The sequence below is a fragment of the Ambystoma mexicanum genome, chromosome 1p, assembly GCF_040938575.1.
Source record: "Ambystoma mexicanum isolate Mex_15411 chromosome 1p, UKY_AmexF1_1, whole genome shotgun sequence".
Lineage (NCBI taxonomy): Eukaryota > Metazoa > Chordata > Amphibia > Caudata > Ambystomatidae > Ambystoma > Ambystoma mexicanum.
Window position 1 is genome coordinate 471103983 of NC_090921.1, and position 144179 is coordinate 471248161.

General features: G+C 46.7%; 1 protein-coding gene and 1 long non-coding RNA gene across 2 annotated transcripts; one reads left to right on the forward strand and one right to left on the reverse strand.

Moving 5' to 3' along the window:
• Positions 1-20273: 20273 nt before the first annotated feature.
• Positions 20274-92769, reverse strand: FAM32A (family with sequence similarity 32 member A). Its single transcript, XM_069649324.1, has 5 exons — positions 92622-92769; positions 77954-78104; positions 53737-53878; positions 21918-21971; positions 20274-20608 (listed from the first exon to the last, which is right to left on the reverse strand). Exons 2-5 carry the CDS (start codon positions 78025-78027, stop codon positions 20540-20542), a joined length of 339 nt encoding a protein of 112 aa, XP_069505425.1. The 5' UTR covers positions 78028-78104; positions 92622-92769; the 3' UTR covers positions 20274-20539.
• Positions 92770-110195: 17426 nt separating this feature from the next.
• LOC138573286 (uncharacterized) lies at positions 110196-119259 on the forward strand. The gene is made up of 3 exons (XR_011303919.1): positions 110196-110282; positions 115526-115713; positions 116774-119259. It is a non-coding gene; the product is annotated as an uncharacterized lncRNA (long non-coding RNA).
• The last annotated feature ends 24920 nt before the right edge of the window (positions 119260-144179 follow it).

A 144179-nucleotide genomic window follows, 5' to 3' on the forward strand; every position in this document is an offset into this window, starting at 1 on the left:
TTGCAGAGTCGACAGAATATCCAAGGAAATGTCGCTTGGCTGAGATGGCAGAACAGAAAAACTAGGTCCTGCACCGGGCCGCCGCCGCCGTCGTCATCATCCTCCTGCTCCCCCTCCTCTTCCACATCCTCGTGGATTGTGTGCAAGGATTTCTGGTCTTTGTCGCCTGTGGACGATACCTCAATAGCTCGGGCGAAGGCCTGGGCTGGGAGGGCTGTTTTCGAGGCCTCCTCAACCCCCTTTTTTTCCCCACTGAGGGTCTTGAACCGGGGCCTGAACTTGTTTCCCCCCCTCCTGGCATACCAGTAGACTTTGCCAAAGTCCCTGCAGTGGTGCCACGCCTTGGGGGTAGGGACACATGAGCTGCAGGGGATACCGCCCTTAGCTACAGCAGTCTCCAACTCCATCATCAATGAGGTCTTAGCCTGAGCCGATGGGGTTTGCTTGGGCTGCTCGGCTGCCTTCTCCTCCATCCGCAGCTTCTGGGATTTCTCACAAAGTTTAGCCGGGATAAATGAATTCCTCTTCGAGGAGAAGCTCGATTGCCAACTGGCAATGGAGGCAGATGGTGAAGTCAATCATGTCCTATCCACCTTGGGACCTGCTTCTGCAGCACACCCGGTGGACTCGGACTTGTGGTTCTTGGCCTTATGTTGGGCCCCCACGGATGAGGCACCCTCACAAGACTAAGAAGACCGCTCCTGGGACAGGACAGTCCTAGGTCGCTTGTCACACAGGGCAGAGGCCTTAGTGCAGAGTCACTCCGCCAGTCTACTGTGCCTGTCCCTTATCGTCGTCTTGGAGAAACAGAGGCAAATTTCGTACTCCACCTCCTTGTGGTCTGGGTGCAGGCAGTAGAGGCATGGTCGGTGCTTGTCCTCCACAAACACGTTTCATAGCCGCATTTGGTGCAGGGCTTGAAGAGGGATTTTCCCTCCTTCTCAGTCATGGTCGGAAGCCGCGAAGTAGGCCCGATGGCCCTCTGGAATCTTTGACGATCTTCACCCTTGTGGGTCGCTGAAATTCACTGACAACGGATCCCCGCTGTTGGCAGATGGAGAAGAGAGCACACAGGCTCCTTCGAAACAAAAATAGAACTATTTTCTGCCGAAAACTATGAAAAAACGTACAAATACTGAGAGTAAACTTGAGGACTCCCAACACTGAAGTGTGCAGTAAAATTCTGAAGATGGCTCCCAGAGGTGGTGCTTAGGGAAAGGACTGTCATAGGATGGGGGTAGTATGACCCACAGGACAGTGATTGGTTTAAAGGAGAAATACAGTTTGTAAGTGAACGTTTGTTCTTTTACCGAAGATTCCCAGCCTGACGACAGGGAATATTCATGATCCATGCCAGACCCTATGCTGGTGAAAAAGACTTTGAGGATAAGTCTAGGGCAGAGCTGATAGCTGCCCTTGTGGACTACCGGAGGGGGGGGGGGCAGTCTCTGATGGGGTCCTTGCCTCTGGTGAAAATAAAAAGAAACTGAAGCCGAGTTGAAGAAAGAGGATTTGGCACAGCAAGTTATCCTCTAAAACAGGGATCTTGAACTCAAAGACAGACACTGAATATCAAAGTCTCCAGTTAAAGAAGGCTAAAGTGGAAACTTCAGCCGAACCAGTTGAGTGTGTCAGGTCTCCTGCAACCAAGTTTATGAACGACTTGGTTGGTGTGTATGTGGAGGGTTCCGATATCCTCCAATGGATAGAAGCAGTTGAGATGGCTTGTGGTATCCATGATGTTGACCATAGCAATTGGGCTAAGTGTTTGTTAAGTAGAGTACCTCCGACTGGTTATGACTGTATTCTGAAACAGAGTGTGGAAGAAGGAAGCCAGTATGAGTTTATGAAAGCTGCTTTGGTGGCCAAAACACCTGCATACCTTAAGAGGTTCAGGGATTATAAGAAGAGAGAGAATAGGTCTTGGGTTGATTAGGTGAGTGCTGCACATAGGAATATGATGGGATGGGTAGATGGTTTAAAAGTGAACTTTTTTTGTTGAATTGTCTCACCTCCTGTTCTTTGAACATTTTTCTGAGGCTTGTTCACCAGCGCTGCGCCAGTACATTTGCTGACCTATTGCTGTCATATTAGACCCCTTTAAGTAAGTTGGCTGACAAGTGGGTGTCTCCCAAGGATCCCAGTGGGAAGCCCAGGACAAAGAAAAAGGGACCCCTCAGAAGGCACAGGAGTCCAGGAAGCAGCCACATTCGAATACACCTAAACATTCTCCCTCTAAGGTCCAAATGTCTAGTGGCGATAGGTCCTGTAGGGGTGGGAGTAAGTAGTGGTGCTAAGGCTGCAAAGCAGGCTCCCAGGGGATCAAATTCAGTTCCCTGCATTCCTGGCAATTGTTGGGTGTGTAGGGCTTTAGACCACAGAAAGTGTGACCCCCATGTGTAATGGTAAGGCACTTGATATCCAGGCTATCAGCATGAAGTATCCTTTCCACATGTCTGATGTGGAGGCCACCATCCTCGCCTCCTCTCCAGGAATCACCTTTGGTGCTCCTGTTGAGATTTCCTTAGTGTCCCTAGGGCCTGGCACCAGTACGCAGACGTACTGGTGACTATCACACAGAATACACACAGATTGTCTTCTAACAAGTGTCCTCATTAAAGTCCCGTCTTCCACTGGTTTGAGACACTGGGGCTAGCATGACAGTGGTGGACAGGACCCTGCTCAGGCAAGATGATTATGTGGGTGCTCCTGTGAGAGCAGGTTAGCTGGTGGGCCACCCAAACATTCTCCTGTAGCCCTAGTCAGATTGATGACAAGACAGCAACGCTTCCTGTCCTGGTTCAGGACAATGTACCTTACAAGAGCAAAACCCAATGCACACCATATTATTCAAGCTGTATTCAGCAATAGGGTTTTAAAGTAGTATATTTGAACTGTATATAACGTAAGGTGCAGAGGAGAAAAATCAGTCCTGACCCATGGACTGAATCTTATTGAACAAAAAGTGTTCCTATAGGAATGGACCGGACCTCCCATACCCTGCACACTTTCCCAAGTCAATAAATCGGCCAAATATTCTAAGATAAGTCTTCAGATTATACATAATAAAGTAAAGAAATTCAATATCGACATGCTTTCATGGTACAAAATATCTCAATCCTAATTCACAATGCAGTTTAGTTTAGCAAATAAATGTAATGCAGTTAACGCTTTTCAAGAGCAAATCTCTTCAGGGGTCTTGACAAGACGTGGATTGTATAAATTATCAAATAAACAATAATCTTATTCGTTCCTTTGTGATGATCAATACTTAAATCATAACAATAATTGTCAATATTATTCTTCTGTAATTAATTTAGATGAACAATTACCTTCATTGTCTCATCATCTTGTCCACTTCACTGCTCAAATGTTGCTCCTATCTGGAACAAAGTGATTTACATAGGTAGCGACCAGACCCTGGTCACCAGAAAAATTACGACCACATTATCAGGTCCCTGTTCGCCTATAAATTGTAGGACTACTAAATCCAGTGTACGATAAGACTCCATAAGGTCTCACCCTAATCTTGAACAGAATTCTATTCATTCCATAGTATCGTCCAAACTTGAAATAAGGTGCAATGCTCCTGATAAAATGTCAACCGTGTGTGGGAGATCTTCCTCCTGAAAATATAGCGAATAAAGAAAGGACGTCTAAGATTCTGATTGGCTGTAAGCTATCCCATTTGAAACAATGAAATTCTGTACTCACCCTGTGGTTGAGTTTATCCAATTCGAGCGAAAGATAATATGTGATAGATAGAAATAGGTGATCACAACTGGTCTTCTCTTGTTTGGAATAGATCAATAGGATATTCAAATGTGATCCCCTAGGGAGTAAAAGATGCAGGTGATGGTCAGAAGGCGTGTGTTCCTTACGGGATACACTCTCTCTGATCGCTTTATGTTCAAAGACCAATAAAAAAGGATTTAACAAATAACATGTCGTGTGCCATTCCCATCTAATGTACCAAAAGGCAATAGTCCTGGTGATCCAGGGTCTCTTCCAACTATTCGTGAAAACAGCTGGGCAAGACGAATGCTACAAATAGTGGCGCCTGTTAATCGCGTAATGAGGCAAAGTTTGTAAATAAACCTGATACAAGCCCGTCCCTTAAAGTGTTCAGTAAGTGCCTCAATTCGTCTGTCCTATTAGTGAGGCATGGTACCTTCAAAGTTCGTGGTGCCCATTCGGATAGGCGTGTATAAACCTAGCTATTCAATGTTGTGTCCAAATTTGGGGAACCTATAGGAAATACCTCAAATCATTTAAATAGCTCCCCATCTTGACCAGCATGGTCTTTTAAGAGGCGTCGTACAGAGATACATTAAGGAATATATCTGTCATTTTACTACCTACTTCAACCAATTTAAGTGTGCCAGTACAAAGCATACCATTATCTAGATGTCCTATTCTTGTCCCTTGCAGGGAACACGTTCTGTAGACAATGTACCATCCAACATCTTGTTGGGGAATTACTTAGTAGAGATGGGGTTAATTTCTGAGGAGTTAACCCTGACCGTTGCTGTAGTCACTAAGTCAAAGATCAAACAGGGTCTGACTGACAGTCAGTTACCCAGAGGAAACCCAAGGCTAAGAGGAAGGGTAAGAAGACCACCTCTGAAGGGTGCTCCTTTTCTTGCAGCGGTTTCAGCAGTACCCACTGAGTTCCGGCTCCTGAGGGCCTAGCTCAGTGGTGACCATAGACTCAACTCCTGAGGGAGAAGAGCCGGAGGACCCTCTTTGGGAAGAGGTACTCACCCCCAGACTATCACCCATACGCCCAGTGCTTGTTGGCTGAAGGTGGGCCCTCTAGGGCAGATTTCTGTAAGTGTCAGCGAGTGTCACTTTCTTGAGGGTCTAAGGAAACAGGCACAAGGTGGCATTTGCCAGTGCTTGGCACACCATTTGAGAGGGTGGGCATCGACATCCCCTAGACCCTCCAACATCATGATGGCTCAGTGGAGGGAGTGCAACTCTCTCCAGATCGAACATCAGAGCAGCAGAGTATCTGCAGGGCTTTTCTACAGCAGAATGCCCCTCTGTTCTCAATGCCACCAGGCTTCACCCCATGGTGTAGTCGTGATATTGACACTTGGGACAGTTTACCTGTCAAAAGCAGATGTACAGGACGTCGGACACTGTTAAGAACCACATCCAGGCAGAGGTCACCAAGATGCTGGACGTGGGTGTCATTGAACCCTCAACCAGCCCATGGACCAGCCCAGTGGTTATTGTCCCCAAGGTAAGTTCCCAGGCAGGTACCATTGATTGGCGATTCTGTGGGGACCTCAGAGGAGTCAATGCAGTCACCAAGACGGATGCACACCGATTGCCCAGGGCTGATGAGCTTGTGGACAAGATAAGTGCTGCCAAGTGTGTGAGCACGTTTGACCTCACATCAGGCTATTGGTTTGACTGACCTGGCCAAGGAGAAAACAGCTTTCTCATCACCAGAAGAACGTTACCATTTTAGGGTCATGCCTTTTGGTTTGAAGAATGCCCCTGCCACCTTCCAATGGTGAGTCAACCATGCTCTCAGTGGACTAAAGGCCTTCTGCGTGGCCTAACTAGATGACATTGCTGTCTACAGTTCTACCTGGGAAGAGCATTTGACACTTGTATAGGGTGTCGCAGGCCATGAAAAGACCCAGCCTCACTATGAAGACACCCAAGTGCCAGATAGCAAAGGGGAAAGTTACTTACCTTGGTCATAAGGTGGGCTGGGGGGGTTGAATCAAATCCATCCTCACCCTAGTAAAGTACAAGCTGTACAAGGGGAGATCTTTTTTGGGCCTCACTGGTTACTACAGAAACTTCATGGCAGACTATGGCACCATAGCTGCCCCTCTGACATCACCCAAACAGCCACAGAAGGTTCACTGGAGTGAAAACTGTCAAAGGGCCTTTGATGGCCTGAAGGAATGTCTTGTGTGCCCCAGACTACAGCAAACACTATTGTTCAAACCGAACACTGGAATTTGAGCGGTCTTGTCTCAGACGAAGGGAGGGAACACACCATCATTTTCATCAGTAGGCAACTCAAGGGTAGGGAACTTAGTACCACTTTTTAAAAGGAGTGTTTGAGCATAATTTGGGCACTTTGGTGTTATAGACCTTACCGTACAGGGTCTGCCTTCAAGGTACAAACGGACCAAGTGGCTTATGCAGATGAAGGGTGAAAACCCCAAACTGCTCAGGTGGTCAATTAGCCTGCAAGGGCTGGACTTCACCATTGAGCATAGGCCAGGGAAGGTTACATGCAATTTCATCGAATGAAAAAACTACCAATGAAATGTAAATAAATAAAAAAAGAACTAATACCAAAATAACATTTCTTTTTCGTTCAAAGCCCCCTCTTTATTTTAGTAATACTTTCCACCACCCCTAAAACAACTATGCCCACTCCCAAAACCATTTTTTGTTTTTTCAAAAATTAGTTATTTTTGTACAATTTTTTTTTCATTCATTGTAATTTCATTTGTTGTTCTCTATTCGATATAATCACTGCATAGCACCAGGGAAGAGTCATGACAATGCAGATGGCCTTTCCAGAAGGTATGTTGTCTGGCAAGACTGGAGGCAGTGGGAGATCAGTCGTCCTAACCTCAGTCATGGGGTGGTTTTGGGGGGGGAGGGGTGGTGAATGTGATGCTGTAAATGCTTTTTGGAGGGACAGGGTCTCCTAGTCCTTGTCCTACTACTTCTCTGTAGGCATTTTCTATGTTTTCTGTCACAGAGGTTCAGCCTGGTCGGCTGGCAGTGCAGCTCTTTCCGTTTTCCTTTTGGTGAATAACACCCATAGGATACATTTAGGGCACCCATGGGTGGGTGTACACCCTTATACCACGCATGTGTGTTTTTGGGCACCTGTCTGTGGCCCACAGATCAGGGTATGGGCTGGTGGCAGCTACATGCTGACTTGGCAGTGGCTCAGAGTGTCCTCCATGTTTGGACACCCAGGCCCTGCCATAGGAATCAATGGATTCCTGAAGGAAGGCAAGATGGCCACTTGGTTTCCATTGCCTTTTATCTTGTTTCCCACATTCCTGAGAAGCCCCGACTGTCCCTTCCCCCTTAATGGCTGTTGGGTGGAAATACCATATATGGCTCTGGGGACTGCCTCCTTAGGGTGGCAACTGTGTGAATGGAGTTGGGAGTCAATTCACATTCTGTGTTGAAAGTGTCTGGATTTTGTGTGTGATACAATGCCCGAGAAAACCCTGACTGAAACTGGTATGAATGCAGTGTAGTGTAGTGTGCTGAAAGGCTGAGTGGTTACCTCAAATCACATTCTTTGTTATGGGTGTCTGGGTGGAGTGAATGGCCCGAATGCCTGTGAGACCGATTGGCTGCCTGCCTGCATGAATGCCCTTCTGCGCGATTGGTTGACTGAGCCTGGCTCACCCAGAGTGAATGGGGAACACGTGTCTAACTAGGGTCCCTGCACTCGCCAATTTGTTCAGAAACTGAAGATGATCCCTCGAGTTCAGCTGGAGGAAGAGGATTGCGGCTGCTACTCTACACCAATATCCAAAGGTTTCTGTGCCGCTCCAAGGACTGATCCAAGAGAGGACCCGGATTGGAGACCTCTCCTCGAGCTACGTGCAACCTACTGCTCTACTTCAGAAGTACCCTGAAAGCCAGTCCTGTGTGCCTGCTCTCCGGAGAAGGGGTCTTCATGAATTCAGGAGGAGTGCCTGGACATCTTGTGTTTAAGTCCAGTGGCGTCACCCAGGGTCCGGTGGAGCGTTTGACAGCTGGAAGCCTGTTGCAGTGTTGCACCCAGAAAAGGTGGGACCCTTGCATAGTGTTGCTTGACACCCAGAGCTGCCAAAGCTCCAAACTGCTGAAGAATACTTAGTGACATCCCTACCATTATCACTGACCACTTTCTCCTGCCGGAGAAGGTCCAGGGTCGCTCAGTGCAGAGGAAGGACTGCCGGTGGGTTTCCCGAACCAGAATCCAACAAAGACATCCTGAGGGTCCAGACTTGGTGAGGGCTGTGGTTGAATCCAGGTCGCCAGAAGCCATACAGAGGTCCGTGCTGCGGCTGCAGTACCGAAGAACCAAAAGTTGGAAAACCGCAAAATCCCGAAACCAAAAGTGACCTCTGCACCAGTCGCCGCCAGAAGTCATTGTAGCTCCACATGGGTCTTACTCTCATCTGCCAAGCCTTTTAGGAGCCCACTGCAAGTTTCATCTTCCCAGGACTTCTACAGTTGGAGAAACCGTCGACCAACGGAGAGCACCGCAAAAAGTAAAACTGCCGCACATCAGAGAGACTTTGATTCAATTCATCCCAGAGGCTCCTTATTCCAAGAGGGTGGAGGGGTCCATCCTCGAAGGGAATCATCGAGTGAAACCGAGAAATTGTGGCACTTTGCCTGGCAAGGCACCAAAGGTACTGGTACGAGAAACAGCATCTTCGAGCCCCAGGAATCGTCCAGGGCTCCCAGATTAGTCTTGGATACTTTGCTCCGGGAGCCTCTCAGGTACTTTGGGGTGGTAGAAAGTTTAAAAAAAGAAAGAAGCGTGTTATTAAACATTTTTGGACTGGGCTATAAAAGACAATATAGGTTACTCACTAACTTCCATTACAGGTTGCCCAGGGTGGTGATACTCACACAGAATTGTGCATCTAGTCTAAGGAAACCATTCTGCCTCTGTTCATAACTAACCTGCCTTTCTTCCCTAATCTATGCCGTTACACCACACTTAAGAATGACATGCCTATTTGAAACGGTCTGGAGTTGGTGCATTTCTTACTGAATCCAATTCTTGTGTGGTACCACATAGTGTGTATATATTTGCCATTCACTGAACAGACCTGCCTGGATACAAAGTGTTATTTAAATGTATATATATATATATATATTACTGAGCCTTATCATATATAAAGAAGCTGTTTTATTACCAAACATTGTGTGGACATCCTTTGTGGGGGATTGGGGACTCACTGTACTTAAGAACCAGCCTGCATCATCTTAGTGCTTTATTCTTGGTTGCTCGTCCAACCTACCATATAGAGAACCTTGGCTGGGGTGCACTGTCCCTTTTCCCAACCATATAGAGGGCAGAAGTATAGATAACCCCCTTCAGTCTTTACACCGCCTCGGTCCACGCAGAATCATTTCTGTTTCCTTTCCATACATTAGGAGGCGGGCTATATTTTCCCAACCATGAGCTGCAGTTATAGTTCCATCACAAGGAAGGACCACCACTGGTTTACTACCTGCAGCTGTGCCACCCAGCCATATTTCAGAATATATACAGTAACAACATTCCTCTTTCAAACACTGTCCGGTACAGTGTATTGTGCTGTACCTGGCAATGCCAACACTTCTACCATGGGGAGGACCTCCCCTAATGTGGCCAGGGTGAGGCAAATGCTCTCTGATCTGAACCCTGGAGATGCTATTTGAGGGAGGATCGGGGGGGGGGGGGGGGGGGAAAGAGACGACCCTCACGGAAGTAAGGGTGACTTGTCAGATGAGACATGGTATCCCCCATTGCTTTGTCTGATGTGGGTTCGGGCAAACCAACGGTCCAGGAGTTGCAGCAGGCGTCTCTTTCAAGTTCTTCTTCGGATTCCTTCGTCCAGTGGTCGACTGCCTTGCAAGCCAAAAAGCCTCACCTTTTATGCAGGTTTCTCCCATTCATTCCAGCCTAGCTGTCAATCACACAGCAGGGTGGCTGTCCTTGCCGGAGAGCCAGCTGTTCAATCACCTTTGGGTGCATTCCTGTAACCAAGGGGATTAAGCACAGGGAGTTTCGGGCACCTCCCTCACTTCCTGCCCTTGCCAGACATACTGGTGCCAGAGGCGGGCTTCACTTGTGAATCCTGCCAAAGAAAACGAACAAAGAGACCAAACCTGGTTTGGCGTGCAGAGCAAATCTCAAGAAGGACCTTCCCGAAGAAATGGTGAAAAAAGAAGACCGGGCCATTTTGATGAAATGGGCACCCATGGGTGCCTTACCGTGACTGCGAACGCAGCCCGTGGTAAAAAGTAAGCCACTGCCACCAGCCATCAATTGTAGAAAGGGTAACAAACATGTTAGAGAAACTAGAAAAACGGGATACTAAGTAACCCCTCCAACACCCTATGGTAAGGTAGTGTGTGCTGGGTCTAGAAAGTTACAAATTATAAAGTAAAGTCAATTTCACTTCACTGCTCTTGGAAACGTAGTTTCACCAAGAGAAGGTATTTAAACCTTTGGGAAATCTAAGAGACTTCCCTGTGCCACTGCACTGAAGGTGCTGTGTGACAATGTAAAGATGATTCCTATGGAGTTTGTCAGACTCCAAAGTCAAAATGAACACAGAAATTAAATGACATTAAAATTACATGAGAGATAAAAAGTCCTAAAGTCCAGCAAAAGAGCTGGGGGTTTTTTAAGGTAGAAGGGAATTAGCACATTTCTGAGAATTCTCCCTAACACATGCCCCAATGGCTTATCGCAATACCTTACCTCTTCCATCCATTGAGTGGTAAAAATCTTTTGTTACACCCTAACAGCCAACTTTCAAAATCTAACCGGCCTGGTAAAATGACAGATACTTTTCCCAATTCCACATACTCCTCTTACAAACCTAGTTTACCTTCAAAACCCTTTGCAAACATTCCCACTATGTTTTCAGGAAAAGACTACTATTGCCACAATCCTCAACACTGGGACGAATAAGAGGAGCAGAGTAATGCAGAGCACGGGAATCCACCAGCACAGGCAGCACTCTAGTGTCAGCGAGCGAACATCTGTACCCGGGATACTTCAATCACCAAAGCTAGGAACTCTGTCCACGCGCCAACCATCTGGAACTCCCTACCCCTACACATTCGCAAACACTGAAAGCCACCTGAAATCTAGCAAGGCCCTACAATCCTGGCTCTTGCCATAATATCCCCCTGAAACCCCCCACCCCCCAAAAGCACACTGTCAAACCCAACACTCCTATACACCAATTACAACACAGAGACCAGCAGCATTTGCAGCGGCTCACCTGTCATACTGTCGCCCCACGCACAACATTTCTACCCAACAAATAAACCAGGGAAGCCAGCAGCTTTCGCTGTGGCACACCGCAATAAACTCCCCCTCCTCACCGCTCAGACCCTCGCACCGGGGAGACTGTGAATAATGAGACCACGCCGTCCAAATGGGCAAAGCTCGCTCCAGCCGAAGAACCTTGAAGCCTACGGTATGTATACCTCACACTACGTCTGTGGACACAGGCCACAGGCACGGCCTAACATCCATGCACCGTAGAATGCAGCTATGGCTATGCTCATCCAGTCTAGCAGCGCATGTAGCCATCCATATTGAAACACCCGACGTACCTCAACGCCTCTGCCACTAGCATACAGCGAATACCAACGAAAATAAATGTGGTACAGCTGGCCACATATCGACTCTCAATTGAAATCTATCGCAAACCACCAACAGCGTCCACCCACGTGTCTAACCTTTTTGGGCTGCTTAGTCTAGTCTAGCCAGCCACCCAAGTCCTAGACCGGAGAAAATGCTCACATGCATCTCCTAATATAAAACTCTTAGAACCTCCTGCACTTTGACTATGGTCACTGAGGGTGTTCCAACCACAAAGCGCATTGAGGCCATACAAATGGGGAAAGAGCGCAGCACTATACAAAAAATAAAATACAACACAGGCAAGCTGCTGACACGAGCGAGTTGCTCCCCTCCATGTGAAGGAACGTCTGAAAGAAAGCCGGTGGAGCCAACCGGCCTGGGAACCTGAAGGGAGAAAGCTGCTGGAAGCGGAGGACACGTGGTGCGAACGCCAGAAGCCAGGGGATGGCTCCTGGGAGTTCGCCGGCGGAGAACATCAATTCGTCCCTGGAATCCAAGGCGGGAGCCTCAGGAAGCAGGAAAACACTGAAGAAATGGTTGCACAGCAGAAAGCAACCGCAGAAGCAACGAGAAACGCCATCAAGAACCGGTCAGTCACTGGGGCGTATTAGCGACCACGCCACACTGAAATAATGATACATCGCGAAACCAAGAGTGAGAGAGAAGAGGTACAGTTTATGAAACCGGAGAAAGAAAGACGTTTTCTAAGAAGAGAGACTTTCAAGCTTGTAAATGCATGCTGAAGGCATATAAGGGAGACACCAAAGAAGCCCTGGAAAGAGAGTATATCAGTCAATTACAAGTGTGTGATTACAAGGCCTGGCAGAAGAGTGCACCAGGCAGTCACAAGAAATGTAAAATGTTAAGTATTGTATTAACCAGGAGAGAAGGAGCAAAACCATGGCAGGAGTATATACTGAGACAAAAGTAGAAAACCAAACCGTTTTTTTGTGTCAGCATTGCTGCTGGTCAAGAAAGGCACAAAGAACTGTTACTTGTGAAAATATCAAAACGTAAAGAGGAATCCAGGGGCAGGGAGCCATCCTCTGGAGCAAAGAGCTTTATCCATATAGGACTTCTGTTGGAGCTATTTATTCTTCCTTTTTGAACGCTTCCTGAACCACCAAAGGGGGCAACAAGAACTCTTATATAAAACCCAAGAAAGCGACAACGAATCCATCGGAAGGGAAAACCCTCTGCAGCAAGGATAGACCATCCTTGACAGATTGTAGGAGTTATACATCTTTCTTTTGAACATTTACAAACACTCAAGGCCAAAGACATTCTTTTCACCTTAGAATGCATTTGTTTAAAGTGGGAGGGTCAGAATAGTACTTTGGAAACAGGAGGGTTTTGTTTTGGACATTCTGACACTGACATATCCTTAGTTTATGTAGGGAATCTACACTAGTGCAGGGACAGCAAGGCCTTTCCCCAACCCCTTTTATGTTCTAATAAAAAAAAGTCTTTAGCCAAACTCATGTCCAACTTGTGTCAGAGTATCATTCCTTGCTCCTCACCGTATTGGCACATAGAAGAGCATATTTAACCATTCAAGTATTGTAAATATTTAGAGGGGCAATCATATGAAGTATTGTGTAGCTCATGTTGTTTTGGTAGTGGTTTTAACCAGGTCCATCAAATCCACCAACTTGATGGAAAGCACAGTCCAGTGCTTTTCTCCCCTTCTATGCTGAATAGGAGTTCCTGTTGTATGGCCATTGTAGTTTCTCAAATCGGGAACATGACTAATTAACGCCATTTCATCCTCAACCCGGAACATGTTCCGAATTCAGTTATGCCTAACAACCAGGATCATGAGAAGTTGTCTAAAAATGGTATACAACACTGCAGGGCCACACCAGTAGCAGATGCATGCTGAACTATTTAAATGCAAATGAACACACAAACGGGTCACCTGCATATAAGGATATGCGGTCCTCTTTAACCCATGGGCAGGCTATTCAAATAGTATAGGGTGCCTTCTTACTCTGTGGGCTAATTTTGTACAACTTTAATTTCCCCATCTTTTGTCCTTACCTAGAATGCCATACATTTAGGAACTTTTGATTAACAGTTGCTGAAGCGATCAAACTTCGGTTCCAACTGCTTTTCCTGTGCATTTTATTTTCATTGTAATGGTGAAGTGACCATGAAAGCCAAGAAAACCTGGATAGAAGACTTGAGAGGTGGTCACATCTTTGGATGATGGATAGAATGATGAATGTATATTGCCAGCAATAGTTGGCTTCCACTATACGAGGGAGAGAAGCCCAATTTATTTCCCCCGGGGAATTGGAAGAATTTCGTTTTTGTTTAATGGTTGAATAAGGTCAGATGCAGGACGCTGCAATACATGGTAACCTTGGAGAGTCGACCTGCCCGGGCTTTGCTGACATAGCCCTCAGCTACCTGTAAGTGGTAACGTTTAAGATTTTCATAACCCAATTCCTGCCCACCTTGGTGACATAGCTTCTCAATATGTAGATTATGGTGAAGTAGATTTGCCCCGTTACTAAAGACTTATGTCCCATTTATATAGAAGTTCAGAAGAGGGTGCAAGCATGATCGGTGCCCTTCATCTAAACCACTGGACAATTCAGGAGACTCCTGAGACACCCGCCACAGAAGGATCACATTTGCAAGTGTAGATTCTTACTGAAATCTCACCACAAAGAACCAGAGGCAAGCACAGAAAGAAGAGCGGCAGATAACACCTACAGATTGAGAGCAGAGACAGAAGTATGCATCATACACGGCAATTCTGCGGTATGCAATATGTGAGAATAGATCTGTGCAGACACTCACCAAAGCAAGCAAAGGATCCACAGTGCAAAAGACAGCAGTATGGCCTAAGCCAGTGATGTTGATCGAGAGTGTGAAACCCAAGCTCTGACGAAAGCAGGACTTCCACCTGCATCAAAGATGGTGGTTGAGGCTTCTAAAGCTTCTGGGCTATCAGTTCTGAGTCAGCTTGCGCAAAGATAAAAACTCAAAGGTATGCAGCTCGCCTAGAAACTACATACAACAGAAACGAGAACCTAATCAATTAATGGCTTTAGTAGATTGGCCTATAAGCATAAAGGGCTCCATAAGGCTGGGAAAGTTAGTGAAAGAGGACTAATAAGCTAGGAACCAAAATTGCATCAACCACAACTGTGCTACTGGAAAGCTGAAGTGCTTAAGCAAGCCAAGAGGCATGACAGAGCTTAGGGACCTGGGAATGATTTTGCCCTTAAACAACTGAGAAGTCAGAGAGGCTGGGAAGACCAATGCGCCTTAAAGGCCTGGCAATGATGAAGAGCAAGCTGGGTGTGGGAGTCATATCCCTGTGACTCACTGTGGCCATGAAGTGAGCTGTTCACTTGATCCCTGTGCATGGGATTAGGGCAAAGAAGAGAGACTATGGCTATATCCGTGACACTGTATGCCATGTAGAGAGTCTGAGGGGAACTTAGTATACCTACTGGAAAACTTTCACCACATAACTCACACATCATGACACATTGTGCTTAGATTGTTCCAAGACAGGTGCATGTTCATTTGGTAATAGACAACTGTTTGGTCCCATAAGCACTTCTTGACATTCCAACCTAAACAGAATAGAAGTGTCAAAAAACGTAGCTTTCCTCGAAGATGGGTTTAACATCTCAGATTTTGTGTGTGATCAGTAACCTTAGGCATCCAAGAACCCTGACACTTTATAGTTCACCAAATAAAGGATACCATTTGCTTGGTTGTAAAACAAGAACACGCTTTAAAAACACCTAGTCCCCACAGAGGTTTACCCAGACCTAATCCTGACAAGCAGTAAGTGCTCATGAATTATACTTTTGCATCATATGTTTTGTAGTTCCCCCACAGTGGGTAATACTCATTAAGCATATTTGAATGTTTACAAAATGTTAAAACAGCTCTTCCCGGTGGCATCAAAGCAACATGGGGTACTTTGACTAATGAAATGTATTTCAAGTTTTAAAAATTGACAATTGAAAATGTGTTTTTTTCTAAAAATACATTCCTAGGGAAGTATGCTTACTCTTTTCAATCAATTAGCCAGTAATAACATGTTCCAGTGGAAGCACAGCATAAACTACCTGTGTGTTTAGCTCTTTTTAAGCACACAGGGGAAAATAGATTTTGAGCCACACCAGAATTGCCCTTCAATACAAGTGACTTTAGTTACCCAGGTATTGAATGAGAGTGGTGTTCAGAGCACAAAGCACATTTTTGGTATTCCACTACTCCTGGAAATACTGCAAGTACATTTACCAAAGCATGATGTTTGGTAGCAGACATACTGCACTGTATTAACCAGGTTACTCACTTTAGTGACCACCTTACTCCTAGTCCATAGTCCCCTTTCTTCCATACTTGTGGGACATTCCTCCGTCCTGTGGGACGAGACCGGAGCACTTTGTAAAAGCATCAAACATTTTGCAAAAATGTTTAGGCCTTCCTCTCTACTGCACGCGGCCGTAACCCCGCCCATCTTTGCTCCACCCCGCGCATCGCCCATCAGTCTTTTTCTATCGCCAGGTCAGAGACCTTTAAGCAATAACAAAGGAACCTTATTAGAGGGGACGGCGGGCGGGCGTATGGAGGAAAGGGGACTATGGACTAGGAGTAAGGTGGTCACTACGGTGAGTAACCTGGTCATACTCCTACGTCCCGACCCCTTTCCTCCAGACTTATGGAAGATTCCCAAGCACTCCGCACAGGAACTACGGGTGGATGGAAAACCCCTTATTGAAAAAGATTCTTCAGCGCAGCCTGGCCAAACTGAGCATCAGATCTGGAGCTCAGGTCTAGACAAGGTTTACAAAAGGCTGATGGGGAGGCCCAAGTAGCCGCCTTTGCGATGGTCTCCCAGGGGACATTTTTTTGAAAGGCAACTGCGGCTGCCTTGCCCCACACCAGGTGTGCATGAATACCTTTAGGAGGCTGCAGTCCTTGGACAGTGTAAGACTCCGTAATACAGGCAGCGATCCACCTGGAGATAGTCGCCTTAGAGGCCCGTTTACCTTGTGGATTACCAAAGGTTACCAACAGTAGAGAAGAGCTCCTAAATTCGGATGTTCTGTCCAGATAGAACTTAAGAGCCCTTCTAACATCCAAACAAAGCAGAACCCTTTCCGCTTCTGAAGCAGGGTTCGGAAAAAAAACGGCAGGGAGATTGACTGGTTCAGATGGAAATCAGAGACCACCTTCGGCAGGAAAGAAGGATTTGTCCGTAGGGCCACCTTAACCTTGTGGAAAACCAAGAAGGGATGCTCCACCGACAAAGCCTGGAGCTCACTCACGTGCCTTGCTGAAGTAACAGCAAGCAAAAAAAGACACCTTCCACGAAAGGTGCTTGAGGTCCACCGTGGCCATTGGTTCGAACGGTTTATGGCACAACGCCGTCAAGCACCACATTCAAATCCCACGCCGGGTGCGGTTTGCGAACCGGGGGATAAAGGTGCGTCAAACCCGCGAAATGTCTCTTATCACTGGATTAGACAGAGTAAGAGCATTGGTCTGTAGCTAGGTAGGCAGGCAGATACCACCGAAAGATAAGTTCTGCATGACAGAACGTGAATGCCCGACTCTGCTAGGTGGGATACGAAGGACAGCACAGTGTCAATCATAGCTGCCCTTGGGTCCAGCTGTTTAAGTACCAATGACAGAACCCAAGCCACTTGCTTCTATACTGAGACCTTGTCGAGGGTTTCCTGGTTGCCTTAATAATGCGCATGTTATCAGCAGACAGGTTGAGATGTTCTAAGGATTTGAACTCGGGCACCATGCCGCCAAGCTGAACGATTGTGGGGAGGGGTGCCACAGCTGTTGATTCCCCCCCCCTGGTGAAGCAGATCAGGACTCACCGGTAGCCTGATCAGTGCACACACCGACAGGTGCTGAAGTTCTGAGAACCAGAACCTGGCCGGCCACCATGGGGCTATGAGCAGAAGAGAACAGTTCACTGTGTTCTTCAGCTTGCAAATCGCCCGATGAAACAGAGGCAGAGGCGGGAAATCATAGGCCCTCATGTTGTGCCAAGGAATCTCGAGCGCATCCCCCCCAGAGAGGAGGCTCCCAGACCATTTCTGGAGGCATACAGAGGAAGTTTGTTTGCCGATGTTGCAAAGAGGTCCACCTCCGGAGTGCCCCAACGCAGGAAAATCCATGAGAGGATCTCTGCCTTCAGTTCCCACTCGTAGCTGACCATTGTCCGTCGACTGAGGGTGTCTGCCGTGACGTTCAGCTGGCCCGGGATGTGCACTGCTACCAGCCAGACACCATGAAGAACCGCCCACTCCCAAATCTGGATGACAGGTCCACAAGAGGGGGAAGACTTGGTGCCCCCTTGCTTGTTGATGTAATACATTGCCACCACATTGTCCGTGCGGATACGGACCACCTTGTTGGCAATAACCGGTCTGAATGCCTTGAGCGCTAGGAAAATCACCAGAAGCTCCAGATGATTTATGTGAAGGAACTTGTCCTGAGGCGACCAAAGGTCCGAGACCTGAAGAAGATCCAACGTCGCACCCCACCCCAGGAGGGAGGAGTCCGTCGTGACCGTTAGCATCGGGGCTGGGTCCTGAAAACCTGTGGCCACCGACAGGTTGCTGAGAGATGACCACCACTCCAGGTCCACTCTCATGGAAGCCGGAATCAATATAAACTTGGAGTCCGGATCCACAGCCTGACGCCAAGAACTCCGGAGAGCCATCTGAGACCGCCTCATCTTGAGACGAGCGAGAGGTAGAGCCAAAACACAAGGCCATGAGGCCCAGAAGCCTCTGGAACCACCAGGCCGACATGCTCTCTGATTGCGCAAACATCTGACACGTGGCCAACAGATCCGCCATTCTGTCCCCGGTCAGGTAAACTCTGCAGTCGATCATGTTCCAGCGAAAACCCAGGAAAATCAAGTCCTGAGAGACCGTCATGGAAGATTTTCGCCAGTTCACCGACAGCCCAAGATATAACAGGAGCTGGAGGAGAGCCTGAAGATTGCATGCGGCTTTCAACGGGAAAGGGCTGCGTAAGAGCCAATCGTCCAAATACGGATACACATGGATACCCTGCAGATGAAGATAGGCCGCAATCACCGACATCATCTTTGTAAAGACATGCGGCGCCGAGCTGAGGCCAAAAGGAAGCAGTCGGAACTGGAAGTGCTCCTCTCCCACAGAGAAACGGAGATATCTCCTGTGTGGATTCCAGATCAGTATATCCATATACGCATCCTGAAGGTCCACCACGCTGAGCCAACCGCCCATCTGCAAAGAGGACCTTATTTGGCCAGGCGTGATAATCTTGAATTTCTCTTCGGGTAGGAAAAGATTGAACTGGGTAGGTCTAGGATGGTGCGCAGGCCAGCCTGGTTGGGTTTGGGCACCGTAAACAACCGGGAGTAGAAGCCCTCCCCTCACTCCCCTAGGGGAACGGGTTCCACAGCTCTGAGGTCCAGCAACTTCTGAACCTCGGCTTTGAGGGAGGACGACCCCGACTGCTGGAAAGGAGGGTTGAAGGGTGGGGTAGGGGGAAGGGTAAGCAGAAGCCCGCCCGAGCGACTGGCAAGACCCACCGGTCCTCAGTGAGGTCTGCCACGCCTCCCAATGAGACGCAATGCGTCCTCCCACCAGGGTTTTGTGCGAGTGGAGAAAAGGACTGATGGGCGATGCGGAGCTAAGATGGTCAGGGTGACGGCCGTGTGCAGTACCCCACGTAGAAAGAGGAAAGACTCAAACATTTTGCAAACTTTTTGATGCTTTTACAAAGTGCTCCGGTCCCATCCCACAGGACGGAAGAATGTCCCATAATTATGGAGGAAAGGGGACGGGACGTAGGAGTATGGTGATTATTCATAAAATAAGCACTGTCAATGTGTTAACATGAAGGGGAGTGTGTTTTTGCAAGTATTACCTGTAGTACACATTTTAATCCAGAATAGTCTTTCATCAGGATGAAAGCTATTTTGTTGAACAGGACCGCCATAGTACAAACTGCTTGTTAGCTTTGTGTAGGGTAGGCAAAGCTACAGGCGTTGCAATACAATCATATCAGGCAGCAAGGCAATATGAAATATACCATTGCAGGGCTCTTAAAATAAATAAATAATAAAAAGTTGTCACAGATCTCAAACCTCAATGAAGTAAGTCAAAGAGGTGCTAAGCACTTTCCTAAACTGCATGTGCACAAGAGGGGACAGGAGGCTAAATTCAAACTTCTATGTCCTAATTTTCAGACTCCAAAAATGACCCACAGATGCTAAAGAATTGAAAGAGTAATGTATTCAACACTGCATCACTAAGTATTTCATTTGACTCAGAAGAGGCATTAAGTTTTTAAACTTCACATGGAAAGACTCAAAACCAATCTTTGATCTGCGTTTCCAATTAGAAGCAACATCGGCTGGCAAGAATGAAAGACTGGAGATGGTTTTTGACCATTGGCCCCAAGGAAATTGTGGTAGGCGTGACATCAAACAAGAGGCAGCTTACTTACAAACTACACTTTATCCCTTGTCTTAACCCCCTACTAAACTACAGCCATTTTTGTATCATTTTAAAGTGTAGAACCAATAAAGCTCCAGTCAATACCCCCCCCCCCCTTCACTTCATGCCTTCATAGTCACGCTAAACCATGAAACGCACCAAAGTAACATCACATAATGAAGGAAAAAACAAAAGAACCCTTTTTGATGCATTTCCGAGCATTTCCTTTACATATGTGCTTTGAACCTTGACAGTTCCGGGGCATAAGGGATAGTTGTGAAGAGAAGCCAGTAATAGAATCAAAAGGTGTGAAGAGAAGCCAGCAATAGAATCAAAAGGTGTTAGATAAACAATGTTTTCTTTTGAGGCTGATGGTTGAAAAAATAAATTAACCTGGTTTCGACTAAAGATGAAATGAGCACTATCTTTATTTCATTTCAAAACTGTAAATTAAAAAGCAAAATAACTTTAATGAGAATAGAGAAATTGAGGTTGCCGATCGATTACATTTTTCATCTATGGATTATATTTTTCACATAATAAAAAGACATTTGACCTTGTGTTGGTAATGAGCGACAGCATTTTAGACTTGTTAAATGTAAGACAATGCTTTTCAAATAATCATTTCTAGATATAAAAGCAAAAAAAAAAAAAAAAAAAAAAAAAAGTGCATTCCTTATTTTGTCCAGCTGACTTTGGGAATATCATAATGTTCAGTAAGGGTATCCAGATGTCTGTTAAAATCCTGCAGAGAAAAATAAATAAAAACATACATTAAAAGGCTGGCCAATTGCACAGAACATGAAACAGCCTTTCAAGATATAAAAAAACACAACAAAAAAAACAAAAGAAAATGCACAAATGCTTATTCATAGCGTCTTCGGTGTCAACCTCCGACATGAAAGCAAGGGGCAATCCCTCGACAGAAAAAACTGGGACTAAGTGAAACGCACACACTTGCTCCTTCTGAGAAAAACAATTTAAATTAAAAATAATGTATTATTTTTTTTAATGAGTTTTAGTTCATATATTAATCAACTATACCTTCCCAGTTGTGGCTGTCGCACTCTCCAACTCTGATTTGAGTAAACTAACTGACAAGATATGCATGATTCCTAACGTTATCCGACATTAAGATTAGAGACGCTTACAAAATGTTAACTAACAGGTTTATTTCATACCCCAACTTTTTCTATCACTACTTGCCATGGGTGACTGAATTGACTCCTGGCGAGCTCAAAAGTTTGTGTGCATGTGGAGAATTGAAGGGGCGAGTAACATAGTGTGCCTGGCTGGTAGCTTGCAACTGGCCATATTGACCCCTGTTTATTTTACACCAAAATATATAGATAAATATTGGCAATGTATTCCAAGACAAGAGTACACATATTCCTATGATGAAAATACAGGACATTTTCAGATTCTCACTCAAATAACAGGTGATCAACTATGTTTTGGCGCATAAGCCATGTCTATGCCTTCTTCATTGACATCAAAGATTGTTCGATTAATGACCACACCTAATTTGAAAGAGAAGGAAACATTCCATTGACTAAAATCAGATATACAATATCAATTGTTCACTTGTATGCTCCCTTAGATGCCTCAAAACGGTATTCACTTATGGAGTAAAGATTTGTCAGATACATGTATTCACGCATGCCCCAAGGAAACATGGTTCACTTCCAATTGTGATACTATATGTTGGCAACTTGGTTCAAGCCATTTTATGTTTAAATTAAACAAGTTGGATAACCAATTTCTGACCAGCTGAAGCCCTAAATGTAAAACGAATAAAACATTATACATACATACCCTAGGAATTAATGTACTTGAACCAATGGTGGATGAGAGCGAGACATCCACCAGAGCAAAGCGATAAATTAAAATGAACTAAAGATGTTTTTCTTTTTTTTTTTTTAATTCTTTTTCCAGAAGGAGCAATTGTGGCGTTTTAAATCGTTGTCAATAAGGCAGTCTTGTCCACAGTATGCGGAGCAATTGGCCACACATTTATGTGGAGCTGTAGACATACAAAAGTAAAGTAATCTCACCTCAACTCTTTGCTTGTGAGTTTTTGATGCTTTGTTTAATATCCTCTCCATTTGCTATAACAAAAACAAAGAAGGAATGTTAGTCAACTATACAAGGAGTCAACATTAGGATTTTTCAGTTGGGCCCTGCAGGATGCATCAGTCCTGAATCTGTGTAGCTGTCAGAGCGGGACTACAATTCTTAAAGAGTACTGTGCCAGCATTATGCACGCTTTCCCATATTTCCTAATTTTGGTGGTATCCAACTACTACCATTATCCTGCTTAACCGCCCTGCCCCCAATCTCCAAACGGTGTCACTTTTCCCTGACCTGTTTGATTCTTTATCTTTACACATATTGAAATGCTTTTGTAACATGAACCGAACAAGCAATTCACCTTTTAAAAAGACAAGATAAACATCTAATTAGGTAAGGATGGGGTGGAGTGTAACCAAAGGGTTTAGCCAAGGTGATTCTGGGTTAAGAGACCACAGTTACAATACCTACAGTTCTCAAGAACATATACAAAATCAGGCAACTTGAACAAGAAGGGGGAGAAGATATTCAGATTGTCAAGGAAATGAATTGTGGTTTCAATATTTTTAGAATATGCACGTCTATCCACCTAAAATGTCTAAAATACCTGCAAGTAACCCCACTTTCCAATACAACACACCTTTTGATGCCAATTACGAGTGCAGTCTCTTTTCTTCATGAGTAAGTGCCAGGGTTTATGGTCAATCGATGAGCAACTATAATAACACTGCATGAAACAAAAGTCAATTTCTTCTTTATTCAATGATTTTTGCCTTCAATTCCTCAAATGAGAATGGTATGCAAACACTTCTATTCCCATGCAGGGACACTTCTGGCCTTAGAAGTGGGTAAATAACAATAGAGGTTTCTGCCTACAGTTGCTTCATTGTGGATTTAAAAAACAAAAAATGTTAAGCACGCTTTCAGTGTGTCGATTGGGTTTACAGAATGCGTTTTGTACTGCACGAATGGTTGTATTTAGAAGCACCTGTTCCTGTGTGCCTGGGAAGTTTTCAAAAAGGAATTCAAAGTATTTGTAAGCTCACATTTTGATGTAAACATTTTTTTCTTTTTTAAACACCCCCACACAACATACAGCACGGTTGACAGATGTCAAAGTTGCCATTTTTTCCATAAAGCATTCTGGGGGAAATCAAACTGCTCCCTGGAGTTGGAACATAACTAGAATGTACCAATCATGAAGCTATGGTAAAGCCAAGCAAAGCTTTTTTCACACACGTTTCAAAGAAACTGTCTCGATGTGTGTTGTTCCCCCAACCTTTTCAGACCCATTCATCCCTATGAGTTTTTTTCTTGTTACGATTCAGAAAGATCCCTACAGGCTGTGATCATCATCTTAACATTCCCAACCCCTTCCTTCATCACAATAGGACATGCAGCCTTCAGGCTTAGCAGGAAATGATCCTTGATCCAACTCACGACCTCCCAATCAGTCATCTCTCGTTTGGTTCCCCCCCCATCCTTACCAGTGGTCAGGATTTGGAATATGGCCTTTGAGCATAGCTGTGGATTTGATGACTCCACCCAACCTTAGTTCTCTCTGTGACCTAGTCCCCTTTCCTTGCCAGGATCTCAAATGCAGCTTTTAGGCTTAATGGAGAATTCCCCAGGATCCTCTCCCCTCCTCAGTCAACTGTCACCACCCATCCGTATGCCTGGACAGGATCTGCAATCCACCCTTTGAGCTAGGAGTTTCCCTCGATCCCTCACTCATTGTGCTCCTTCACTCTCCTGCCCGGTACAGCTGTATCCCTGTCCTCTGTGCCCCCCTGCATCCTAACCCTTGCTGTATATCTGTATTGTTGTATACCTCTGTAAAGCGCCCTGTTGCTTCTCGAAGGTAGGTCTACGCTCAATAAATACTATAATAATAATAAAAGCTCAAGTGCACTTTACAGAACTAGTATAAAACAAATCAAATAATCACATGCACACACTGTGGCACAAATCTTCCCATTCACAAGGATTATGGACGTGTATGCTCAGATGTGGGTACGGGCCTGCGAGGCATAAAGATTACATCTGGGCCTAGAGACCCCAACTGATGAGGCCCAACAAGGGCGAAACATGTCTGGGGATGCTTGTGGTCTCGTGCAGAATGGATGAAACCAAGTAGTTCGGGCTAGACTGCCCCTTTTGGGGTGGGACCAACCTGATTTGCATATGGTCTTTACCTTTTGTAATGGCTTCGCAGGCAAAGAACGATGGTCTGCAGGGTTACCCAGAGTAATGCCAGAGGTTAAGATGAATTGTAAACCTTCCAGCCATAGCCTCTTTTGTTTTTCTACATTCAAAAGGTGTTAGCTGCCACTAATTCACTGTGAACCTTGTTTCAGTCCCTAACAATCAAATGATTTGTTTTACAAAACATGGAGGCTGTCCCGCATGAAGAAAGAGATAATTCAAAATTAAAGTTTGCGATTCCAAAATGGCACCCGCTGGCAAGAGGAGTTAAAGATGGAGATGATAATCGAGGATTGTAGCAGTGAGGGCCACACAAGGCGAACAACGCGCCAAGTGTGGTGCACTGGATAAGTTGGGTTAGGTGTTCCCATATAAGAAGGTGGAGCCTGCTGCTTTAAAGACGTGAGGACACGGTTATGCAGACTATATCCCCCTGGAGAGAGTTGGACCGCTGTAGGGAGAGTACCTTTCAGCCATTGATGCCAAAACCTCAGTGACTCCCAATCGCAGGGGGCCTACAATGCTGCTGGCGACGGGACACTCGCAGGGGGAAACCCCAAGCCAGAAAAGCCTGCTGAGGTAACCCGGACAGACATAACACAAATGGCGGAAAAGAAGGAAGAGCTCATTTAGTGCTTGCAAGAATTCCAGGAAAATAAAAAATAAAATCACTGCCTCATTCTAGGATCAATTTACTTTACTGAAGGAAAACAATGCAATCCATGAACGAAGAGATTAGGAAACTTGAAGAACACATTGACACGACGGAACAGGCCTTACAGGAAGTAACTGACGCAGCTAAGCAGAATGACGTGCTCCTGGAACAACTATCAAGACAGTCTCAAAACCTGGAACTCCAATGTGAAGACTTAGAAACAGGTTGAGAAGGTCCAATATTCTGCATTAAAGGACTGCCAGAAAATGTTGTGGATAAAGACCGGAAGGAAACGGTACAGCAATTCTTTGGGGATCTAATAGGGGTCCTGCCAACAGCTGAAATCGTTAGACAAGATCCTCATGGTTATTATCTCTATAAGAACTGAACCAGGTGCAAGACCAAGAGATGTGTTGGCGGCGTTAGCCTCATATGGGTAAAAAGAACAAGTTACTCTCTTACCTGGTAACGTTCTTGCGATGGGATCGTTCGACGACGTATTCCATATCTATGATAGTAATCACCACAGCTGTGCTGCTTCGGAAAATCTTTCGGCGTCTGCGTCGATGACATTGATACGCCGCCCTCGAGGACCTCCGACGGCCGACAATCACTGGATGTTATAAGTAGGACGCACGTAGCCTCAGTTGTAGTTTTTTCCCAGAACGTGTGGCACCAGTCTTCTGCCAGTCTGACCACACAAAGCCTTGCGGAAACATAAGCTACAATCGCATAAGAAATTCTGTAGCGGGGAAGGTAGGGAAGGAGGGAGCGATATGGAATATGTCGGACCATCCCATCGAAAGAACGTTACAGAAAACAGAAATTTAGAATGCCCAATCAAATTGCGGAGTAAAGGACCGCCTTGCCAAAGGCCAGATCCTGCCCCCGGATGGAATCGAGGGAGTAGTGACACACAAAAGTATGTACCGAAGCCCAGGTGGCTGCATCACAGATATTACGAATAGGAACACCCCTCTGTAGGGCAGTAGAGGCAGCCATACCCCTGGTAGAATGGGCCCGTAAGCCGACCGGTGGGTCCTTACCCGCCAAGCGGCAACACTACGAGATAGCCAAACAAATCCAGCGAGACAAAGTCTGTTTCGTCACAGCTTGTCCCAAACGCTTTCCAGCCTAACCAATGAAGAGTTGATCGTCCACTCTGAGCCCGGGACATGCGTGAAATATAAAAGCTTAACGCTCTCCTAGGATCAAGCCTATGGAGCCTCTCTTCTTCCTTACCAGGATGTGGAGGAGGATAAAACGCCGGAAGAACAACCTTCTGGCCTAAATGAAATTCCGACACCACCTTCGGAAGAAAGTAAGGACGAACTGCAAGGACAACCCTGTCCTTATGAAACACAGTGAAGGGTGGCTTAACTTAAAGTGCCTGTAACTCACTCACTCTGCGAGCGGAAGTGACCGCAACCAAAAACACAGTTTTAAGAGTTAACAGTCTCAAAGGGCACGAATGCAAAGACTCAAACGGAGCAACCATCAGAAACTTGAGAACAAGGTTCAAATCCCAACCGGGCACCTGCAAAGGTGACGGAGGGAACACATTAGTGAGCCCTTTCAGAAACGGAGAAATTAAAGGAATTTTAAAATAGGAACTCTTCAAACTAGCGCTTAAATATGGACAGCGCCACCAGTCTGTGTCTCTGCTGCGGGGTGCCCCGGGAGGTCCTCCTCCTCCTCTCATCATCGGGCGAGTAACCCTCGTCTATGTCCCCTGAATTGTTCACCCCTGTGGCAGGGGGTCCGATCTGACAGTATGTTGTCTTTCTTCACCAGGAAGGCCTTTTTAAGTATTGCGACTGGGTCGTCTGCCTTCTGGGGGTCTGAGTCGACCTTCCTTTCCTTGCTCGTTGGAGGCGAGGGAAGGGGTCAAAGAGTCTCTGCTCTTCCGAGCCCTACGCCCCTGCTCAACCCCTCCCTGGGGGTGTCCAGTCAACGGACCTTGGCCTGGGCTAAGAGCCCGCTTTTTCTTGGGGGATCTCTGATCTCTTTCCAGCATCCATGCTTCTAACACATCCAATCTCTGGGCGATCGGCTGTACGCCTCCTGAAACTGCAATGGACAGTGACACTCCCAACACCTTTTTAAAACTGAGCGAAAGATCTATTTCCTGATGGGATGGCTCCTCCTCCCCCCACTCTTCCTTATTATATTCTGGTGTCGAGTGATCCCCCTCCATACTGGGCCATGATATCTTGTGTTAGCCGAGCTTACTGTCTGGGTCGATCGAAATAGGCCCACAATATGAAGCAGCTTTACTAAGGGGCTATGGGCCTTCTGGAGGCACGAGCTGGCGTTACGGTCACTAGTGTGAAGCTAGCAGCTGATTAGGTAAGTCTTGTGCTCCGTTTGTTGATTTGATAACATTTATTTATTTTAAATGGGCACACTCTCGCAGATGCTCACTTGTCACTCGACTGAAGAAAAACTGAGCGTGAATGCCAGAAGGGTCTGGGGAATGACAGGAAGGCTTGTTGCCTCCTGTTCCCTCAGGGTCCTAACGCGTGCCTCTCACAGACGTGTGCGCCCGCGGCTCCGGCCCTGCCTCCGCACAACACGGAACACTGATCACAGAACAATGATCCTAGAATTCGCACTTGTGCGGCCGCAGTTTTACTGAAATATGAGAACGTGAGAGCGGCGAGCGCCGCGTCTCCTGCTTTACAATAAACAAAGTCGAGCTTATAAAGTAAAATATGTATATATATTTTTTTTAGTACATTACATTCACTGCGCCATTAGTTAACACACACGTCTGAATATGATCCAACCATGAAGCGTAATGCTGTACCATAACAAGCATAAAGGAAAGAATAACTTAGCTCGTATATGGCAGCAAAGGAATTAACTTTGTGTTGGGGGTTCTTATATAGGAGGCAGGCACAGGATTGGTGGAGAGGGTACAGGCTCAGGACTACCTAAAAGGGAGAGGCTCACGGGACTTGCAGTTTTAGGCAGTTTGGAGCCTCTCGGACAGATGATAAACCTTTAAACTAAAAGGGTTTCTTTTTTGCTACCTCAAACTTAAAATGTGTTAGTTTAAATGTTTAAATAGCTGTATTGGTGGCAATAAAGAGTAAAGCATAATGCTCGCCTCCGTCTTGTCATAGAATCAATATGACAGAAATGAAGGTTCTGAATGAGAAGCAAATTAGATATAGTGTATTACATCCTGCAAGGAAGGCATGAGAATCTTGCAGATGAAGAGGGTGGTAGTCCGCTCGGTGAACACGCCTAATGAATAAACGTCTATGGTAATTGAAATCGCTAACACCAAAAGGTAAAGGAGGAGGCGTCGCCTGCGGGGAGCCATAGATGAACTGCCCTAAAGGATGAAAACAATAGAGGACGAACCTCTCCAAAAGAAAATCTATGTATCCCACAATTGATACATTGCTGTTAGGCAGAATTGCATGCAGTACCCTCTGGGACCACCACATTAAATTAGGACTAAAGGTGTAAGCAAAAACCAACCTTTGGTATAAGTATGTACTACACAGTTTGTGGTAGCAAACTGAGCAGCCAGGCTTATCTCAAGAGGGAATGTGAGCAGTACAAGAGGTCTTTCAATCACAATGGTTCAAGTAGACACTTACTTTCAAGGTTTCTTGGTGTATTGAAAGGAGGAACCCGCACCCCCGCCCCCCCTCTCACCCCCGGGCCAGCCCGTAGTGCAATATAACTTCTAATAACCTTCCCTCACAAGTAAGAAAACTATGCAAGTCACACTATGCTAGTCACAATGAGCTCTGTCTGGAAGAAATCCACTCACTCAGAAGATTTTATGCTTGCATTTATTTACTACGTACACATTATAATCAAGCAGCAGTTTTCAGTAATATTGAATGAAAGTGCAAGCTGAATAATACAAATTATCATTTACAGATGAATATGCAATTAGATCTTACGCTCCTAGGAATCGTTGATGGAGATAAGATAGAACCACACCCAGGACCCACGCCACTCAGGGCCCGGCACTCCTCAGGGACTAGCCCCCAAAAGCCTGCACCAGAGCGGGGATGTGGTGCCAGGAGCATCTGCCCTCTAGTGCTGGCTGGTCATCCAGGCGCATTTTCTTTCCGTGCGTGCGCCTCGCAAACAGCCCAGGAAGAGTCCTTCCCTAACTGGCCCAGGTTAAGCTCTCTTATTAGGGGCTGCACGTCAATCACTATGAAGTACCAGCTCTTCGAGAATCTTCTAGGCTGAAACCTTCCATGCAGCAAAACATGCTTTCGACTGGAAAGTTACTGTCAGTCTAGGCTCTCAGGCTCAGTGTACGTTGTTGTGGGAAGCGCCTTCCTACATTCCTGTTTTATCAGTGCACCTGACTCGCAGAGCGCAGAAGAGAATGGCCGTGCCTGGCTCCTACAAGCTGCGCAGGGCTTCATGCAAAACTAAATGTTTATGTCTTGAAGGGCCTTCGCACTTAACCCCTCGCAAGCATGCTGGCTCACTCAGATCGAGAGGCCTGTCTGGTTCAGCATTTTCCTCCACAATTCGAATAAGCTCTAAATACACGCAAGATAGCTCAGTAGGTTAAAGCAAGTGCAGCTCACTGCAAGTGCCTAGATGCTTTTCACGACATTCCACCCCTTTCGAAGTGAGGCCTGAAAATGCCGACTCAGTTCCATGATCTAGAAGCATGTACAGTGTGCTGTAGGCCGATCAAATGTTTTTCTAGCGCAGTTATTATATTATAGAGAAAAGACATTCTGCGCAAGAGCCCAATGAAAACGATAAGAATTAATATTAGGGAAATCAGCAGCCACAGCAATGGATGCAACATTATATTAAGCAGCTTAGTGGAGGAAGGTGACCATCCAGTGAATACATCCCACCAATGGCGAGCAGTAACTGATTGCAGATGATCGGCAGTTTTGATTGATTCCTGTCGATCATCATCTTGCACTTTGCAGAGATAACCAAGGTAGCTAGCGTTTGGAAATCTTTTTAAGCGGTTTGAGCAAATTGTCTTATAGCTTGAAGCCTGGCAGCGATTACTCCATAGGGTAGAGTCCAGTTAAACAGTTGCGCGAGTTCGGCATGCAGAGTGGTCAATGAATATAAGGTGTGAGTAACAATGTCTAAAATAGTCACAACCTGATCTACGCAAAATACTTGAGGGTTTCCTAGCAACCTATAATTATTAATAAGCAAGGAATGATTAGTAACTATACAGGCCTTGTGTTGGTCTATCTGGGAAATGTCAGTCCTATTAATGTGGTACTGCATCCGGGTGCACTCCCCTGCTATGGGATGCATGAATGGGTCCGGAATCCTCCCAGTTTGGGGACACACTCACCCCTGATCCCAGGGCATGCAGGTTTGACTGTGGATGGTGTAGTTTTGGCTGTCTAACCATTCCACTCGTATCTGCGGAACCCAGCAGGAACCATCGATTTTCATAGGCAAGACTATAAAAGGGCACCATATTTCTAAAGCATAAGCGGTTCTACTAACTTGCATTAAAGCGTGGCATGTGTTATTAATGCAATCAAAAGCAAGCGGTTTAATCCATATGTTTGCTGGTAACTGTAGCTCTGTGTGCCAGTGGGTTGAGGATAGTCGCCCCCACTCGGAGCGAAAAGCCAACGCCTGCTGATTTAACAAGGTTTGCCATAAAATGCATCGGGTGTCTTTTGCAGTCTTATTGACCTGCCCTATGGCAGTAAAGATGTCTTCATAGCTAAAATTCAGCCATCTCCATTGGTTACCAATACTTGTAGCAGTGTTTCGCAGGGTAGGGCTTATCAGGGGGCCCCACTGGGCCAGAAGTTTTATGGCCGCACTGGCATCAGAACCCATGGTGGCTAACTTATTGTGCACAGTTTCTTTGTCAAAGGCATTTAAAGCTCCCGTTCCCACCCCCGCTGCTCCCGCAATCAATGAATCTAGCCCCCTAGCTACGCACAATTTGGTGATGGGCCATAAAATTGACTCCATTTGTAGCAGCTTGGTTGTAATAATGAAACATTGCCTCGTGACAAATCTATATCCAAGTGTACCTCTGTAACAATCGAGGCATGCATTACGGGCCGGCAATTTAAATGCTGTCTAACTACTGGAAAATGTAACACGTGCACATTTTCTACCTTTTGTGATTTAAAGAACACCATTCTCCAAGTGGCATGCCTGCCAAATACAATATTAGTTTTAGATACAAAAACCATACTACCATCCAGCAGTGGCTGTTTGATCGTACAATTGTAAAAAATGCATTTAGTCAAGTTATAGTCCACAAAATCTTGGCGAGAACACTCGCTGCAGTTCTTGGGGCAGAAAAAACATGAAACATCAAACAAATTGTTGGATCCATTCACTGAAACATTTGGGCCTATGATTTCTTTAGCACCAGTCATATGAGTCAGTGACAAAAGGTGTCCAACAACATGCCAAGCCAGTACATTAGCAGTTCCATGTGGATACTCATTTGTAGCGCTTTTCTCACAGGTTACAGTGCAATTGTTATCATCACGCAGGACTGGAGCATCAGGTGTAGTAGTGCATGCGATTCTCAGAGTCCATGTAGCATCGTGCATCAACCCATTCTTTACAGAGAAAGTGTTTGCTTGACAGATCAGGAGCACCCACAGCAAGGCAAGTCCCATCCCCTTCATGTCACACTATGTTCGTGGTGTGAGCCTAGTAGCTGGGATATAAACAGGCATGCCAGAATTCTGCAATAGTACAACATATGTACTTCCAACACCTTGACTTAACACCTCCCCATCTTCAGGCTTTTTATTTGGATGGTGAATCCACACCTTTTTCCCAGTGCTACCGAAGCCTCCTTCACCCCTCAGTGTGGTGTATGGGGCATGCTTACTTTCAACCACTAGGGGAACAACTGCTTGCTCACAAATCAATTGTGCAATTCGGTAATATTTGGTTAATGGTACCGCAGATGCACCAGCAATATGTAAAAGTACCGAAACAGACCCTCGATAATCAGGATCAATCACACCTCCCAAAATGTCAATGCCTTTTTTCTCCAGGCTGGATCGCGTCCATAAGTGCCAGCCGGCAATTTGATGCCAATACCCAGCGATATGGATTTAGTTTGCCCCGCTGGTATAACAACATCTTCATAGGTAGATAAAATCAAGCCAATGATGCCCGCAGTAGCTTGCACAGGCAGCTTTGCTTCTTTGTACGTTTTCCACACAATAAGAGTCTTTGTGGATTCCACCTTCTCACTTGTCAGTCTCACAAAGGATGTCTGCCGGATTCCCAATGGACGATTGTTCAGTTCAAACAGTGCTTGTGCCAGGTGCCTGGACCACCCCTTGAGAGTGAGAGTCTTAGTCAGTTTCTTTATTTGTTGCTTGAGCAGCCCATTGCTACGCTCCACCAGAGCAGAGGATTCGGGGTACCGACTGATGTGCAGTGTCCATTTGATACCTTGCTCTAGCGCCCAGTTCTGCACATTGGATTTCGTCCGGAAGGCCATAGTGCCTGATGAGGCATTCCATTCCTTGCAAGGTAGCCCGTTGATCTGCATGGGCAACTGGATAGGCTAACAGCAGTCCAGAATATGAGTCTACCATGGTCAACACATAATGCTTCCCATTCTCGGGCGGCAAAGGGCCAATGTAGTCAACTTGCCATACGCTAGCAGCTCTTTCCCCTCTTCTTAAAGGGCCTCGAGGCTTCCTCTCCAGTGGATAGTGCTTCACTTCGCAGCACACGGAACATTGCGAGGCAGCTTGCTTGGCATGATCCATGGTAATGGGCAATTGTCTCCTCTTAGCCCATTCATAGGTTCCTGCTTGCCATAAAGTTTGGTGTGCCCAGTCCGCCATTCCTTGCAATACCTCAGGTGTTGTCACTGGGCGAATCTTTGCCATTTGATCCACTTCGTTGTTGAACAGGACAGCAAGTGAGACGTCAGGGGGCATGTGTGCATTGACATGCCCAATGCAGATTTTGCACCTCTCGCCTTTGCTCCACATCTCTTCTCAGATGTCCGGCCCTCCCCAGATTGGAGTGTTTTTGATCTGCCAGCCGTCTCTTCTCCATGCCGGTGCCCAATGCGTCAGGCCTTGATATGTGGCCCAACTGTCCGTGTATGTATGCAGTCACTGTCTCTTTCACCTGTTCAATCACAGAGGCCGCCGCCTACAGTTCAGCATACTGACTGGATCCTCCCACACCTTCTCTCATCGGCAGTGTTTCTCGGTGGGGCTGGAATGCGACAGCTTGCCAGTGTCTTTGCCCTTTATCATACTTTGCTGTGCCGTCCGTGAGCCATGCAAAATTTTGTTATTCCTCTGTCAATGTATCATAGGCGGGTGTGACTTTGAAGGGAGATTCTGGCAACGCCACTGGGGTGCTCGGTTCAGGCATCGTGTCCAGATCCACTGCCTCCAGCATGTGTTCTTGCAGTCTGGAAACCCCTGTGCGGCCAGCTTTCGCACGCTGCTGTAAATACCAGTTCCATTTGACATGAGTGGGGTCTTGCGCCCTGCCACTTTTTCCGCTTGCAGCAGTGTCGTACACCAAGCCCATGATCGGAATTTCTGTGCAAATTGTCACTGGTTGTTCGCCTGTGATTCTTTCAGTCTCAACTAGAGCCCAGTACACTGCAGCAACCTGTTTCTCAAGCGGAGTGTATCTTGTCATAGGATCTGTGAGTTTTCTTGACCAGAAACCTTGCTGCACTCTTTTCTGTCCTTGCTTTTGCCACTAGCTCCACACAGCAACACCATTGTAGACAAGAATTTCCAGTTCAAAAGGATCAGTTTTCATCATGGGGCCCAGTGTGATGTAATTCTGCAAAGCGTCCTTAGCCTGCTGAAAGACAGACTGTTGATCTAGGCCCCATGTAAAATCATGTTTCTTTCTGGTGACTTTGTAGATGGGTTTCAGTATCCAGGCTAAAATGAGGTATGCGATTTCTCCAAAAACCCATTAACCCAATGAACCTTTTTGCCTCTTTTATTTGCTGGTGGACTCATCTGCTGAACCATGTCAATCACAGGGACAGGAATTTTCTTATCTGACCGAGACGAGATTGCACCTAAACATTTTACCTCTTGAGCGGGCCCCTGTACCTTTTTGGGATTTATGGCCCACCCCCGGTTTTGCATGTGTGTGATCAACTTTTCAGCAGCTTTTTCTACACGTTCTTTCTCAACACTGGTTAGCATGATGTCATCAATATAGTGGGCAACATACACATCATCCAACTGTACCATCTTCAAGTCTCTGGCAATGAATCCATGACACAGAGTGGGACTATGCAAATACCCCTGGGGCAATTTAGTAAATGTAAATTGTCGGTCTCCCCAAGTGATAGCAAATTGGTCTTGTGATTCAGCGTCAATATCAATGGAGAAAAATGCATTGGCCAAGTCAAGGACCACATGCCATTCACCCACTTCTCTGGTAAGGTTTTCAATCAGAGTAATGATGTCTGGCACCGCCACAGCTAAGGGTGGCACCTTCTTGTTCAAAGCGCGAAAATCAATTGTCAGACGCCATGCCTCATCTGGGCGGCGGATAGGCCAGATCGGAGAGTTCAATGGACTGCATGCCGGCCTCATTATGTCAGCTTTCACCAATGATTCAATAGTTTCACAGATCTTTGTGCCCTCCGGGCAGCCTGTACTGTTTCACGCACTGGCTCAGCAGGAGGAGGTAAATGCAAGGGGGACCATTTTGCATGCCCAACCACCACGGGGTGAACAACTCACATGGATTTTCCGATTGCCAAAAACAAAATTCACCTAAATCTGTAGTAACACTTTTGCCCAACAACACATCCATTCCCACTATATACTCAGGTATATCTGCAATCTGGACATTTGCTGTGAAGGGCAATCCCTCGCCAATTGACATCTTTACATTGTATGCTTTTGCAACAGTTTCTGCTCCCCCATAACCATTAACCAAAACTCTGGGACCAGATAACTTATTGGGATTGCCATTCAAAATGGTTACCTCAACTCCCGTGTCTAATAGAGCCAACACATGTTTCACTTTGTCATTCAAATACAAGGTAAGTGGTACAAAAGGGCGTCTATCTCTGGGACTGGTTCTCTTTATTAACCGTATCTCAAAGACAGAGCTAGCCCTTCAGTCAAAAATGGGCTCTGGGACCTCCCATTTGTCTTTTGCCAAATCTGGGTACACTTTTGCCCGCACTTTTCAACACCTCTTCCTCAGAGGGTGCAGAAGGCCTAGTTTTGCCTGACCCCTGCTTCTTCAGCTTTTTCCATTTCTCAAGCAGCACAGGTGTGGGTTTACTGTCTATCTCTTCCTTTGGAATGCCCGCTTTTAGCAGGTCCACCCACATTTGCCTGCGTGTAATTTCAATAGTGTCAGTTTTTGCTTTAGACTTTGCATTCTTGCCAAGCTTTTTCTCTGAATCATTACTCGCTGCCACTAGGCGCGCGGCTTTGCGCACATCCAGCCCTTCTAATTGCCCTAGAAACAGTGCCACCTCACCAATGGCTTTATCTTGCGCTGATAGCAATGCGCTCTTCATATGACCAGGGGAATTCCTCAGTAAGGGCGCGCGCGCGCATCCCTGCTGTGAACATCTCCATATCGGGTCCTGCAAAATTTTCACTGTACATCGTGCACTGTAGTGGGGGGCGTGGCTAACTAGCCATGGAGTAGGACGTGCCTTCCTGAGCAGCTCCTGTGGATCCAGCAATGATCCGAGAAACTACGCTTTAAAAACTACTTATATAACCCAGGATTGGAAGCACAGGCGTGGGAACGTATGCCCTGCACAAACTACAGATAGCACGTGAATCGGGTGCAGTACTAGGAAGGAAATGCATCACAAAGAATACGGGAGTGTGGATACAAAGTAACCAAAATGGCCGACGACAAAGGAATCACAGCCGGAGCAACGGGAGCGGCTGCATAGATCTGGGCGACAGAGCGAAAGGACGAATGTTGGCCTCTGGGGGCCGAGTGGAGCCCTGCTGGCTGCATGCCATGCTCCTGATATGAGGACCGGTGACTGGCAACGTGGACAACGGCCATTGTTTGGCAATTTGATGCGGCGGGAGACCTGGGGCCACGGGAACAACAGCAGTGCAAGCGATATGCAGAAGACCGGCATATAGTGCTCACGCTGCCCCCAACCGCACACAGCTGGCATCCGTGCGGCGCTCTGCTGCAAGCGTATGCAAGCGTTTGGTGCCGAACAATAACACGGATCACTGGGCCGCGTGTGTTGGATGATGGTGGCAACGCGCGGTACATGCTCATAGATGGTGGAACTCTGAGCATGTATGGGATGCTTCGCGTGAACGCAGGGGGCATGCTCTTGCCGACAGCTGAAGGACAGAATGATCCCTGCTCTACGTTATTGATAGGAAGCAGGCCGCGCTGCATGCGATCAGAGAAGCACACGGGACGCTTCTTCAGTTTACACCAGTGTGCGGATGACTGAACAAGAAGGCAATAATAATGCTGCACTGTTATCCAGAGAAGAGGTACATAACTAAGAGCTGCGCTGGTGCATGAAGGGTGCTGGGGCCGGCGGACAGTGTTTTTTGTTCTGGCTGGGAGACTCGTGCCCAAGGCCCTAAATTGGAGTGCCCATCCCTAAGAGCAAATGGCACTGGTGCAATCAAGGTGGATATGTTGCCAGGAATAAAGGAAAATATATGGGGACCTTTGCATTGCAATAACTGGAAGGGGTCAGAACCTAATTTGCCCTGGACGGTCACTGGATGGCGGCATAAGTAGAAATACATTGCGCACTGTAACCCCATCTCTCTAAGCTGATCTGTTGCTTTGGGTAGTGAACCCCAGGGGCCCCACATTTCTTACATATCCATCGGACTTGCATACAAATTTATTAAAGCAGTCTGAAGCCAATTAAACAAGGAATGCAACCCTTGCTGCCCCAGCGCGCAGCATCTGTCCCAGCATTACATTAGTAGTGATTGAACCCATTTTTAATAATTCTTCTGGGGTTAAGAAGATGCCATCGGCCCCAGTGTCCCACACTCTCAAAAGCCACTTCAAAATCGCTTCACCTGCTTTCTGTCTAAACAACTTGGCAATGTCTGTCTGTGTGTATAATCACGAACAATCCTAGTATTCTGAATGTTTTCACCGCCAGCTTGGCCTTTTGACTTGTTAGTGATTAACGGCCGCGCTGGATAAACACATTTCTTTGGAGCACATTCCAGCTCCTCTCCCGCCAAACAGTCTAGCTCTACAAGTCTGACTTCAATGGATTCATCCCAGTCAAATGTCTGTTCCGTTTCGCTATCACTAACCTCACCAGACCATGAATTTGGGTCCCAAGTATCTTTCCTAATTAATGCTCGAATCCTCATCTTTGATGGATTGCCTTGCCGCTGTCTGCGCTTGTGCGTGGCTACACGCACAGCTAAAGAGGCACACCGGTCCTTCATCTGATCATCCCGCTTAACGGACGATTCAAGGGTCTCTCTCATTATGATTTGTTGCTCCTGGAGCAGGGAAGTTCCTGAGCACCTACATGAACAACCAGCCCACGTTTCCTGCTGCTTTTTCCCAAGCGGTAAACTCTCCAAACATTCACTAATTACCGCCCGGGAAACATCATTTTCAAGCATGTCCCATGCCCTCGGCGCAGAGTACCGATGCAAAATATCTGCTCACCCGACCAGGCATTTGTTGCCAGCCACCCTGGATTGTGACAGAGTGCACTATCCCCTTCATTGCATTCATCCTTCCCCTGTTTCTTCCAGAAAGGCATTGTGCTCGCAAATCCTGTTATCGACTACGCCAAATGTAGTGAAGAGAGGAACCCGCACCACCCCGGGGCCAGCCCGTAGTGCAATATAACTTCTAATCACCTTCCCTCACAAGTAAGAAAACTATGCGAGTCACAATGAGCTCAGTATGGAAGAAATCCATACTCAGAAGATTTGATGCTTGCATTTATTTACTACGTACACCAATTATAATCAAGCAGCAGTTTTAAGTAATATGGGAATGCAAGTGCAAGCTGAATAATACAAATTATCAGTTACAGATGAATATGCAATTAGATCTTACGCTCCTAGGAATCGTTGATGGCGATACGATAGAACCACACCCAGGACCCATGCCACTCAGGGACTGGCCTAGTCCCCAAAAGCCTGCACCAGAGTGGGGATGTGGTGCCAGGAGCATCTGCCCTCTAGTGCTGGCTAGTCATCCAGGCGCTGTTTCTCTCCGTGCGTGCGCCTCGCAAACAGCCCAGGGAGAGTCCTTCCCTAACTGACCCAGGTAAAGCCATCTTATTAGGGACTGCACGTCAATCACTATGACGTACCAGCTCTTCGAGAATCTTCTAGGCTGAAACCTTCCATGCAGCAAAACATGTTTTCGACTGGCAAGTTACTGTCAGTCTTGGCTCTCAGGCTCAGTGTACGTTGTTGTGGGAAGCGCCTTCCTACATTCCTGTGTTCTCAGTGCACCTGGCTCGCAGAGCGCAGAAGAGAATGGATGTGCCTGGCTCCTACAAGCTGCACAGGGCTTCATGCAAAACTAAATGTTTATGTCTTGAAGGGCCTTCGCAGTTAACCCCTCGCAAGCATGCTGTCTCACTCAGATCGAGAGGCCTGGCCGGTTCAGCATTTTCCTCAACACTTCGAATAAGCTCTAAATACACGCAAGATAGCTCAGTAGGGTCAAGGCAAGTGCAGGTTACTGCAAGTGCCTAGATGCTTTTCACGACACTTGGTAAACCACGTATTAATTTATTACAATCATTTAGAAAACATTCACTAGAAGGAGGCAACTTAATATTATACACAAACACTTCAGTACTGACCCAATAAGTTTCTGAGTAAATTAGGCTCCCCGAATAGGAGCAAAATGGCAGTTACTTTCAATGGGAGTAAAAGGCACAAGTTAGCAGAATAGATCACAAATACTTTCTTAGGCAGTGCAAATAGCTTCAGTTCACTAGAGGACTCGATTCAGTTCAATAGGCCTAGGCCAAAGTCAATTGGCTGGTGTCTTGGATAGGAAAGAGCAGTTCTTGAAGTAAACGGTGAAGTCTTTGCAAAAGTTCTCAGAAGTAGTTTGTACGAAAAATAATCACATTTTGGGGCACAAGCTGATTAGGCCTGCAAGTTGGGAAAGTTCCACAAACTTTCACCACAAGAGGCAAGTTCTCTCTTTTGGGTGGGCACAGTACCTTAGTATGAAGAAACAAATGCAGCTGAAGTTGTTGGTCCCTGGCAGTTCCTGCAGATCTCACTGTACCAATCTATATATCCTGGCTTCAGTCGTGGGGACAAGAGAAAGGAAGTCGGGGGGGACTCCTGCACTGCACGGGATCGTCGGAAAACGCAGACAAAACAGTCACTTCTATTCGAGTAGCTGTAAATAAAGAACACAAGCTGGTGTCCCTTTCCCTAGTTAATCCTAACCAGCTTTGAGAATGGTATCCAGGTGGCTTACGAGTTGATTGGTCCCACCAACTCAAAAGGAAGAAGTCGTCCTTGAAGGGGCTTCTCTGTCGAGATGAACTTGGCAATTCGAACCTGCAGCAGGGCTTCACCGGGCAAACCAACGGTCCAGGAGTTGCAGCAGCCATCCTCTTCCAGCTTGTCTTCAGTTCTTTCGTTCCAGTGGTCGACTCTGCTTTCCAGCCCAAGAGACTCGCCTTTTAAAAAATGTTCTCCCTTTCATTACAGCCTAGCTGCCACTCACCCAGCAGGGTGGCTGTCCGTACCGGACAGTCAGCCAATCACGCCAGAGTGCATTTGGGTCTCCTAGGAGACTAAGCACAGGGAGTTTCGGGCACCTGTCTCACTTCCTTCCCACCCCAGAGGCGTTCTTCATTCCTGAAGCCTACCAAAGGAATACAAACAAAGGGACCAAACCTAGTTTAGCGTGCATAGAGAAAGGCCCTCTCCAAAAAGAAATGGCGAAAAAAGAAGCCTGGCATCCGTTTAAACAAAGGGGCTTAAGGTGCCATCTTGAAAAACATGGCTCCTGCGATTTATAGCTACCCGTGTTCGTGGTCGGGAGAAATCATGGTAGTTCGTTATAAAACTACTGCCACCAGCCATTTCGATAAGAAAGGGTAGAATTTGACTGCTACATGAGTGTTTAGACACAGGGGATACGATGTAAGCCCTCCAGCACTCTATAGGAAGATAGTGTGTGCTGGGTCTAAAATTGTAAAGCGACTAGTAAAGTCAATTCAACCTTACATTCTCTGGGGAACAGTAGTTCACCTCAGAGAAGGTATTTGAACCTTTGGGAAGCCTAAAAGACAACCCTGTGTCACTGCACTGAGGGTACTGTGTGATGCATGTGAAAAGATGATGCCTATGGGAGTTACCTAAAAACTCCATAACCAAAGAACACATGAGTAAAACACACATAAAAATACTTGAAAGAGTGGGAAGAAAGGCCCACACTCTTTCCAGGTAAAAAAACAAGTCCTCAAAATCCAGCAAAGTTGCTGGGGGTCTTTAATGTAAAGGGAATTAGCACATTTATGAGAAATCTCCCTAACAATTGCCTCTGGGAACTGTAAGTAGTTTCAATGAAGGGTTGCCCGAGTGGAAGCCGGACACTACTTGGTCTTCAATGAGTATATGCAAGATCAGGAGGTATAAGACTGTCATGTCTGTGAATGGGAGGCTCGGACGGAGACACCACAGAAGAATATTCAGTGACACTTGTGCACGTAAGAATAACAAAGGTTTTTTTTAGCATACCGTTAAACTTTTATTTCTGAGGGTGTGGTTTCAGGTTATGGTTGAGGGCTCGTCACCTCTGGAGTCATTAGCAACTATGATTCGACCCAGGGAGTTATCTTGTTGGTTGGGGATTTGTTGGGAGGGGTTGGGGCTTAGAGGGAGATCCAGAGGTATTTGCAGGGGAGAAACTGAGCCAGATCGTTCATCGTTCAAAGGGAGCCGATGGTGTAGAAGATCTTTTTACATCAGCGTACAAAATTAGGAGATTAAATTCCTGTGTAAAGAGGAAAACGGTTGTGACTTCTCTAAAGAGGGAGCAACCCGATGTAGTAACGATGCAGGTAACTCCTATCAGAAAGGCTGATAGAATGAGAGTGAAAATTAGCTAATATCCTCACATTATCCAAGCCAAGGCACCAGATAAAGCTGGGGTGGGGTTTCATATTGAGGTCAAGAGCTCACTAAACGTGAAAGTCGTAGCTCGGGAGACCAGGAGCGTCGCTACCTCTTTGTCTGGGCTCGAATAGAAAAATGCTTATTTTCTATAGCAACAGTGTATGCTCCCAACACAGGCCAGGGCGGATTTCTACATCAGGCTCACTCTCAGCTGGAAGGCTTCACGCAGGAGGAGATTTCTAATGGGTGACTTTAACATGGCATGGGTACCAGCGGAGGATAGGAGTATGGGGATGATTTATGGTCAAATAGCCATGTTGAAAGCCATAAAACAAAGGTTTGAATTATTATCACCTCAAGATGTGTGGAGAGGGGCAAGGGGAGGTCCAAAGAGGCATACTTCTCCACACGTCCATAGATTTCTCTCTAGAAAGTACTATATTTGGATCTCAAGGAGATGAATGGGGAGAGCGGTGGCTATACATGTAAGCTCCATAGTGTTGTCGATCAGCTCCCATCATAGCTATGATAGATATTCCTAAACACGATAACAGTCAGTGGAAAAGGGTATTCCCAAGTGAAATACGGCTGTAGTGGACAAGATAGGGGATAAAATAACATTGCAGGGGTCACTATTGAAACATTATGGGATGCCTTCAAGGTGGTGATTAGGGGAGACCCAATTGTTTTACAAGCCTTCAGAGAAAAGCAAATAGGCCAATTTGAGCGGGACCTAGAGGAACAATTGAAGGGCATTTTGCAAGCCATGGCCTAACAAGACAACGCAGAAGTTGTATAGACATGTCAGAGGACAATTAGAATGATTACGCACCAGGAGAGCTGAAAAAGCACCCTTATCCCTGAGACAGTGATACTATGTTAAAGTGAATAAATCGGACCATCTACTTGCTAAACAACTTAGGGAAAGTGCAGCCACCAAAACGATATTAAAGATTGAAAAGCATGAGGGAGATTAGGTCATGGAAAGCACAGCGATGATGGTAATATTGCAGATTATTATACGACTCTGGCCACCTATAAGATGCATCATAAACATCTTATCTGAATTCGCTCTTGCTTAAAAACAAACAACTTATGGAACGGGAACAACTAGAAATTGATATACTAGAAGAAGGTATTGGCTGACATTAAAAATCTCCCACTCAAAGCCCCGGGACTGGATGGCTTTCTGGCCTTATTTTATAAAATGTAAATGACTAGTCTAGCCCTGTGGCTACGAAATTATATTATACCTTTCGAACAGAGGGGCATATTACAACTTTGATGCAAGAGGCAAAAGTGGTCTTATTTCCAAAAACTAAAAAAAGACAATGAAATGTGGCTCAATGCGCCCTATAGCGTTGATCAACCTAGACGCAAAGATCTGTACCAAGATTTTGGTGGATAGAATTAATAAAATACTCCCAAAATTAATTGATCCAGACCAGTCAGGTTTCATATAAAATGGACCAACATTTGACATCAGATCGGTATGCATCTAATAGAAAAAACAAACGTAGATCATTCCGTGCTCCTTGCCTCGTTAGATGACGAGAAGGCTTTTTAACCCGGGGGGGGGGGGGGGGTGTAAGTGTCTTTGCCTTTTCATACAATGGAACATATGGGGTTTGGATCCAACTTTATTCAAATGGTCTGGGCTAATTATCATTCCCAGCCAATTTGATTAATAATCAACTTCCCTGATGAATAGCTATCGAAAGGGGAACCAAACAAGGTGCCCACTTTCCCTGTTGCTTTTTGTCATATACTTGAAACCATTATAAGACGGGATACGATCCAGGGATAGGATTATGGGGAGAGGAACACAAAGCCATGGCCTTTGCGGAGTGCATGTTGCTAGCACTGGCAGAGCCTGTTGGATCCCCGATACCTTATCCCATGAGATAGGGGAAACTGGAGTAGTAGCGCGACTCAAAATCAATATGCAAAAATCAGAAATCCTGAATTTATCAGTGCAAGGGCACCTCTTGAAACAGACAAAACAGGGCTCCCAATTCAATTAGGCCCAGGAGGGAATTGTATACCTGGTTATCACCCCAACTAGGGCACTAGATCTACTCTATGGAGCAAACTATAGAATACTTTTGATTACAATTAAGACATATCTGACCAGATCAGGCTCTTATCTATATATCCCGGCTAGGCAAGATTGCAACTATAAAGATGGTGGCCTTAACGCGGGTAGTATACTTTTTTTAAGCACTCCCTGTATCACTTCCAAAAATCATACTTTAAGTCGTTAAACAAAATGATGTCTGCCTTCATATGGTAAAATAAACCCACACGGATAGCAATGAATACACTAATGGCAGCAAGGAATAAAGTGGGGTGCGGGGCTAGGGCTGCCAAATTCTCTCAAATACTATGAAACAGCACAGTGGTTTGCGGCAGACACTACAAAAATATGGGCTAGAATGGACAAGGCAGTGGCAGGAATATCACCATCGGATGTACTGTGGCTGAGCAGGGCCTTGCCATGAATCCATTGGAGTGATCACCGATTCCCCGGCAGTGGCTTCCTCACATGTGGCCTGGGGACTGCAGCCGCAACCTGATCCTGACCCAGGGGGTGGCTATAAGAGGCAGGATCCCAAGGGAGGAGACAGCTACCGGGGGGAGAAGCGGTATTCCCCTCTTTCCCCAGAGGAAGACCCTATAATACCAGAGTTCTTAATGGCTTGTTGTCACCTAACGGCTCCCCTTCTAGTAAAAGTCAGAAAACCTTTCCTCTTTGTCACTCTAGACAAGCCCCCATCTATGACCCAAACATTCACAACATGCACGTAACATCTCCCGTTTCTGATGGGTCTTTGAGACATTTGAACCCCACCATCCAAGAAAATCCAACTCTCATGAATCCTCAGGTACTGAGGCAAAGAGGAGGAAGGAGTTTATGCAAACTAAGATGTCTGAGGCCTAACGTGCAGGCTATTTCTTTTGTTGGACCTAAAGTGCGCAGGACATGGGACATCCACACTAATGGAACAAGCAGTAGGGGAGAGAACTGCAGGAGAAAGCAATGCGAGAGAAGACATGCAAAGCCAGGCGGCAGCTCAGAAATGTGAGACACACATCCAGTGTGGCGAGAAGGGAGGAGAGGTGCAGCAGGCACACCTGAAGGACCATGGAAGCACTGGGGGCTGCATAGGAGCTCCTGGAGGTACAGTTGTGCAGAGAGGCAGCGTTCTCCGGCCCAGGCCACAGAGGAAAGCCGGCTACTTGACACTGACTGATCTTTAGTTTTCTTAGTAGGGAATGTGCTCTTTAGAATAGGATTAGAGAGGCGTTTTCCCAACCCATTTCTGTTTAACAAAATGGCTGACTTTGAGAATACCACAACTTTGTGTCTGGCTCATTTCTGACCCCTCACCGTCCACCTACGAACCTGCATATTAGTCAAAGTACATCACTGGTAGAAGATACATAGGACCTCATCACAAGTTGGGTGGAGCAGTAATAAATGCGGCAATAACACTATTACTGTTGCATTACTGCTCGTAAATCTGCTGAGTTTCTGCCCATTCTGTCCAATGGGGCAAATATAAATGGGGATTTACCGGCCAACCACAACTTGGGATCTAGCGTTAATAGCACCGGACCAAATTGCGGTAACGCCACTAGCGTTGTTCGGTAATTCACTGTTCTCTCCAGGTTTGGAAATGCAAGCTTTCAAGCGGTGGCGAGAAGTAGGGTGTCTGAAATTAAGAAATGTAATGCAGGTACAAGAAGATTTGTGGTATGTAAACAGCTATTTGGGTTAGTGGAGGAGGACAGGCTTAGGTACTGTCAACTGAGGCATTAGTTGCAAGATCCACAGATTAAAGCAGCAGCTATCCACCCTCTTACCCCCTTTGATCCGGAGTGTGGTTCAATAAAGTTTTCAAAGAAACTGATCTCTTCAATGTATACATGGAAACTGGTCCACAAACCCAATGGCCCTATGCGAGGAAATCGGGGAAGAGTGGTAGACCACGCAATACCACAAGAACGGTGGGAATATATCTGGAGAAACATACCGAAATTAACAAGAGCCATACAACTGAGGGAAATGTGGTGCAAGGTTCTGTTGAAATGGAATTTCGGACGCACTACATAAAATATTCCCCAATTCATCACCAAACTACTGGAGGGGTTGCACAGTGAGACGGGATTGGAGTCATATCTGGTGGGAATGTCAGGTGATTCGGCTCTACTCTGAGGGAATCATCGCTCGGTTGGAGAAATACAAACAAAAGATTGATATAAAAGAATATCTATGTGGGTTATGGGATACAGACAATAGATTATCTTCCAGAGCACAATTTTGAAAGCATGTATGGTTTGCACTATCTCAGCCTGGACAAGGTTGGCGCAGAAATGGAAACGGCAACCAGCAACCAAACATGAGGGGATACAAAAAATGTGGAACCTACTCTATTCAAGGCAAGCAATTAGCGTTTAAGCAGGATTGGGGGGCCAGTTCTCTCTTTTCTCCAAAACGAGATGTGGAATGGGAATGGGGAGGATGCTAACAAAGGGGCCGTTAATGACGGGCCCGTTGTTAGCATCCCGGTCTGCTCGCCGGACCCGCTACCTTAGCGGGTCCCGCAAGCAGACCCCGTAATGAGGCGGTAGGGGGTTAACCGTGCCGACAGCTCTACCGGCGCCGTTAACCCCCTAGCGCCAGGGTCGTAATGAGGCCCATTGTGTTATGTTGTAATTTCCAAAATGGCAATACAAATACGGTTTAAAAAAAATAAACAAAAAGCTATCAAGCCATGTGACATCTAGGGACAGAGTTTAATCCTTCTAGATGGGTCAATTTAGATTTTAAATTATTTTAAGTTAGTTTGTGATATCAATCCTGCATTATTGTGGGCAATAACATTCCCTTACAAACTTCGAATTTTTGCAGACTGTGCAATTTTTAAAGTATGCATGTAAATATATGCACTAGGCTTGGGAGTCCTTGTTTAAGCTAACTTGGAATGTCTATGCCGTACTTCGAATAAGATGGCCAGGTAAGAAGCTGTTACTTGTCAATAAATATATCTCACAGGTTTTCACAGCTTGTACTGATTACAATTTTCTGAACAGGTGCTTAATTGTAAGTAAAGCAACTTAACTGTTGCTCTGGAAGTTTTGGCCTAGGTCCAAGAAGTCATTTTGGTGACAGATGTAGCACTTCAAATTATAATGCAACTAATCTACAGAAAACAGAGGACTCATAATTCCACAAACAAACTATGATCAGGGCCCAAAGAACCTGTAGAAATGTAAATGATCCATAGTGTAATAACTGTGCAGGTTAGACTTTGTGGTAACCACTGCATGCTAGTCTTATCTGCCTAGTGGCAGGCTTTACTCGTATGGGAACGTCAGCCCAAGCCTCGGTGAAGGCTCAAGTACATTACCACCCAAGCCTGCCCTAAATCTCACTAGTTAAGGCTATTTGCACCCGGGCTGTTGCCCATTGTGTTAATAGTGTATCATACTATATAATAAAAGGCAAGATGTAGGTTTGTCCAAAGCCGTGCTGCCCGCCTTCGCCGGTTATAACCACTTGAGGGACTTGTTGCCTTATGCATACAACAATTATACTTCCAAATTCATCCACAAGGTGAACAAAATGTGTCCCAGTTGTTTACACTATGAAAATATAAACATTAAAAAAAATATATAACAATTCATTTGATTAGGCACTATTTCTCCAACAAAATAAATTACTTTTTTTTCAATCTACTTATATTATGTAATTATTCATTGTAATATTTCTTGGTATCATTAATATTCTTCATGTACGTTTTAAACTTTGACTTCAATTTACTTTATGATCTCATGTTTACTTTTGAATCATGCTGCATTTAAATTGTATCACTCTGACATCACTCAACATTATATATTTGAGTCAAAAACCTGTAAGTGGAATCCAATACAACTGGCTGCATTTACTATGTAGAACTTTCAACGGATTCTGTGAGATTTTGTTTGAGGTTACTACTCCTCCACGTAAAAGGAGCAAGTTCCGTTACATGTTTATTTTCTATAAACATAAATAAGGTTAAAATGCACCACATGATATATTTACACTCCAAAAAGTTGTTCCTTTACACACAGCATGTGTGCACAGTCTTTTGTACCGCTTACTTAAAATAGGAAAACACACTTAACATGTCGTGTGTGCAGATTTCCCATTCTGCTTTAAGGTACACAGGTACGAGTGTGCGTGTGCGTGTACACACACACACACACACACACACACACACACACACACACACACACACACACACACAACCTGCATAGTATGTTCCTTAATGTACATGATCAACCTAAGAAAAATGCACCCCTTGGCAACTGGTGGCAAAATATGTACCAGTGAATTCTGTAAAATGGTGTAGGTCACCAAAAGCACATTTCATATTTGGTGCAATGATGTCATCCAAAGGCCAGCAATCCACAGTGCAACTTATTTGCCATTTAGAGCAAACAGTTGGTTTGCACTAAATGTCAAATAAAAGTTTCAAACATCTCCCAGCCAGCAAGGTTGATGGTACACACCTTTCATATAAATCGCCTTGCCTTTGCAAGTGGGCTAGTAGATTTTGCGAACCGGGTTTTTCTCACAAACCTTGATCTCACCCCTCGTGTGGACTTCCACATCCATCCAACCCCGGGCCGCCCTTTGTGGTTTCTTTTTTTTAAATTTCTCCCTTATCAATCAGGATTCCTTTTTAAAAAAAAAAAAATAGTTTGTGGTTTTTATATAATCATCTCTTTTCTTATTATTTTGGAACATGCTGGTTTTTGTTACACTAGCTGGTTAGCCAATGTCATGTCCGGTTATACTAGGTCATCTTTTGTGATGTTGTTTTGCATTAATGTCCAATGTTTCAAGTGCGTTGAAGCAGCCATAAGGTAGCATGTAGCACTACATAAATAAATAAATACAAACACAGGATCATCACTCAGTTAATAGAAAGGGCCAGAATACCAGACATGGACTTGCAAATGTAAACTGGTGTGCAGGTCGATATGCCCGTATGGACCCAAGATCTGCAGGCATATTAGCAGGACAAGGTAACTATAGGCTAAGCCAAGGTTGTTAGGGAAGACTGGACGATATATGATATGGCATATATAAAGTGCCTATACACAAGTGTTTCAAGGAGCAACGAGGCACGGGAGGGGGAACAGAGGGAAGACAGACAACAATCTTACTCTTACTAGGTCAGGTGACATTGAGATCGCGCAAGTGCAGGGATTAGCTGGCAGAGCTGTCTAGCCTCAGCCGGACAGAAGTCCAGCCTGCCTCACACTCCACTAGAACCATTCCATAAAGTTCCTAGTAGGCCTCGAGAACTCCTTGGAAACCCGGTCCAGGGCTTTACTTGCAGAGAAGCCCGGATTTAAAACCCACGTCCATTTAAACGTGGCCATGGTTTTGTCAAGCTTTCCTGGCAATAGAACCTTGCTATATGGGGCCCAAGGGAGTAGGAGTAGAAGGTCATTGCCATCATGCTTTGTCCAAGGCATGGTCTGAATGTGCTCAGCGTGGCGACAAGGAATGAAGAGACTGACCAAGTGGTGACATAAGGATTGCTATAGACTTTTGTAAAATGAAAAACCAAACCTATCTATCCCCAATGCGATGGGGATTTCCCTACCTAAACTGAAGAAACTCGGCTGCTCTTCAGGAAGTCTGTGAGAGTCAAAGCGAAAAGGCGCCATCCCAGTCACAAAGGCTCTTACTCTATCCAGTCACAACAAAACACCATAAAGTCCAGCTATTGTTTGTAATCCAAGAGAATGACTCCCTTCTCCTGGATGCAAAGCGTCAAAATGCCTCATGTTGTTCAAAGCAAAGTTCCATAAAGTTCAGGTTCTCCGTAACCCAACAAAAAGTCAAATAGTTACATGAAGTTTTTGTGGGGCTAGAAGAAGCACTGCCTGCTCCCAACTGGTTCCCCAATGTCCTTCACAGCTCTCAACAAGGTTTGTAGTTCCATTATGGTGGTTTTCACAATCTGTGTTTTGTACATCTCTTGCTCTGCCCCCACTGGGACGATGAAGACATTCCTGGAGTCCCTCTTGACTTTCCAGGATCACCTTTTTGTGAAATTGACCTGGCCCGGACTTGTAACTTATTCCAGGGAACTCTTCACTGGTTTTGCCAAGAGTCACGGGTTTGCTCTTCCTAATTCAACTTCTTTTAGTAGTCCTGTGTCTCCCCTTTCTTCACCTCGAGTTGTTGTGGACCGCCTCTGAGTAGCGGTCACATCCCTCGCTCCCGACGGGCTTTGCCTCCTCCACAATCCTTCTCCTGATCTATCACCTACACAGTTCTACCATAGGCTACGTTAGGCGGTCTCGGCTCAGTTGTGGGACCGCCCGCCTCTCAGTCTATACAGCTTCCCAACCGACTCGCAAAACACTTCTCACGTATCCTGCTATTATTCTTCTCATCCTTGGAGATGAGCCTCGTTGCAGTCTACCAAAGGCCTGCGTCAGCTTTCCAGGTTTCACTGGCGGCACCTTGGTCGCCTGGTTCTCTTTCTGGTCATATCACAGATTCTAGATTGCTAGAACCACACGGGCCATTTCCGGACAGACCAAAGAATGACAAAGAACTCAGTCCTCCTTCGCTGTTCAGTTTAAATAGCGGGGATGGCCCCAGCATAACGTCAGTCCAATTGACAGCTGTTCTAGCCTTCGCCCCGCTCGAACGTACCGTTTATTGAGCACTTTTTCATCTTAGTACCTATGTCAACAGGAGGGTTCGATGTTATACAGGAACCCATGGTTTCAGAGGTAATCTTATGTTGATAACGCCGTCAGCCTGCCCGATGGGGTTTTACAGGGAATGTGCCTCCTAATTAAGTCCTTATCCTCAGGAGGAGTCCATCTCCAAGGAGATCCTCACGCATGTTACCACCCCTTGGGGGGACTATTTGTTAGCGGCCTCACCTCCCTAGCCTCATCGTAAGGGGATCTCCAGGATTTTTTGGTAACTGGACAGTGGGCCTCATTATGACCCAGGCGCTAAGTGTTTAACAGCGCCGTAAAAGGCTGCGGCGCCATTAACACCTAGCGCCTAATTACGAGGTCCCTTTGCGGGACCCGACCTTAACGGCTGGTTTTACCAGCCATTAAAGTAGGGACCCGCAAAGGGACCTTGGCGCCAATTACGGTACCGCAATTTGCGGTACCGTAATTAGCGCCTTCCCCATTCCCATTGAGCCCTATGGGGCAAAAATGGGAATGGGGAAGGGCCATGGCGGCATGGGGAATTACCGCCCCACCAACCTCGGAATGGGATGGTAATTCCCCATTCCGCCATGGTGGACTCCGGCATGGACCATGGTGCTAATAGCACCATGATTTAGCGCCAGAGTCCTAATGAGGCCCAATGTGCCTAGGAGTAGACTGGTGGCAGCAGAACTTTTACTGAGCAATACCGCGCCTTGCTCATGACTGTGGCTAGTCTTCTTCATGGCCTTGCTACAAGGTCTTTTGTCTCCTCCTTGTGCCATTTTGACAGTTGGCCATTGCTTTGCTCTCTGTAACCTGGGCAGTCTTTACCTGGGCATTCACTCGCCCACGAAAGCCAGCGCTTTTAATGGGCTAATGCAGGTCACGTGTGTGGGTACCCAGGGAGTGGGCTGGTACTGCTGGGTACCAATCCACACTACTGGTGCCAGTATGTCTGGTGTGCACGAGAGCATGAGAGCCGCAGTGGTTCCTGATTGGACCACTGCTGGAGTACATGAGTGGGGCACAGCTCATTGATCAGCTGGGTGCGAGCACTCGCTGGACTTTAGGATATGAGGGGCTCTGAGTGCCGACCCGCAGATCATCCTTGGGTCCGAATCAACCTATTCACAGAGCCAAGTATTCTGAAAAGTGAAGCAGATCCAAGGACTGTCTGGAACCACGCAGAGAAGGTTTGGCAACCTGAGCCTGCTGTTGTCTCGGTAGAGCGCTGCTTTGCGCTTAAGCTCTGAAGACCCGCAAAGGTGCTTCAACCCTTTTGAGTGGTGAGACCAATCACTCTCAACGCCTCCTTGGTGTCCTGCAAACGAGCCTTCTCGGAAGTGTCCCTGGGGCCTCCAGTGGACTGACCAGCTTGTACCTTGGCACCTGTGCTGGAGCGTTGCTACATCATGTTTCAGCTCCCACCTTGGGAAAAGTCTGGTTCGCACTTCAAAGCATATTCTTGCCAAATCTCCCTACTGCTTTGGGCAACGAGAGAAAAGAGTGTCAGTCTGAGACTCATGTGCTCCTGCGTCACAGGGCGACAGTGGCTGTCGCTGCTAGCGACTTTTCCGCCTTTCTTCAACTGTCCCGAGACCAGCTGCATTGGTGCTTTGTTTGTCCTGCATTCGTGACGAGGGATCCAGCTCCAGATGTAAATTGGATCCACATCCGCACCCTGTGCACTTTGAAGCATAACCAGGGAGGGGACTTCGTAGTCCAGACGACCTTCTACAAGCCTGGCAAGTTTGAACCCAGAGTGATCTAAGGACGGTGAGCAATCATACCACATCCGGTGGCCCCTAGTTCATCCATACCGTTTTGCACGAAAGTTGGGGACAGCTTTGTTCTCCGTAGCAGACCCGCCTCTGACTTTTGGAACCAAATTCCACACACTCTAGTGTCCTCTTCTAACTCTTCCTTCCCATTGAAGTGGGTCCTTTGTGAGCTTTACATATTGACAAGCACTTTTACGCACAAACATAACAGAGCACAAGGCTCCAATCTTCATAGGGCTGGAACTTCTTAAGTCAGGAATATCCATTTCTGGAGTTGGCCATTGTGATGAAGTCTGTTTGCTTTCCCTTCTTACATGCTTTGATGGGAATCTGCACTTTACTGCATTGACCGAAAAGTAACTGTATATATTATTTATTACACAGTCTGTTTCAGAACTGTCTCTCCCGCCTGGCATTTAGAAAGGCGCTAAAAACCAAATTATTCAACTAAACCACACATGAATGTCTTCTAATGTTGTTCCGCTGTAACCATGGAACACTTTCGCAACAATTATTTTAACCTCTGCTATCTTTTCAAGAATCTATTTAAACGTATCCAAGTGAATGTACTGTAACAGCGCCTCGATGCCTCAGGGCTGTGTGTGCGCTTTATAAATCAAAATAAATAAATAAAATTACTGTGTTCATCATTCACGTGTTTGTTCTGGGCCTAATAAATTGTATAGGTTTTATGTACTACTGTCTGAGAGTAATCCTTTTCGTCCTACAGTGTGTGCTCATCCAAGACCTGAGATCACCCCCCACCCCACTACTCCTGAGACTTAGCCCTGACAGCTCTCCAAGCTAAATTGAATTGCCCTAGCTAACTTTGCAGAAGTGTTCCGTATTTCACTAAACAAGGGTGGGCTCCTGAACAGCTGTGCACAAGAGCAGAGTTCAGAAATCCATTCTAACAGTGAGTTATTGGTGGGTAAGAGAAAGTAGTACTTGTGTGTGAGAGTTTGTGCAAGACTAAAGGAGAGTGTAGGGTTGTAAGCGAGAGGGATTGGAAAAGGTGACTTGGAGAGTGAAAGGAGGGCGATTGTAGGAGAAGGTGTGGAGTATATTAGGGAGTGGAGAGTATTGAATAGCAGGGCATGGAGCATAGAGTAGTGGAGAGAGGAAGGTATAAGTAATGCATAGATGAGAGAGAGGGGAGAGAGACCCTCAGAGGGACAGAAGAGAAAGAAATGGGAGCAAGAACAGGAGAGTAGGAAGAAGGGAAAGAGACAGGGAGAAGATCAGGCCAAGCATAGGAGGCCTTGAGAGTGAAGGATAAGCAGAGCCTGGGCATTTATTAAACATGTGAAGACCTTTGTTAAATGTGTGGGACCGCTGGAAAAGATTCACCTAGGAATTCCCAGAGGAGACCAGTAGATCAGGTGTTTGCCTTTAGGCTTTAACAGCCAGCTAGTCAGGTGTTCGATAGTAGGGGCTCTGATAGCTAGGGACCATCTTTGGGTTTAGGGATGCTTGGCATGGGAAGAAGCCCACAAGAGACGAGAGATAGAGGGCCAGCTCTTAGTTAAGCCCTTCCCCAAAATGAAAACCCTTGAACAGACTTCGCTTGTTGGTGTATTCCTGAGGTCATCTGTGACATATCAAACATTCTTCCACTGCTGCTTCCCTCCCCACCTCCCAAAATGCCCCCCTGTGTTTGTAGTATCCATTTCCCACCTTCCCATCCTCTTTCCCCTCACTCATTTTCTTTTCTCCAGCAGACCAAGGCCTGGATACCACTGAAGGGCATACAGTGCACTACTCCATGGACAAGAATAGGTGCTCTGATACTACTATAGCACAGTATGAACGCATATTAACTGAAGTCAGAAGAAGAAAAACTAGAGACAAAAATGGCTTCTGGTGAAACGAAAAGGGCCACTGTCCATAACGGTGTGGTTAAGTGGGACATAGAAGGTGAGTGAGACAGCAATGGCCAGTTGAAGTATTACAGGGTTGTATGGGAGCAGCAACGGTGGGGCGATGGGTGGGGGTGAAGGTACCCAGGGAAACACGGTAGCTATGGGAGTTGCGCTGGAGGCTGGAAAGGAAGGAGGGCTTCCACCTACGGATAAAGCAATGTACATTGTCTCCTTTTAATTATAGCGGTCTCAGGAAACAGCACAGGAACATAATTGACCACCCATATGCATATCAACTCCAATACGTTTCATGATTTATTAACACCTCAACCCCCACCTTGCTGTGCTTTTTCCCTCTCTTCAAGAACACCCAAGAAAGTACCAGAGCTTTTATGTAGTGGCATGTTTTGAGACCAGGGACTACAGATCTAAAGAGATAAAAACAGACAGATTTTTGCTCATGAATCTGAACTTACCCGCTTTTCTTGCATTTTTTCAAACGCAATTTGTGCTGGTGTTCTCTTATCCAAAGCCACCTTTTTTTTCTCCTCTTCATTTCTCATACTTGCCATGTACTGTTCCATCATCTTATTCTTTTCCTTATCTTTTTTCTTCTTCCTGCAGCAAACAAAGCAGGGATCAGAAAAGCCCAATTCACTTTATTTACTTATAATTATTAAACTCAGACGAACAGATTAGAGACACTTCCATCAAAGGTAGAAACAAGAAGAGGGTCTTGAGGAAGAGGGGGGGGGGGATGAGAGACAAACACTGGAATGTACAGCACAAACCGGTCACTAAAATACAGACAAGTATGTTTGAAGTTTTTCAAAGTTTTGAGAATTAAAGGTGCAACCCCCCTCTCTCTGCACTTGCACGTTCTGAATGCTCACAAGGCCTAGTAGGTCTGCCTCTATCTTTCATGGTTACATTTGATTTTATTCCACTGTTGCCTCCCTGTTGGCACTTTGAAACACACTTTACTTGATGTATAAGCACCTTACAAATGCACAATAAATATAACAGAAAAAGCTGAAAGGATAGGGTAATTACTAAATCTGAGGAAAGGAGTCCCATTAGGGATGGAGGACCACAAATGTCAGGCGTGATGACAATTTTAAAAAGTCTTGATTCAGACAACAAACGCTAGATGGTAACAATTCCAATGGGGACACCAAGCACACTGGGAGCAACATTTCCAGAGAGAAAGAACATTTTCAGTTAGGGTAACTATTCCAGTAAGGAAAGGCTGGTTCAAGACTAAGGTTCCATTTGAGATTATGACTCAAATCATTGCACAAATCCCGATTGGGGTAAAAGTTGCAAAGGTGGGAAATACTAGGGAGCCACGTTTCCAGTGAAAAACCAGAAAATGATTGGAAGCCTTGGGTTGACGGGCTGGGCTGGTTCGGTCAGCCTCTGACAGAGTGGAGGACGAAGATGGGCCCATCTCCTTACAGCCTGCCCAGGGCCCCCCTGCTTCAAATTCCCCAGTCTTTCACCATGGAAAATACTAGCCCATAAGGGAGAGATTTCTAGTGTCACAGCAGAGGACAAAATCATGAAAACACACAGACACACACACACAAACACACACAAACACACTTCAGCCGGTCAGTCTCACCTCCACTCACAAACAACTCAATTGTTACAACCCTCTCAGAGCGAACATTCACCTTTATTCTCACAGCTCTCAATCATTTTCCAACTGCTATTCCCTTCTCGCTAGTCTCTTGGTCAACTTCTTCTATTCACAAGCCCAGCCGAACACCTTTCACCTTTTAGCCAGAGCCTCCCCTTTGTGGTGTCCCTCGTGCCTACCACTGGCCCGCTATGTCAGCTGCCCCCCTTGGCCAATCTCTAGCTAAGCTATTCCCCCTGGGGGCCGGGACTTCCCCTTAAAGTCTGTAAGAGGATTTCTGGTCCCGCACTCTTTACAGTCTCCATTGTTGTGTAGGAAGCAAAGATTTTCCAAGAAGTCTAAGTTTTGGTGAGTTTTGCTTCCAACCAGAGTCGTGAGGTTTTTTGGGTCTCCTCTGTTTCCCTACAGTCTCTTTCCCTTTGCATTCCTTTTGCGCTTATCCCCCCCCTTCACCTGTGGTCCATCTGGGTTTGGTGGGTATCTCCATCCTTTTGGGAAGTAACAATCCAATTTTGGTCACGACTCCATCGCTTTGCTCTGGGCTGGGTTTTACCAGTTAAACCAAGGTGAATTCCGGTAGTGGTGGTTACGATATTTTATTTATATCATGCCCATACACAAATGTTTCAGGGCGCAACGAGGCAATAGAGGGGTACAAAAGAGGAACAAAACAACGAGCTTACTAGGCCCAGTGGCATTGAGAATGTGCAAGTGCAGGGTAGAGGGAGGGTGGAAAGTGCAAGGGGTAGGGAAGGAGTGGAAAAGTGTTGGACATGTGATCAACAACAACAGGTAGTGCGGCCAGCAGGTGGTAAGTGCAAGAATAAGGTGCAGACAAGGGACTGTAGGGTTGCAGATACAGATCCAAGTGCATTGGTTGCCAGTAAGCAGTGCGGCTGGGTGGGCAGGGATTTGGGCCCGAAATCAGAGGGTGCCCGATACCGAAACAGAGATCAGCAGGGGAGAGGAAGAGTGAATGCAGAAGCAAAGAGGAAGGTCTTGAGGTGCTTCCGAAACCGAAGATGGCTCTTCTCAAGTTTCAGAGCGGCAGGGAGGCTGTTTCAGAGGGAGGCCCCAGCCAAAGAAAGATTACCCCCCCCCCAAATCGTTGCTTAGAGAAGTGAATGACCCCGAGGGAGGTGGAGGAGCAAAGAGCTCAAGAAGGAAGGTATTTCCGAAGGGAGAGTTCAAGGTATTGTGGACCCAGGCCCCAGAAGGACTTGTGGACAATGCAAAGGGTCTTGAACTTAATCCTTGCAGCCACAGGGAGCCAGTGAAGAGATTTCAGGGCTGGAGCGATACGATCCCTGGACTTGAGGCCAAGGACAAGTCTCACAGTCCTGTTCTGGATAGTTGCAGAGGGCAGAGAGTAGTAGCAGGGAGATTTAGGAAGAGGCTGTTGAAGTAGTCCAGCCTAGAGAAAAACAGAGCTCTAGAGACAGTGAGCTTCTTGGGGAAAGAGAGGAAAGAAAGAAAACCTCGGAGGAGGTGCAGTTGGTAGTTTGACTTCTTAAAGACATCAGAGATGTGTGGAGAAAATGAAAGCGCAGAGTCAAAGATGACCCAGAGGTTCTTAGCCTCACAGGTGGGTGCAGGGAGAGGGCCAGGGGAGGCCGGCCAGAGAGTGTTAGGAAAGGAAGGTGCAGGAGTGCTGATGAGGAGGATCTCTGTCTTACTGGCATTAAAGCAGAGGACGTTGGCGGCACACCACTCCTGGATTGCAGACAGAGATGAGAGAGGGAGAAGAGGTGACAGAGGGGAGCCTGAAAACGAGCCGAGTGTCATCGGCATAGCACTGAAAATTGGAGCAGAGAGCAGCAATGCGGTGGCCGAAGGGTGCCAGGTATTAGTTGAAAAGCCAGGGAGAGAGGTTAGACCCCTGGGGAACACCACAGGTGGAGGGTGAGATGGAGGAAAGGAAGGACCTAGGTTGGACCTGGGAGGGGCAGTTGGAGAGGGAGGAAGTCAGCCAGGCCAGGGCCTGATCAGGGATACCCAGATTATCACGGAAGCGTTTGAGCAGGATGGCATGCTTGATCGTATCAAAGACAGAAGAGAGATCGAATAGGATGAGGACAGAGCGCAGATTAGAATCAAGGTTGGAGAGCAGGTCTTCAGATTGTTCAGGAGAGCAGTTTCCGTGCTTCTAACTGCTCTGAAGTCATGGAGACAACCAACAGAATCAGTGTGAAGATTAAGCTGGGCGATGGCCAGCTTTTCCAGTAGTTTGCCCAGGAAAGGAGTAAAAGAGATTGGACGATAATTAGCCGGGCAGGAGGGGTCGGCAGTGGGTTTCTTTAGAAATGGGCGCACAAGAGTGCTTCAGAAGGGAGGTGAGGAGTGGGGAAGGCTCCAGTGGTGGAGTGGTTGCAGAAGTCGGCCAGGGCAGACGCGATGGTGTCAATATGGTCCTTGATGGTTTTGGACCAACAGGGAAGAGCCTGTTTTGACGAGACTTTCATAGATCGGACTTGTCTGGAAATCTTGTCCGGGGAGAACAGAGGAAAGGAAGATAAAGAGGGAGGAGAGCAGCTGCAGTGGGGTCAGAGGTAGCGGATACAGAAGAGGGAAGAGGAGGAGAGGGTGGACAGGATGTCGTGGGTTTTAGAGATGAGGTGAGGGCCGTGCAGATGTCCTGGGAGGGGACAGGAGAAGTAGAAACTGTAGTAGGATTGGCCAACTCCTTGCAGATTTTGTGTTCGACCGAGTTGTTAGATGCCGCAGAGACGCGGGCTTGGATGTGGGCTCTTTTCTTAGTGCGGACAGAAAGCCGGTATTGCCTTTGGAGCAGGCGACAGGCCAGTTTACCAGAGGATGCACAAGATGCCCGCCATTTCCTCTCAGCCACCCTACACTTGCATTTAAGGGTGACTAGGTCAGAGTTGTACCAAGAGTTGCACTTGGCTCTGGGCTTCATGCAGATCCTCATAACAGGGGCAAGAACATAGAGTGTATCAGAGATAGCCAAGTGGAGCTTGGAAAGGGCAGTGTCAGGATGAGAGATAGCAGGAGGTGGAGGAGGGGGCTAGAAAGGGGCAGTGAAAGCCTCAACTGACACACGCTTCATGGGCCAGATTACCTAGAAGGTAGGTTGCAGTGATGGAGCAGTCTTGGCCTGTGGGGTAGAGCGGGAGAGATGGAGGAAAGGAGAAAGTGTTCACTCCAGGAGAGAGGAGTGGTGAGAAGGTTGGGGAGGTCAGAGGAGATGGGAACATCCATCGGGCCAGAGGAAAGAATAGAAAGAGTTGCAAAGGTCACGAAAGAGTATGGAAGAGAGACAGGAAACAGTCAGGTGGATATTAAGGTCTCCAAGGAGGAGATGAGTGGTAGAGGCCAGGAGGGAGGAGAGGTCAGCCCACTCGGAGAGGAAAGAAGAAATCTGACCAGGTGGCCGATAAATAGTAACAAAGGTAAGTGTGTGGCAGGGGGAAGGAGAGAAGGAGAGGAGAGAAGGAGAGAAGGAGAGAAGGAGAGACTGCAGACAAGGAGTCCATTCTGGGAAGATCAAGGCTACACCCCCACTGGAACGGTTGGATCTGGGCGCGGAGAGGATCTTGTAGCCACCAGGGAGGAGAGTGCCAAAGTTTGTGACAGAGCTGGCCTTGAAGCAGGTCTCACTGAGACCGAGGACATCGAGGTCGAGTTCTTCCCGGAGACGGCAGATGTCAGGAGTTCACGTCTCCCACTACTTCTTCTCACCTCTATGACTCCAGGGGACAGAGGCTGGGAGGTATTGAGGCTTGGACAGTGGTACCAATAGCCCTGCACATATTCAGGGACTCTGGGGAGCTACAAACAGGGTCACATCTCTGACTCTGCCATTTGCTGCAGACCAACAGTTCTCACACCCACATGTTGGGGGAGAGGAAGGCATTAACATGAGGGTGCCCTTACCACAACAGGGAAATCGGGCAAACAAGTGTTCCAGTTGGGTAGTTTGCTAATTAAATTTAAATGTATTTCTATATCTGTATGTGTGTCCTTTCTTTTGACAAAGACAACAATAAATGTTGAATATGAAAGCAGCAAATTAAATGAACACATTACATCAAAAAGCAAAGGGATTAAACCAAAGCAGTAAAGAAAAACTAAAACTAGAGGATAATTTAAGAAATCATGTTATGGAAAATTACATAAATAAAATTTATTTTAATATTTCTAACAAGCCAGAGACCCATGGGCAAAGATACGCACACAAAGGACAAAGCTAACTACAGACAACAAGAACAGTATACACAAAACAAACACATCCCTTCAGCCATTTAGAAATACCAAGTCAGATTTACATCAAATGTCCCACCAGTCAAGAGACCAATTTAAGTGAAAAAATAAGTTTTATCGGTTCTCGAAGATTGGTAATCAACACATTTCTCCGACGTCTGGTGGAAGACTGTTCCAAAGACAATGAGCTGTGGAATCAAAAGCCAAACTCCCAGCTCTTGCAGGTTTAACAGGTTGTTTAATCAGCAGACTGGAATTATTGGATCACAAAAAAAAGAAAAGTGGGTTTAGAAATAAGTCTACTTCAAGTATACAGGAACACTTCCGCACAGACAGTTCTTGGTGATAGTAATGACCGCAAAGGAAAGGAGCTCCCTTACTGGAAGCCAATGAAGAGACGAACAAGCCTTACTGCGCTTAAGTTGGTTGACAATCCTTACAGCACTATTCTGCAATATCTGAAGTTTGGCTATGCTAACCATGAGAAGAGCCATGCAAACAACTACCACAATAATCAATTTTCATCCAGACAATAACTCATGCCAAATGAGCATAGTTCTCTTTAGATAGAGTGGGGAACGTTGAAACACTGATTGGTTTGGGCTTTCATGTTCAGGGTAGCATCAAGATGGACTCCTAGAGTCTTGACTTGGCTGCGAGTGGAATGGTACAGACAGCAATAGTAAACTCTTTGTACCGTGAGGGAAGCCCGACTAGTCTAGAAGGTGTGCCAACAATCAAAAATTCAGTTTTAGAATCATTAAGAGCCAATCTATTACAAGCCATACAGCTCCCTTAGTATTTGTAGCATCCTGCTTGTAAACCCCCCCCCCCCCCCGATAGCTGAAGGGAGGGTTCAGCATAGTTGGTATCAAAAACACAGATCATCCAAGATGTCAAAGAGGGGTTTAGTGAACACATTATAAAGAGTAGGGGACAAGCACGATCCCTGCAGCACGACGCATTCAAGATTGATCGGTATGGCTGCAGAGGTCTCACCAAAGATAAGAAAGAATAAACCCAACTCGCGGTTCCAGATGAGAAATTGGCTAAAGAGCGCAACCTATCCAGTCAGAAAATCATAGTCGACCAATCAAAAGCTGCAAGAGATCTAGAAGCATGAGCAAGGCACCCTTGTACAGGATCTGTAACATACTAGACTTAAGATCGAATTGGGCAGTCTCTGTGCCACGTCCAACCGTGAATCCATACTCCCTGTGTCAAAATAGATTGTGCTTTTCTTTCCAAGGCACGGCAGAACCTGAAGGTATGGAGCCCCATCAATGATTTTTAGCAAGAAAGGCACATTTGTTATTGGCCAGTAGTTAGTGCCCACCGTGTGGTCCAGCAACAGTTATTTTTCAAAAGTAGGGTAATCCAGGCCTATTTAAAAGATGACAGCATTGTGGCCCTGCTTAGAAGGCATTAATACATTTGGTGATGGGACCAACCAAAATAGAAGCACATTCTTTAACAATAACTGCTGGACAGGGATCCCTGTACAAACCGTAGCTTTAAGACACTTGATATCGGATGTAACATCTGGTTCTGAAACCTTACAAAAATTGAAAGATAAAAAGTGTAGGGGGTGAAGAATCCCTGAATCCAGACAAGAAAGGAATATATGTTTGTTTGAGGAATTGCCTGCTGCAGCCTACAAATCTTATTCATAAGAGCACCCTGTATGGATGTACACCAATTTTCGTCCATCAAGATGGAATATAGTGGTTTCACGTCTGAAGATTTAATTTCCCTGAAGAATTTAAGTAATTATTTAGAATCTGAATTTGCAGAGGTGATGCAAAAGTTGCAATACTCTTCTTGTACTTAATAAGTGAGCTCTTATATTGTTTGGATATTAACAAATAACGTTCCTGGTCATTAGCTGATAAAGTCCTAAGCCAGTTTTTGTAGCGTTTGTTTTTCTCTGATTGCAATTTGTACAACTCTAGTGAAAACCAGTTTGTTGGTGATAATGCGATCTCTTAATGGGGTAACGTTATCAATTGCTGAAAGTATTGTGTGGGAGTAATGCTCTGCAATATCGTGAGCTGAGGAGAGCTCAACAAAGGAGAAAGTGCAGCTTTGGTAGCTCTGTGCAGGTTACGTTTAGAAATCGAAATAGGAGTAGGATGTACTCTTGTATTTAGACCTGGAGTTGGCACAACAAATTTAATAAGGTAATGGTCTGACCAAAGACACAGCGATATATCGAGGCTTTTAATAGTCATGCCATATGTGCAGACCCAATCCAACGTGCAACCTTCTCTGTGCATAGTAAAAAATGCATAGTGAAACCTAAATCAGGAAGTGCTTGATTAAGGGAATCAGGAGCACGGTCTGTGCCGTCATCAAATCAATGGTTAAGGGCCCTGAACAAACATTCGAGGACGGTTTAAGTATTGGAGTGAGAGTGGAGATCAACCGAGTCTCGAAATATGCCATATTACTTGGAATATAGAAAATATAGAAACTATCCGCGACACAGAGGTTAACTAACAATTTAACCAGAAGTAGTTCTAACCTTCTGGAGCTTCAATAGATTAGTCACGTATGTTGGGTTTTAAAAAAAAGATAGCCACCCCACCTCCCTTGCCCACAAGCCTGTTCTTAGTAAGAATAGAATATCCATTTGTAACACCAAGTGTCAGATGAGGGCCCATGGTATCCTAGAGCCAGGTCTCTGTAATTGCAATGAGGCCGACATTGTTTTCTATAACCAACTTATATTTCAATAGCATGTTTGACCAAAAACTCTATTTATGAGAGCACAAGTTAATTTGTTGCCACTTGCTATTTTATTTATTTTACATTTATAGAAGTGCACTTAACCTAAGGGCGTCTAGCCGCTAGTTACAGGCAGACAACGTTACAAGGTATGGAAACATGGGGAAAAAACTTGTTCCGGGAATTTAGGTAAATAGGTGAGTCTTTAGCTGTTTCCGGAATTGTGAGAAGGATGGTTCAGCTCCCAGTCCATGAGGGAGGGAGTTGCAAAGTGAAGGGGCAGAAACAGGGAAGCTGGCACCCCCAGCTTTGGCTCTTTTGTATCTTGGGATGAAGAGTATGTTGCAGTATGCAAGGTAAGTAGGTCTGCTGGAGCAAGATCTAGATAATCTGTGGACCAGGTAGCTCCGGGCGGTATTGGTAAGACATCTATGAGTGATGGATAGGATTTTGAATGTTATTCCCCCAACTGACCCACCACACAATATGTTGGCTGTCTCCATGAGCGCCAGCCTGGCTTCAGAGCATCCAGAGCTATGGAAACTGCTCTCCTGAACAGCCGTGAAGAACTGCTCTCAAACCTGACTAATTTTCCTTATGCTCTCATCCTCCTTTGTCACTGGCCTTGGACATGGTCAATCATGCCACCCTCATAAAGCGGCTCTGCGATACCCTTTGTATCACGGATCTGGCACTGTATTGGTTGACCTACCCATCTAAAATCGACCTTCCCAGGTGCAACTTGGCCATTTCTTTTCCTCCATCTCACACTCTACCTTTTGAGTCCCTCAGGGCTCTATCCTATCGCCTTGCCTCTTCAACATCTACCTTGCCCCTCTGGCCCACTAAACATTTCCAGTGTTATGCTGATGACACAGCTCTCCTTCAAGCCCCCCTCCCCCAACCTCCTTCTTCCTCTCTCATTCCCAACTGACTGCTATTCAGGTATTGTGCACGGCTAATGTTCTGTCTAAATGCCAGTATTTGTATTTGTTTATTATTTGTATCGCACACCTAACCCTAAGGTAACTGGGCGCAGGAAAATTTAGCATGTTACAAAAAAGAAAAATAAGGGACATACATATTTACATGAAGGATAGGTACAGTAATGGTGAAAGGGTCGACATGGGTTACAATTTACATATTGGACAGGCATTCAAGATAAGTACAGATATATGCAGTCATAATGACAGGTCGACTGGGTTACATATTAGTTAGAGACCCAAAGTTACTTGGTACGCAAAACAGAGGAGGGGGTTGGGGGGGGGGGCGGTCTGGGAAACTCTACCGGAACAAACACAGCCCATTGACTTGTTCTTGGGTGGATGGCCCCTGGGAGAGTCTCAACCAAGTCTTTAGCTCACTGTTCTTTTCACAGAGAAGACATTTCCCCGCATATCAGTCTTTGTCCTGCCCAGGGGCCGTCCAGCACCGAAATGCTAGGCAATTCTCCTCTGAACAAGAGTACCACAGCAACCCCAATCACGTGTTCTAAGCCTAGTTGGGCATCATCAGTGAGGTGAAGCTGTGCCTCTCTAAGAGCAGTGAGCAAGGGGTCCACGTATGGATTCCCCTGGTAACTTAAGGTGACACCCTAAGTTACTTGATATGCAAAACAGAGGGGGGTATGGGTTACATATTAGTCTGACCCTATAAGACAGGAACGTGTACATACATAATAGTCAGAATTAGTCTTACCAAGTAAGGCTGGTGCGGGTGAGATGGGTGCAGCAGGATACTTAGGCCAAGCAGGGGTTGTGATGCAAGATCACTGTGAGGCTGGTTCATTTGGGCTCAGGTGGTGATAGGCTTATCAATAAGCCACAGTTTGACGTTAGTTTTGAAGGCATTGAAGGATGGTTCTAGTCTGATGGACGGGGGTAGCGAGTTCCAGAGGTTGAATTTGGGGACTGAGAGGAGGTGGGTGTGGGATCTGGTGAGGCAGGAGGCGTGATGTAGGGAGAACTTGTCTGAGAGGTATTTAGGAGCGGTGTGTGAAATACATTTTTGGGTGATTGCCAAGGTGCGGAGTGCAATTCTGTCGCGCGCTGGGAGCCAGTTAGCATTTTGTCTGTGGCTGGAGATGTGGTTGGATCTTGAGATATTTAGGGCAGATCTTAAGGAGTTATTTTGTAAAATCTGGAGTCTGTTTAGATTTGTTTGAGGTGCCTGAGAAGAGTGTGTTGCAGTAATCTATTTTGGAAAGAGCTAGGGCTCTGGCTAATGTCAAACAGCTGGTGAGGGATAGGTAGGGCTTACAGGCATTGATTAGCTTGTTAGTGTAGGCAGTTGAGGAAATGGCGCTCACTTGTTTTTTGAGAGAGTAGGTGGAGTCTAGGTAGACGCAGAGAGTCTTTATTTCTTTTGCACCTTTGATTATATTACCATCAATGATGAAGGACGAGTACTGAGGGTCATGTTTCTTCAGACGAGCTTGGGTGCCTACGTTCAGGAGCTCAGTTTTTCATCATTAAGGCAAAGGCTATGGGCCTCATGCTGAGGTGGGCGGAGACCGGTGCCGGTAATCCCTTTGCGCCCTATTCCGAGGTCCCTTTGCAGGTCCCGTCCTTAACGCCTGGTCTGATCAGGCGTTAAGGACGGGACTTGCAAAGGGATTTCAGAGCCAATAACGATACCGTAATTTACGGTACCGTTATTAGCCGTCTTCCCCCATTCCCATTGAGCCCTATGGGGGCTCGAATGGGGAATGGCTTTTTCAATGGGGTCTTACCGGTCCCGCAAAGGTCGGGCTACACCGGTAAGTCCCCATTGAACCACGTCGGAGTCATTACCGGAATTGGAGGCAGCCATGGTGCTAATAGCGCCATGGCTACCACCAATCTCGGAATGACCCCATATGTGTTGCCATCCACGCCTGGATTTCCAAATAGATGTTATTAATTAGTTTGGTGTCGTTGGCGTAATGACCTGACAGAGTGATGAGGACCTGGGTGTCATCTGCGTAGTTTGTGTAGATGACACCCATGTCGTCAAGGCGGTCGAAAAGGAGCTTCGTAAAGATGTTACATAGAGTTGGGGATGTACATGATCCCTAGGGAAACCCACAGAGGATGGGGATGGGGTCTGCGGGGGCAGAAGGAGAGAAAACCCTAGTGGTATGGTTGGAAAGGAAAGATTTGATCCAAGAGGAAGTGTTAGTGGAGAAGGCTGCAGCAGTGGTTAAGTGGCCAGTGAGGATCTGGTGGTCGACCAAATCAAATGCGGCCGAGAGGTCTAGCAAGAGGAGCATGGCCAGCTTGCCTTTGTCTCTCAGCTCGTCCATCTGTATTTTCAGATCCAGGAGGGCGGTCTCGGTGCCGTGCCTGGTCCGAAAGCCTGATTGACGTAGACCAAGTAGGTTGTTGTCTTCCAGATGTTTCTGGATATGTAAGTAGGCAACTCGGTCCAAAATGTTTAGGAGGAAGGGGACAGTGGTGATGGTCTATAGTTTGTCGGTGTGTTCGGGTCTAGATTTGGCTTTTTTAGGAGAGGAATGACCCAAGCTTCCTTGAGGTTTTTTGGGACCAGATTAGTCTTAAATGAGGCGTTTATCATAGTGGCGATGAAAGGAGATAATTCTTTGGCGCAGTCCTTGATAACGGAGGCTGGACAGGTGTCGCCTTGGCATCTTGAAGGCTTAAGGCCTTTGATGAGGTTTTCAACTTCGCTGGGTGTGACCATTGTGAATGAGAATGATGGGCACTGAGGGTGTTGAGGTTTAGGAGGGGCATTGTCTAATGAGTTGTTTGCAAGGCTGTTCTTTTTCTTTTCTATTTTAGCTTGGAGGGAGGCTATTTTGTCTGCTAGGGCTTGTTGAATTTTGGAGCAACAGGCCGCATCTTTAGTGCAGTCTGAAGAGGGTGGTGCTGGGGATTCTAGTTCCCTTAGAATATGAAAAGCTCCTTAGTCTTGGATTTGGTGTCAAGTATTCTGGTGTTATAGATTTCCTTTTTGGTAGAGATCATGCCTGATTTGTAGATGGTGGCTGCATTGGAAAATAGAGCCTTGTTATGAGTAGAGGGATCTTTGCGCCAGTTAGTTTCTGCAGTTCTTTTTAGGTTTCTCAATGATTTAAGTTCTGAGGTAAACCAATTGTTGAGGTGAGCGGCAGCTTTGGCTTTTTTTTAGTTTAACAGGAGCGATAGTGTCCAAAGCGGAATTCACTGTAGTATTATAAAGAACAACCAATTCAGTGGGATCTAGATTTTTGTAGTTGGTATCATCCAGAATGTTGTTGATTAGTGGGGTTAAATTGGGTGGTGTAATAAGACGAGTGTTCCTGGAAAGTGAGGGGAAGGGGGCGATAGCAGGTGTAGGAGGTGCGGCTCCCTTAATAGTAAAGGATATGAAGTGGTGGTCTGTCCAGGCAACGGGTTCGTTCTGAAGAAGGTTTATGGAGAAATTCAAGTCGGATAGCCAGTCTAGGGTACGACCCATGGCATGGGTGGGCTCAAAAATTTGATGCTTGAAGTAGAGTTGGGATAAGGACTTTTCAAGGGCGAGTGCATTGGCATCGCTTGGATCTTGGAACCCCAGGTTCAGGTCTGGAGCCTGGTTTTGTGTTTGAGGAAAGGAGGCTTGTGATATCTTCCTCAAAGGAAGAGATGGGGCCTTGTGGTCGGTAGGCTAAATGAAGTAGGATAGTTTGAGTGGCTGTCAGTGGGATTTTAGCAGAGAGAAGTTCAGCTGAAGGTAGGCCAACGCTGGTGGTATCTCTAAGGCCCAACAATGTTTTAGCTATGATGGCGAGACCTCCTCCTCTGCCAGATGATCTGTCTGATCTGATAATCGTGTATCCTTCCGGGAGGGCTAATGCGAAGGTGGGGCCTGCTGCCTGGTGGAGCCAGGTTTCTGTGATGGACAAGAAATCAAGGTTGTTTTCGATGATGAGGTCTGCAATGTTAGTGGCGTGGGCAACTAATGGAGCGTGCATTGATCAGAGCTCCTTTGATGGTAGGAGTCTGTGCTACAGTGTTTGGCTTGTGTGGTTTTGGAGTAATGACGACTGACGGTGTCCTTGTGTGGGTGGTGGCTGGAGTGAGCACTTCGGATTTAGGGGTGACTTTAGCAGACTGGGGAAGTATCCTTGGAGGATGTGTATGGGTGGTGAAACGTGAACGTAGTCTCAAGTACCTAATGTTAACAGAGCACGGGATCAGAGGTGTGGGAGGAGTTGCATACCGCTGTATCCATTCCTGTGGGCTAAGTGAGGCTGTTAAAGGCTTGGAGAGGGGGGAGAAGTTGGTGGGTGAAATGGAGTGGATAAGTGGGAGAATTGAGGCCATGGTGAGGGTAGCTCTGTGAAAGGCGGCCATAAAGGGGGTCGGAGTAGGATTTGGAGCGGGCCTCCAGAAGTTTGGCTGAGGTGGTATTAGCGTGGGTCCTCCAAAGGTGGGTATGATAGGTTGGGTGATAATACGCTAGTTGGGGCACACAAAAAGTAGACTCGGGGGATTTGGTCAGCCTAGTCCGATAAAGGCCAGGTAGGTACACAATACAATGGTCACACGAGTGCGCAATGTTTATGCAATTATGGGAGGATAAGAATGGTCTACTGGCGTGTAGTGCATGCTGCTGATGAGGCGATAGCATTGATGTGACATGTTCAGGGTAGAGGCTAGGTGGACACCCAACATTCTGACAGCAAAGGATATTTGGATGGTGTGGTTATCACTGGTAGATGCTTGGCAGTCTGGACTCAGTTTGGAGAGAAGGGAGGGGTTACGGATGAGGAGAAGCAGGGGGTGTATCAGACACTTTTACTCCCTAGAAATTGGCAAATACTCCCAAAAAAAATACTACCCAATAAAAAAAACAAGAATAAGACGTGTAGAATCATGCGCCCACGCTTTCACACTCACAGCTCCATGGATAGGTTTGGACCAGTAGTGCACATACCACCACAGGAAAAAAACTATTTTAACTACCCGACTGAAAGAAGCAAACATGCATCTTTTAAATATTACAAAAACATTTTCGTTTTTTAGTTAAAAATGTTTTACTTGCTTAGAAAATACTCTAATTGGGAATTGGACTTACATTTTTACTCCCCAAAAAATCATTGTACTCCCAACTTTTAAAAAAAAAATAGGGAGTAAAATACTCCACTTCCAAATCTTATCTGGAGCAGTGACAGGAAACTTGGTTTTCTTGTCATTGAGCCATAAGAGATGGGCTGCCATCCAAGTTTGGATGGTTTTGTAGATGGCATTGGGGGGTTGATCAAGCAGCGGCCGTAGGCAATCTGAGCTGAGATTGCGTGTGGATTTGGAAAGGAGGGGAGCGTTACGGTAAAGACATGGTGTAGGTTCGGCTTGAGGAGGAATGGTGAAAGATTAGATTATCTGACCAGGCGCAGGGGTGTATATCGCATGACTGGTGAAGCAATTATGGTCCAGTAGACAATCCAATGTACACCTTAGGGTGTGAGAAGGCTCAAGGGATTTTTGTGAAAGCCAAGGGCGGAGGTTGCGTTTGCGAGGGAAATGGCCGCCTTGTCGAAGCCGAAGTTGAAATCTCCCATGACAAAGATTTTAAGGTTGTCCAATAAGAGTTGAGAGAGGCTGTTCTCAAATGCACTGCTAGGTCCAGGTGGCCTCTATATAATGTGTAGGGTGATTGTATAAGTGGGAGTCAAGGATAGTTTTCCACCAAAAGGGAGTGGCTGTTGGGGAAGAGTGGCTCAAGGCAAGGTACGAATGGAGAGAGTATCTTCAGCCCTAGAGATAAGGGGTGTATCACCCACTTTTACGCCCTAAAAATAGGCAAATGATCCCAAGAAATGTAAAGGAGAGTAAAAATACTCCCAACAAAAAATAGGAAATAGACACAGTGGACCTTGAGCCCCTGCTTTCACCCACCAAGCTCCATGGACATGTTTGGACCAGTAGTGCATGCAGTACCACAGGAAGAAACTACTAATTTTACTACTGCCTGATCAGAAGAAATACACATGTATCTTTTAATGTGTATGAGTAACTAGGTGCAAAGGAATACGTATTAAAAAACATTTGTTTTTCAGTAAATACTCCCATTGGGAATTGGGACTTACGTTTTTACTCCCTAAAAAATTGTTTTACTCCCAACTTTGAAAAATAGGGAGTAAGATACTCTCACTTCAAAATCTATCTGGAGCATGGAGTATCTTTATAGAAGACTGCAACTCCATCAACTTTTTGCTTAGGCCCGCCATTCCTTAGAATGGCGTAGTTAGGAGGCACGGCAAAAGAGGGCAAGGCCTGCTGCCTCATGAAGCCAGGTCTCAGTGATGGCTAGGATGTCAAATTTGTTCATAGTGAGGTGGTCAAAAATGTCTGTGGCATGGGCAACAAGTAAGGGAGCATTAATGAAAGCACAGAGAATATTGGATTGCGTTTTAGGGGAAGAAGGGGCCAAGTGAGGAGCCTATGGCCGACGCACCCGGTGCTGTGGCCTTGGAGCATATGCGTTGGTTGCAGGTACAGGTGGAAGGAGGGGGCGGGGGTGGGAGGGAAGGTAGGGCAACAAAGTGCAATCGGATAGATAGATGAGGCGGACAGATTCCGTGCGAGGATGAGTACGTACAGTGGTATTCTTATTAGGTGGGAGGGAGGGGTATGTCAGTATCAGGGATGTGGCAGGTAGAGGAGGATTCACGCTGAGAACACAAGGGTATACCACCACTTCAGTGGTTGAAATGTGTCTGAAAGGGATGGTTATCAGAGGGTCAGATGCTTCTCTAGGCAGAAAGTGGGGGTAGATCTCTGTCATCGGCTGGGGCCTCCCTCTGAAACAGCCCCCCTGCCTCTTTCAAACTTGAGCAGGACCACCCAAGGTTCAGGAAGCAACTCGAGCCCTTCCTTTTCGCTTCCGCTTTCTCTCCCTCGCTGATGTCGGTCTGCTGCGCATAATGGTTACCTGGCCACCTACGGGACCAGGCTCCTGCACAACCAGTTGCCCTTGCACTGCGCCCGGGCCTCCCAACCACTTAGGGACTGGTTCTGCAATGCTACAGTCCCCCCACTCAGCACTTATGAGCCACCTCCTTGGCAGCACTTATGAGTTCTCTTTTGCACTCTCCTCTCTCCCTCGGCACTTCTTCCCCTCACTCCTCCCCACACTTGCGCGATCTAAATGACTAGGCCTAGTAAGATTGTTGTTTTGTCCTCCTTCCGTCTTCCCTTCCTTGTCTTGTCGCGCCTAGAAACATTTGTGTACAGACGTGTTATAAATGATTTATCATATTCTTGTAGCAATGTTTTGGTGATATTTGGTGGCTTATGGTACCAAAAAGCACCAAATCCAAAAAAAAGGTTCTGCATGGAGACAAGCCAAGATGTATCAAGCAATGAAGAGCTATGACAATGTCTGGCTCATCCTGGACGCCTTGCATCATAATAGGAACAGTGCACCATCTCAATAAGAAATTATTCTCTGCCCCTCTCCTGAAGTTGTCTCAATGATTAGGCTTTCCTTTTCCCAGTCCATGAATGTACACACAATGCATATTTTGTAAAGAATCCAGTGCCTCATAGAAGTACAGAAAGCTTACTGCCGTATATTCCTTCATTTGAGTTCCATAATTGCAAAAAGAAACATCCCAAGCGAAAACATCAAAAAAGGTATGTAACCAGAAAGGGTATCCTTGCTTTCATTTGGTCTTTTGCCATCTAGCTGCCATCAAAAGTGGTCAGGATTCGGGCATTTTGTTCTATATCTGCATTTCCAGAAATGGGAGAAGAAAATACTGAGGGAACCCCCCCCCTAACCCCAGATTCTGCTTCTTCACAAATCTCCTTTAGCTAGACTTCACATCATTCCACTCAACTACAGACCACACCATTATCAAGCATTCTCTTACTCTTTCAGAGGTTTAACAGATCATACATTTAATCAACTCAGAGTCATCTCTGAATCCTGAATTAGGATTTAATATTGGCAAGCAGATGCCAACAGTATCCAATCTCTTATACAAACAGGATGTCTTGCATATCGCCACCCCCTCCTCAAATCCCCCCGAAAGGCTTTCTCCATAGGCATCTCTGGGCCACTAGGTGGCTCTCAAATGCTCACCACCCTTGACTAGGCCTCAACCCTTCATTTTTTGTTTTGAATATTATATCATGTGGTCTGTAAGTACATCAAAAGATGCATATTCACAAAAGTATATCTCGTTTTCATGAGCCCCATCTGTCTGTCATGATGCATCAACAGAACATAGGCGAGTCAAAATAGATCAGTTAACAACCTATATGTTTCATAACAATCAAGGATGGCTATAGTAAAGACGTAAGGAAAATGTCAACTGCCTAACTATGGAAGAACCGAAGATTGCCCCACTAAGGATCCTAAATCTCAATTTCAGGGCTACAGTGCCCATCGTGCATCTTAATCTCAATTCCACAGATGTAGTGCTGATTTGTTCCTTGACAAGGTCAGCTTTACGGATCTCACGCATTGCTCAATTCTTGACAGCAAAACTTCAGTACAGTCCTACTGCAAGTACCTCATCTCCAACCCAATTTATCCTTCACCTGCCATATTTAGGGCAATTGTCAGGCCTAGATTATTTCTCCCTCCAGTCAGCGGTTGCCCTCCTGGAACAAAAGCCAGTTCTAGGCATATAGTGCCCTTTGCAAATACCTTGCAAGCGACTATTTCCTTCTTCTTCCTAAGGTTTTTTTTGTGCAGTTTGCGATATTCTCCTCCGCCAGGCAGAGGTTGCTTTCCTGGACTAGACCAACAGTTTCTTCCTAGTATAATGCCAAAAGTAGCATAAGGGATTCTTCCTGGGCATTCCTCACAGAAACTCTCTGGGCCACTATCTCTTCCTCTCGCCCTCTCTCCAGCGTGCACTCCTTCCCTCCTAGGTCAGTGAACCAGGCTGCAACCTTTCTCCATAGCCATATGCTCTTTTATAGTCCTCTCGATTGGTGGTCCAATGTAAAAAAGATTTTGATGCATTATTTATCGATTTCTCTGTAACATGACTGTTCCTATCCAGGCGTTTCATCCCATCTAATAGGTTGTCAGCTTTTGTCAATTAGTAGGTTCATGTTGGTAACGGTGCACAATGAACATTGATGTGGTGGCAGAGCTGAAACGTGAATAAGCCCATCCATCAGTTTGAAATCAGACAAAAGTGGATTGCCTGTCCCTCAGCTCTGCAGTGCAAGCCCAAGTTTGCCCAGGGCCTGTACCATTTTGGAGAAATGGTGAGTGCATTACTCTTCCAACACAAGTCACCTGAGAAAGTGCTATGCTTGTGCATGGTAACAATATTCAATAGCTGCAGCAGCAGTTCTCAAACCACTCCCTTGAGATGGGGCATTGTTGACTCAGCAGGCTATTGAAGATTTTATGGCAGTTGGGACCAGGGCTCCCTCCCCCAAATGAGAAATGATTATTCAGGAGACCTTTAGGAACAATAACAGCCAACACGGTACCAAAGACAGTATGGGTCGGTTGCGCTTTGGCTGGCGGGTACCAACCGAAAGCAGTGGTATGAGAGCTGGTAGCAGAGCAGGGACATTTGGAAATCACCCAATTACCTTCTGCATGTAGCACTTCACAAAATAGGCCAGCAACCCTGGTCCACAAAGCCTCTCAGTAGTGGTGCCTAATGTGATTGTCGCACCATTAATTCCTGAATCAAAACAATTTTGTACCACAACATTTTATGCAGTTGATTGAATACATTATACCAACCTCACCAGTGTTATTGGTCATATGACCGATCGACATTGCCTTGGCATTCAGTAAAAGGAAACTACAATCTCGCTAACTGATGTAGCTTGTTTGAAAGAGTGTGTCATTTTTTTCATAGGGTGCCAACAAAACCAGATCATGAGTAGCTACTGGGTATTTAAATGAGCAAGAAGCTGATCTGACCTTGAACAGTACAACATTTTATTAAAGTCACTACAGTATAGTTTTGGGGTGAACAGCATCTTCACCTTAAACAGGTGATTTATTAATTGTGGTGGCATGAAATGAGGCGTCTGATGAAAAGGTAGCGTAGTGGTCATTATAGACTTATTCATAGAATAAATAATTCTTCTTCTTCCAGTCTCTGAGCAAGTTCTGGACCCGTTACAGGTCACGCCACCACCCTAGTTTGTGCTCCCCATACATTTGCCTATGCGGCTGCGAGTTGGCCCAGAGTAGACGGTCTTGGCGCAGTTCTCAGACGCACAGTCGTCCTACGACAGGCCATGCCACCACCTCTCAGTTTCTCTACTTCATGTGCACTGGCTCCCAACCGTCTTGCAGGATGCAGTCCAAGCGTCCCGCTGCTCGTCTCTGCTACACTGGTGAGCTGCCTCGCTACAATCTCCCAAAGCCCAGTCTAAGCCTTGCATGTTTCTCGACAGCATCCTCGCTCGCCGGGTTCTCCTTCCGTATTCAAAACAGAACAAAGTCCTTCTTCGCGGTTTGGTTTAAATAGAGAGGACAGTCCCAGCGTAACGTCAGTTCGATTGACAACAGCTGGTCGAGCACTCTTCCTACTTAATTGTAACATTTCAGATGCTTATTCATCGCTGTACTCATTAGAGAGGTTGTCCGACAGTTTAAAATAACACATGATTTCAGACTGTATCCTAAGTAGAGAAGATAAGGGTGGTATGTGGGTGGGGGGCAGGGGGTCAGGAGTTAAGGGGCTGTGTCCCAGACTCACATTCTTATCACCAGGATGGGAGTTCCTCCAGCATGTTACCACCCCTAGGGTGATTATTGGTTAGCAGCCACACCGCCCTAGCCTCATGGGAAGGGGCTCCCCTCTGGGGAGAAGTGATGCCATCTGGAGGATCGTCACATGCCCTTATCAGTAAGCATTCGGCTTCCCCATCCACTCCCTTTGAAACAGACATGAAATCCACATTTGCCTCTTCTTTCCCCTTCCTATGCTCGACATGAAAGAAAAACAGTTCTAGTTCTAAAAACCAGCGCATAATGCAAGAGTTAGTGTCTTTACGTAGACTGAGACAGGTTAAGGGGGAGTGATCTGTCACTAGTTTGAATTTGCGACCAGTGAGCTAATACTGCAGATGCCCTACAGTCCACTTAATGGCAAGGCCTCTAATTCTATTGTGGCATCATTCTTTTCACAGGGAAATAGTTTCTACTCGTGTAAATGATTGGATGCTACACCGCATCATACTCCTGCGAAAGGCTGCCCAAAGACCCACCTTAGAGGCATCCGTCTGCAAAACAAATTCTTTGTTGAAATTGGCTACTTTAAGTACCGGTTTCCTGCAGAGGATGCCTTAGAGGGTGTCGAAACTGGCATCGTCTTGTTTTTTTCAAGCGTAGCTTCAGGGTTTAAGCATCCCTTAGCTTATTGGTCAGGCAGGACGTTATTCTGGACTACTTCAGAATAAACCGCTGGTAACGTCAATAAGTCTCAAAAGACTCTTACGTCCTCTCGGTCTTAGGGGGTGGATTTTCGTTTCTTCACAGCCTTAATTTTCTCAACTTAAGGTTTCACCAAGAAGTTCCTTACAAAAAAAATATATATAAATAATTCATATTTTTAAAAAATGTTCTCACTGCAGACTGGGCCAAGTGGCACAGCTCTCAAACCCGCCCGCCTTAGGGCTCTTACGGTTTTATAAAGGTAATGTAGATGTTCCTTGCAGGTTTGACTATGGATCACGATAACAAGATATGCGCCATAGAAGTTGGAAAAGGGTTGCAATATCCTAACCACGAGTCGCTCGAAAGTTGGGGGTGCACCATGGAGTCCAAAAGGTCAGACTTTGAATTGAAATAATCCTCTAGGAGTGGAGAAGGCTGTGTTTTCTTTGTCATAGGGAGTTTAATGGCACCTGCCAATAGCCCTTAGTCAGATCAATCCTGGGAAGGAGATAAGAAGTCCAACAGTGCCCAAATCCTAGCAGCAGCTGCATCAGCAGCATTACACATGATGCTGCCCAAGAGGTAAACCCAGCTGGGTCCCTGCACTCGGACACGGTGCATTTATCCCCTTTAAAATTGGCTGCCGCCATGTATGCACCAGAGCCTCATAAAACTTGCCATCAACTTTGCCCGCCTCCACGAGATGCGGATTGGCTGGTTTGCAACTTCATCATGGAAGGAGGGAGATGGCAGGCGAAGCCGGCCCCCTATGAAGGCCATCTACAAAGGCTGATGACCTCCCCTGTCTGGCCCCGTTAGGCCATGGAAGGCTGTAGGTAACCCCCATCCTTACATGCAAGGAACATGTCATTTTGCCCATCCAGAAGAATATCCTCCCCCTCTGTCCCCTCCCGAATCTCCCACACCATACAACAATCCTACCTTCCACCTCCCTACCTGCTTGAATCGCGTCGACAGAGCTCTACATGCCCACACATTCACCGCCATACCAGTACTGCTCCATCTAGAGACCTGGTTCAACTTTATCGCGCTGTACAGTGGCGCCATGCCTGGGAACACCAGGTTGGCACGCCTCACATTGCGCACCTCTCACCTTAAGGCACCCCTTGGCGGCTTTGGACTCTACTGCATAGGATTAAAAGTCTGAATTCGACTACAATCACTACTGGCCTTTATCTTCTGCCCGGTGCCTACACTGAATCCGGTACACGGAATATCACGGCAACCAAAATTACATGCCGTTCGCAGCACTGATACTGCTTAGCGATAAACACTAGAATGCAACAACTATTACAACCAGCTCAGTCAGGGTGCCCGCTCCATATATGCAATCTGGCACACAAACTAACACTGTTGAATATTGCACGCTGTCACATGTATCGCCCGCTCCAACAAAGGTTACCATAACCACCATGTCATCGTCTACCTTCTAATCCTCTAAAGCGCCATCACAACACCCCCCACCATTAACCATGCTACACCTCGCATATCATGCCCCATTGACACAAACTGTCCTATTTCCAGTACTAGTGACCGAATCCTTGGCACCTCCTCCCTTAAATGTTGACTCATGTAAGGCTACCAGCATACCTAGCATTCATCCCATCAATGCCATACCTTGTATCACCTCCAAGGCAACTCTCTCACAAAAGGCAGATGCCCTGCACTCTGCTCCTCACTGGCACTCACCAGTCGAAATACTGCCGTTCCCAGTCAAACTCACGAGGAGCAAAGTAAGATCTTGTTGGACCCATCTGTGACATCCCTAAAGGGAGCTCTGGTGAATGCCAGATCATTAGCAGCCCACCCCCTCGACATCTCCGACCTCATCACCTCCAATAACCTTGACTTACTAGCCATTACTGAAACATGGCTTCACAATGCATCAGGTCCCGCCCTTGCCTTAGCCATTACACCCGAAAATAACTTTTACCGGAAAGACAGAACTGAGTCAAGAGGTGGAGAGGTAGCTCTTATTGCCAAAGAGTAATTTTCAATTAGAGAAGTTTCCAATGCTACTATTGCTTCTGGGGAGCTATTAACCATCAAATTAAGTCTCACACCTCCACGATAACCATGCACTTGGTCCATTGTGCCCCAGCCCCAGTCCTCCTTTGAAGAGGAGCTGCTTCACCTACTCTCCATCTCCAAGCCTTCATCCAAGATGATACTACTTGGCAACTTCAACTTGGGCCTCAAGGACGAGGCCAACACTAATGCCTTATCCTTAGCGGGCTCCCTAAAGGTTCTCAACCCCACCCCATGTCAAAGGCTGCACTTTGACAGGCTAGCTGACCTTAACTGCAGTGTCCTAGTCACCTCCAACATGCTTGTCCCTAAACTGATCATAATATTATCTCATACTCCATTCCCAGGGCAAACCCTCTGCCAACCATGGCTATGCCTGTGCCCCCTATGCCAACTTAAAGCTCTCAGAACATAACTAAAACTAGCATCTTGCCTCTGTTGAATGAGCTTTACATCCCTCAGCCACTTACTAGCGACCCTGCCGCTATGGTAGATATCTACAATCAAACTCTTACTCAGGCCATCAATACTGTGGCCCCTCCCACTCACCCAACGCAAAGCCAAACCCACCTTGCATATCAATGCATGGTTCTCAGAGGACCTCAAAGCTCTCTGCCAGAAAAAACATGAGGAGCAAAAGAAATGGAGGATCAATCCTTCCGATTCTAATAAAACTTGCTTCTCCTTCTTAGCAATGAAATACAAACAGGAGATCCTCCAAGCAAAAAGCACCACCTAGAATACCAGAATTACCAATGCAAAACCGATCTCAAGTGTTCATGAAACTGCACAAGCTGGAATCTCCGGCACCCCTTCCAATTAACCGCAGTAAAGACAGTACCTGGTGGGCCAACATTCAAAATGCCCCATTAGATAAAATGTAGACGCTATAATACAAGATCCTAAACCCCCACCCAAAAAAGAAAGAAAAACAACCACCCCCCGTCCCCAAACAAAAATCACACTGAACACCTCTTCTAACCCCATTGCTACCGGACCTCTGGCGCCAGTACAAAACTTATTTCCAGTCTACTTCAAATGTGCCAAAGAAAGAGGTTATCCAGATCAAAAGTAAAGTGCGCTTAGGTTTTGTGTCCCACTTCAGAGAGACCTCAACACTGTCCCCAATCTGAAGCAGTCGTACAGTTTATGACCGCCAAGCGACTGAAGTTCTAAGCCATGGGTTACAGGGGCTGTGCTGCTGAAAACTACTTCACATTTTCTTTGTTTGCTCTGGCAGCAATTGTTTGATTGCACCATTAGCAGAGAAATCAGAGTCCTCACTGGCATGAAGGGGGGCATTTGCGCGTCACACTGAAATCCCCCCACCTGCTTGAACATGCCGTTAGCCCACTTTACACCACAGAAAGGCTTGATTTTGCATGCTGCAGGTTGCAAGAATTATTCTGTTTTAAGAAATGTACTTCATGTTGTAATTTAACAGACATTTGAGTTATCAAAAACAGCACAGCCTGTTATTTCCCTTAAAGAAAAAATTATAAAACAGCATCTTCATAGTTAAGGGACAACCACCCAACGCCCTCTTAAGACACACTTTTTGCCGATTCCATCTATGCAAAATAAGAAAACGCCATTGCACAACACTTTTCTTGTTTTGCATGGAGCACAGAATCAGGCCCTCGATTTCCCTCCCCATTGTGATATTGACACCTCAGCACCCTTTGAACAGCGAACTAACGATCGTAACGGGCTCTTACTTCTTGCCAATAGCCATCCCTGCAGCACCCTTAAGGTTCAGCGACCCCCGTTGCACCGTTTCGTATTCTGACATTATTCTGGTGCCTGGAGCTGTGCAACCACCGTCTGTATCCTTTCTTGTTGACGAACGCTTCCGCTGTTACTTCCGCCCTGCAGGATATAGAAACAGAAAAAGACTCAACCCTTCTAGAAAGTTCCGTCACCATCTTTAAACGGCTTGGGGTTTCATCAGCTACTGGCACATCAGCGCTCAATACTGCATAGATGCTACCTATTATTTATTTAAAAAACAAACTCTAAAATATAAACCGTAGGAACAAAGATAGTAATTTAAAGCATTTATATGTTCAATAGCCAAATGCACAATAAAGAGAAAAAAAAACAAATGTGTATGAAAGTATGATATTATTTAAAGTATTGCTTCTAAAAAGTAACTCAATGTTTTTGGAAAAACTATTTTTTGATGATTGGAGAAGAAAATTAGCTGTTCTTAGAATTGTCCTTTTGGTTAACGTTTTAATCAACTGCACAAGAAGTGGTTGCGTTCAATCAATACACTGTCAATTCAGCTGCTGTGTGATTTCCGAGGTAGGCTGACACCATGTGGCCAGTTTAAAGGTTACCTAAAAAATGTTGGGAGGCAGTTCTCTGCAGATTGAGTGGAGTCATCAGTCTGAGGCTATGCTTTTCACAATGAGGTAGACTCCATTGACTTTTATAAATAATGAGTAGAATTTACGCAGTTTAATTAACAAATCAAACACTTAAAAACATGCTATAGTATTTATACAATTAAAAATGCAAATAGTGACAATGACTTAAGTGTTCTAGACTCAGATCACTGTACAAATACACATTCCTACATGCCTTATGGCATTCGGACGATGGGACTCCAGTGCTGACATTTTCTTTGAATTCAGGTACTTGTAGTAATTAATTTAGAATAAGGTACTCCAAGACTATACATCCCAGAATACAAAGGAAAAACACCATTGAGGCCCAAATCTGAGCTTATGATAAAACTAGCAGGTGTACCCGTGCTTCGCGTGGTAATTCCTAGGGCTGAGGGGTGTAAACTTGGACACAGTGTAAGGACACGGCTTGCATTAATAAAATGTACTCCCTCATCCAAAATTGGATGGCTAACAATAGCCTTTGCCTCAATGGAGAAAAAAAAAAACAGGTCCTCATAGTCGACTCCTCAGCCAGACTCAGCAAACCCCACCCGACTACACTTCCATAGTGATAGATAGCACCCCCATCACCATCTCCCACAAAGTCAAAACTCTAGGAGTGCATCTTGACTCCAGTCTCACTATGAATAACCACATCAGCACTCTCGCCTCGTCCACGGCATATACAGCCAAACTCATTACACTAAGCAGGCTGTTCATTTCCTCTGAAAACTGCCTGACACTCGCCAGAGCCCTGATCCTAACAAAGATGGACTACTTAATGATCCACTATTAGGTACCTCAAAAAGAAATATAGACAAGCTGCAACTCCTCCAAAATAAAGCCCTTAGAGCAGCTTGGGGCATTAACAGAAGAGAGCATATTTCTCAACACAGAAGAGGCGCACTGGCTTCCAGTACAAACGAGAATTCTCCACAAAACTATCACCATCACCCAATGCATCTCTGACAACTCCCCCATCTCAGTCAAAGCATTTCTCGCAAAAATATAGCCAGAACACTTAGATCCAGTGCCAATACACACCTCCACATCCCATGCTTCACAACATCCAGATCAGGTAACGCCAGCTTCCCCATAGCAGCCCCCTGCATTTGGAACTCACTTCCTACCCACCTTAGTAACGAAACTTCCTTCCCTAAATTCAAAACATGGCTGTTCAACAAATAGTAACAGCGCTAGAGAAAAACAGCGTGTCCCCTCTATCTTGAATACCGCCACATCCGTAATTTTCCTGTGCTTCATTTGTAGAACCCAATGTTTTCCCTATACCCATGTAACGGATCAGGTTTCCCAAGATGAATGCTTATCGCTCAAGATGCCTATGATGTATGTAACTGTTTAAGATTTCCATGCAGCCATTGCCAGTGGTTGGCACACTGTTTGAGATGGCGGGGAACAACATTGTCAGTCCCATTGACCCTCCCACTTCAGGTGGGCATCGGTTCATCCTGGTCTTGGTCGATCATTCCACCAGGTACCCTGAGGCTATACCCCTTCGGACTGTTACTGCGAAGGTGGTTGCCAGGGCTCTCCTGGTCATTTTCACCCGTGTTGGATTCCCTAAGGAGGTTGTCACTGACAGAGGATCCAACTTCATGTCTAGTTACATGAAAACTATGTGGAAAGAGTGCAAGTGACCTACAAGTTCTCCACCTCTTACCATCTCCCCATCTCCAAACCAATGGTATGGTTGAGAGATTTAATAACATTCTTGGGCATGCTAGGCACTTTGGAAGAGCCCCTAAGGAGGAAATGGGATCTCCACCTGCAATGCCTGCTGTTCGCTTACAGAGAGGTACCTCAACAGGGTGTTGGTTTCAACCCCTTTCAGTTACTCTTTGGACATCCTGTGAGGGGGGGCCTTGCCTCAATCAGAGAAGGTTTGGAAGCCATCCCTCCAGGTTCCACCAAGCAAGTGGGGGACTATGTGTTAGGCTTCAGACGGAGGATGACACAGATGATGGGTCAGACGACAGCGAATCTCAAGGCCAGCAAGGAATTGAATAAGCACTGGCATGACCTTAAAGCTTTGCAAGTGGATTGGACTCCGGAACAGGAAATCCTTGTGATGGAGCCTACCAAGCCTAGAGCTTTGGCAGACAAGTGGACTGGACCCTTCAGGATCATCTCCAAGATGGGCAAAGTCAATTATCTGGTTGACATGGGAGTCCCTGGGGTAGCCCCTCGGTTATTCCACTTTAACAGGATCAAGCCTTTCCACAGGCGAGCAGAAGTCTCACGTCTCTTGCTAGCTTCAGAGCAATAAGAGGATGAGAGTGAGCCCCTTCCCGATTTGCTGCATAGCAACCCTCAGCATGGCTCAGTGGAGGGAGTACATCTCTCTCCATATCTGACGACAGAGCAGCAGAAGGCCTCCAGGGCTTTGCTCTGGCAGTATGCCTCTTTGTTCTCACTGACACCAGGCCTTACACTGTGGTGTAGGCACGAAATTGACACTGGTGAAAGTGTGCCTGTCAAAAGCAGGTGCTACCGTATGTCAGATACCGTTAAGAACCACATCCAGGCTGAGGTCGCCAAGATGTTGGATCTAGGTATTATTGAACCCTCAACCAGTTCCTGGTCCAGTCCCGTGGTCTTGTTCCCAAGGCAAGTTCCCAGGCAGGTACCAAGTATTGGAGGTTCTGTGTGGACTACCGAGGAGTCAATGCCGTCACCAAAACTGACGCGCACCCATTGCCCTGGGCTGATGAGCTCGTGGACACCATAGGTGCTGCCAAATTTGTGAGCACCTTTGAACTTACCTCAGGCTATTTGCAAATAGCTCCGACGGACAATGCCAAGGAAAAGACGGCGTTCTCAACACCTGAGGGACTCTACCAGTTTAGGGTCATGATTTTTGGGTTGAAGAATGCCCCTGCCACCTTCCAGGGATTGGTCAATCAGGCGCTCAGTGGGCTGGAGGCCTTCTGCGTGGCCTACTTAGACGACATTGCCGTCTACAGTTCCACCTGGGAAGAGAATTTGACACATCTGGATAAGGTGTTGCAGGCCTTGAAAAGGGCTAACCTCACTATCAAGGCTACCAAGTGCTAGATAGCTCAGGGGAAAGTCACGTATCTTGGTCATGAGGTAGGAGGGGGTCAAATCCAACCTCTCCCAAGTACAGGATGTACATGACTGGCAGACTCCCAATACTCAAACCCAGGTGAGAGCCTTTTTGGGCCTCACTGGGTATTATCGCAATTTCATGGCAGACTATGGAACCATAGCTGCACCACTGACAGCTATGACTGCACCCAAACAACCTAGGAAGGTTAATTGGACTAAAGACTGTCAGAGGGCCTTTGATGGCTTGAAAGAAAGTTTGTGTAGGGCACCTGTGTTGTATGCGCCTGACTACAGCAAACCCTTTATCGCCCAGACGGATGCCTGCAACACCGGAATTGAACCCGTCTTGTCCCAGTTAGATGACAAAGGGAGGGAACATCCGATCTGATCATATTCATCAGTAGACAACTCAAGGGTAGAGAACATAGCTGGGCTACTGTTGAAAAGGAATGTTTCTTTATAGTTTGGAGCCTTAGGCGTTTTAGGCCCTACCTTACGGGGTCTACCTTCAAGGTCCAAACAGATCATAAGCCCCTGAAGTGGCTTATGCAGATGAAGGGTGAGAACCCGAAACTGCTCAGGTGGTCCATTAGCCTGCAAGGGCTAGACTTCACCATAGAGCATAGACCAGGGAAGGGTCACGATAATGCAGATAGTTGACCGTCTGGATGAGGGTGTCTTTCTCATGGGAAATTAGGCACCCTAACCTCAGTCTGGGGGGGGCGACTGATGCTGGAAATGCATTGGAGGGTCAGGGCCTCCCTGTCTTGTCCTGTAGTCCTTTTTCATTTGTGTTCTGTATCGTTTTCTGCCCAGGAGTCCATGTGGGACTCCTGGCAGTGCAGCTCTTTCTGTTTTTGGTTTGGTGTACAGACCCATGGGATATCCTTATGGCACCCATGGGTGGGGGTACAACCCTGTGCCCCTAGTGTATGATTTTGGGCACCTGTGTGTGGCCCACAGAGCAGGGTATGGGCTAGTGGCAGCTCCATGCTGAATTTGACAGACAGGTGCTCTGAGTATTCTCCATTTTGGGATACCCAGGCCCTGCCATCGGAATCAGTTGATTCTGATAGGAAACAAGATGGCCCCTGTGGCCTCTTGCTTTCTATTGCCGGTTACCTTGTTTTCCCAAAGTCCTGGGAAGCCCTGACTCTGTCCCTTCCCCCTGACTGGCTATTGGGTGGAAGTTCCATGTATGGTGGTGTTGTGAAGTCCAGGCTAGACTGGCTGTAGCCTTCACAGTGACTGTATGTTGTGGGTACACCCTGTGGGTGGAACCTGGGTGAATGGAGTGTGTGACGAATATGCACTTCTTGTTGTGGAAGTCTGGTATCTGGTGTTTGACACAACGACTGAGACAGCCCTGCCCGAAACTGGTATGAATGCAGTGTGTAGTGTTGAATGCCTGGGTACTTGTCCCAATACACATTCCTTGTTGTGAGTGTCTGAGAGGGAGGAGTATGGCCTGAATGCACTGTATGCCCGATTGGCTGACTGCTGAATGCCCTTCTGAGTGATTGGTTGCCCGAGTGTGACTGAGCAGAATGAATGAGAGATCAACAAGTATATCTGGGGGCCTCTCACTGCTAGAAATCGTTCAGAAGCTGAAGTTGAAACTGACGCTTAATCTCGAAGCCGAGCCTGAAGAAGGTGGTTGACTGCTGTCTCCCTTCACCAAAATCCAAAAGCCGAAAGCCATCGAGACTGATCCAAGAGAGGACCTGGTTAGGCGCCCTCTTCCCGTGCTCCGAGGGACCATCGAGCAACGGTAACCTTCGCCGAAGCGCCCTGGAAGTCAGGCACCCCCCCCTGCCCCCGACAGGCTGCCGACCGGAGACTGGGACCACCGAGGAGAACGAAGATAAGCACCGGACATTCCATCCACCGTTGTCGACCAGGGTTTGCAGGTTTGCTATGACCGCTGGAGGGCCGTCGAAGCTGCGTTGCCCAGAAGTGGGAACCGCTTGATGCCGTGCCACCGAAGACTTGATTCACGGACGCGCTTGTCCGCACCACTGTCCGCCTTATCCCGCCGGAGAAGGCCAGGCCGTCAACGTGACGGTATCCCGCCACCCAAAGACCGTAGAGAAGCCGGACTACTCGACGCCCTTGCTGGGCCACAGTTCTTCACAAACTCTTTGCGGTCTTGAACTATCGACATCGAGGTGCCCCGCACGCCTCTTCCTTGCAGGACGTCTTCGCTCCGTCATCAACGAGCACCGCTGGGACCGAAGCTGCCGAGTTCACTTTCTTTGAGGAATCTCGATGATCCGTGGCTCCTGCTTTAAAGGGAGCTTGCTCAAGAAGGATCTGTCGACGACTCGTCGTCGAACTCTGCTATTCCAGGTACATTGGGGTGGTAGAAACTTTGTAGAAGGAAATGAAGACTTAAGTGAACAATATATGGACTGGGCTTGGGATAGATCATTATTTTACAGGTTGCCCAGGTTGGGGGGTGCGGGGGGATCTCCACACAGAACTGTGTCTAGTGGTAGGGGCCAGTATTCTGCCAATTTTTCTAAACAACTGCTTACCTCTTATGTCTATTGTTGGTTACTTAATCCGAGTACAGTTGATGGACTTTAATGAAATCTGATAATTGTGGTACCACTTAGAACTGTTTATATTTGCCATTGTAGATTTACTGAGCACAAAATGAGTTATTGTGATTGTGTACATAACCTTGAACTTAATCATATAAAAACTGTTTCAACTAATATAGTGTGTGGACATTCCTTTGTGGGGGCTTGGGGACTACACTACTTAAGAACCAGCCTGCATCACCTCCTGAGAAGCTAGGCCCCAATTGCTCGTCCATTGCTACCAACAATATTGAATCTTGGCTAGGGTCCTCTGTGCCTCTCTACCATATAGAGCACAAGTACAGACACCCCACCCCAGTCTTTACAGGGACCCACCCCCGTAATCCCTGCTCCTCTTAAATGGTGTAATGGGTCACACCTTTAACAGGTCAAACCACAGCATTTTTGCCGCAATTTTATCACTGCATACTGGGTCAGGCAATTGATCCGTATCACACACACCTGACGGCCGTCTCTTCCCCACAGGGATAAAAGGTGGAGCAAGAGAGCACAGTACGAGTGAGGCAGACAGCAGGACGAGAAGGCTATCCAGACCCGGCAGTTCAAGAGGAAGAGAAAGGCAGGAAACATTGAGAGGCTGACGAGGAGAGACACAACCTTGCCCTTTTTGACAAAACCCTGCGAAACCTCCACAGAGGGAATCGTAAGACTGAGGACAACAGCCCAAATGTGTTGCAGCAGATGGAAACGGTACAGGGAGTGTGTCGATGCGGATAAACCGGAGCGAGGGAGACTCCCGCTTCCGTGGTACCGGCCTTAACTCCAGTTAAGACGAAAGCCAAGCGGTTCATCACAGCCAGTGAGTCGAAGGGGGAACCGATAAGATCCGGGTTGATTGATTGATTGATAGTTTATTTCTATCACGCTCATACACAAGTGTTTCAGAGCGCGACAAGGCAGGGAAAGGGAACAGGGGAGAACAAAAAACGATTTTACTAGGCCCAGTGACATTGAGAACGTGCAAGTGCAGGGTAGAGGGAGAAGGGGGAACAAAAGGAGAGTGCGGAGCGAGAAGGAAAAAAAAAAAATTATAATAAAATAATAAATAAAAAGGCAACAAACAATGGGAGTGCAGCCAGCAAGTGGCAAGTGCTGGATTTATGGCAGCAGGCCGTGTAGGTCTGAAAGTGCAGGAAGAAAAGGGGAGGGCTGTATGGGTACAGATACAGACCCCAGTGCACAGGGTGGTCCGGAGGCAGTGCGTGAGGGTGGCAAGATGAGCAGGTACCTGGGCCCAGAGGACAGAGGGTGGCCAGATGCATGGTGCCGAGGGAGAGTAGAATCAACAGGGGAGAGGGGAGGAGAAGGCAGAAGCAAAGAGGAAGGTTGTGAGGTGCTTCCGGAACCGGAGAAGGTTCTCCTCAAGTTTTAGAGTGGCAGGGCGGCTGTTCCAGAGGGAGGCCCTAGCCGAAGACAGATCTACCCACAGCTCGTTTCCTTGAGAAACGAGTGACCCTGAGGGAGTTAGATGTAGAGGAGCGGAGTGCTCGAGATGGGAGGTATTTGCGGAGGGATAGCTGAAGGTATGTTGGACCCAGGCCCCAGAAAGCCTTGTGGACAATGCAGAGGGTTTTGAATTTAATCCTTGCATCCACTGGGAGCCAATGGAGAGATTTCAGAGCTGGAGAGATACGATCCCAGGGCAAGTCTTGCAGTCCTGTTCTGGATAAGTTGTAAAGGGCGGAGAGTAGAGGCACGTAGATTAAGAAAGAGGCTGTTGCAATAGTCCAGTTTAGAGAGAACCATAGGTTGGGAGACAGTGAGCTTCTGGGGGAATGAGAGGAAAGGAAGAATACCTCGGAGGAGGTTTGACTTTTTTGATACATCAGCGATGTGGGCAGAGAAGGAGAGTGTGGAATCAAAGGTGACACCAAGGTTCTTGGCCTCGCAGGTGGGGATAGGAGGAGGGCCAAGGGAGGCCAGCCAGAGAGTGGCATACGGGTTGTGATGAAAGAAGTCGCAAAGTGGCAGAGCGAAAGAAGTTAAAAGAACTGTAAAATTATAAAGGGGAGACCAGCTGCAGAAGGGGACCGGCACCACGTGGGTGTTGCTCCAAGAAACTCTGGTTGATCCCAGTCAGAGTGAAACTACAGATACCAGAAGGCTGTAGGAGAGCCACCAAGATAGGTCAAAGTGGTCATACAGGAGGTCAAGCAAAATCCCTGTACAGTTGAAAGCCTTTGACCCAAGAACTATAAAGAAAGCAAGGGAAGTGAATCCCTCCACATGAGAAAGCCAGGGAAGTGAATCCCGTAAACATTGACAGCAAATGTGAATGTAAAGTTGGCAAGAGTGAACCCGGAAGAGGGATGCTGACGAGAAGGGGTCAAAGTCTAAAGTCCCAAGAAACGGTGTGTTGACAAAGGTGAACACGGCCGAGGGATGTCCTCTGGAACTTTTTTTTTAAAAGACATTACGATTTGTGACGAGAAAAGCCATAGTGAACCTGGTGGAGGGAGGCTCAAAATTGCAAAGGGTCTGCGCTCGGAAGAGTGGGGACGCAGGGGTGAACCAGCATCACCCTGATCAAGTGAACCTGAGAAAGGGAGATTCACAGCAAACTGTTGAAAATACTTTTTACGAGAACGATAGAGGCAGATTTGTTGAAAGCCATAGTGAACCTGGTGGATGGAGGCCAACAGTCGAGAGAAATCCAAGCCCGAACGAGGGAGATCCAGGGGTGAAACCATCACACAAAGTCCATTAAGAGAAAGAACTGTTATTGATTGATGGCATAAAGATTTGTGAAGGGTCAGCGCCTGGAAGAGGGGGACTCAGGGTTGAAGAATCCTCACCCGAAGTGAAACCAGGAACAAACTTTCATTTTGTTGAAGGAACTTTTGATTTTGTTATTTGAATAAGTCAGGCCCGCGAAGACAAGAGACTTTCAAGAGAAACAAGAATTGGCCATCGACGGCCCTGATAGCTGCAAGTGGAACTGTCGAGTTGTGCTGGGAAAGCTCGAGTGGGTGCTGTGCTCCAAGAGCCCACCTTACCCCGTGCTCAAAATATAGGAAAGGGAGACCCAAGCTACCGCATCCTGACATTATTTGAGACCACTTCTTTCGTTTCTTGAAAACTATCCCACACCCTTTTTTGTTTTTATTAGTTGTAAGGTTTGGCAATAGGTTTCTTAATATAGGCCCCTTTTTATTTGACACGACGCCACTAGGACTGCCTTATTTTCATTTGATAGTCGACGCTTGCTCCCATCTTAGATTTAGGTTTAGATTAGGCGCTTTTCCAACCTGCACACAGTTTAATAAACACCCTTGAACTGTGATCACTTGTGTCTGTCTTTACTGTTGCCACCATGAGTTCCTTACAACTTTCATACTTGAATGAACCACATCCTGGGGTCAACTGATGATCATCCAACTACACTAGAAGTCATTCCCACATCATCAGACGTCATCAGGCTATTAAAGTCATCAGCAAATATCTCAGAATGGTGGATGATTTGGGGGATGAGCTTAGGATGACTTAATGACTATGCCAACATTATCCCCATTTTAGAAATTTTAGAAAACTCTAGTTCCTGGTATGGATAAAGCCTGAGACTATGTTGGGCCAAAGTGGAAGAAAGAGGCCTAAACATAGCATGCACCATCCCAGTCAAAAGCAGGAACCCAGCACCGTCACAATCAATACATTTCCATGCTGACTTGTTAGGTAAGAATTGGTGTTGTCCCACTGTGTGAGACTACACAACACTTACCTGCTTGGTATTAGGTAAGCCCACCTTTTGGTATAGGTCTGAACTACACAGGTTGGCAGTGTGACTGAGCATCCAGGCCTACCTCATTAGGGATAACTGAGCTGTAGAGCTGTACAAATTAAATCTGTACATACAAGTAGCCAAGTAACACTTACACTCAAGGTTTCAGTTATAAATAGTTATTTATTTAATTACCATCATTTTTTAAATAAGCGTTCTTTAGAAAGGCAATTCATGTAACAATGTAAATATACTTTTAAATTACTTTTCAGAATCAGAGCAAGTTAGTGGATAATCTTTGGATATGCTTCATACACAATTGCTACACCATGGGGTGACTTCAATCACAAGGACAATAATGGCATGTATATATCACACTTTCAGATTCTGAGGTTGCAGAAAGGTTTAAGGACGGAAAAAGGTTAAACAGGTTCTTAGTATATGTGAGGACAAATAAATCTTCCAATGAAATCTAGAAAAGCCTTTCCCAGCAGTAACAGTCTAAAACAAGTTACACCTATGAGGGACAAACCATATGAGTCAGTGGGCTAGAAGAGTCTGCAGGGACCCAGGACAGCCAAAGTCAATTTGAAACAGTCTATGGAGCTGAGGCACTTCTTAGAATCAAATGTCTTGCACAAAGTTAGAGAGTTTGTTAGAAAATCACTTGTAGGGTCGCAAGCTGTGAAAACAGAGTTGGAATGAACTCTAAAAATAAGCCACTGCAATTCCCAACTGAGAAAAGCAAGGCTACAAGACAGTGAGGTAAGTACCCTAAGTCTAAACAGTACCTCTGGTTTGAAGAAGAGTGGTCCAGCTGGCTTCTGTCCTGCTACAGCGTTGCAGACCCTGTATTCCTGAGCCTTAGTCGTGGGGACAAGAGGGAGGACATCTGTAGGGCTCCTGCGGTGGTACTTCGGAGGTCGTTGGCGGCTATGGGCTTTTTTCGGTTCAGCTGCACTTTGCGGGTTTCAGCGCTTAGTAACAGCACTGTTGCGGATCTCTGGTACCAGTTGGGCTTCCTACACTCCTTGGGTCTGGTGAGGGGACTCTAGTTCTGGTCGTAGTGCTTCTGGAGCTTCTATCTGGATTTCAGACGTTTCACTCGACTGCGGATTACTCGACCCCTGGCACTTGGTTCTTGCAGCAATGAAGAAGTATAGCCAGACAGGGAAGATGGTCCAGTGGAGTTAGTCTCTAGGTTAGTTGGTCCCACTAACCCAAGGGGAGAAGTCCATTCCAGAGCTTCTTTGTCTGAAAAGAGAGTTCCAGCACAGCAGCAGGGCTTCACCGGGCAATTCAAAGGTCCAGGTGGATGCAGCAAGCTTCGTTCACGGTTTCTTCGTCAGGTGTTTCTCCCAGTTGTCGACGCTGCCTCTAGTCCCAAAACCCTCGACTTTTAAGCAGGTTTCTCCCATTCATGCACAGCCTAGGCTGTCAATCACACATCAGGGTCGCTGTCCTGAAAGGACAGCCAGCCAGCCAGCCATTCAGGACTGGTTGCATTTAGGCATTCCTAGAGACAAAGGACAGGGGAGTTTCGGGACCCTCCCTCACATCCTGTCCTTCCAGGCATACTGGAGCCAGAGGCGGGACTCAGGGCTGAAGTGCACCAACAGCAAGACAAACAAAGGGCTTCAATCTGTTTGACGCACAGAGTAAAACCCAAGAAAGACCTCACAAACAGAAAATGGCAAAAAAGAAGACACAGGCCGTTTTGATAAAACGGTCACCCCTGGGTACTATACTGCAGTTGAGGGTTCAGCCTGCGGTAGAAAAACGCAATGGTAGGAAAAATTAGACCACTGCCACTAGTCATTTGAAAGTAGGGAGGGCAACATACAAATGTTATATGAGAATTATTATATGAGAATAAGGGGCTACTAGGTAACCCCCAGCACTCCACATAAAATGGTGTGTGCTGGACCCACAAAGAGAAAAGTCATTTTCACTCTACTATTCTTGGGAACAGTAGTTCACACAAGAAAAGGTATTTTAAACCTTATGAGAAATTTAAAGGATTTCCCAGTGACACTGCACTGAAGTTTGATGTGTGTCATCATACAAAAAGTAGATGCATATGGAGTTTGTCATACTCCCAAAACAGTGAAAACACATAATCCAAAAGGTCAAAACACATGATGCAGTGGGAAAAGGGTCTCACTCACTCCAGGGTTAAAATTAAAAAGTCCTACAGTCCAGCAAAAGAGCTGGGGGTCTCTAAGGTTGAAGGGAATTAGCACAGAAATGAGAATTCTCCCTAACATGACTGCACCAATATATGCCAGTATTCACATGCACTCCTTCACACACTAGTCATGTTTGCTTTGTGCAAAATCCAATAATCAACAACCATAACGGGAAGTACCTCCAGGATAAAAAAAAAAAAAAGAAAAAAAAACCCCAAAAGAAAACGATCCAAAAAAGAAAGAAGCAATAAACAAACAGAGCCACAAAATCCCATCAACTACCCACAACCTACCAAATACAAGCAACAACAAACCACAAACAGCAAAGACTAAACACAAAAGACCATGAAAAACACCAATCGAAAGAGGACTCCCACTAAGGAACACAACCGACACATCATGCCTCGCCACAAGAAAGACAAAGAAGCCAGAAAAGACAATAGAAATAATAAGAAATCCCAAACCACTCGCGAAGGCACGGACCAGCATGATCCCACAACCCCAAAAAACTCGACAAACATCTGAGATGGCCCAAGGAGACATACAAATAACAGAGCAAAGACAGACTACAATGCTCGCTACCTGTCCACATACGACAACGTGGTAAACAAAAACATCACATGAACCGACAGCCAACAAGCTTCACGAATACAGACCCAACCAGGACACCAAACGGATGACAACTAATAAACCATCCCAACCCGGTCTGCACCATGGACAATACCGCAACCAGAACAAGGAACAAATTGGACACCATCACACTCACGCTACACCCCCTATATCACCAAGACTGGAACAACAGAGGGGTAGCGACCCCATTTACCACCCGGAAACGAACCAACCCCGCCATAAACCTTATCGGTCTACTCGACAAAGAGACTGACCAACAAAGAACCACCCCACCCAAAAGACTCAACCGGGAAAAACCCACCTGGAATGGAAACCCAACCAACAACACACTGGTCAGAACAAGCAATACCAACAACAACACAAAAGGGAAATCCAGCAAACTACACTGCAGCCTCCTCAACATTAGATCCATGGCAAAACACTCAACAGAAACCAATGACCTAAGCGAAGGAGGCACAGACGTGCTCTTCCTTACAGAAACCTGGCTATCAGACAACTATAAAGCCATCGCGAACGAAGCAATATCCGACAATTATAAATGAATCCACGCCAACAGAGAAAACCGAAGAGGAGGTGGAATCGCAATTATACACAAAAATCACACCTGAGCATTTTGAAGCATCACAACCAACGCGGAAGACTATGAATCCCTCCTAATCAAGATCGGACTCAACGACAAATCCAACATAGTATTCATACTGATCTACAGACCATCTTCTTACAACCCCAACTTTGCAACAAAACTAGCGGACGAGGCCGCCATGCTATCAATCCACCACGACAATCTAGGTGAAAGAGATCCCACCAATACAAACAGATACAACAGAAGACACACTCAACAATTGGATCACCAAGACCATTGACCAATTAGCACTAGCTAAAACATTCAAAGTAACACCACCAATAAAACTGGCAGCAAAATGGTTCACAGAAGAACTGAAAAAACACCAAAAAAACAACTGCAAAATGGAGAGAATACACCAGACTATATAGACTATAAAATACCAAAGACAACTCAAACTGTACAAAGCAACAGTCCTCAAAGTAACAAAAAAAAAAAAACACTACTATGCCACAAGAATCGGCAAACAATTCATAGAAAGAACTCCATCACCCCTACACAAACACTTTGTGAAAGTCACTTACACCAGAGCAGGGTCTGTGTAGTAGCTGCACATCAGTTACTGTCATTTATCAGGCCTTAGCCTGCACAGGTATTCTATATGTAGTCACTTACACCAGAGCAGGGTCTGTGCAGTAGCTGCACAGCAGTTACTGCGTATGCAACCTTTAGCCTGTGCAGGTATTATTAGATATGTAGTCAGTTACACCAGAGCAGGGTCTGTGTAGCAGCTGCACAGCAGTTACTGCGTCTGCTAGCATTAGCCTGTGCAGGTATTATATATAGTCACTTACACCAGAGCAGGGTCTGTGTAGGAGGAGCTGCACAGCAGTCACTGCGTCTGCGAGCATTGCAGAGTCTGAACCGTACCGTAATGAGCTTCGGAGCAGCTACTGTGTCTATGCCAACAACAGGCTGCCCCGTGTAATTTCAAAACCAGAGGTTTAGAAAATCACGTACTTACAACATTTAATTTCAACAAGCGATAAGTGCAACGCAAGGAATTGCAGCTTCAACGTGAATTCCTAGTGGTTGCAAAACGGCTCAATATAACAAAGGGATAAGAACGTCTACGTTGATTGATGCTAAAAGAAATGCATACAAAATTCACTACAAGAGCTGGATTGCATGCACTCACCTGATGTTGACTGGAAAACGGGATATGAGCGTTTGGTAAAGGGTAGTTTTCTAGTTCCAATTCGAGAACTGACAATAGCAACACTCCGCCTCCACTTCATCACGTGGGCTGTTCTGCATCACGTGGGTTTCAACGTCCGCTTCATCACGTGGGGCTGCTCTGCATCACGTGGGTTTCAACCTTCACGTCATCATCATTTTTGCACGAGCTGGAAGGCAAGGTGTTACCAGAGCGATTCCTCCATTGCAAAGCACATTTCATGTAGTTGATTGTTATTTGGTTTCTGATAAGTCTTTAAATTATCTCATGTTGATTGTCAATATTGGGGAGGGGGTATTTATGTGTATTTTGGTGGTTTATAGTGTGCATCGGGTGTGAGTTACTTGAAGTATAGGCGGATTCAGTTTTTTTTCGTTATTTTGGTGTATATTTGGGATATGTAAAGTGCTACACAGGCGTGAGGCAATATTGGGGAGGGGGTATTGTGTATTTTTGGGGTAACTGTACACATAGCTCTCAACTCACCCGCTTTTGGCGGGTGTCACCCGCCTTGAAAGCAGATGAACCACCCTCCAAGTCCTTCATACGCCCATTCACTTCTATGGGCCTCTCACCCGCCAAAAAGAAAATCGGGTGTTTTCACCCGCCATGCTGACAAAAAAGGTTGGGAGCTATGCTGTACAGTTATTTATTTCTCCTGCGGGGGGGCGATTTGGCATTCCCCGGGGAGGGGATTGTTCATTTACCCCTTTGCAATGTGTGGAAGAGAAGGCTAAACGGAGGCCTTGTATTGCTTTCATTATCAATCACACATTTAAAGTCCCTATGAGACCCGCTAGCATTGTGTGTTTGTTTGAAAGTTTGCCGATACTTTCTGAAATGCCTTTACGGCTTAATGACGTGTATCTGTTACGTTGTCATGACATTTTCATGTGGGACGTCTATGTGCTCTAAGATTCAGGTGCTGAATCGGACAGTGAGACATATGTGCCATCGCAGGTGAGTGTTTCTGGCAGTTTGAAAGTTTGCCGATACTTTCTGAAATGCCTTTACGGCTTAATGACGTGTATCTGTTACGTCGAGGAGGGGATGGTGCCGACCCAGGAGGGATCTCAGCCACAACCGGGCGCCAGTGGAGGTCGTGGGGTGGTGGTGGGTGAAAACCTATTCCTCCTGTAGACCATACTGTCCACCCGGTGTCTCTGGGTACACCTCGGCAGACCTCTAAGATTCAGGTGCAGAATCGGACAGTGAGACATATGTGCCATCGCAGGTGAGTGTTTCTGGCAGTTTGAAAGTTTGCCGATACTTTCTGAAATGCCTTTACGGCTTAATGACGTGTATCTGTTAAGTCGTCATGACATTTTCATGTGGGACGTCTATGTGCTTAGGAAGAGGATCGCGGAGGCAGGAGCGCTCCACGCCGTGCACGGGCAGGTATTTTTTTTTTTTGCGCATTTAAGTGGCAGGTATATTTAATGATAATTATATTTTTATTTACATCAAGCTCATACACAGGTGTTTTAAAGCGTGGCAAGGAAATGGAACGGGGAGAACAAAACACTGATGGGTTTGTTTTTCCTATTTTGATTTTAGTTGCACCAACAGCGTATCTTTGTGTGTCTTCTTGGCTGGTATCCTCGGCTCCACCCTCCCCCAAACAGAAGCGGTTTATGGCCGTGCCGCACACGCCGAGGAATTTCAGGGCAGATTCGGCTGCCGCCATCTTCAACCTTTTCCAGTGGTGGAAATTGGAAAAATTTGGTGGGGGGTGTCACACAAGGGCCGGGGTGTGGGCGGAGTTGAAGGGGTGGTGCCCAAAGAGGTGGGGTTTGGAGGGTGGAGCTGCCAGTTGACCTCCAATCAAAGGAAATATCCAAAATAATAGTTTAAAACAGCGCAATTTCTTTCATGCTGCTTCTTTAACAAACTATCGTGGTAATTCATAGATTTCAGAGGCAGCGCACGCGAGCAGCGCAGAGAGGGAGCGTGCGCCAGCCGTGTGCACTAAACAGCATTCTGGCGCACCACGTATTCATTGAATTGGCAAGCCATTTTGAGTGCTGGCGCAGAGAACATCCCGCAGCGCCAGTTACGCTCCCAAGAACGCCCCTTGCGCAAGGAAAAACCATTGAAATCCCCAATGCAGTGCAAAGGGCCGCGCTAACCCTGGACCAGCTAAGAGGGCCGCTACACTGCAATCGCGTGAGCGTGGAACGAGTATTCCTGGGGTGCGCGTGTACTTTCACACGCGATTTCGCTTGCAGAGCGGGGTACGTGTATTCTGAGGGGTGCGCGGGACCTTTCACACACGATTTCGCTTGCAGAGCGGGATACGTGTATCCAGTGGGGTGCGCAGGGAGTCTCACATGTGATAGGCCTTGGGCGAGCGTGGTACGTGTATTTCTGGGGTGCGCGGGGAGTTTCACACGCGGTTTCCACTTGCAGAGCGGGGTACGTGTATTCTGAGGGGTGGGCAGGGAGTCTCACACGCGATAGACCTTGGGCGAGCGGGGTATGTGTATTTCTGGGGTGCGCGGGGAGTTTCACACACGCTTCCGCTTGCAGAGCGGGGTACGTGTATTCTGAGGGGTGCGCGGGCACTTTCACACGCGATTTCGCTTGCAGAGCGGGGTACATGTATCCAGTGGGGTGCGCGTGGAGTCTCACATGTGATAGGCCTTGGGCGAGCGGGGTACGTGTATTTCTAGGCTGCATGGGTACTTCCACACGCGATTTCGCTTGCAGAGCGGGGTACGTGTATTCAGAGGGCTGCGCGGGTACTTTCACACACAATTTCGCTTGCAGAGCGGGGTATGTGTATCCAGTGGGGTGCGCGGGGAGTCTCACACGCGATAGGCCTTGGGCGAGCGGGGTACGTGTTTTTCTGCGGTGCGTGGGTACTTTCACACGCGATTTCACTTGCAGAGCAGGGTACGTGAATTCAGTGGGGAGCGCGGGGTGTTTCACACATGAATTGGCAGTCTGGGTCCTCCTAGGTGTGCCCTCTACTCCCTCCACAGCCCCTGCAGGCAGCCCACACCACAGGGGACTACCCTGCACCCCTGGTCATGTCCCGCAGGTAGCCCATCCACCATGGGCATGCGCCCCAGCCAGGCCACATGTCACCTTGCACTAGTGATCACCAACTCATGTCCCTCTGCACCCCCACCGCCCCCCAGCATTGACGGGCACCTGCCAGCAGGCCTCGACTCGTCTCCCTGCACCCCCACCCCCCCAGCATTGACGGGCATCTGCCAGCAGGCCCCGACTCATGTCCCCCTGCACCCCCACTCCCCCAGCATTGACGGGCACCTGCCAGCAGGCCCCAACTCATGTCCCCCTGCACCTCCACCCCCCAGCATTGACGGGCACCTGCCAGCAGGCCCCGACTCATGTCCCCCTGCACCCCCACCCACCCAGCATTGACGGGCACCTGCCAGCAGGCCCCGACTCATGTCCCCCCAACACGTCATAAAGATGCCCAATCATGGGCCTCATGTCCACCAAAATCCCACAGCACGCCACCCCAGTCTTGAGACGCAATGAATTTCCAAATCCACCCCACACAGACATGCCTATCTCATGACACAAACCAAAAGTCAACTATGTTCATCAACACATGTCTGTCACACACACTGGGTGCCATTGACTGTGTAAACCCACATTTTGACATGCATGAACCCAATGAGCGAATCCCACACATGGAAGTAAAATATCTAAATATATTATGAACAAAATGAATGTAATGAAATGAAAGCATAAAAAAAGTCAAACATGAAATGAAATGCATGTCCAAAACATAATAAAATGAAATGTAGAACCAATCCAAAGAAATCCAAAAGAAAAATCGCCAAAACTCTCCGTCCACCAAAGCAAATCCAAAGGAAACGTAAAATGCAAAATCCATTGATCCATGGTGATTTCCCCAAAAAATGTTCTCAAAAATCCAATGTTCAACTATGTACAACGAATTTTCAAAGGGTCCATGAGCCCAACTAAAGAAATGAAACCTATCAAAGAAACTACCTAACAAATAACTATATACAAAAGTGTGGGGCATAGTCCAATCACCCCAAAATAAAGCAAAACGAAAATTAAACCTAACACTAAAAACTATATACAATGGCGGCGGGCTAGTCCGACGGCTCACTTTCCGATTTCCCGGGCCAGGGCATCATCGAACTCCTGCTCTATGTCCTGGAGGCGGTCCTCTTCCATGGCCCCGAGGGTTCGCAGGGATGATGCCATGTTCAACTCCAACTCCCTGCGAATTGCCTCGAGGCACTCGGCCCGACTCAGCGCCCTCCGCATGGAGTTCTCCGCCTCACCATTGTGAGCCGTGCCTCTTCCGCCCGCCTCCGCTCCGCACCGATGGCCTCGCCCAACTGCTACCACACGGAAGACACTCCCATTCCTGGGTCTGCCTCTCGGATGTTGATAGCCCTGAGCCATCATCGCTCCCACCTTGTTGCTGCTGTGCCTGTGCCCTGGCTCTTGCTGCCGTCCTCCTCCGGCTGCGGTGCAGTTGTTGTGGTGGCCACCCCTGCTGGACGTCCGACTCCCGACTGTGGCAGGGATGTGTCCTCCACCAGCCTGACTGCTGGGTCAGAGGCAGCTCCACAGGGTACCCAGGTGATACATGGGTGGGACGATGGCATGGAGGATGACTGGCGCATAGGGGGTTCAGGTGAGGAGGGGGTCGGAAGAAAGTCCAGCACATGGAGGAATCCAGCACTGGTGACCCGTCCCAGTATGTCAACGCGGTCAAAGAGGCATCCGAGATGACATGTAGTGTCTTCACGAAAATACTGCAGGTCACCTTGCATGCCCCGTTGACGCAACGCTATCCCAGCCAGGACAGGCTCAACCCGGTCCCGGATTGCCACGTCCGCAGGGAGAGGAAGGCAAGTTGTTGTGTGCTCTTCCCCTCCCTGAAAACGGGTCTGGACGTGGGCATCCCTGCTGGTGCGGGATGATGCAGTCACAGGATCGGGGACAGGATTACACACAGCCACCTCCGCGGCGGCCTGTGCTGCCTCTTGTCCCTGCCCCTGCACTGCACCACTAGCACCAGTGGAATCCCCACATCCAGACCCCGTGTGTGTCCCTTCCACGGCCTCCTCCTCCACCAAACCCCCCACCAACCTGGATGACTCCATGCCATCTTCCTCCGTCGGACCCTGTGGGGTCTCAGCTGCCCCTTCTGCTGCAGAGGAGTCCACCTTCGACCTCCGCCTCTTGGACCTACCCTCGGCAGCTGCGGCCTGGGACGCGGCCCCAGACTCCACACTCCCCGACGAGATGACAACCTGGGAGGGGAGCCGGACCTTGCATCTCCGGCTGGTGGTGCGATCTCTGCCGCTTTGCTGCACAGCACCCTCTCCGCCCTCTTCATCAGTTGACGCTGCAGACAGGGAGAGATAGAACACAGGCATCAGGGCACTGTACAATGGACTGATACACACATGACAGTTGTACATGAGTGGCAGTGTCAAACTTCAGACATGGCATCACACATGTCATTTCAACTCACACACATAAGCAAATCAACAGGAATATTGCACCAGGCAGCACCATCCATACACAAACAACAGCACGAGCAGCCGAAGATGAGCCTGACGTCACATGCAACACGGGGAGTGCAGAACACATGCACACACGCCACCAGACTTACATGCATCTGTACATCACCACCTGTCGCAGTGATGACATCGCCATCCATGTCACATCTGGCATTCAGCCTCGTACATGTCAGTGTCACATGCATTCATGTTGCATCACAGTTGCACACTTGTCAAATACACACAAATGCACATGTACATAGTGCAGATACATGCAGCAGTAACCAGCATCCATGTGTGACACCACAACCATGCCACAGTACATACATATAATTTTTACATGTGTGCACCCCACATGCATTTGCCCATCATGCTTGCCAACACATACACCATCGATGTGTCTCACACATGAGAGGAATCACATGTGGCAGGTACACGTCCCTGTATATACGCATCCATACATGGCCCTACAAAGACATATGTGCAACCTGCACACTCCTGGCACACCACAACATGCACAGCGTCAAATCAGTACCCATGTACACTTACCGCTCGACTCCAGACGGGTCTTCCTCTCAAGGACCTGGACGTGGAGTGCTGGGCGTATACGTTCCAGGACCCTCATTTGGTTGTCGGTTAGGTGGACTCGGCACCCCTCGGCATCCACTGCCTTCAAGAGGCGCTGGGCCTTGTTGAGGGTCCTGGACCTGAAGTCCTCCCAGCGCTTCCGGACGTGTAGAACGTCACGGACTGCCACCCCCTCCTCGTTGATGGCATCATACTGCCCCAGGACTTGCTCCACCAGGATACCAACTTCACTGGCACTGAAGCTGGTAGCCCTCTGCCTCTCTGGCTGGGGGTTGCCAGTGGTGCCAGATGGTGTTGTGTCCGACATGGCAACCCCAGAGACAGGTGTGGGTGGGCCACTGGGTCCTGGGGCTGGGCTGTGGAGCGATGGTATCCCAGTCGGGAGTCTTCTGTTCCAGCAGGGGTGGTCACAGCAACTGCACCCCTGCAGATGGCTGACGTGCAGGCACCAAATAGCAGGGCACGTGGGCAGCAGGCAGGCAGCAGCAGATAGCAGGTGGGAGTGTGCTCAGGGCTCTGGGGGGTAGGAAAATGGCCTTTTGGGCAGGAGCGTTGTCTTCCGTGTGTTGTCACGTGGCCAGCTTGATACGGAGTGATTTGGCACGTGAAAAAAGTGCACGTCAGTGTGTAAATCGAGGAAAGGACCTAAGCGCGTAACCACATCTGTGACGTTATGCGCGCGGGTGTTTCCCACAACACGGGTGTATGTTTATTGTACATGTGAAAAAGTGCACGTCCGGGTGTCACTGCTTGTGATTGGAGGAAAGGCCCTTACCGGTTAGGCGCTTAAGTGACGTCGCACGTGTGGGCTGGCTTAAAATGTATGTGTAGGACGCCATTTTCTTGTACGTGCTTTTTGTGGACAGGGAGCGGGTGATGCTTGTACTTCTTGTCGGTTCACACGCGATTACTTCACAACGGTTCCAGTTCGTACTCCCTGTTTCCTCAGACTGTGTTCATTTCTTCTTTTGGCGGGGGTGTTGCCAACGCGCACACGCACGTCTTTTTCACGTTCTTATTCAAGGCAGACGGTGAGTCACGCACGTATTTACCAACTTTGGTTGCCCCTGTGTGTCGCGTACCCCTTTAGGGGCCATGGGTCCCTTTCCTCCTCCTGCCCTCTTCCTTCACTCCCCCCAACCTGTCCCATCTCTCTTTCCTCCCTCCCCTTCAGTTAATTGCTCTTTTCACTCCCTTTCCTCCTCCTGCCCTCTTCCTTCACTCCCCCCAACCTGTCCCATCTCCCTTTCCTCCCTCCCCTTCAGTTAATTGCTCTTTTCACTGTTTTGTAGTTTGATTGATTCACATTGTAATGCTTCTACAGTTTTATTGTTCATGTTTTATGTATTATGTTGCTCCATGTACAGCGCTTTGGCGTAAGGTGCTTTATAAATCAATAAAATACAAATACAAATTGTAGGCTCCGTGTAACACACGTATGCTTACTTTTGTGTTTCTGGGTGCCACAGCGTAGTGCGGGTTCATTTTTCCACGCACATGGTCTACCAGGGGTTGCGTGCACAATTACTTTTGTTTTTGGGGTGCCTGTGCGTTGCGTGACCCGTCATCTTCCCCCAGGGGTCTCAGACAGCCTTGCTAGAGCACTAGTGTACGAATTCCATCTAGTACCCTACCCCTTTCACCCCAATTGCCCAGGACAATTGTTTACTGCAACTCCCATACGCACAACAACATCAGTGCCATGGTTGGGAGGCGACCAAGCAGTAAGGGAGACAAAGGTGTCCGACCTCCAAAAGGTGGCCGCGGTAGGGGACGTGGCCAGGATGTGCAGGATGCCCCAAGAGGCCAGTGTGTGGAGGACCAATCAGGGCCACCTATGCCCCTCCCACCCAATGGTTGTGGGAAATGTAGCTGACACCATCCCAGCTCAGCCCTTGTTAAACGGGCCCATTTTGTCAACTGAACCGGCACAGGATGACTCCCAGGCTGACTTCCAGGTCACCAAGTCTAAGCCACGTGTGGCGGTGAAAGTTGCTGTCACCAGGCCACGTGGATCTGAGGCAGCAATGACATCTGCTGCCCCAAGTAGCCAGGGTGAGGAGGCTGCAGGGGCAGCTGCAGCTCAATCTACTTCAGCTCCGAGTCTACCAGCCAGGACATTGTCGGTCCAAGTCCATCACACCGACGTTGGTCAGGCCAACATCACCCTGCAGCCAATGCCTGCACCGAGACCTTTGGTCATTGTGCCTTTGCAAACTTCAAGTACCCAGTCCACCTGTGCTTCTGCCCCTACCAACCAGAGCGGTGTAAGCCACTCAGGATCCGCACCACCTTCCAAGAAGAAGAAGGGTGCTCTTGCACTACAGGCTGGGACCCCAGACACGGCTACACACTCTGGCACGTCAAGGAAGCCTAGCTTCAATGACGCCGAACTAGATGCACCTGTGGCCTATGTGTTGACACATAGCTGCGAAATGGTGGTGACTGCAGGGTGCAAGACTACGCCTGCTCAACGTAGGGCCCACTGGCAGACCAAAGCGGACCACATTAGTGCCCTTGGATTTGTGATTGCTACAAGCGGTGGAATGATCTGAAACGCAGAGCAAAGAACAAGCTGGCTTCCAATCATGCCGCTACTCTGGTGCCTGGCGGTGGGTCTCCACCAGAGGACGACCAACTCACTGAACATGAGTCTGTCGCTGGAACCTTCGTCACAGAGGAACAGATCCGAGGCGTGGGAGACCTACCAGATCTTGAAGCATTGTCCGGTGAGTGCCCATGCATGTGTGTGTGTAATCTATGTGTATGTTGCTTGGGTGATGTGTTCTGATTGAGTGCCAGGTGAGGGTGTGTAGTCATGACTGACTGGTATGGGTCACCCATGTGCTTCCTCCAAACCATTCCCCGGACTTGGGTTTGGGTATGACAGTATCCCTTCTGTCCACAGTAGCCAATTTGCACCAGATTACTGCAGTTGCCCTTCAACTGTCATCTTGCAACAACATTGTTCATAATGTTTTCCTGTTCATTCAGCCTGATTGTTTCAATCCTTGCCATTTTTACGATGCATTTTCTGCCCTACTGCCACATATGTGACATGCTTCTGTCATAGATTACACCCCACAATGGCCCACATTTATTACCTTGTTATGGGAATGATTTAACCATTCAGGCTGATTGAGTAATGGCCTGCTCACATTCATTTTTGGGCCCTGTTTGAATGTAGAACATGACTGTTGTCTTCTGTCATGTTGAAGTGACCAACCATTGATGTATCCATCTGCCTGCCATCACTGTATAATTGAACACTGGATGTGTTGCAGTGTGTGGCACATGCGTATTTTGTCACACTATTTTGCATGTTTCATCTCATCATGTCCATCTCACATGGATGGGTGACAGTACTCATTCACTAACATATGGCTGTAGTTGTCAAATGTACCATGGCTATGCTACGTGACATCTGTGTGATGGCATGTGTCATGTATGTGTATTGGACATGCCACTCAAAGGCTAATGTGTGCTGCCTTTGCAATCCAGCATGCTGCACATGTGTTGCTTTTCCATCTTGGAGTCCTCAGTGTGTGCTTTTTGCCTCCCCTTCCAACTCATTGACAGTGCATGCATGCCAGAGTTATATTCATGTGGGACATGTGCAATTTATGTACTGGATCTCTGTCTCATCAGGCCTATGTGTGTGCTATGGTGCTCATGCCTGTTTCCATTTGTTGTCTGTCATGTTTTTGCAGGTGATGAGGCACTTGATGCTGTTGAGGAGGAGGGGATGGTGCCGACCCAGGAGGGATCTCAGCCACAACCGGGCGCCAGTGGAGGACGTGGGGTGGTGGTGGGTGAAAACCTATTCCTCCTGTCAGGGATGCTGCTCTGTCCAACCCACCTGCACCAGTGGTAGACCCCTCTATGGGGCTGTCAGTGTTGGAAAGTCCGCCTGTGGCGGTTACGGATGCAGGGTCACACTCCACAATGTTTGCTCCTGTTCCTGGGCCAGCAGATCAAAGGAGGAATGCAGTCCTGCAGCCTCAGGCAGTGCCATCACAGCAAGGTGCAGATCGTCTTGCCCCAAACAGGTGTGGTGCCCGTCAACGCGGTGGCCGTGGCCCACCAGGCAATACAGTGTGGGAGACCTCCATGTACAGTATTGCAGCAAAACAGGGAGCATCGTGTGAAATGATGGCTCAGGCAATGGATAGGGTGGCCACTTCCATTCTCCCCCCTGAAAGGCAGATGGAGCTCCAGCAGCAGGCAACAGACTCCATTTGCCACTCACACAGGGAGGACATGTTGGCATCCAACAGGGACCGACGGGCTGGACTGGAGGCTCTGCATGAAGCCATTTCTGTAGAGTCACAGGCCCACAGGGAAGCCCTGAGGTTAGAACACAGGTTCCTCAGAGATACTCTGAGTGAACTTGAGGCTTCCCGGAATTTTGGGTCAGAACAGCAGCTGGAGCAGCTCACACGTTCACTCTCAGCTGAGCTCCAGGCAACGCGTGCGGAGATCCGGGCATCAGGCGAGGCCATGCATGCATAAATACAGGCAACCCGTGAGGTGCTGCATGGGGATCTCCGTACCCTTATGCTGCAGAACCAAACCTTCCAGACCTGCATGCTTGCTGCCATGGAGGACCATACCAGGGCTTTGTGTGGGCTGCCTCCCATATCACGGCCACCTCCTGATGTAGCAGCAGAGGGTGAAGAGAGCGATGGCCGTTCTCCCACTGTAGCGTAGCCGTGCAGGCCATGAGCCCATTTTTTCTTCCAGCTTCCATGCATGTGGGTGTTGGGATGCACCCTGTACCTCGTGCCTCCTGGGTGGCTCCCCCTTTCCCCGGTCCACACATGGGCATTTTTGATTTAGATTTATTTTTCCAATTATTTTTTTTACAGTGTGTTGCTTTGTGTGGCTCCCGTGGGCATCCACTGTGTATTCCAGCTGGGCACATGCAGACTTGTCCTGTCTTTGGGTTAGATGCTTGGTTTCCTGACACACACACGCCTCCTGCTTCCCCTTTCCATGGGCTTGCAAAGGGTGTGACCAAGTAACAGTAACTTACACAGTGTCATTGGGCTCCCATGAGTTGTGTGGGCAGTCTGTAGTCAAAAGTGTGTGTACATCCCTAGTGGGGATTGTTGTTGGATTCTACAATGCATGGTGTATTGATATGTGCTTTTGCATCCATGTCTTTCTCCTTATTTACATGTAGGTTCTTCATGTCTTCACAAGGCCGTCTCCTTTGCAGATGCAGTTCATGTTGTATGCAGTACACTGACCCATTTGTCTGACAGCAACACTCTGCAGTTGGAAGGGGTCGATGTGCTGCCTTGGTCAGGTTGTGATACTTGCACTACTTTGATTTTTTCCTGTCTTATATTGCCACGCTTTCTTCCTGTGCTCATGTATTGTGTTGCTGGTAAGTATTTGTCCATGTGTGGTGTTTCTTATTGATTACTGAGAGCATATTGTCTGTGGACTGTTTACATTAGGAACATTGCAATTTGTGACACTTGTGTCATGTGTTGTGCATTCATTTAGTTGCTTTCACATTGCATGCCATGCCATGGTGTGTTGGGTAGCTGAGATGGGGAGGGGTTGGGTGACATGGCAGTATTTTGATGTGGTATTTTGCAAGGGGGTAATCTTTCCTGCTGCATGAATGTGTGTCTTTTTGTGACACAGCATTGGGTGACTTTGAGTAGGTAGGGATGCACACAATGTAACACTTCCAGGTGAACAATCTCAGGCTGGTATGGTTGTGACAGTTGACTGTCCCTTTTGCCATGATCATTGATTGTCAGCTGGTATGTGCCAGGGCTGTGTGCACTCCGCAAGGGTGTGATTGTAGGTGAAGTCATTTGCCACAAGCTGGGTACGGGCTGCCTCACCACGTGCCCTTTCACCTCCCATGCGCAGCAGGCGTGCATGTGGTTGGGGATGTGGGAGCACCACCATGTACACCGGCACGCCCCGGCGTGTTGTAACGTTGTGCAGGACACATGATGCCACTATGATCCTGCAGACTACTGGGGGCGCGTATAGCAGCTGCCCACCAGAGCGGTCAAGGGAGCGAAAGCATGACTTGAGCACTCCGAATGTGCGCTCCACTATGCCCCGGGTTGCAATATGGGCTGTGTTGTATCTTATCTCGGGTGGTGTGGTGAGAATTGGCATCATCATGTATGTGCTCAGAGGGTAGGCACTGTCCCCCGGGGAGGTGATAATGGTTCTCATTAGTGGGGTTTTCCCTTTTCTCCGTTTCTGATATGCATGCATGTGCAGAGGCATTTATACTCACCAATTAGCCATGTGTCGCCATGCCGGCCAGCTTCCAGGTCCCGGTTTAGGGGTGACATTCTAAAAATGAAACTATCATGGCTTGACCCTGGATAGTTGGCATATACTGAAGTTATTATTCCTTTGGCATCACATAGAACCTGCACGTTGATTGAATGCCAGTGTTTGCGGTTTCGATATATGTGCTCAGTGGCCCTGGGAGGACGTAGAGCCACATGGGTGCAATCAATGGCACCTAGCACTTGGGGAAGTGTGCCACCCCGTAAAAGTCCTGGAGCACGGCCTGCCTTTCTGCAGGTGTTCTGGGCATGTATATGTGCCTGCAGACTGAGGGGCGTGTAGTCATGATGGCCAACACCTGGTGTAGGCAGCGTGACTGCGTGGCCTGTGACACCCCCCCCCACCCACCACTATGGCACTTGTTTGCTGAAATGACCCAGTAGCCAAGAAGTGCAGTACATTGAGCACCTTTTCCAAGGGGCTCAGTGTTTGGGAGCACAGGGTGGGTGATGTGAGGTCATCCTCCCACTCCCTGACCAGTTCTAGGATTATGTGTGGTGGAAAACTGTACCTCCCATAGACCTGGTCATCAGGCATCCCAAAAAGGCTGGTCCTGGGTAAGAAAATGCAGGGCCTGGCTATCCTCCTCCTCCTGCGGTGTCCCACGACCACTGCTACCAGGAACGGTATATTCATCGTAGCGTCTGAGCTTGTTTGTTGTTTGCGTGCACTTTTATACTGCGCGGGCCCGCGTACGCCTGCTTCCTGCTGGCGTACGTGTTTCCGGATTAGCGCGTCTTTTTTGGCGCATGCCTTTCCCCTGTTCGATTCCATGAATACGTGTTGTTGGCGCACATGTGCAGGCATTTACCTCCTGTACTTCACCCGTAACGCCCACATTTTCGCGTGTTGTTCCCCATTCCGCTATTACGCCCCCTGTTCTGCCCACTTTTGTTGTGTGCGCTGTGCTGTGTGCGCTTTGCCTGTGCGCGTAGCGCACGCCGTTTAATGACGTGCGCCCGCATTCACCAACCACGATTTTAGCGCACATCCCAGGATTTACATGCGCACTTAATTCCATGGATCGTTGTGCGTGGCTTTGGCGCGCGTGCGCTGCGATTTTTGCATTTCCGCTGCATTTTTCCCGCTTGCACTCCCCTTATCGGCGCACATTTATTCCATGAATCAGCCCATTAATATCAATTCCACTTTAAACCACTTCCATGGCACTGGCGATGAGTTACTTCACTATGCGAATAATAGTTTTGACCAGTGTTGCTGAGTAAATATTCTTTAAAATGCACAATTTGCCTCCCATTTTATTAAAAAACTCCCCACTTGGGAACTATACAACCATGGTCAGAAAAGGAATGAATTGCCGTTTACAACTATGGGCCACTTTTTCATTGGTGCCGAGACAATTTTATGGCCCAGTCCGACCCGCACTTGTACAAGGGAGCAAACCGTACCATCCATCTGTGCACCTAAACTACCAACAGCAATGTTAGTCTACACTGATCTGAGCTCATACAGAGCAGACTGTTAAAGAATCATTAAAAGGAGCAATTACTCTAGCTAATGGTGAAAGAGCAGATCATCTGTGGGGAAATCCTGGTTTAAACCGAGGGATTGTCCTGCAACCTCATTTTTAAAACCTGCTGATTTCTGTTCGCCATAAGCAATGTTTTCTTTTACTTGAACCACACCCGGCACAGCTCCTGCAGCTCCCCTCTGAAAGCAGTTGGGTGGCTGCATCATGTGGGATAGTTTCAATGATAATTGGGGTATTTATTTATTCATGCAATGTTTGACGGCTGCCTGTATATTTATTTTTTTATGCAATGTTTGTCGGATACAAGTATCCGACAAACATTGCATAAATAAATGAATACTCTGGGTCCATGTATCCGGCAAACATTGCATAAATAAACTGGGTTGTGGCTGAGGACTGTAACTTCCTCTGGTCACCCTGTGCACCCTGCACGGGGTCACCAGAGGAAGTTACAGTTTGCTTTTCCTGCAGCTGTGACCTGTATCAAAGTCCTGCTGTGTACTCCTAGGGGGGGTGGAGTCATCGGCGCGCTCATGGCAGCAATAAGCTTCCCCACCCCCCTACTCTGTGCCACTGCGGGCGCTTTCTTTTCTTTCTTTTTTTCCCAAGTAACCCAGCTCAGAGCATGGGTTTGGGGTTTGCGGCGGCTGACTGGCCGGATCCCGCGATCTGGCTCCTCATCTGGTGCCGGATCTCGGATCCGACGAGAGCCGCCCCAATGACCAGTGCTGCCGTTATCTGCACAACACAGCTTTCACTGTTATAACAGCAATGAGCTCACTACGACAGCGTGCAGTTCCCTTGGTATGATTTCTGTAACTTTACTGCCTTTACGAGGTGAGGGGTTATGAACATTGCAGGGAGATGTGCCTGACTTTACCGCTCAGTGCTGCCAGGCAGTGCATTGAGCTGTACCGGATAGAGTCTGTACGACAAGATGTCTCCCCCCCATATTTCTTTATTTCTGTATAGGACCAACTTCCTTAATTTCCCTGCGACTTCCTTGATTTACCTGCGTTGTCTCACTGGCTAGGTGCCTGCATGTGGCCTTTGCTAGTATACAGTGAAAATGCAAACTCCTATGTAGTATTGCCAGCAAGATAACCATGAGTATTTAGCCCTAGAAAATAGCCATACTGTAGGCAGAGGTCTTCAATCTGTGGGGCGTGTGATCCAGGACAGCGAGAAAAGAGAAAATACATGATCAGTCAGTGCAACGTTATGAGGGTGCGGGAAATAAATGCAGCCTGGACGTGCTCTTTCCTGAATTTGGATTGCGTGTCCACGCTGCGTTGTTGATTCCTGCTGGTGACGCCAGCGTCTTATTGCCTGGTAAGGGATGCTGCTTCTCGGCTCAGATCGCCACACCACAGTTGGACGGAGTGCCGGGAAGCAAGCATTTGATGCCTTTGTCGGTCCCTCTGCTTCCCTCTCCCCCTTTGGACCCATGAAGACGAACGCGTGGGCAAAGGTGAGCAGGGCGGCTGGATCAATGCAATGCTGGTTCCCCCTGGACCCCTTTCCTTCTGTGCCCCCACCTTGCTTGACCATAGGCGAGTGGCGACGGAAGCACGCATTGCAAGTGTTGTATGATATCCAGCTCCCCTACAGCAGATTGCTGGGCTCTCCAGCAATTTGCCGTGGGGTAGCCAGATATCGTACAGCACCGGCCCCCCCTGCTTTGGCTGTCCCTCTGCCTCGTCACCCCTCTGGTCCATGGGACAGCGCTGGCCGGGTCCGAGATCCAGCATCAGATGTCTGGCTGGATCTCGGGACCTGGCCTGCCTCAGCCATGACCAGGCTTTATCAAGCCCCCCAGCTTTGCAGAGGGAAGCTGGGGGCTCGGTGACCTAATCTAAGCAGGGCTCCTTTCCCCAGCCGCCACTCGCGCATTTCCTGGCTCTGTTTGCTCATCCCGTTTTTTTTTCTGTCCTGAAAGGGACACCACGGAAATCAATGGGCTATGAACATCACTGTGGCGGGGAGGGTTGTGCTCACTGTTGAAAGCAGGCATTCTACATGCTGGACACATTATTGTTCAAATGTATGTTTTACACATTCAAAGGAAAAAAGTAATTTCCAAACTCAAAAACGCGCTGAAACTTGCGTTCACTAGTTTTCTTTGAGATGTGTTTTAAAAAAAAAAAAAAAAATTCTCTCTCTGAGCACCACACCAATACAATTTGTGTGCCCCTTGCTTTGTGTTTTATCACAGGTTATATTCATAAAGATGTTATGTTTACAAATAAATGCTTCCATTGCGCTGACTGCAGTTATTAGGAAATTAACCTGGGTTCATGGGTGCCAAACGGAGGCAGAAATACCCCAACCCATCCCTTGGCCAAACACATTTTATAGCACTTCTTTTTTTTATAAGTTATTGAAAAAAAGCCCTATTGATTAACAAGTTTTGCATATTTTTTTTTGTTTTTATTGTTTTGGTTAAATTCAACCTTAAACACAGTCTCAGCAATGGTCTGTCAACCTGCTGAGCTACCCTCAGAGCCATCTACTATAGAGCAAGTCTATGCATCCCATGATATACTAAAATCACTCTATTACCAACAGTACATTGGTTGCACCGCTGCCATAGAAGTGATTTAAAGTGGAATTCATGTATATCATCCTGCTGTGGGTGCCAGGCCTTTGCCTGCATGTGGCACCATATGTTGCAGAGAAGCCAGGGGCCCTTGTGTCTGGCATGGCAGCTGCAGCAGTCTGCAGCTACGTCCGCGCTGTCACTTAACTGCAATATAAGCTACATGGCTATTACTCGATGTTTCCGAAAGTTGGCTCGGTGAGTTAAGAACTACTGTGTCGTATTCTATATAAGATATGTAGATGAATGATTTTAATGCCAGCAGGCTAGACTTCACAACTGTTATGGGTAACCTATAACAAGCTGATGCTCTTTCTCTTGCTCGCTCTATTATTTTGTTTTGTCTCTGAGTATGAGTCACGTTTTCAGGTATGTGCTCTTGACTGCTCTCTCTACCAGCTGGGGTGGACTGGCCTATAGGGAACTTATGGAGATTTCCCGATTGGACCCTGCACCCTAGGTCCCTTTTGTGTGCGGCGGAGGATGTGTGCCGACTGGCAGGGTGTAGTGCGCACATATTGGTACGGTCAATCTGGTACGTTTATAATATTTTTGTATTGTACTTTTTCAATTGCAGGAACAAAAATTGGCTTAATCATCCCATCTTGGACACCAAAGTCCGCAGCAGCAATGGCACCATAAAAACATCTGTATTAGGTCTTTCCGATGGTAAGAATGTCTTTTTTTAAAACAACTGTATTTTGCTGTGGGTGATGGTGGGGTAATTTTAAAGTTATAGTAGAAGTCACAATCAGGGATTTCAAACCTTTTTTTGAGGTTGTTCCTTTCTCATGTCCAGTTTGGGGCGGTACTGAAAGTCACGTCTCATGTGGGAGTTGCATTTACAGTGCACTGTGTGCTCTCGCCTGGTTTCCCAGCGTTACATCCTGCTTACTAGCTGATGCCTAACACCCAAGAGCTGGTTTTAACCCCTGCTCATTTTTGAAGTCTCAGTTAGATCCTTGTATCCTTGACTAACTGTTTTCATTGCAGCAGCATCGCTCCAAGCGTCGGTGTGTCAACCTAACCACCTTTGTCCCAGCAAGAAAAATCCAGTGAAGCACTTGACCCAGTCACGCTGGCAAGTAAGGATTTCTTATTCCTATGTAATATTGGTTGAGTAGAAGTGCTGAAGGTTTATATCGGCCCTGTGCAATGTGCATCCAGGTGTGGTTTTCGCCGCCCTGTGGCCTAGTCCAGGACAACACTTCAACAAAAAATTCGAGCTAGAACTTCACGATCTGAACAGGGAGTCTTCTGAGACTTGTATCAATGTGGTGTTTTTTTTAATCCAAGCAGCATTTCTGACCCATTACTGCTGAGTTTGTTTTTCCCTCAAGCTGTTCACATGGTTTTGTTTTTCACCCACCCCTAGCCTTTTCACATGTTTAGTTTTAAATCTTATGTGGTGTTTATTTAAATCTTTTAAAACATTTTAAATTTTTGAAACCTTTAAATGGTCTTTAAAAAATAACGTGACATAAATTAACGTAGGGGTTTGCAATGTTTTCAGAGTCAGGCTCCTTTTTTAGATGGATCATTGGTACTAAGTGAAGAAAATATCTTTTTCACTGTACCGATTGGGGGGGGGTGTCGATTTAGAAAGACCGCTCCGTGACCACTCAGAGCGGTCTTTCTAAATCGAACGATCAAACTTGTCAAACCCCTGTCACACATGAGTGCGTGCAGGAGCTGACAGGCGCTGTGAGACCCAGCAGAGTCGTCACAGGAGGCAGAGGTGTGTTTTGGACTGTGTGTGCGCATGTGGGTAAGATGCGTGTGTTGGGGAGGGAAATTGGGGGTTCCGGGGTCCCCTCTGATTGACAAGTTAATGAGCGGGTGGGGAAGAAGGGGGGCAGTATGTGAATTCCACACTTTAAAGTCAATACAAAAACAGCCAGGAAAAAATCAGTCTTTTTTGTGTTTGGGCTTTAAAATGCAGAAATAACACATAGAACTGGATAGTTTCCTAGTGCCCAAAGATGGTAGGAATCTCAAACGAAAAGCGGAAGGAGCGGTGGAAACGGACACGAGCAATGCAAAAACACGGAAATATGTCTTATTTGCGTTTCGGGTTCACATGGATCACAGTTGCTGACAATTTAAGCTGCAGTGTGTGGTTTGTGGCGCTACGTTAGCAAGCCTGAAGCCAACACTTAAGGCGCATTTGGAAACAAAACTTTAGCAAAAAAGACCATGGATTTGTTTGTACGGCAGCTACAAGGCATACACAAGCAAAAGACAGTTAAAACGTGGCCTCAGTACCTGCAAATACTTTGGAAGTTTCTTACCACATTATCTGGGGGGGGGAGAAGCACTTTTCAGATGCTGAGAGTAATTCTGCCAACAATTCTCCCTGTCAACCGGGTAATGCTTAGTGACGGTGCAGCAGAGAAATGCTAAAGTATCTTTGTCTGACACCACAATTTTCCGCCGCATCACTGACCTGTCCTCTTCTATCAGTACAGAATTGATATCGTGCTTGAAATATTTTGTAAACCAGTTCAGGGCAGAGCAATTGCATCTATAGTCATTGACATTGTTAACTACTTCCTAAATTCCCACTGCCTAAAGTGGGAGGCGTGTGTTGGTATTTGCTTGGATGGTGCTCCTTCAATGTCTGGTGCTAGAACTGGGTTAAAAGCAAAAGTGTTGATAGTAGCTCCACATATATTGTGGACACACATACTGCGTGATCCCCAGGAAGCTTTGCCTGTGCGCAATATGGGGAATGGACTCTCAGAGGTGCTGACTTTTTTTGTAAAGATGGTGCATTTTATTAAGATGCACCGCACAAGAGTCCATCTGTTTGCCACATTATGTGCAGAAATGGGAGCTGAACATGATGCTTTGTTTCACACGGAGGTCAGGTTGCTCTCCAGGGGGAAAGGTTTTATATTGTGTTTAGGAACTCTGGAACAAAGAGAGACACTTTCTCCTGGGTTTAGACCAGACGAAAGAAGAGCCTCTGTGTGATTCACACTGGCTTGCATGGGCGTAATTTTAGGGGGGACAGGGGTGTTTGCCCCCCCCCAACTTTCATGGCACACCATTTTGTCCCCATTCATTTGGTTGGGGCACCTTTTCTTCAGATGTCATATCCCCCCCCTCCAAACATTTTCAACAAAACTGCTGGCTTGTACTGTTAGCTTACTATGGTGACCTCTTTGAAAAGCTACATTTTCTAAACCTCTCCCTGCAAGGCACAGTAAAGAAACCACATCATTGGCTATGAACGCAAAAATGTCAGCATTTAAGATGAAGTTGGAGCTTTGGAGGAGGAAGGTTAATGTCTGCATTCCGACACGTTTCATTATTAGCAGATGCTCTTGAGGAGGTGGAGTAGGATCTTTTCATGTGTTGCTGAACTAATGGGAAACCATCTCAGAACCACTCTCAAAAGTACTTTCCAGAGGACAGTTGTAGCATAAATGACTGAGTGGTTCAGCCTTTCCTATCGGACGTAGGGGCCCGCCCACCTCCCAATACACCTCCAGGAGGAACTAATGGAGCTTCAAAGTGACCGTCTACTGGAGAGTCAATTCAAAAAATTGTCCTTGGGTGGATTTTGGCAAAATGCTGTTTCCTCCTTTTATCCAAATGCAGTCAATGTACTGTTACCTTTCAGCACCTCGTACCTTTGCAAGATTGGATTTTCAACTTTTGCAGCCCTAAAGACTAAATAAAGCCAACCACAGGTTATTGCAAAAATTGAACCCAATAGTGATGGCTGGCTGCTGAAAGGCAGGCCCACCCTTCACACAAGCTCTCCAGTATGCCACTGTCCAACTTGCAAGTGACTGCATTGATAATAATCAAGTTTTTGTACTTAAGTGTGTCCTACGTTACTCTTTGAAATAAATATCCAACGCTACTTTTAGTCACATCCCCTGTAGCAAAAAATTCTGAATGCTGCGTTTACAAATATTTGCCCTCTAATTAATTTGAGTTATTGCAAGCAATGATTTTGAAAGAATGTTGTTTGGCACCCACACCTCCATTCTACACCAGATAAACATTTTGGAGTCCATGTGGATAGAGGGGCCCAAGCCAGGTACCTTTTTGTTAGGGAGGGCTTGGGGGGTCAAACAAGTTTGAAGACCACAAGACCACTGCCTGTAGAGTGACTATCTTGTCATCAAGAAAATGTTATTAAAAAAAAAAGGCAAAAAACCTAATTGCTATCTTGCTGGCACAGCTATATGTTAACATATATTTTGATTGCTAGTTTGGATGAGCACTTATCCTCCCTGGTCCCTAGGGGACAGTGCACATGTGGGCTTAAACGGCAGAAGCTAAATGTACTAAACGTACATTTGCAAAATCCCTGGTTGCTTTAAAGTGGTCCATTATACACGTGCTTGCTATGCCCTTGTGTGCGACGTTGCTACGTGTCCGGTACGGTGCATATACAACTCGTACACATGACCGCACCTTCAGTGGGTAGGAGCGAAATCATTCCGGTGCTTTACTGGGAAGGAAAGAGTTGCACAGACCCAGCGATACTCAAGATTTGACTCTTGTCGTCTGCTTAAGAACATTGCACTGTCACATAGCCCCTGTGAGAATGTGTCTCTTGTATATAGAGGGCACAATGCTTGTAATTATCAGTAAGTTGCCCAGATAGCTGCATGCCAGTGCACAGACACCCGCTGGCATAGATTTCCCTTGTGTGGAGATTGTTGATGTGTGGCTTGTGCGAAGCGTGTGTGACTTTCGCAGCATCTTTAATATTGCTTAATTCTGAAGCAGGGTGCCAAGTGGCAATGTTTTGTTTGGCTAGCATGAAGTCTGACTACGTTTTGAAGTGTGCGGCAGACTGTTTGAGCCATAGTCTCAGGCTGGCGATGGTGGAAACGCCCTGTTGAATGAGTTATTTGATTCCTGCATTCCTCCTTCTGGTGGCACATGGTGCTTAGGGCTTAGATTTGCTGTTGTGATTCGGGGCACAGAGAATGGTTGCAGATATTGGCCATCCAAGCTCTCATGAAGAAGGGAGAGAAAGACTCCTCTAACCAACAGTGGACAGATGCCCCCCCATCTATTTATTTCTCTTAGCAATGCTTGCAACCTGATCATTGCTTTCACTTAAGCCATTGAACACCAGCCAACTAAAAAAAAAGTGTCATCCATTAATTGTCCAGCAAATGAATTTGCATTAAAGGAGAGTTTCAACGGCCTTGGCACTGGGGGGGGGGACCATGGCAGTTAAAAGGTTCAGGCAGTGGTCTTCAAGCCTTTTTATGCAGAGCCTCCCCCTGAGTAAAATAATTTCTGCCCCCCGCCACAAATTCTGATATTTTCTATTAAAAAGTCACCATAATCCTTCAAGCCTCCACCAACTGGCATCCTTTGGGCCCCCTCTGCCATAAAACGCCCTAGATGTTCAGCATACGGATGCCCCCTTTTCATGGGTGGGGCAACTCCTTCCCAGTTCCACACAATGACTGTTATACGGATCAGGCTGATTGCTTTCAAACCATTGCCAAGTAGGGGATAAATGCTCCTACTGGCTGCCCCTCTCTGGCTTTAATGCTGTTTCTGCTCCAATGCCCCCACAATGTTCCACACAAATAGTCCATGCCTTCCTCAGATAGGTGCACCCGACCCTCTACGTAATAGGTTATCTACGTGTATCCAGCTGTTCTGCTGGATAGATGTGTGAGAAACCATGTCTCTGCAAAGTTTACCCATGGCTTGGTTTACTTTTTTGCAGGATTTCTCCACTGCTATGAGCACTGCACTAGTTCAGCTGTAGTGCATAATTTATTGCACATTAGCAATGCTTATGGGGGTCGGGGAGGTCTTGTGACCCTTCTGGAGGATAGTGCCTGGCTCATATTAGCAAAGGCCTTCCTGCTAAGGTGTAATATTTACTTTTTGTTCTCCCAGTAAAGATCACTTTGGTCATGGGTTCTGTCGCTGCATACCATCCTATTTCCTGTACATGTTGCTGTCTGCAAGGTGGGGCTCTCTATGGTTGATATTTACATTTAAGGAACTGAAACATGTGTTTGAATTTTAAAGGACATACACAAAATGACTGCAGCATTTTAGGTACAAGAGCTCTGCAGTTAAGAACGTATTGCCTCTCAAGAACACACACCTCTAAATTTGCGAACCGATGCAACTAGTTAAAGCCACAATGGGTGGAAGTCCTGGAGGAAGTTAACCAAGCACCAAGAGACACTCCACTCATAAATAGGGACACATCAGGCAGGAACATCCATAGCAAGCCCACTATAAATTAATGGTTTTGGGTACAGACCTGGTTCACAAATACTTGGCACATACTAAATTTACATACATATTTTATTTCTTCTTTTAGACAATAACTCAAATCATCATGACACTCTTTGATCCAGACAATTCTCTGTGCATTTGAAAGGATGGGGAATTCGAGCCTTTGCAATTCCTGGTGAAGTTAATTGGAAATTGCTGATAGAGGGTATCGATGAAAGTAGAAGAGAAATACGTGAAGAAAAGGATTTCAAGGAGTCATGCTTTTCTAGTTAGGTAAGCAATGTGTTTTTTGTTCTTGTTCATCTATTTGATGTTTGGGGGAGGAGGGTACATCTGACATCCCTATGTGGAGTCGTTCCCCTTTTTCACACATACAGATGAATGCTACACAATGCCCACCTCATTTACAGCATCTCTTTCCTCTAGACTACTATAGATGGTCTACTGATTTCTCTTATGTGTTGGCGAAGCGCTATGGGTTGAACGCCCTCGGGGACCGTAGTCCAGGTCAGAGTATGCATGCAGCTAGGACAGAGAATGGATTGCTATTGGCGAATCGCACTCTACCTCCTTAAAGTTAGGTATACAGTCTTTTAGAATGAAAGTAAAATAATATCATCAGGATATTCATCTGTAGGTGAATTTATTCCCATAAAGTCAGCCGACGATGTTTCGACCTTAGCCGTCTTCAAGGCCTTGAAATCGAACACTTTGGTATGGTGACCAGGTTTGGAAGTTGATTGTGAAAATATCTTGAAACAATGTTCTGATAGTACTTAATGATTAAAGGGTTGAGTCCCGAGAGACCTGTCAAAGGCTGGCGCGTTGTGCTAAATGTCTTTAGTTGTGCTTGGACATCCTGGATTGGTTCCCCAAATCGAAATTCCTAAACTATCTTTTTTGATTTTTTTACACCTTAGATGCAATCCTGAAAATGTAGTCCACGGGTTGGGGAACTAATCGTGGATGTTCAAAGTAGAGCACGATTCGCAAATACCAATTCGTTCTCTGTCCGATTCATTTAAGGTCTTTATGCGTAGATCTTGTGGAATTGGTGATGCAGCTCGCCACTATTTATAAATTATAGTGGTCACGGCGCACTCTCAACGGTATGTACCCATACACATTGTTATGTGTGCAGCTACACTGAGTTGTGGGTAGCTGCATGGGGAGGGAGGGAACGTGTCAAGGAGAGCCAGAATAAGCAAAACTCCAAGGGGGGCGGATAGGGTCACGCTTAAGGGGAGTCACCCCAGTGTACAGCTCAGGCAAAATGTTTGTTGTATTGGTAGTCACATTATGAAGTTTCAACTTGCCTTTTTCATACCCGCAGCCAAGAAACAGTATTAAGACACAGGAAACATTTGATGAAATAACAAAAAGCTATAATTGAGGCATTAAAAAGAAAGGTAGAGGAGAAAAAGCAGCTACTGGTGGAATCTGGAAAAAGAAGATGCAGTGAAAAAAACAAGAGAATTATATTGTAAAAGCTGATGGGTGAAAACTGACTATTCCAAAATGTATTAATGGCTGTTCACAAAAGCTGGAAAACCTTTTTGGCAGGGATGGCTAGTATTCTTCATTCCTTCCTCAGAACCTGCCTATTACTTCACCTGGACAATTGATAGACACAGAATTAAATCGGCAGATGTCTGTGTAATGTTTCAGTTCCCAGAGATGTAGCTGTGCAACAAATGCAAAATATTGGACTATAAAGTAATCGTCAATTGTCTGCTACAAATGTTTTGTTGGACAGATCTAATTTGACAAGCTCAACTCTATCACCACGTCTTCTTAACAGTGTGTTCTTGTTACAGTATGACGGTCATGCCTGTTTGGACCATGAAGTGACACCTACACGTTACCACACACCTGTTCAATCTTTCAGATTACGGTTTTTACAAAAAATGGAATTTGAACATCCCCACAACCGAGTTTGGTTGCTACGTCAGCCACTGCTGCTAATCTACAATGAAATTGTAGCTCACATGCTGCTCTGTGAAACTGAAAATACAAGTGATCTTGTGTGTAGAACTATTATAGTTTATCTGGTGAATTTGTAGGTTGGTGCCAACTTGTAAATGGTACATGTTTTTGTGCTATTGGATTTCTGTTGGGTGTCAGCTAATGTTTTCTTGGGTGTGGTGAATGGTCGAACTAATTGCTAGCTGCTCATAGTGATATTGGGTGAAGTGATCGACAGTCTTGTCATGCAGGTAGACCTTCTGTTTAGGTCACTGAAAGTGTTTATTTTAGTTCAGTGATTTTTAATTGTGGGAGTTTATTGGGTGTGATGCCATGTTAGCTAGAGGTGAGAAATGAAATGAGGGAGTTTAGACGTTGGTTTGTGACGTGGGGTGGATTTGTAGTTTTGTATGCTAAATCAGCAAACCTTAGTTAATGACATTTGAGTGCTCTAGCAAAGATGGCAAGTAACAGCGGCAAATTCCATGTTTTCCAGTACACTATCCATAGGTCTAACCCTATAGTAATACCACCCATTTTACACACAAGGAATCAAAACCCTTTTCACGCAACATCCTCCTGATGTTGTCTGCAATAATCGTTCACAATTTCAAACCATCCTAAAGTTGTCACAGGGTCGTCCTGGAGTAATCCCCCACTTATCCTGAAGTTGTCATTGGGTCATCCCGGAGTAATCCCCAGCCATCCCTGAAGTCATCCTGGAGTAATCCACACCATCTTGAAGTTGTCATAGGGGTCATCCTGGAGTAATACAAGATCATCACTGGAAGTAATCAGAACTCCTCTTTGAGTAGTTTCTGTGATAACTCTAGAGTCATCTCATTTGAATATTTCAGCCTATACACATACTTAAGGATGGTTTCGGATGATCTCCCTGAACTAGCCATGGATGACTCTAGGATGGAGTCACCTGATGACTCAAGATTGATTCCAGGAAGATCTTCCTTTTTGACTTGGGTGTCCCCAATCTGAAGCTGTCGTACAGTTTATGACCGCAAAGCGACTGAAGTTCTAAGCCATGGGGTACAGGGGCTGTGCTGCTGAAAACTACTTCACATTTTCTTTGTTTGCTCTGGCAGCAATTGTTTGATTGCACCATTAGCAGAGAAATCAGAGTCCTCACTGGCATGAAGTGGGGCATTTGCGCGTCACACTGAAATCCCCCACCTACTAGAACATGCCGTTAGTCCACTTTCCACCACAGAAAGGCTTGATTTTGCCTGCTGCAGGTTGCAAGAATTATTCTGTTTTAAGAAATGTACTTCACGTTGTAATTTAACAGACGTTTGAGTTATCAAAAACAGCACAGCCTGTTATTTCTCTTAAAGAAAACATTATAAAACAGCATCTTCATAGTTAAGGGACAACCACCCAACGCCCTCTTAACACACACTTTTTGCCGATTCTCAGCTCTATATCTATGCAAAATAAGAAAACGTCATTGCACGACACTTTTCTTGTTTTGCATGGAGCACAGAATCAGGCCCTCGATTTCCCTCCCCACTGTGATATTGACACCTCAGCACCCTTTGAACAGCGAACTAACGATCGTAACAGGCTCTTACTTCTTGCCAATAGCCATCCCTGCAGCACCCTTTAGGTTCAGCGACCCCCGTTGCACTGTTTCGTATTCTGACATTCTTCTGGTGCCTGGACCTGTGCTACCACCGTCCGTATCCTTCCTTGTTGACGAACGCTTCCGCTGTTACTTCAGCCCTGCAGGCTATAGAAACAGAAAAAACTCAACCCTTCTAGAAAGTTCTGTCGCCATCTTTAAACGGCTTGGGGTTTCATCAGCTACTTGCACATCAGCGCTCAATACTGCATAGATGCTACCTATTATTTATTTAAAAAACATAAACTCTAAAATATAAACTGTAGGAACAAAGATAGTAATTTAAAGTATTTATATGTTCAATAGCCAAACGCACAATAAAGAGAGAAAAAAAACAAATGTATATGAAAGTATGATATTATTTAAAGTATTGCTTCTAAAAAGTAACTCAATGTTTTTGGAAAAACTGTATTTTTTGATGATTGGAGAAGAAAATTAGCTGTTCTTAGAATTGTCCTTTTTGTTATTGTTAACATTTTAATCACCTGCACAAGAAGTGGTTGCGTTCAATTTATCAATACACTGTCAATTCAGCTGCTGTGTAATTTCCGAGGTAGGCTGACACCATGTGGCCAGTTTAAAGGTTACCTAAAAAATGTTGGGAGGCAGTTCTCTGCAGAATAAGTGGAGTCATCAGTCTGAGGCTATGCTTTTCACAATGAGGTAGACTCCATTGACTTTTATAAATAATGAGTAGAATTTACGCAGACAGTTTAATTAACAAATAAAACACTTAAAAACATGCTATAGTATTTATACAATTAAAAATGCCAATAGTGACAATGACTTTTAAGTGTTCTAGACTCAGATCACTGTACGAATACACATTCCAACATGCCTTATGGCATTCGGACGATGGGACTCCAGTGCTGACTTTTTCTTTGAATTCAGGTAAAACACCACTGAGGCCCAATTCTGAGCTTATGATAAAATTAGCAGGTGTACCCATGCATCGCGTGGTAATTCCTAGGGCTGAAGGGTGTAAGCTTGGACACGGTGTAAGGTGTAAGAACACGGCTTGCATTAATAAAATCTACTCCCTCATCCAAAATTGGATTGCTAACAATAGCCTTTGCCTCAATGGAGAAAAAACGGAGATCCTCATAGTGGACTCCTCAGCCAGACTCAGCAAACCCCACCCGACTGCACTTCCATAGTGATAAATGGCACCCCCATCACCATCTCCCACAAAGTCAAAACACTAGGAGTGCATCTTGACTCCAGTCTCACTATGAATAACCACATCAGCACTCTCGCCTCGTCCATGGCATATACCAAGGCATAAAATAAGCGGTATCGCAATTTGCGATATGATACTGCTGGTTTGCTGTTTAATTAAGCAATCATGTCGCACCAATTGCGATATGATTGCCACACAGATAATCATTAAATTAAGCGTGTGCCTAAATAAAATGTGTGCCTTTAAACTGTGCCTCTGCACAGCGTGCATGCAAAGCAGAAGGACCCGGGCTGGGCTAAATACATTGTATCCATGTTATGAGCCTAGCCCGGGAGCGGCGTCATCACGTGGAGAGACGTCAACAGGACAAGGCTATCTGAGCCCCGCATTCAGCTTTGGCTTCTTCCTAGGTAAGGTGGAGTGCTGGGTTGGGGGAGCCCTTTTGCAAGTGAATGTGTGAGTAATCACAGCATGCACGCATAAGGCTTTCAAATCTTCATTCATTCTCGTGATTAAAGCGCCGCTTTAATCACAAGAATGAAAGAATATGTACGGCCTTCTGCAAGCTGGCTGTGTTATTACTGCGAGCGCTTGGTGTTAGCAAGTGGCTGCCAATAATATTTCACCTGTCCGTCAGGCGGGAGAAATATTATTTCCAGCCACTTTCTAACACCCAGGTCCTGCAGCAATAACACAGCGTGCTTGCAGAAGCCCTTTCAAAAGCGCTTCTGCAAGCGGGCTGTGTTATTACTGCGGGCGCTGGGTGTGAGCAAGTGGATGGCAATAATATTCCTCCCGCCCGTTCAGGCGGGAGAAATATTTCCAGCCACTTTCTAACACCCAGGTCCTGCAGCAATAACGCAGCCTGCTTGCAGAAGCCCTTTCAAAAGCGCTTCTACAAGCGGGCTGTGTTATTACTGCAGGCGCTGGGTGTGAGGAAGTGGATGGCAATAATATTTCTCCCGCTCGTTCAGGTGGGGGAAGTATAATTTCTAGCCACTTTCTAACACCGAGGTCCTGCAGCAATAACGCAGCCTGCTTGCATAAGCAATCTCAAAAGCGCTTCTGCAAGCGGCCTGTGTTATTACTGTGGGCGCTGGGTGTGAGCAAGTGGATGGCAATATTTCTCCCGCCCGTTCAGGCGGGAGAAATATTATTTCCAGCCACTTTCTAACACCCAGGTCCAGAGCTGGGGTAGGCCTGCCCCTCCCCTGTGGAGCCTGGGACAACACAATAACAGAGCCATCGACCCCCCCCCTCCCACCCCGCTGTGGCAGGGTCGTTAGTCTGCACTTCACGCCTCCTCACCTGGGACTCGCCCAGGCAGGTGCTCCTGGGGTGGGGAGTGCTAGGATAGCTGGCTCTGACCACTGAAGCCCCGAAATGGGGTGGGAGTAGGGGCTGTGGGCAGAGAGGGGAAGAGGAGCCCCTGCTGATAAAGCCAATTTACTGGCCCCCAGCCCCCAAGCTGCTGCCACACAGGGGAGAGAGCAAGCTACCACAGCTATGCAAATGCCCCAACATTTATTTAACCTGGACACATTGGATTGTATTTCAATAGATATTTACATCCCAAAAAAGCACATGGAGCATTTAAAGTCAGTATTTAATTCGCTGTAGCCACCCCGCCATGCAAACCCGGGACAGAGGGTGATTTCCCTAGACTGTCCTGGGAAAACCGGGACGTCTGGTAACCCTATGTATTCAGCAACACTGGTCAAAACGACTAGCCACAGAGTGAATTAACTCATACTACTCAAAACATAGCATGCTTTGACCACAAAAACTGGCCCACACCAGCATTGTGTTTTTAGTTCGGCCATGGGCCTATTGCCCTATAGGCCAGTCCGAGCCTGCCTGCTGAGAGTGAAAACAGTGGTGCATAGAGGTTAGCTGCCAAATGTATCACGAGACAGGCAGCCAGAGCCAGCGGAAGGGTTTACACTAACTAGCCATAACTTTAATGCAAGTACTGCAAAGTGCATATTAAAAGCTCTAGAACGAAAATTGAGACTTTTCTTGCTGTGCTTTGCGGACTGGAAACATGGGTGCAGTTGCTGGGCCCGCATAGGCTTGTGGCCTCTTGTTTGTAAGGGTCGAAAGGCCCTGACGCTGTCTCCGATTGCAGGGCTGGCTGGTAGCAAGTGGCTGCGCTGGCAATAATATTTCTCCTGCCTGTTCGGGTGTGAGAAATATTATTTCCATTCCATAGCGGGTGCTGAGGGGCCCTGTCGATTCTCGAGCCCCCCAATAATGAGCCTGTGCATTGCTGTGGGTAATTAGTTGCTTTTTGCCCATTTTGTAGGAATTGGAATTTGTCTGTAGAGGAAGATTAGGCAGAGTGGACCTTCCCAATGTGACCTTGATAACAACACAGGCCGGAGAAGTAAGGAGCCTAGCCCAACTTTTTATTCTAAAAGAAATATATTTAGTTTTTTGGTGCCACAGATAATGGAAGACTATTCAAAGGCCTTCTGCAAGCAGGATGTGTTACTGCTGCTGGGCTGTTAGAAAATGGCTGCGCTGGGAATACATTTTCTACCACCTGTTCGGGTGCACTCAACCCCGCACTAAAACCACAGCCAGCACTGGTTGAAAGCCTTCTAAATATACTTTCAATCACAATTGAAATAATATTTACAATGCTTTCTGCCACCAGGCTGTTAAAATTGCAGGGCTGTTTTATCCCATTTGGTGGCGAAATATTAGGCTCAGAGCCCTTTGCTAGCACGCAGCTCTGCACGTATAACAAAGCCTGCAGAAAGCTAAATCATTTATTCTTTCCTGTTGGCTGGCTGCACAGATAACAAAGGCACAGTGATTACAGCTGTAAACCTGTCAGCAGCTACTACGACTTGCAATATTTGATTTCTGATCAGGGATGTTAACACTTACATTACAATAGTGCTTAGAAGCAAGAGTAAACGGGAGACCCGCGAGTTCATACTGATTTAACGTTAAAGCTAACTCACAATGTCTAAAGAAGCTAGATGCCTTAAACACCACATTTGCACAGAAAGTGACTCAAAGCTATTTTTTTAAAGCCGAGTTCATCCATGAGGTCAAACATGGTTTTACATTCTGAGATTTGTAGTCTTCTGTTCAGGGTGGTGCAAATACTCAAAGGAGGTTGCTTTCAGTGTACTTTGCAAATAAACAAGACCATTGAAGTTCCTGAAACCAAAAAACAAATGTGTACTAATTAGAGCTTGGAAGTGTGTGGCAGGTAAGTTGCTTAAACTGCTAGCACATTCTGGCTTCACTGCTTAACCGAAGTATGTGATCCTGGGCAAATCATTTCACCCAACCACAAGAATAGAAATGTGCATTTTATCCTTAGGCAGTCACTTTTACTCCCTAAAGAAAGGCAAATACTCCCAAAAAATAAAAGTAGTGAGTACAAAAACTCCCAACAAAAAATAGGAAACCGACCTTGTGCCCCTGCTTTTACCCACGTAGCTCCATCGCTATGTTTGAACCAGTAATGCAAGTACTATCACAGGAAGAAACTACCTGATCAGAAGTAAAGATGTAGCTTTAATTGTGCATGAATAACTAGGTGCAAAGAAATATTATTAGCAAGACCATTTCATTTTCCAGTTAAAACAGCACTGTGCTGCAACACTGACTGCATGACCCAGCCACAGAGAGCCTAAAACTGAAAAATGTTTTAGAGCTTTCTTTATCATTTGTTTGTCCATTCATGCAGCAAATCTTTACATTTTACAGACATTGCACTAATGTTATACTTCAGAGGTACATAGAAATCATTTCTGCGTTCTTGCTAGTGTTATGTCTTGGGGTACAACTCATTCTGGTGACATTAAATTTGAGTACAAAATTGCTAATCAAAAAAGTTTTAATTAGCAAATTCTGCTAATCAATTTTTCAAAACTAATTTATGCCTTGTATACAGCCAAACTCATTACACTAAGCAGGCTGTTCATTTCTGCGGAAAACTGCCTGACACTCGCCAGAGCCCTGATCCTAAAAAAGATAGACTACTGTAACGTTCTACTATTAGGTACCTCAAAAAGAAATATAAACAAGCTGCAACTCCTCCAAAATAAAGCCCTTAGAGCAGCTCGGGGCATTAACAGATGAGAGCATATTTCTCGACACAGAAGAGAGGCGCACTGGCTTCCAGTACAAGCGAGAATTCTCCACAAAACTCTCACCATCACCCACCAATGCATCTCTGACAAGGCCCCTATCTCAGTCGAAGCATTTCTCGCAAAAATATAGCCAGAACACTTAGATCCAGGGCCAATACACACCTCCACATCCCACGCTTCACAACATCCAGATCAGGTAACGCCAGCTTCCCCATAGCAGCCCCCTGCATTTGGAACTCACTTCTTACCCACCTTAGTAACAAACTTCCTTCCCTAAATTCAAGAAACAATTAAAAACCTGGCTGTTCAACAAATAGTAACAGCGCTAGAGCAAAACAGCGTGTCCCTTCTATCTTGAATACCGCCACATCCGTAATTTTCCTGTGCTTCATTTGTGGAACCCAATGTTTCCCCTATACCCATGTAACGGATTAAGTTTCCCAAGATGAATGCTTATCGCTCAAGACGCCTATGATGTATGTAACTGTTTAAGATTCCCAATATATATGTACTAAGATGCCTATGATGTATGTAACCTACGCCGGATTAAGTTTCCCAAGATGGATGCTAATCGCCCAAGACCCTTATGATGCATATAACTGATTAAGATTCCCAAGACATTTGTAACTGTTAAGATGCCTATTATGTATGTAAACTACGCCGTGACACCTAAGGGTTTGGGCATGTAATCAAATGCAATAAATAATAAATATAATAAAATAAGCTTTGAAGTGCCGTACCTGTACGTGTGCGGCTGAAGCATGTAAGCTTCGTACTGTTGAGATGGCACACATTCATCAACCTCCGTGAGAAATCAAGTTTCTGTAATTATCATGAGAGATTTGCCATGATGTGAAGGATAAATTAATTGCAGACACTATTGGGGAGACATGCACCGTTTCCTGTAACCCGCATTACTCCAAAAGCACTGTATCGTGTCAGCTGCTTGACTTTGAGAGTGCCGCTAATGGAAATGGAAAGTTTAGGAACAATGAAGTTTTCATGAACTGCTGAACTTTAGGAACAATGAATGTAGAACTACGGCGCGAAGAGCCATATTGCAGGGGGAAGCACTGCAGACCGCTTAAAAAAATGAATCCCAAAAAGGTATATTTTATACTTTGTGTACACCATGGAACCTACCTACCCACATGTCACATCTCAGGTATGTAGCATGTTGGGAATTATGCTGAACATTTCGAACAGACACTCATACACACATATCCAAGCATTACAGACTGCATAAAAACATAACCATATTTTATACTTTTTGCATTGTCTACACAATGGAACCTAACCACATGTCAGATTTCAGGTTTGTAGCATGTTGGGAAGCATGATGCACATTTCGAACAGACACACACACGTATCGAAGAATTGCAGACTGCACAAATTAGAAAAATGTATTTTGTATACAATTTACATTGTCTACGCCATGGAACCTATCCACATGCCAAACTTCAGATTTGTAGCATGTTGGGAAGTATGCTGAACATTTAGAACAGACACACACATATCCACACATTTCCCTTTTTTTTAATATATATATATATATATATATATATATAGAGAGAGAGAGAGAGAGAGAGAGAGAGAGAGAGAGAGAGATAGATGAGTGTGGAAATACGACATTCTCCCTTACAGTTTCCAGCACCAATACTCTGAAGTGGGTGGAAGTATTGGAGGGGAGATGCCCTGCTTTCCAGCAGCCAAAGCTGCTAACATCTCTTCTTGTGGTGTAAACATGTGCTCCAGTGGCAATGCAAGCATTTCTTAAAACACTGCCACTTTTCTAATTTAAGAATGTTTTCTTAAACTTCCATTAAAATCGAAAAATGGTGCTGCAGTCTGAGAAATTCAATTTATATAAAGGGAAAAGGTGAGCCGTAGAGTTTAATGGCACTTCACAGGTGCCGTATTTTAACTCCTTTTTTGACGTGCTAATCAAGTGCTGCTGGAAGGAGTATCCCCTTCATGTGACTGCCCTGCATTCCTTATGATTGCTAGGGCTGTTGTCAAGCCGTAAATCAGGCACATACAAAGGCCAATGTTTTAATGTCCCGGCACGACCTTCTTTCTTTATCAGAATATGGTGTTCATAAGAAAAGTGCTCCTCCTTCATGGAAGAACACTATGTGAGGAACCTGAAGGTGTCTGCCTGGCTAAACCCTGGGGATCTGTATCCAGGTGGCCACGACACAGCCATCGCTATTGGATCCAGTTCCTGGGGGTGGACTAGTGACGGAGGATCACCTGGATAGGGGTCCTCGTGGGGTGGGAGTAGGACACCAACGGGTGAGATGCGGTATCCCCCTTCTTTCAACACCTTTTCCCTATTCTAGCACGTAGGACATTCAAAACCACTGCCCCCTTTTCCGACACGAACACTTTTGCACGACACACAAGAGAACTGACTAACACCAGAGCCGTTTACTTAACATGTCCCAATACAAGGGTCAGGCGGTTCCATGTATTAAAATGGCAGCACAAATGGCAGTGGACACAAAATATGGCGGCAAAAAGGCAGTGGTTTTGCTGCCGCAATCCATGTAAAGGTTGCGTGGGACACCTCTGCAACCCCTGGACCCATTATACCATTTAAGAGGAGCGGGGGACTGTGATGGTGGAAATGCATTGGAGGGACAGGGCCTCCCGGTCCTTGTCCTGTAGTCCTTTTTCATTTGTGTTCTGTATTGTTTTCTGCCCAGGAGTCCATGTGGGACTCCGTGCAGTGCAGCTCTTCCTGTTTTTGTTTTGGTGTACCGACCCATGGGATACCCTTATGACACCCATGGGTGGGGGTACAACCCTGTGCCCCTAGTGTATGTTTTTGGGCACCTATGTGTGGCCCACAGAGCAGGGTATGGGCTGGTGGCAGCTCCATGCTGAATTTGACAGGTGCTCTGAGTATCCTCCATTTTGGGATACCCAGGCCCTGCCATTAGAATCAGTTGATTCCTGATAGGAAACAAGATGGCCCCTGTGGCCTCTTGCTTTCTATTGCCTGTTACCTTGTTTTCCCAAAGTCCTGGGAAGGCCTGACTCTGTCCCTTCACCCTGACTGGCTGTTGGAAGTTCCATATATGGGGCCTCATTACGACCCTGGCGTTAAGGGTTTAATTAACCCTTAACGCCTCATTACGAGTTCCCTTTGCGGGACCCGACCTTAACGCCTGCTTTTAGCAGGCGTTAAAGTAGGGTGCCGCAAAGGGACCTTGGTGCTAAGTACGGTGCCGCAATTTGCGGCACTGTACTTAGCGCCTTCCCCATTCCCATTGAGCCCTATGGGGCAAAAATGGGAATGGGGAAGGGCCCATGGTGAATGGTGAATTACCGCACCGCCAACCTTGGAATGGGGCGGTAATTCCGCCATTCACCATGGCGGACCCCGGCATGGACCATGGTGCTAATAGCACCATAGTTTAGCGCCGGGGTCATAATGAGGCCCATGGTGTTGTTGTGAGGTCCAGGCCAGACTGGCTGGAGCCTTCCCAGTGACTGTATGTTGAGGGTACACCCTGTGGGTGGGACCTGGGTGAATGGAGCGTGTGACCAATATGCACTTCTTGTTGTGGATGTCTGGTATCTGGTATTTGACACAATGACTGAGACAGCCCTGTCCGAAACTGGTATGAATGCAGTGTGTAGTGTTGAATGGCTGGGTACTTGTCCCAATACACATTCATTGTTGTGAGTGTCTGAGAGGGATGAGTATGGCCTGAATGCACTGTATGCCTGATTGCCTGACTGACTGCTGAATGCCCTTCTGAGTGATTGGTTGCCTGAGTGTGAACCAGTAGAATGAATGAGAGATCAACTAGTATATCTGGGGGCCTCTCACTGCTAGAAATCGTTCAGAAACTGAAGTTGAAACTGACGCTTAATCTCGAAGCCGAGCCTGAAGAAGAAGGTTGACTGCTGTCTCCCTTCGCCGAAAGCCAAAAGCCATCGAGACTGATCCAAGAGAGGACCTGGTTAGGCGCCCTCTTCCCGTGCTCCGAGGGACCATCGAGCACCGCTAACCTTCGCCGAAGCGCCCTGGAAGTCAGACCCCTGACAGGCTGCCGACCGGAGACTGGGACCGCCAAGGAGAACGAAGATAAGCACCGGACATTCCGTCCACCATCGTCGACCAGGGTTTGCAGGTTTGCTATAACCGCTGGAGGCCCGTCAAAGCCGTGTTGCCTAGAAGCGGGAACCGTTTGATGCCGTGCCACCGACAACCGGAGTTGCAATGCTCCTTTGCCTAAGACTTTTGATTCACAGACGCGCTCGTCCGCACCACTGCCCGCCTTATCCCGCCGGAGAAGGCCAGGCCGTCGACGTGCCAAGGAGCATCCACCGGTGGGTATCCCGCCTCCCAAACACCATAGAGAAGCCGGACAACTCGACGCCCTTGCTGGGCCACAGTTCTTCACAAACTCTTTGCGGTCCTGAATTATCGACATCGAGGTGCCCTGCACGCCTCTTCCTTGCAGGACGTCTTCGCTCTGTCGTCCACGAGCACCGCTGGGACTGAAGCTGGCGCCTCGATGCCGAGTTCACTTTCTTCGAGGGATCTCGACGATCCGTGGCTCCTGCTTTAAAGGGAGCCGCTCAAGAAGCATCCGTCGACGACTCGTTATCGAACTCTGCTATTCCAGGTACATTGGGGTGGTAGAAACATTGTAGAAGGAAATAAGACTTAAAGGAATGGTTTGCCCAAACATTTTTATTGCAAAAAAAGATGGGCAATAATAAAAAAAATCGATTGGCACTTTTTTTTTTAAGTCCCTATGTAAAATTTTGAGAACATGAAGCTCAAAGGGAAGCACATGGGGGCATTCATTTTGTGAAATGGATGCCCGCCGCTGTGCTCGCTTTGGCTTTTGCGGCACTAATGAAGGAAAAGCCAGCCAACTGTAGTAAACTAAAGCTACCACTGGGTGGCTTTTCCTTCACTGGTGCCGGGACTCGGAGGACGGAGACCGGAGACTACAGGCAGAAAAGCTGCAGCTGCATCTCGGTAAGTGCTATTTTTTTAATAAAAATAAACACTAGCTGCGTTCTTTTTTCTAAGTTTTCCGGGCTGGAGGAGCCCGGAAAACTTAGAAATAAAACCGCAGCTTTAAAAATGTTGTATTTATGTTTGCGGTAGCTTTTGAAGCTACCGCACACATAAATACAAAGTTATTGTGTTTGAAAACGCTGCGGTTTTTATTTCCAAGTTTCTCAGGCACCTCTGGCTCTCACAAAGTGATAGCCACGGGAAGCCCGAAAGCCCCAAATGGGAAAGCAGCTTTAAGCAGAAACACTGCAGCGTTTAGCATTTCAGAAAACAACCGCATTGTGTTTTTGCCTAAAGCTGCTTTCCCATTTGGGGCTTACAGGCTTACGGGCTCCCCGCGCCGTAGGAGCCTGAGAAACTTGGAAATAAAAACCGCAGCATTTTCAAACACAATAACGTTGTATTTATGTGTGCGGTAGCTTCAAAAACTACCGCAAACATAAATACAACGTTTTAAAAGCTACAGTTTTATTTCTAAGTTTTCCGGACTCCTCTAGCCCGGAAAACTTAGAAAAAAAACCCGCAGCTAGTGCTTATTTTTTTTTAAATAAATAGCACTTACCGAGATGCAGGTGCAGCTTTTCTGCCTGTAGTCTCCGGTCTGCGTCCTCCGAGTCCCGAAACCAATGAAAGAAAAGCCATCCAGTGGTTGCTTTTGTTTACTACAGCTGGCTGCCTTTTCCTTCATTAGTTCCGCAAAAGCAAGCACAGGCGGGCATCCATTTCACAAAATGGATGCCCCCATGTGCTTCCTTTTTAAAATTTTGAGCTTCATTTTCTCAAAATTTTACATAGGGACTTTAAAAAAAAAGTGCCAATCGATTTCTTTTTATTATTGCCCATCTTTTTTTGCAATAAAAATGTTTGGCCAAACCATTCCTTTAAGTGAACAATATATGGACTGGGCTTGGGATATATCTTTATTTTACAGGTTGCCCAGGTGGGGGGGGATCTCCACACAGAACTGTGTCTAGTGGTAGGGGCCAGTATTCTGCCAATTTTTCTAACCAACTGCTTTCCTCCTATGTCTATTGTTGGTTACTTAACCTGGGTACAGTTGATGCACTTTAATGAAATCTGATAATAATTGGGGTACCACTTAGAACTGTTTATATTTGCCATTGTAGATTTACTGAGCACAAAGTGAGTTATGTTAATGTTAATGTTAAAGGACATTTGTACCGCGCACTATCACCACCAAAGTGGTCTCCTGGCGCTCTGGTGGTTATGATTGTGTACATAACCTTGAACCTAATTATATAAAGACTGTGTTTTAACTAATATAGTGTGTGGACATTCCTTTGTGGGGGCTTGGAGACTACACTGTACTTAAGAACCAGCCTGCATCACCTCCTGAGAAGCTAGGCCCTGATTGCTCGTCCATTGCTATCAACAATAGAGAATCTTGGCTGGGGTCCTCTGTGCCTCACCTCTACCATATAGAGAGCAGAAGTACAGACACCCCCCTCCAGTCTTTACAGGGACCCACCCCCGCAACCCCTGCTCCCCTTAAATGGTGTAATGGGGTACACCTTTAACAGGTCAAACCACACCATTTTTACCGCCATCTTTTGTACAGGCAACATTTTTGCCGCGATTTTATCACTGCATACTGGGTCAGGCAGAGTCAGGCAATTGTCCGAATCACACACACCTGACGGCCCTTTCTCTTCCCCACAGGGATAAAAGGCGGAGCAAGAGAGCACAGTAGGAGCGAGGCAGACAGCATGACGAGAAGGCTATCCAGACCTGGCAGTTCAAGAGGAAGAGAAAGGCAGGAAACATCGAGAGGCTGGCGAGGAGAGACACAACCTTGCCCTTTTCGACAAAACCCTGCGAAACCTCCACAGAGGGAATCGTAAGACCGAGGACAACAGCCCAAATGTGTTGCAGCTGATGGCAATGGTACACAGAGCGTGTCGATGCTGATAAGCCGGAGCGAGGGAGACTCCTGCTTCGGTGGTACCAGCCTTAACTCCAGTTAAGACGAAAGCCAAGCGGTTCATCACAGCCAGTGAGTCGAACGGGGAACCGATAAGATCCGGGTTGTGATGAAAGAAAGTTGCAAAGTGGTAGAGTGAAAGAAGTTAAAAGAACTGTAAAATTGTAAAGGGGAGACCTGCTGCAGAAGGGGACTGGCACCACGTGGGTGTTGCTCCAAGAAACTCTGGTCGATCCCCGTCAGAGTGAAACTACAGATACAAGAAGGATGTAAGAGAGCCGCCAAGATAGGTCAAAGTGGTCATACAGGAGGTCAAGCAAAATCCCCATACAGTTGAAAGCCTTTGACCTAAGAACTATAAAGAAAGCAAGGGAAGTGAATCCCTCCACATGAGAAAGCCAGGGAAGTGAATCCCATAAACATTGAACGTAAATGTGAATGTGAAGTTGGTAAGAGTGAACCCGGAAGCGGTAGGCTGACGAGAAGGGGTCAAAGTCTAAAGTCCCAAGAAACGGTGTGTTGACAAAGGTGAACACGGCCGAGGGATGTCCTCTGGAACTTTTAAAAAAGACATTACGATTTGTGACGAGAAAAGCCATAGTGAACCCGGTGGAGGGAGGCTGAAAACTGCAGAGGGTCTGCGCTCGGAAGAGTGGGGACGCAGGGGTGAACCAGCATCACCCTGGTCAAGTGAACCTGAGAAAGGGAGGTTCACAGCAAACTGTTGAAAAGACTTTTTACGAGAACGATAGAGGCAGATTTGTTGAAAGCCATAGTGAACCTGGTGGATGGAGGCCAACAGTCGAGAGAAATCCAAGCCCGAACAAGGGAGATGCAGGGGTTAAGCCATCACACAAAGTCCATTAAGAGAAAGAACTGTTATTGATTGATGGCATACGATTTGTGAAGGGTCAGCGCCTGGAAGAGGGGGACCCAGGGTTGAAGAATCCTCACCCGAAGTGAAACCAGGAAACAAACTTTCATTTTGTTGAAGGAACTTTTGATTTTGTTATTTGAATAAGTCAGGCCCGCGAAGACAAGAGACTTTCAAGAGAAACAAGAATTGGCCATCAACGGCCCTGATAGCTGCAAGTGGAACTGTCGAGTTGTGCTGGGAAAGCTTGAGTGGGCGCTGTGCTCCAAGATCCCACCTTACCCCGTGCTCCAAACATGGGAAAGGGAGACCCAAGCTACCGCATCCTGACATATTATTTGAGAACACTTCTTTCGTTTCTTGAAAACTATCCCACACCCTTTTTTTTTTAGTTGTAAGGTTTGGCAATAGGTTTCTTAATATAGGCCCCTTTTTATTTGACATGACGCCACTAGGACTGCCTTATTTTCATTTGATAGTCGACGGTTTCTCCCATCTTAGATTGAGGTTTAGATTAGACCTTTTTCCAACCTGCACACAGTTTAATAAACACCCTTGAACTGTGATCACTTGTGTCTGTCTTTACTGTTGCCACCATGAGTTCCTTACAACTTTCATACTTTTGCACAAACCTCACATTTCGGACCCTGAATCTGCATCTTCTGACTGGGAAAGTGCACTTTGATATATATGCAATTAGATGTGTAAGTAAGAGCAGAGATTCAATGAGGGTGCACAGCAGTGTGAAGCGGAAAGGAGTGGCCAGAGCATGAAGTAGCTGCGAGCATGGGTGTTAGGCAGAAACCTGTGCAGTTCCCTCTGGGACCACTGCAAAAGATTTAGGACTACAGGTGTTTGGCAGTGAACCCACTTGGTAGCAGTCTGCACCACACAGATTCACTTGGTAGCTGTGGCTGAGCAGTCAGACTTCCCTCAAGAAGAGTTGAGCAGTATGTGGAGTATACAAAATAGGGCAATTCTTCCCAGCAAGACAAGCAAACACGCAACGAGGCTTAGTGTAAAGATATTAAGGTATTTATTTATAACGAAACATCTATGAAAAACACTATGGCGATTTCACGGCAAACAAATCAAACACAATTACTCTACGAAGAAAAAACGATCAATCCCCCTAGCAATATTTCGACAAGTCTAGGTTCTACCGGCACCACTTATTTACAGACAGAGGTGTATACCTCAACCTAGATGACACTCTAATATTAGTTAGGACGGGAGAGAAAAAGATAGGCAGGTTATGAAATCAACACAGTTCAATACTTCACGGGCAAGATGTACGGTAAGAAGGCAAGAACCACAATAGATTGTAAAGTTCAGAGGCCAGGCCCACTCGGGAGAGAGGCAAGGCGATATGTCCCAAAAAGTCTCTAGTGGAGATGCATTCAAGTCTTTGTAGCATATTGTTATCGGCAGATTGAACCAGTTCAGAACAATAAATGAGAAAAGCTTGGAGGCGACCCAACGGAACGGAGAGGATTAAGACACCTCACTCGAACCGATCGAAAGGGAAGCCAGGCAGACACGGTACCTTGTTGTGGAGGGCAGCTCCGGCGGGGGCAGTTGTTCCTGGTGGTGGATGCACGTCGGGTCTTTGCCAAGAGTAGAGATGATCTCGTCGTCGAAGGAAAGTGAAGTCCGGTGCACCACCAGGGAAGAGACCAGCCGCGGAGTGCTCTGTCACAAGGCACCACCTTTTGGTCGTGGTACAGGGGTAGTGGCTATCCGGTTGCCGAGGTGCGCTGCACGGGCAATTCGACCACTGCGTCCTGAGGCGAATAAAAAGCAAAGGGGACTGGTTGGTCCCACCAGTCAGGGGAAGAGACTCTCCGGCAGGGAGATCTCCTCTGTCGTCGGGAAGTGGTGAGTCGGTTCCGCAGGGCTCCACCGGAGGTGTCGTCGTGCAGGTCGGCTCAGCGTTACCCTCGTCGGATTCTTAGGTCCTGTGGCGACTTCTGAAGATCCAGTCCCAAAAGCCCTGCTTTTATGCAGAAAACCCCCATTCATTCAGCCTAGCTGTCAATCAACACATGCTAAGTGGTGAGCGGGAAGGCTCACCACTTGGGCCAATCACTCCAGAGTGCGACCGGAGTTGGCAAGGCAACTCGGTCCAGGGTGGCTAAACCCCTCCCACACCCCTGTGGTAACCCAGACAGAATGGCACCACTTTGGAGGGTCTCTGTACTGAGCCCGCCAAAAGTGGAACAAAGGGCTCGACCTTTGGTTTAGGAGTCACAGAGACGAACACAGACGCCATTTTACAAACCGAGTTCTGGCAGAAAATACCATCCGATAAACTTATTTAAGATAAGTGGATCGGTGGTACGTTAGAGATTAACGAGAAAAAGTATCAATCTCCAACAATGGGACGAATCCCATAGGGTTATGTTCGGGGTCGAACATAACAAGTAGTTTCCACTGCCACCAGCCAAAACTCGACGAGGGGGGACGGGACAGTGCCCCCTCGAGTAACAGATCCAGGAGTAATCGAATTACCCCTACTAGTACGTCCACAATAAGATGGTTGGTACTAGTTCTGTTAGTAAATTTAGGTCTAGTAAAGCCAATGGTGACTTTACATGCCCGGGGAGACAGTAGTCAGTCCCCGGGTATGGAGTCTATGGTGGAGGTCCGCGAGGACGCCCCAGAGTTACGGCACGTAGGGTGCGGTGTAACACACATAGAAAAACATATGAGACCCTATGGAGTAAAAGACCCCATAGCCCATAGAACACATTGACATTCAAAGGAATTACACACATTCATGTCCAAGAGTGGGCGGAAAAGAGTCTCACTCTTGGCAGGATGGAAAAAAACAAACTCCAGTAATCCAGCAAAGCTGCTGGGGGACTCGCTAGGTTAGGAAATTCAGCCTAAACAGAGAATTCTCCCTAACACTCGCCCCCCCCCCCCAGACTAAGGGACAGGAGGATTTAATCCACTCCTGGATGAATCTCATACCTCTAGTCGATGACATACATCCTAGAGAGACCATCAGCATTTTGGTGGTGACACCCTGACCTGTGCTCAATGGTGAAATCAAACCCTTGCAGGCAGATCGACCATCTCAATAGTTTTGGGTTTTCCCCTTTAATTTGCATTAACCATCTCAAGGGTTGGTGGTCAGTCTGAATGACAAAAGTAGAACCATACAAGTACGGCCTAAACTTCTTCAGAGCCCACACTATAGCAAAGCACTCTATTTCGATTGTTGCCCACCTTGTTTCAGGATCCTTCAGCTTGCGGCTGATGAAGCAAACGGGGTGCTCCTTACCTTTCCGATCCAGTTGACTGAGTACGGCACCTATTCCTACATTGGAAGCATCTGTCTGCACAATGAAGTGTTGGCGGTAATCAGGAGCTCTGAGTACTGGGGCTTGGCAAAGAGCCTTTTTCAGGTTTTCAAAAGCCTGATTGCACTCCTCGTTCCATTTAACCTTTTTAGGAAATTTGGGCGAGGAGATGACATTCAGTGGAGAAGCTATGGTCCCATAGTTCTCTATGAAATTCCTGTAATACCCAGTGAGGCCTAGGAAGGCCCTCACCTGGGTTTGAGTAGTCGGTGTTGTCCAATTTTGCACAGCTTCAATTTTACTGAGCAAAGGCCTTATTTCTCCACCTCCTACCTCATGTCCAAGATAGACTACCTTGCTCTGTCCAATTTGGCATTTGCTCGCCTTTATGGTCAGATTGGCTCGTCCAAGAGCCTGCAACACATCTCTCAGGTGGGTTACATGTTCTTCCCAGGAATTGCTGAACACTGCGATGTCATCCAAGTATGCCATGCAGAAGTCCTCCATCCCATTCAGAACCTGGTTTACCATCCGTTGAACCGTAGCAGGTGCATTCTTCAATCCGAAAGGCATTACCTTAAACTGGTATAGGCCAACGGGGGTAGAAAATGCCATTTTCTCCTTGGCATGGTCTGTCAGGGCTATTTGCCAATAGCCTGACGTCAAGTCAAATGTGCTGAGGAACTTGGCGGCGCCAAGTTTATCCACCAACTCATCTGTTCTTGGCAAAGGGTGGGCATCAGTCTTGGTGACTGCATTAAGAGCTCTATAATCCACGCAGAATCTAAGTTCTTTAGATCCGGCCTTTGGTACTAACACAACTGGGCTAGACCATGGACTAGTAGAGGGCTCTATTACCCCGAGATCGAGCATCTTGCTGACCTCACCTTTGATGTGGGTTCGTATGTTTTCTGACATGCGGTATCCTCTGCTTTTGACTGGCAGACAGTCACCAGTGAGTATGTTGTGCTGGCCCCAAGGGGTCAAGCCTGGTGAAAGCGAGAACAGAGAGGCAAACTGATTCAACATATATTTGCACTCTTCTTGTTGCTCGGGTGTCAGATTGGAGGAGAGATTTACTCCTTCAATTTTTTCATCTAAAGGTAAGCCTCTGAGGAGATCCGGAAGAGCTTCACTCTCTTCTTCTTCCTCGGATGACGCGAGAAGCAATGCTCCTACATCAGGTCGCGAGACATACGCTTTAAGTCGGTTGGTGTGAAAGACCGTCGGAGCCTCCTTGGGATTGCCCAAGTCCACCAGATAGTTAACCTCTCCGAGTTTACCCACGACTCGGAAGGGTCCCATCCACTTATCTTGCAAGGCCCTCTGCCTTGTTGGGATCATAACGAGAACGAGCTGGTCTTGAGCGAACTCAACCATGTTAGCCTTTTGATCGTGCCAGTGCTTGACCAATGCTTGTCCAGCTTTCAAGTTATCGCTTGCTTCCGTCATCATGTGTGACATTCTCCTCCGGAGACCTATCACGTAGTCAGTCACTCTGACTGGCTTGGGGGAAGGAGCACTCTCCAACCCCTCCTTAATCAGGGCCAATGGACCTCTGACGGGATGACCATAGAGTAGTTCGAAGGGCGAGTAACCTACGCCCTCCTGAGGGACTTCTCTATAAGCAAAGAGAATGCACAGCAGTAGAAGGTCCCACTTACGCTTAAGGGGTTCCTCTAAAGCACCTATCATGCTCTTCATGGTTCGGTTGAACCATTCTACCAACCCATTGGTTTGTGGGTGGTAAGCTGTTGAGAACTTGTAAGTAACTCCACAGGTTTTCCACATGGCTTTCATGTAGTGGGACATAAAGTTTGACCCCCTGTCAGAGATTACTTCCTTAGGAAACCCGACCCTAGTAAAAATACCAAGGAGGGCCTTAGCCACAGCCGGGGCTGTAACAGTCCTCATAGGAATTGCCTCAGGATACCTAGTAGCATGGTCTACTACAACAAGTATAAACCTGTTGCCTGAGGAGGTTGCAGGATCAAGGGGACCAACGATGTCAATCCCTACTCTCTCAAATGGGACTCCCATGACTGGGAGAGGCACTAAAGGTGCCACATTCTTGGAGCCACCCTTACCAGAGGTCTGGCAGGTGTGGCAGCTCCTGCAGTGTTTTTCTACTTCCGCCCCCATCTTTGGCCAATAGAAGTAGAGAGAGAGCCTTTCCTTAGTCTTCTTGAAACTGAAGTGACCAGCCAAAGGAATCTCGTGGGCTAACTGCAAGAACTGTGGTCTGTTCTCTTGGGGTACTACAAGTCGTTTGTAGTCTCCAGGTGCAGACTTGGTTGGTTCACTGTAGAAGAGGCCATCTTCCCAGTGCAACCTGTATTTCCCAGGCTCTTGCCCTTCAGCCTGAGCTTCTGCCTGGTGGCGAAGACCTTCCAGAGTTGGACATTCTCTCTGTCCCTTACTGAAGTCTGCCCTGCTGGGTCCATCTTCTGCCAGTAAAGACTGCAGCTCAGGATGGTCAACAGGATCCAGATCTCCAATGAATTCCTGGCCCTCCATTAGCTCTTCCTCAGAGTCTAATTCTACCACACAGGGTTGTACCTCCCTCTCAGCCTCGGCTGGAGGTGGAGTTACGGGTGTAACTTTGGACAACCGCGGGGAAGTCCGTGTTGGCTGCACTGGAATGCTGGCTGCTGGTTTCGGGATAGAAGTCTTAGGTTTCCCTTTCGCTTCTGATTTCTTGGAGACAGCGGCCGACAATTCCAGTGGAGCAGGAGTGATTTCTTTCTTCATCATCTCCGGGAGAGTACCGCGCATGGTCCTCTCTCTTGCAGGTCTGGTTAGCTCCTGCAACCGTTTACTAGGAGGTCTGGGAGTATGCGATACAACTCCGAGAGTTTTCAAATCGTTACCCAACAGTACGCGTCCTGGTACCTCACTCTGTATGCTGACAGGTCGTCACAGTCATGTCGTTACACTTGATGAGAACTGGTAATTGGGGAAGCATCTGCACAGGCCCTCCAGCTAACTTGGTGAGGCGTTTGGGTGCCTTAGCAACATCCTCAGCCTGAAAAAACGATTTGTCCACCACAGTTATGCTGGCCCCAGTGTCCCTAATGGCAGGAGTCTCCTGACCATTCACCTGGACACTGTCCTTATAATACTCTTTAGTATTATCGGGGATAGAATTATAGACATCTAAATTCTGTTGTTCCCACAACCTCAGAGATACTAAAGAAACGCTGGCTGAGACTCCAATGGGTTCGTCAGCTAGCAGTAGAAAGTTTCCACTTGCCATTTGGACTTCCTCCTCTGGAGCGAAGGCTAAGGAGACAAGCTGGACCCCTGAAGGTTTACCCTTACATCTGGGATCTCCTTTCACGTGGTCAGTCGAGCCACAAACAAAGCATTTTCCGAATGCTTTCTGGAATGGTGGCTTGTTCTGACCTTCTTCCGGTTTGGCACCAGAAGACACACTATTCTGCTGTGGTTTTCCCTGTGGCTTACCCTTCTGGTTTTGTTTGGGGCCCTCTTTGGAATGTGAGTTATTAGAATTCTCTTTTGAGTCTTTTTTAGGCTGTTTTCCCTCATCCTTTTTCTGAGTTGCCCCAGAATCCTTATAAGTAGCCCTGTTGGCAACCCACAAGTCAGCAGCCCTAGCTAGCTTCCGGGAATCCAATTCCTTCGAATCAGCCAAGTGCTGTCTGAGCTCAGGAGAACAGGCATCATAAATAGACTCCAACATAAAAAGATTCCTCATACCCTCATAAGTCTTCACTTTGTAACCCTTAATCCATCCCTCTAAGTTTTTCAACCCTTCACTCACCCAGGTAGCCCAAGGGGTACCATCATGCTTTTTGAGGGTTCTAAACCTCTTAAGATACTGGGAAGGGGTCTTCCCGAATCTAGCTATTAAAGCTAGTTTCACACTTTCGTAATCCTTCTTATCCACCTCCCCCAACTCCATTACCACATCAGTCGCAACAGGAGGGAGCCTAGAGAACAACCAGGGAAGCAAAGCATTCCCGGTGATGTCCTGGAGCCCATGATTGTATTCAAACAGTTTCAACCAATCCAACACATCCAATTTCGGTTCATACATACCCACTAATTCCTTCGGCATCCGGGGTCTTTTGGGACTGGAGCTCCTAGAGGAACCAGAGGAGAGAGAAGCATTTTTCATAGACAACTTTTTTATCTCTAACTCGTGATTAAGTTCTATTTCCCTGAGTCTTAACTCAGCTTGCTTCTGCTCAGCCTGGGCATTCATCCGTCTGAACTCGAGCTCTTGGTTTCGTTCAGATTGAGCCAAGAACCGTTTGTATTCTAGTTCGAGCTTCATTTTTCAAATTCAAAATAAGCAGGGTTACTTGTGGGACCTGGTATGGGCCCCGTAGGCAGAGCTGGTAAGGCAGGTAGAGGAGCAGGGGAGACAGTTTGGTTAGCCTCTCCGTCCTCGTCAGCCTCTTCATCGCTATCATCAGAATTACGATTCAGATCAACTCCATTACTGTTATCTACATTCGCTGGAGAGATTGGTTCCTCTGAACCAGTACCCAGACTTTGGTTCGCCAGCAATCTCTCTATTAGCTCTAACTTCTTGCCTCTTACAGGAAGATTCTCTTGCCTACAGAGAGCTCGCAGACTCTCAGTATTTTCACCTGACAAGTCTCTTGACTGTAAGTTTCCATCGTAGACATGTTTTTTGAAACTTGCTTTTTGTGCAAAGTTTTGTGGTTAGTTATCCTACAGTGTCGAAAACACTCTAAACTGTATACTCGATACAAATCCCACCGCTGTACACCAGTGTTAAGCGGAAACCTGTGCAGTTCCCTCTGGGACCACTGCAAAAGATTTAGGACTACAGGTGTTTGGCGGTGAACCCACTTGGTAGCAGTCTGCACCACACAGATTCACTTGGTAGCTGTGGCTGAGCAGTCAGACTTCCCTCAAAAAGAGTTGAGCAGTATTTGGAGTATACAAAATAGGGCAATTCTTCCCAGCAAGACAAGCAAACACGCAACTAGGCTTAGTGTAAAGATATTAAGGTATTTATTTATAACGAAACATCTATGAAAAACACTATGGCGATTTCACGGCAAACAAATCAAACACAATTACTCTACGAAGAAGAAACAATCAATCCCCCTAGCAATATTTTGACAAGTCTAGGTTCTACCAGCACCACTTATTTACAGACAGAGGTGAATACCTCAACCTAGATGACACTCTAATATTAGTTAGGACGGAAGAGAAAAAGATAGGCAGGTTATGAAATCAACACAGTTCAATACTTCACGGGCAAGATGTACGGTAAGAAGGCAAGAACCACAATAGATCGTAAAGTTGAGAGGCCAGGCCCACACGGGAGAGAGGCAAGGCGATATGTCCCAAAAAGTCTCTAGTGGAGATGCATTCAAGTCTTTGTAGCAAATTGTTATCGGCAGATTGAACCAGTTCAGAACAATAAATGAGAAAAGCTTGGAGGCGACCCAACGGAACGGAGAGGATTAAGACACCTCACTCGAACCGATCGAAAGGGAAGCCAGGCGGACACGGTACCTTGTTGTGGAGGGCAGCTCCGGCAGGGGCAGTTGTTCCTGGTGGTGGATGCACGTCGGGTCTTTGCCAAGAATAGAGATGATCTCGTCGTCGAAGGAAAGTGAAGTCCGGTGCACCACCAGGGAAGAGACCAGCCGCGGAGTGCTCCATCACAAGGCACCACCTTTTGGTCGCGGTACAGGGGTAGTGGCTATCCGGTTGCCGGGGTGCGCTGCACGGGCAATTCGACCACTGCGTCCTGAGGCGAATAAAAAGCAAAGGGGACTGGTTGTTCCCACCAGTCAGGGGAAGAGACTCTCCGGCAGGGAGATCTCCTCTGTCGTCGGGAAGTGGTGAGTCGGTTCCGCAGGGCTCCACCGGAGGTGTCGTCATGCAGGTCGGCTCAGCGTTACCCTCGTCGGATTCTTAGGTCCTGTGGCGACTTCTGAAGATCCAGTCCCAAAAGCCCTGCTTTTATGCAGAAAACCCCCATTCATTCAGCCTAGCTGTCAATCAACACATGCTAAGTGGTGAGCGGGAAGGCTCACCACTTGGGCCAATCACTCCAGAGTGCGACCGGAGTTGGCAAGGCAACTCGGTCCAGGGTGCCTAAACCCCCTCCCACACCCCTGTGGTAACCCAGACAGAATGGCACCACTTTGGAGGGTCTCGACCTTTGGTTTAGGAGTCACAGAGACGAACACAGATGCCATTTTACAAACCGAGTTCTGGCAGAAAATACCATCCGATAAACTTATTTAAGATAAGTAGATCGGTGGTACGTTAGAGATTAACGAGAAAAAGTATCAATCTCCAACAATGGGACGAATCTCATAGGGTTATGTTCGGGGTCGAACATAACAAGTAATTTCCACTGCCACCAGCCAAAACTCGACGAGGGGGGACGGGACAGTGCCCCCTCGAGTAACAGATCCAGGAGTAATCGAATTACCCCTACTAGTATGTCCACAATAAGATGGTTGGTACTAGTTCTGTTAGTAAATTTAGGTCTAGTAAAGCCAATGGTGACTTTACATGCCCGGGGAGACAGTAGTCAGTCCCCGGGTATGGAGTCTATGGTGGAGGTGCGTGAGGACGCCCCAGTGTTACGGCACGTAGGGTGCGGTGTAACACACATAGAAAAACATATGAGACCCTATGGAGTAATAGACCCCATAGCCCATAGAACACATTGACATTCAAAGGAATTACACACATTCATGTCCAAGAGTGGGAGGAAAAGAGTCTCACTCTTGGCAGGATGGAAAAAAACAAACTCCAGTAATCCAGCAAAGCTGCTGGGGGACTCGCTAGGTTAGGAAATTCAGCCTACACAGAGAATTCTCCCTAACAATGGGATAAATAAGCATTGACAAGGCAACAGTTTGGGCGTTTGTGTAGTAATGGGATAGGCATATTCCAGGTAAAGTCAAAATGATGCTATATTCCATAAAATGGCAACACTGACAAATGGTGTTATTACATGTGCATATTATGGCAATGCCTGGCAACTGCCTGTCTAATGCCTATACATGAGCCAAACATGCTGGCTTTTCCAATGCTTGTTATTAACAGGGATTCAAGGAAAGGGACAAGTGTGAGGTACCACATATTTTTTACAAATAAAGTGGCTGCAGCCACACTTGAGTTGGACATTTGTATTACACTATGAGCTGATTTACAACTACAATTAAGGCATTACCTTTCAGTAGCCTGCTTGCAGAGAACAATTGTAGCCATATGAAAGGACATATTTTGATCTTACTGCATGATAGAGTTACCCTATCTCAAAGAGATCTATTGTAATTAAGTAATAATGCCTGGCATGATGGTGGGATTGCAGGTCAAATCCTGGTGCCGATGTTATTGGCTCTAGTGAAGTGATAGCCTTAATACTAGGGCCCAGTCTAGTTACCAGCCTGTCGAAGATAAAAGAGTGAGCAGGACTTCCGCCACCCAGGTTAGCAGAGAAAGAAAGGGCAAGCAATCGTGAGTTGGCTGGTAGACTCAAACAAGAGTTGCTGTCGTTTTACCACGGGGATCTGCTGGTGAAATCATCGTTCTGCATCATAGAAGGTACTGTCTGACTCCTGGGTACTTACCTAGTCAGTTGTGGTTGCTGTTCACTCCTCCTGATATTCCTAAGTCACGTTGGGTTGGACGACCCAACTGTGTTCTCCCAGGCCTAAGGACTTCCGTTTTAGAGGCTGAAATCCTTCAGGTGGCCTATCTAGCCCCCCTCAACTCTTTGAATCCAATTCCATTGCTTACTTGTTACGAAAACTCTGATGTTTGACAACTTTGACACTGTCTGCCTGCCTTCCATTGTTCTGCTACCCAATGGCCACTAGTTCCCCAGTGTCCCCATCTGACTTTTTGAGACACTCATTCCCCAGATAGGGGTGGACTTCTAAAGTAAGGCTTTCCTAAATGTTGCCTACCTACCAGCAGTGCTATTTCAGTAAATGTTGGTTGATGAATGATTTGCTAACCTGAAGCTTCTCTATAATTTACTGTTTATCATCTAAAGGTCTACTATTGAACTGAGTTTCGCCACAGCAATTATCTATGTATATATCTATCTGTGTGAACTATTTTTACTTACCTGAACTGTAGTGATTTTAACATTGCCCTCGAATTTATAATAAATAACCATATTTTTATATAACTACAGTGTGTGTTTCCTTGACTATGTGTGTGTTCAAAGGTAATTGTACTCAACTACAGCTCTCTCCCCTCTTGCTAGACTAAGCCTGGCTGCTTGACCATAGCTACCAAACCTTTTGGGGAGTAGAGGCCAAACCCAAGAGTTGGAGCCCTGTTTATCTAAGAGTATTTTGTATTTTGTATTTTGCATTTATATCGCGCTCATGAAGGACCAAACCGTATAGCAGCACAGATGAAATAAGACATTCATGCTTAACAGAACCAGCCCCAAGCGGAATGCTGCAACAGAACAGAATCAAAGTAGAACTACCTGAGTAAAAATGTCTTCAGAGCTCTACAAAACGGACATAAAGATTTGTTGGTCCTGATTTCAATTGGAAGTGAGTTCCAAAGTTTTGGGCGAAAAAAAACGCAAATCATCTATCTCCTCCTGTTGAATACACTGAGCAAGGGATCGCCAGGAGATGATAATCACTAGATCGCAGGAGTCTTGTAGGTTGATAGAG

Excerpts from the sequence above, each read along its gene's own strand:
- FAM32A (XM_069649324.1), bottom strand. The coding sequence starts at position 78,027 with ATGTCAGAATACGAAACGGTGCAACGGGGGTCGCTGAACCTTAAGGGT. Across the intron at positions 21,972-53,736 it reads AAAAAATGCAAGAAAAGCGG|CAAATGGAGAGGATATTAAA; the intron begins GTAAGTTCAGAT and ends TTTTTGTTATAG. Across the intron at positions 20,609-21,917 it reads CTCACAAGCAAAGAGTTGAG|GATTTTAACAGACATCTGGA; the intron begins GTGAGATTACTT and ends TTTTCTCTGCAG.